General features: G+C 52.6%; 5 protein-coding genes across 15 annotated transcripts in view; 2 read left to right on the plus strand and 3 right to left on the minus strand.

Moving 5' to 3' along the window:
• STIM1 (stromal interaction molecule 1) overlaps positions 1-34,646 on the plus strand; it is a 173,770-nt gene extending 139,124 nt beyond the window's left edge. For 3 of the 4 annotated variants that reach the window (XM_045023808.1, XM_045023819.1, XM_045023826.1), the window contains exons 8-15: positions 4,378-4,555; positions 11,751-11,928; positions 15,686-15,853; positions 20,104-20,204; positions 21,327-21,562; positions 22,654-22,734; positions 27,392-27,458; positions 33,503-34,646. In XM_045023808.1, the coding sequence (XP_044879743.1) occupies positions 4,378-4,555; positions 11,751-11,928; positions 15,686-15,853; positions 20,104-20,204; positions 21,327-21,562; positions 22,654-22,734; positions 27,392-27,458; positions 33,503-34,052 (1,559 nt within the window). In that variant the 3' untranslated portion in view covers positions 34,053-34,646. The remainder of the gene's footprint in view (positions 1-4,377; positions 4,556-11,750; positions 11,929-15,685; positions 15,854-20,103; positions 20,205-21,326; positions 21,563-22,653; positions 22,735-27,391; positions 27,459-33,502) is intronic. The other variant, XM_045023834.1, reaches the window with a different exon arrangement.
• Positions 34,647-38,275: 3,629 nt separating this feature from the next.
• On the minus strand, positions 38,276-77,062 carry LOC123374192 (sodium-dependent proline transporter-like). Of its 8 annotated transcripts, XM_045023872.1 has the most exons (22): positions 76,281-76,766; positions 75,413-75,508; positions 74,599-74,796; positions 74,161-74,281; positions 73,153-73,322; positions 70,585-70,738; positions 68,010-68,160; positions 59,242-59,470; positions 51,646-51,777; positions 49,509-49,657; positions 48,777-48,826; positions 47,940-48,078; positions 46,962-47,096; positions 46,390-46,493; positions 45,780-45,904; positions 43,214-43,326; positions 42,456-42,590; positions 42,010-42,109; positions 41,276-41,394; positions 40,686-40,859; positions 38,958-40,010; positions 38,276-38,878 (listed from the first exon to the last, which is right to left on the minus strand). In XM_045023872.1, the coding sequence occupies exons 7-21, from the start codon at positions 68,094-68,096 to the stop codon at positions 39,873-39,875; spliced, it is 1,929 nt and encodes a 642-aa protein (XP_044879807.1). In that variant the 5' UTR covers positions 68,097-68,160; positions 70,585-70,738; positions 73,153-73,322; positions 74,161-74,281; positions 74,599-74,796; positions 75,413-75,508; positions 76,281-76,766; the 3' UTR covers positions 38,276-38,878; positions 38,958-39,872. The 8 variants fall into 8 exon arrangements, with proteins under 8 accessions (XP_044879807.1, XP_044879799.1, XP_044879789.1 ...); XM_045023864.1 differs by lacking the exons at positions 75,413-75,508; positions 76,281-76,766 and adding an exon at positions 76,823-77,062 and having other exon boundaries at positions 38,276-38,902; positions 39,061-40,010; XM_045023854.1 differs by lacking the exons at positions 75,413-75,508; positions 76,281-76,766 and adding an exon at positions 76,823-77,062 and having other exon boundaries at positions 39,037-40,010.
• Positions 77,063-78,320: 1,258 nt separating this feature from the next.
• On the plus strand, positions 78,321-103,269 carry RRM1 (ribonucleotide reductase catalytic subunit M1). Its single transcript, XM_045023917.1, has 19 exons — positions 78,321-78,460; positions 81,018-81,106; positions 84,305-84,482; positions 85,194-85,294; positions 86,054-86,113; positions 88,318-88,357; positions 89,150-89,312; positions 89,993-90,134; positions 90,724-90,807; positions 92,271-92,432; positions 93,133-93,212; positions 93,770-93,971; positions 95,350-95,499; positions 97,008-97,229; positions 97,520-97,596; positions 98,668-98,803; positions 99,511-99,606; positions 101,444-101,632; positions 102,242-103,269. Exons 1-19 carry the CDS (start codon positions 78,442-78,444, stop codon positions 102,428-102,430), a joined length of 2,379 nt encoding a protein of 792 aa, XP_044879852.1. The 5' UTR covers positions 78,321-78,441; the 3' UTR covers positions 102,431-103,269.
• A 5,008-nt stretch (positions 103,270-108,277) lies between these two features.
• LOC123371498 (olfactory receptor 52K1-like) lies at positions 108,278-109,336 on the minus strand. Its single transcript, XM_045019198.1, has one exon. It carries the CDS (start codon positions 109,334-109,336, stop codon positions 108,278-108,280), a length of 1,059 nt encoding a protein of 352 aa, XP_044875133.1.
• Positions 109,337-137,385: 28,049 nt separating this feature from the next.
• The window catches only part of LOC123357505 (olfactory receptor 52M1-like), a gene marked incomplete at its 3' end in the record, with an annotated part of 7,660 nt that continues 5,054 nt past the window's right edge, over positions 137,386-139,991 (minus strand). The window contains exon 2 of the mRNA XM_045000685.1: positions 137,386-137,394. Coding sequence (XP_044856620.1) covers positions 137,386-137,394 — 9 coding nt within the window. The remainder of the gene's footprint in view (positions 137,395-139,991) is intronic.

Genomic DNA, 139,991 nt, shown 5'->3' on the forward strand with positions numbered 1-139,991 from the left:
CTTAATGTCTTCCAGTATCTTTGCCTAAATCTCCAGGAAAGGATGGAAATGAAAATGGGACTTTGAGCTGTGTCCAACTCAGAAATCACTCTTCAGCAAATGTCAGCACACAGCATGTGCACCACTCATGCCCTCAAAATAGGGCTGCGGTGGGGGTTGAGCCCTGCATAGGCTTCTACACAATGTAAATCATGGGTAATCTAGGAATCACTAGCTCCCCATCAGTGACAATCTCTCACTTTTTTCAAGTGATGAGGCACCTCATTGCATTTGTCTTCTATCCAGAGTCTAAGCCCTACTTTCACACGAAGAATTGCTGTCTAATAATTTCATAGATTCGTAGATTCCAAGACCTGAAGGGACCATTGTGATCATCTAGTCTGACCTTCTCTATAACACAGGCCATAGAACCTCCCCAAAATAATTCCCATAGCAGATCTTTTGGAGAAACATCTAATTGTGATTTAAAAATTGTCAGTGATGAGAATCCACCACAACCTTTGGTAAATTGTTCCAGTGGTTAATTACTTTCAACTTTAAAAAATTATGCCTTGTTTCCAGTCTGAACATATCTAGCTTTAACGTCTAGTCATTGGCTCATGTTACCCCTTTCTCTGCCAGATTAGAATAGAGCCAGAACGGCGGAGTTCTTTTTTCACAGCTCTTTCACTGACTTTTAGAGTGATCTTGGACAAGTCATTTGTGTCTCAGTTTACCCATCTGTAAAGTGTGTGTAATGTATTGTGTACCTCTCAGAGGTGTTGTGAGGCTTAATTTATGTGTATGCAAGTGTTTGAAGTTCCTCAGATTAAAGTGTGTGTGGAGGGAAAGTAATTATTTTCTATCATCTTTAAATTATCTAGATGTGATTTTTCTAGGCACTTTGGGATCTGTCCCATGAAGTTTTAGTCATTTATTTTTTGAACTTCCATCACAAATACTCACTTCTCCGTGTCAAGCTGTTCCCACTGACAGGACTAGGAGGAGTTGGATGCTTATTTGATGAGGCTCACTGCGTTACGAGAAGTATCAAATCCCATCTTTACCTGTTGGACCACAGTGGGTGAAATCACCCTCCAGCCTAATTACTCTTAGTGGAAGAATCTCACAGATAGTACCTAATAAAGCATTTGGCCTGTGAGAGGGAGCGTGGCTTTGAGGATCTGCTTACATTACTGCTGAGGTGCAGGCTTCTTAACATGTAAAGGAAGAGCAGGGGATGTCATCTGATCTCCCCTCTCCCCAAAAAGACAGTTACTTTCTTTATAAGGTAGCTGTGAGAATGCATTACACAATTTAAATAATAATCCCTCTAAGAACCGATCTTGCGTTGCTTGTTAGCCCTCTTATAGCTCTTTGGATCTTAGTCACTCTAATCTCCGAATCCAGAAATGGTCTGATTGCTCCAAGTACTTTGGAAATGCCCTGCATCCTCAGGGTTAACTGTTCTCTTGAGGGTAGGCGTTATGTAAACTCCTCATAAAAATCCTTCCATTTTAGGTGAAGTGAGGCGCTCCTCTTAATGATTGATTTCTGGGATGTTTCTTTTGATTCCTCCTTTTGTACCTGCCAGGTGAACAGACTCCTGTGGGCCTGGTCTGCAGCCCTGACTCATCCAAGTAGGTTCTCGTGGAGTTGACTTGAATGTAGCTGAGGGTCACAGGATCTAGCTCAGTGTTTGTCCCAGTGAGAGGAAACCGAAACGTAGTTTTGCTTAAATATTAAAGGTGGCTAATGTCTGATATTCTCTGTCCTTGGAAATCCTAGTAAGAGTCTATTTTTCCAGGATTTTTATAAATTATACACCAGAGGTAACCCCTAGCTCCCAGTGTGATTAGATGCCCAGCTATGATGACTCTTGTTCCCATGCAAAAGGTTAAATGGCTTAGCCTAATTAGGGCACTGGGAAAGAATTTCATATCTTTCTAGGTTCTGTTTGTTTATCTTAGCGCATTATGGTTCCTCTCATCACTGTAGGATCTAAGCATACTCCCTGTAAAAGCAATAGCAAATTCCCAAGTGGATTTCATTCACCTTTTGGCACTTCTCCCTTTTTGAGGTCAACGTTCTGCTAACAACAACAGGGTGGGGTGGGGTTTAAATGTTATTAATTCGATCCTTTTTATTGGTAAGGGCTTAGAGAAAGAGGGACTGTCAGTGTTGTGTCACTATTAAGATAAAATGGCTTTTTTATATATGAAGATTTTGCAACGTTCTCTAAAGATAATCAGACTCCAAATTTGCCTCATCTTCTCTGCAAGTTTGTTCTGTAGCCAGATCCCCTCATCAGAGAATGCTTTCTCCACTTTGTGATCTGCACGGGCCCAGAGGAGTGCAGCTGTCATCATGGTTGACGGATCAGCATTCAGTCTTTGATATAGCTAGGACATGACCCATTTGTGACATTCCCCTCTGGTGTTCTCTGGACCAGTGATCTGCTAGGTCACTCCAATCCTTGACTCTGGGAGCCAGCCTTACCCTGCTCTGCTGTGAGAACCCCCACTCCCGGGCTGTTCACGCACAGCCTCTGGCATGTGAGCTGCTCCTCGGATTGTGCAACCGAATAACACTAGCCAGTATCTCCGGTCCCAGACACAACACTAGGCACCTCCGTCTTGCAGTGTCCAGCTATGCCTGCTGGATGCTGCAAGCTTATATGAGTTTGTCAATTTAACAAAGAAATTGATATGTACCAGGCTTGGTATCCCAAGGGGAGTCTCTGACACGCTTCAAACCAAACACACTGCTTCAGGTAGAATAAACAAACAGATTTATTAACTACAAAAGATAGATTTTAAGTGATTTTAAGTCACTTAACAAGCATAACAAGTCAGATTTGGTCAAATGAGATAAAAGCAAAGTGAATTCCAAGCTGATCTTAACACTTTCAATGTCCTTACAAACTTAGGGTAGGTCTATACTTACCTGCCGGGTCGACACGTAGAGTTCGACTTCTCGGAGTTCGAACTATCGCATCTAATCTAGACGCGATAGTTCGAACTCTGAACGCGCTCCCGTCGACTCCGGAACTCCACCACCGCGAACAGCGGTGGCGGAGTCGACGGGGGAGCCGCGGACTTCAATCCCGCGGCGTCTGGACGGGTGAGTAGTTCGAACTAAGGTAGTTCGAGTTCAGCTACGCTATTCGCATAGCTGAACTTGCGTACCTTAGTTCGACACACCCCCCAGTGTAGACCAGGCCTTAGATCCTTCTCACCACAGGCTGGCTGGTTGCTCTTCAGCCAGGCTCTCCTCTTTGATCAGCGCTTCAGTTGCTTGGTGGTGGTGTCTGTAGATGCAGGTGGAAGAGAGAGGAAGAGCCTGGCAAACATCTCTCCCTTTTATCATGTTCTTTCTTCCCTCTTGGCTTTGCCCCCCCCCTTCAGAGTCAGGTGAGCATTACCTCATCGCAGTTCCAAATTTGACCAAAGGAAGGGGGGTGACCCACTTGAGAGTCCAACAGATCCTTTTGTTGCTGCCTAGGGAAGTGTCCTTTGTTCCTGTGAGGCTGGGCTGGGTTCGTCCCATACACGCCCTGTTGAAGTGTGAACTGGCCCTCTGCTCCTGGAGAGTTTTCGCCTGGGCTTATTTTAAGCCATAAGGATACATTTTCAGCCTCATAACTATATACATGAAATTACAACCTGTAACATCACTATAACAACCATGCTCAGTGCATCATGAGCCTTCCGAAGACACCCAACATGACAAACTTTGCACTGGATACCACACAATCATTTTACAAGGATGAACATGGGGGTGCTGAGTGTTCTCCCAAGGTACAGAGCGTTACACCGTTAAATTAAGGGTTCTTATACCATGCCCGTCACCGTAGTGTCTGAGCCTTCTCTCCAGCATTGGTTTGGGGTCGTTTGTTAAGGAAGATAGGTGTGTTTTCTGGTGATTTCAAGGGGATTTGTAGGTATGGGTGGGCATCAGTCCTTCTTGCCTGCTGTGTTTCTAAGGGCTGGTCTACACTACGGGGGGAAATCGATCTAAGATACGCAACTTCAGCTACGTGAATAACGTAGCTGAAGTATCTTATATCGAATTACCTACCGTCCTCACGGTGCGGGATCGACGTCCGCGTCTCCCCATGTCGACTCCGCTACCGCCGTTCGGGTTGGTGGAGTTCTGGAGTCGACAGGAGCTCATTCGGGGATCAATATATCGCGTCTAGATGAGATGCGATACATCGATCCCCGAGAAATCGATTGCTACCCGCCGATACGGCGGATAGTGAAGACGTAGCCTTTGTCCATAATTCTTTCTAGTGCTGTTAATTTTTTCCTTGTGGTCCAAAGAAAACATTGCAAAGCAGATCATCATATTTCTGTCTTTGAATTAAACTATCTATTTGCAACTCTTTTTTCCCAGTAACTCGTCATAACCACCTAAAGGATTTCATGTTGGTGGTGTCCATTGTCATTGGAGTGGGTGGCTGCTGGTTTGCCTACATCCAAAACCGCTACTCAAAGGAGCACGTGAAGAGGATGATGAAAGACCTAGAAGGGCTTCATAGAGCTGAGCAGAGTCTACACGACCTTCAAGAAAGGTGGGTCCTACTTAAGCTTTGTCTGGAGGTGGGTGGTTAAGTCTCCACTGCTAGTTTGAATTAAGCCAGTAGCAGTCAGCCTCTTCTTCTGTGAGGGTGTCAGCCATAAGTACCTGACTGCTTAGGTCATCATAGCAAACCTGTTACCCAGTTGGCATTACTGATGTGGCTGCACAGTCTTTGAATGCATTTGGTCAGCTGGTTAAGAAATTTGGACATAACCTCACCCTTGCCACTCCCTGCACAATGTGCACTGGTTAGATGTACTTGGGATGTGCCCCATCAAGACTAGAATAGTTAAAACTAGCCTCATATGCTATTATAAAGCCTGCTGCTGTCGTGTAAAGTCACTATGCTGAATTGGCAGCATGAGGCACAAGCATCTCATGTATTTTTAGTGGACTTGAGCAGCGCAGATAATAGTTAAGGCTTAATGCTGATTTCCACCTTAATTCCCTTTTGTTGGTTGGTCAAGTTGTTCTCAAATTTCGGTTGAGCTGTAATTTTTAGAAAGAGAATGAATTTTGTAGGATCGTTTTCACCAAATCAGTTGTGCTGACTTTGAGACGGTTAAATATGAAGGACCTCTCCCTCCCCCCCATCCATCATATTCTAACTAGAACTTTCGTACTTTGATAATTAACAACTGCAAGCACTCGGATTCTTACCTCACATGACTTGGATGCCCCTGCTGTAGTTGACAGGGGCTTGACACCCTTGTGTTTGAGCCTATTGTCTTACTTGAAATGGGAACTTGCTACTGATGCGTCATACTTTCCTGTGCTACAGCAGTGAAGCCGGTCAGCAATTGTTCCTTTGTGTCATTCCAAATTATATTGAAAGAAACCAGAATTCTTTTGCTTTCCTTTTAAAATCACAAAATAGACCTGTTCCTACAAGAAGAAAGGGCCTTTCAAAAAGAATGTTAAGTAATCTGAGGGTCACAGATTCAGAATCCACCATCTGGACTGACTAAGGTTGCATCTTCATATTAGCCAAGAGAGAGGGTGAAACACATCAATATTCTGGAAATGGTTCAGGAGAGGAATTTGGCCAAATTTCCTCATGGATTCTTCCTCTGAAGAATCTGGAGGAGCCACTGCTTCCCAGGCACTACAGGGTTATCCAGATCTCATGAGTTGTTTACTAGGAAGCACAAAAAAAAGTTAGAAAATTCAGTACTGGAACATTAAACATAAGCAGCTGAACTGTCTCTTGTTCATCATAAAAATGTTTCATTTCTTCTTTGACAAAATACTGTGGGCTGAAGAATGCAACTTTTACTCACATGAGTAATGGCATTGACCTCAATGTGGCTACTTACATGTGTAACGGCTGCGACAGGTCCTATTTATGGACAAAGGGCTACTACTGACAATCTCATTTTCTTTTTTAAAAAAGGTTCATTTTTTGCTGAAATCACCATTTTTAACAGAGCCTGGTAGATTTTGGCTCTAATTATTTTTACTTATCTCTTGAAGATCATTTTCAAAGATAAAGAGTCCAGTCTGGCTGCCATAGAAGTCGATGGCTAAACTCCCAATGACTGCAGTGGGGGCACACTTGTATTCCAATTGTGTGTGCGCTAGCTAGCATGAAAAGTTGCCTGTACATGTGCCAGCATCTCAAGAATGTAAACCTACCGTGAAGATTTTTACAAACACTTCAGCCATTGGAATCAGTGCCATATACACACTCAGTACTGGAGCCTGGTTCCTCACCTATCCTGTCAGAACAGCTGGTAGAGAGTAGCCCTGCTCATGGATGTTGTGTTTGTGAGAACTTTCTTCTGTTAAGTAGCTCTGTGTGATGACATTAGTTGGCATTCACCTGAAAGGAAAGATGTGTGTCAAGATGATGGTGCCAAAGTCCCGGCCTTCCCTTCTCGGTGACACACACATATGATCTGCTTTGTTCCTGACATGAAGAGAGGGAAAAAACTACATTTACTGTATGTCTTTGAGGCAGCCAGTTCTGAGCAACAAATCATTTCAGAGTTGTGTATAATTTTACCATTGCCAGATTGGCAATTCCCCAAAGAAAAAGGATTTGCTAAAGTGAGAAACCATTAGGATTTCCTAGTTGAAGGCTGACTGCCCATTGAGATAATTACTGTGGAGAGCGTCCGAATTTTACTCTGTACCTGTAGATGGGTGGACTCACCCCTGCGGCGCCTCCTGCTGGTCGTCCTCGGGAATTAGCTCATTCCTGCATCCGGAGCGCCCTCTGCAGGCCAGTGATCCGCCTTCCAGCTACTGGCCCCCGTGTCCCTTCCAGGACCCCGGTGCCCCTTTAACTGGGTCTCCCCCTCCCAGGGGAATCCCCACCCCACCATCCCCACTTTGCCTCAGTATTGGCTACTGCCCAGTCTCCATCTAGCCCTCGTTCCCCGAGGCAGACTGCAGTATAAGCCATTCATCATCGGCAAAGGGGTTTGAACCTGCTGCCTTTGCCTACCCCTGGGCTGCCCCTGCAACGTACCTCTTGGCCTAATACTAGGCCGCAGCCTGGGGCTTTCCAGGCAGGAGCTCCCCAGCTCCTCTGCCTTCCCCAGCCCTGCTTCACCCAGGTACCCTGTATCTAGCTCCCTGCAGCTAGGCCCTTCGCCCTCTACAGGCAGAGGAAGACTGCCTGGGCTCCTGGCTCACAGCCTTTTATAGGGGCCAGCTGTGGCCTGATTGGGGTGTGGCCCAGCTGCGGCCACTTCCCCAATCAGCCCAGCTTTTAAAGCTGCAGCTCTCAAGCCCTGCCAGGCCGCTTTTTAAACTCCTCAGGGCAGGAGCAGGTAACCAACCCGCTACAGTACCTTTCAGTGTATGCTTTTAGGTAGGACCTGGAGATAACTGCTGAGTTTATGCTGGGGATTCAAGAGTAAGTTACCCTGTAGGCATTGGGCCTAAATACTAACGGTGCGGTGTAAGACATGACCTTGGGATCTGCCAGTGAAGATAGGACAACATAAACCAGGAGATGTGTCGGTGAACATTAGCTAATGTTACCTAAAGCCAAACAGGAAGAAACCTGAAACCGCACATGCCAGGCACGGCTAAAAGCTCCTCCTGACAATTCTGCAGAGCATTAGGGTAGGAAGGATTGTCTGTGGATAGAGCACTGACCTGGAAGGAAGGAGGGGAGTGATCATTTCCTGGCTCGGCCACAGACTCCCTAGTGACCTTGTGCAAACTGACTTGCCCAGGGTAGACTCAGTCCCCTTCTGTAAAAAAGGAATAACACTTCCCTACCTCACATGCTGCTGAGAGGATACATTTATTAGTCTGCGAGGTGCTACAGTGATAGAGAATGCTCTGTACAAGACGTCTTTCAGTGGTCCAAATGGAAGTCCTTTCATGGTTCTCTTTGAAAAATTGTGAATAATCTGGGTTCCAGACAAACAATGCGAGTCGCACTGAAACAGGTGTCTGTCCCAGGTGCTGAGTACATAATATCTTTTCCACGGCCTGTCAAATGGCTACTCCTTTGCCTCGCTTAGAACTTTGTGAGGGCCGTTGAGATACCTAGAGCAGGAAAGGTTGATCCAGCAAGCCAAATTCTGTTCTAATCTAGAACATTTACAGGATATCCCTTAATGGAGACTGTTCCCAGGAAGTCTTCCAAATTGCTTGCACTTACATCAGTGTAAATTCAGAATAACTCCACTGAACTCAGTGGAGCTCCACCAGTGTAAAACTGTGTGTGTGTGAATCCAGTCACACTGACTGAGAACATGCAGGGGAAAGTTTGTTGTTGTCTCTGGTGAGCAACAGAGGAAATGATGGACTGTCGTTTTCATGAAACATGAATAATAAAAGGGTGGGGAACAGAAGAAGTCTGACTAGGGCATTCAAGAGAAATCTTAAGGATCTTAAGGATTAATTCCTCTTTCCCCCTCCCCCCATGACACGCACACCACCGAGACATTTCCCCTTTAAACAGAGGGTATTCTAATGTGTGTGGAGTGTTAACAAGCCTAGTATGGAAGTGATGGAGCTATGATCCATGGAGGGCAGAGAGCGTGGGCTTATCTCTAAACTTGGAACATCTCCATAGGATTCTTTTAAAATTAGGACTGAAAACATTTTGTTTCTCTCAGCAGAACTGTAAATTGAAAATAAACCCTTGTCCAGCAGCACAGCCAACAAAATGGCTGAAGAAAGTCCAGTTTTGAATTGCCATCTCTACACCGTGAGGAGACTTGTGTTTACACTGTTCTCAGTGAATTGCACTCTTAAGTGGAGCAGTGGACTGCTCCCCTCTAGCCTCTGCTCCCAAAACATGGGTTTCATTTGTGCATAGTAATGTTTCGAAATGCGTCTTTAACATTCTTCCCATTTTTTAAATCTGGGCTGTGAAGTAAACAGAAGGCACATGCAGTCCTTTAGTTTTGTACACGGTCTCGAAGAGAGCAGTCTAAATGTGTATATTACACAGAGCAGAATTCTGCGATAAGGATCGGCTTCACCTCATTTTGTTTGTTTGTATCTGAATGGTCACTTGTGGGCCCATGAACCAGGCGTTTCACAAAGTCTTGTGCATAGAAGCAAAGTCTTGTGCATAGAAGCAAAGTCTTGTGCAGGCAAGTTCTGCTTCCCGATCCCTCTTCGAGCTTTAACAAAAGTCAGCCCTCCTGGCGTCTGGTTTGTTCGCACAAGTTGCTTCCCGCAAACAGTCCCTCTTCTTGGGGCTGGAGGTTTTCCTTGCCATCCCTCCTCAGAGGGTCTTGATTACTCCCAGTACATCCAAAGGAAACCTGCCAGCCAGCGCTTGCCTTTGATTGCAGTTTGTTCCTGGGGCACCTCAGAGCCGCTGTGCTGCACATATCTCACAGTCCTTTCCCTGCTTTTGGTTTGGACAGGTGGGTAAATAATCAGAAACTGGGCTGTTATTCCATTTTGGGGGTTGGAGACCCTGAATAAGCAGAGATTTGGTGACGGGAAATGCTTTTGCTTTTAGCTGGGATGATTCATCTTGCAGTTTAGTTTTTAAAAGTCTTCCGCAGCCTGGTCTATAGCTATTTTCGTAGCCAGTCATTGAATCTTTACGCTTAAGCCCAGTAATGGTTTCATTGGCTCAGTTTATGCCTGCCTGACCTCAGAAAGCTTGTATCCTCGTAACTACTAAACCATACTGAAGTTATCCTAAAACTCCAACAAATCCTAAAAAGGAAACTGACTGACCAGAACCTGGAGTATAAATAGAAAGGATGGGTTTGTTTAAGTTGGGACCGTAACCTGACCTGCAAGGACAAGGGACAAAAACGTCCTCACAATACACTCTGGGTCAGAAGGTCTCTACTATTTAAACACTCTGTTGTGTCCGGCTATTATTGATTTACCTTCTACTGTAGCACAGGATCTCTGGAGAAGAGAGGAAAACAGCTCAGAGTTTAAGGCCAGAAGGGACCATTAGATCATTTAGTCTGACCTCCTGGACACCACAGACCATAGAATTTCATCCAGTTACCCCGGCATTGAGCCCAATAATGTGTGTTTGACTAAAGCATCTTCTAGAAAGGCATCAAAAGATGGAGAATTCACCACTTCCGTTGGTAGTTTGTTCCAGTGGTTAATCACCCTGTTAAAAAAGTGTGCCTTATTGCCAGTGCTTAATTAGATGCTGAGGGCTCAAGCAATTTTTTTTACTTTCATAACTGATGCAGCAAGCCCAGAGGTGCCGGGGCTCGGGACTGGCACAAATTAAGCCCTGCTTATTGCTAAGTTGAATATGTCTGGCACAGCTTCCAGCATTGGTTCTTGTTCTGTTTTTCTCCACTAGATTAAAGAATGCTCTAGTACCCAGTGTTTTCTCCCCAGGAAGGTACTATCATTTGTAGCCTAAATGATAAAGTGAACCCTGCCCACAAACACACACACTTCAACTGAATAAATGCTGCAGAAACATTGTCTTAAAATGAGCAGTCAGTCTACCTGTTAGAAATGATCATTGTACTTAGTTTATTTTAAAGAATAACTAACACTTGGAATTTGAAGTGGTTTTGGTGATAAACACTAGAATTTTTTTTATATGGAGATATACCTATCTCATAGAGCTGAAAGGGACCTTGAAAGGTCATCAAGTCCAGTCCCCTGCCTTCACAGCAGGACCAAGTATCATCCCTGACAGATTTTTGCCCCAGATCCCTAAATGGCCCCCTTAAGGATTGAACTCACAACCCTGAGTTTAGTAGGCCAATGCTCAAACCACTGAGCTATCCCTCCCCCAGTGATCTTGTTCTTTGTACAGGCCAGTTGGAGTGAGTCAGGTAGAATTTGTCCTAGTGCATCCTCTCCTGCTTTGCAGCTCACGTTTTCTTCCTCTGTAGCTTAATTCTTCCTCAGTGCACTCAGGAGGCTGCAGCGCCAGGGGGCTGTGTCAGAGGGAGGTAGCAGCAGAGGCTTGGAAGCAAATGAAAATGCAGTAAAAAGCCTGACCCAGCAGGCTGAGCGAGGGTACCCAGAAAGCTATTGAACAGAGCAGTGTTGGGTCCTTGAAAATCCTGGGATTCGCCAGCATCAGTTTCCCTGACCCAAGGGTAAATAATCTGTAATTTTCTCTTGCATCCGTGCAAAATCAATACTGATTTAATCCCATGTTGGAGAAAATTAACCACTCCTGGGAGGAGGGTGTGTCTGAATTGGATCCAGTGGGAAATGGAGTATGTTGGCAGATCTCATATGCAAATATACATGTGCACAGCCACATCCCGAGGCCCATTAAAACTCAAGTATTTACCTCCTTGGAGTAGAGTGATATAGATTATATCCATTTCCATAATGGTGAAGGCCTTTGTTTCTGGGTTTCTGTGAATGCGCAGAAGACTCAAATGAGTTTGCAGTGCATTACATCAGACTGTGGCTTGTGTTCTTCTGGTATTTAAAAAATGAACGTGGCTGAACATCTGAAGTTGGTCATTTCGTTTCATGGCAAACTTTTCCTTGAGTTTTCTTAATGTTGGCGTTTCAGTGCCACAGAGACTCTGTGCTGAATTGTGCTTTCCCTCTGGATTTACAGCAACATCTCTCCACTGTTATCCGTGGAGTTTCTCTGGGTTTACCCCAGTGCAGGTGAGAGCAGAGTTTGGCCTTGTATGTCTTCTCAAGTGTGCAGCTAGTCATGCAGTAATTGCTTAGTGGGCTCCTTCGCCCAGGGGGACACAGCCCTGCGTGCACTAGCAGTTCCATGTGCCTGTGTGCATTAGGCTGCAGAAGGCCCAGGAGGAACACCGCACGGTGGAAGTGGAGAAGGTGCATCTGGAGAAGAAGCTCCAAGACGAGATCAGCATCGCCAAGCAAGAGGCACACCGGCTGCGGGAGCTGCGCGAGGGGACGGAGAACGAGCTGAGCAGACAGAAGTACGCGGAGCAGGAGCTGGAGCAGGCAAGCATTGCATACCATACGTACAAGCAGAAACGGGGGGCGGGACACCCACACGCTGTATGGCCATTGCTGCATCCCCCTGGGAAACACAGCTAGCCTCTCCTTAGTGTGCCCTGTTGCCACCGTTCTCCCAGTTGACCTTAGGGATAGGAGAGATCCAACTATCTCTGCCACTTCCTCAGATAATACTTTTCCCCCAAAGGCACCTTCTCATGGGGCTCATCCGTGCGGCGCTATGCAGAGGGGATCCCTGGAGAGCAACACAAGAGACACTTCCAGTGCTGAATGTGCTGCCCCTCACTCCACAGCCTCTGCTGTCCCCGAAGGGAAGGTATGGAGTTTGATCCATACCTCTGATCTTTCTGTGTTGAGACCCAGCCAGAGGGCCGGCCCCTTCCCCTTTGTACGGCACTTTACGTACTGTGTTTTAGGAGAACTTGAGGCAGCAATTAAATTAATTCTAAACTGCTTCTGCAATGCCCCCATCCCCCTCTTCCCCTAAGAGCCTCCAAGCAACTTAAACACCTGCTGCCAGAGCTGAGTATTTACATACAGTTTCCCAAGACAGTAGTTTCCTGTTTAGGCTATCGCACACAAATACACCTTAAAATACGCTACAGTCTAGCACAGCCACCCACGTGTTGTCATGTAAATACAAGATGTATTGTTTACATTGTGTGTGTGTCAAGTCACACCCATTGCCCCCTTCCCGCCTCTTTAAATTTGTAATGAAAGCTGAAGCCAGCGGTGACTTAACCAATCTGTTGTTTCTTAGAGGCCTTCCTGTGGGATTCATTGAGTGGGTGAGTAATGGCTTTATCCACCCAGCGTGCACTGTGTGATGTAACACAATCACCACTGAAATGAACTAAAGGCCACAGAAGTAATTCACTAGCCACTCCCACTGACTGTACAAGCCAAAGGCAACCTGTCAAAGTCTGATACTTTTGGGTCCCTGCGAATCCTGAAATCTGAGCTGCTCTTGCACCAGTTGATGCTGCTAAGAAGATGATCTAGTTTTTTAAAGACCGTGTTGGAGGCTCCTACTGGAGAGCAAAGTTAGCCATGCCTTAGTGAGGTGGGCTCGTCTGTACTAGAGTTTACACACTGACCCCTTCCAGTGATGTCAAACCCGACCCAGATTATAAACCCTGCTCGTGCTTCAGTCTTTCCAGAGCCCATTCCCCCCCTTATGTATTGGTCCCTTTACTGTCATTTTACGCTGCTACTTTCCTGTTCAGTTTCTCAAACCAGAGTTTTTTGTTTCCATGTGAACCCTGCTGTTCATAAACATTTTGAGCAAATGTCCAGTCTCAGATCCAAGTGGTTCATCTCGACGGTTCTGCTCTGCCTCTGTGCTCAGCACTCCCAGGCACTCAGATACCAGGGGGTTGAGTGTGGAGTCAGAACCTAGACGGATTAGAGAGGACAGAACTCCATGTATGGTAGGAGATCAGATCAGTGGAAGTTGAGATTGGTATGGAGAGTTCAGTCCATCATGAAGATTATGATGCTGTCCCTGTATTTCTATGAACAATTTAGGTAAATTACGTTTAAAATTTATTAAAATTGCAGACAGTAGTAAAATGGTGGGTAGTTAACTCTGGAATGTGGCTGCTTTATAAGTCCCTCTAGACCAGTGGTTTTCAAACGGGGGTATGTGAGCTCTTGTCAGGGGGTACGCAAGAAAAATCCTGTAATGGCAGACAACACAGTTTGTTTGGTAAGACGTGGCAATCTAATCATAAAGTATATTATGACCCTATCTCACATGGGGGTACGCTGTAGACTACTTTATTTGGTAAGGAGTTCACAGCCTAAAAAACGTGAAATTCACTGCTCTAGATGGACTGGCAAATGTGCTGACAGACAGAATATGAAATTTCAAATGTCTGAGTGTAGTGTGATGCCCTTGGCTAGAAATAATGCTCAAGCCAAATGCAGTTTAAATGGAGCTGAGTTAGTTAACACGGTAAAGGAAACTGATCTGGGTTTACTGAGAGATTCCTTTAAACATTTACATTCTCAGTCCGGTGTGCAGCTGTCTATCCTGGAAAAAGAAAGGGTGTTCACCAAAGCTATGTTGACACATGCTTCTTGCTAGCAAGGTGCTAATGTGGTCTGAACCCTAGACAGGACCTGCTCCAACCCCCAATAAAGTCAGTGGACAGACTCCCGTTGAGGTCACAGGGTGCTGGATCAGGGCCAGAGTGAACAGAGAGAACGCAAGTGATTCTCCTTTATTAACAATCCAAGGTGTTGTCCCAGTTACAGGGACATGGTTAGGTTCTGCCCACACTGTAAACTTTAACTGTGTGAATATCAAATCAGGAGACAGCTGTATTTGTACTGTAGGTGGGGCCTAAATGGGTGGAATAAGTGTGGTGTAGTCATCGAAGGGGCCTGTTTAAAACATTTAGGGTTGGTGTTAGTGCTGTAAAAGAGAGAGCACACTATCTACCCCTTAAAGACAGCCTTAAACACAGTAAAACCACCTGTGTTTCTAAGCAGGTTTGAGAGGTGCAGTGAGTTAGGGGTTAGAATGCACTGTGGGGAGCTAGGTCTTCTGGCTTCTGACCCGCTCTTGCTGTCATTCCGAGTAAGCCACTTAGTCTCTTTGTACCTCAGTTTCCCCATCTGTAAAACGAGGCTAATGCCTCATGGACATTGTTTGAGCACTTTGAGATCTGATGAAAGGCACTAAATATGTGTACATTCTTGTTAATGATGACCCAAGCCACGCATTTGTCCAGGGGTTTTGTGCCTTCGCTGTGCTTGCCACCCCCGGGTTTTTGATCCTCCTGTGAACTCGGCGTTCCTTCAAGTCCAGGCCGGGGAAGAGTCTTGGCTGGACTGCAGAGAGCGGAATTGCGGATGAGACATGTGACTATACTGACCAGGCAGCACACTTTGTGTCTAAATGTTTCTGTCTTTTTGCTCCAGTGTGAAAGTCTCTTTTTAACAAGCCCGTTGTGTTTGGTTTAGTCACTGCACTGAAAAGAGGCAGCTGCCTGCTCAGAGTTCTTAGCATGTCTTTGCGTGAAGGAAAGCTGCAATCCCATACCTTGCAGATCAGAAGGGAGGGGGACAGAGATTTACAGGGCTTGGAGATAAACACTCTGAATATCTTTACTCTGGGCTTGGTTCTCCTCACATCCATGTCCAGTGTTATTGCACTAAATCAACTGTAATTACTCCTCTTTTCCCTCACACCAGTGTAAATCAGAATCAGGCCCTCCATCTTCACAGACTTAGAGAGATGGACCAGATCTGCATTGCATAAACATTCTGCTAAACCAAGCTGGTAGCTGAAGTGATAAGGGACAACCACAGCCCAGTTCCTGATAACGGTAGAGCAAAACGAATCAGAAAGGGATCGAGTCTGCAGAATGGAGGGAAGTCCTGTAGGTTGCTCCAATTGCTCATGCAGCAACTTCTCCCGTGCAGGATGATCCCCAAGGAAGAGACTGGTGCTGTCCTACCGCCCTGGTCGCACAGTTGTCCCGTTGGCTCAGTGCACAGGAATTCTCCCTCTTATACTGAGCCTAAGCCACAGCCAGGAGTGACACTAGGCTTGCTGGAGATTCGTTTTTCTTTTTGGTGCCATTACAAGTGTTGGGGCTGAAGGCAGCTATCCGATGAAGGGGCTGCCTTGGAGAGCTCTAACTGGAATGAAAGGGTCCCCCTCCCCCTCCCCCTCCCCCTCCCCCTCCTACGCCTTCCTGTAATGCTACTGCTGTGACTGTTTCTGTTACAGGTCCGAATGGCGCTGAAGAACGCAGAGAAGGAGCTTGAATCCCACTGCAGCTGGGCTGCACCAGAGGCCTTGCAGAAATGGCTCCAGCTGACCCACGAAGTGGAGGTCCAGTACTACAACATTAAGAAACAGAATGCAGAGAAGCAGCTGCTGGTGGCCAAAGAGGGGGTGAGAACTTCAGTCTCTTTAGTCCTAAATTCTTCCCTCCCTGAGGCTGGGGAATGAAATCCACAGATATTTACAGCCTCATAGACCTAGAACGTCTCTCTCTGTGTGCTGTTCGCTCCTGCCTGCTCCCATCTCTTCTTTCTGCGAACCACCTTCTGATTGATCTTGCTTGCCTGCCGTAGTGCAATATAAGGAAATCCTTGCTTGCAGGGACTCGACCCCAGCCCTGTTGCCACATGTTGCGCTTCGTAGCTCTGGTTTGGGGAGATACCATGTAACATCTTGACAATAGTATGTGACTGTTGCTCAGTGCACAGAACCATAGAAATGTAGGGCTGGAAGGGTCCTTAAGAGGTCCTCTGGTTCATCGCTCCACCCTCCCCCGGCGTTGAGGCAGGATCAAGTAAACCAAGACCATCCCTGTCAGGTTGTTTGTTCAACCTGTTCTTAAAGCCTCCAATAATGGGGATTCTGCTGCTTCCCTTGAAAGCCTGTTACAGACTTTAACTATCCTTGTAGTTAGAAAGATTTCCTAATATCTAAGCTAAATCTCCCTTGCTGCAGACGAAGGCCATCGCTTCTTGTCTTACACAGTGGACATGGAGAACAATTGATCACCATCCTCTGTATAACAGCCATTCACATATTTGAGGTCTCCCCCTCAGTCTTCTTTCCTCAAGACGAAGCATGCCCAGGCTTTTTAACCTTTTCTGATAGGTCAGGGTTTCTAAACCGCTTATTATTTTTGGTACTTTCCTCTGGACTGTCTCCAGTTTGTCCACATCTTTCTTAAAGCCTGGTGCTCAGTACTGAATACGGGAGGCTGGCTGAGACCTCACTGATGCTGCAGATAGTGGGACAGTTACCTCCCGTGTCTGACATATGACACTCTTGTTAATACATCCCAGAATGATATTAGCTTGTTTCAGAACTGAATCACATGGCTGGCTCATGTTTAATCTGTGAGCCACTCGGATCCCTTTCAGCAGTACTGCCGCCTTGCCGCTTAGTCCCCGGTTTGTAGCTCTGCATTTGATTTTTCCTTCCCAAGTGTAGTACTTTGCACTTGTCATTATTGTATTTCATCTTGTTGATTTGAGACCAATTCTCTAATTTGTCAAGGTCATTTTCAATTCTAATCCTGTCCTCCAAAGTGCTGGCAACCCCTCCCAGCTTGGTGTCATCTGCAAATTTTATAAGCATCCTCTCCACTCCATTAGCGAAGTCATTAATAAAAATATTGAATAGTACCAGGCCAGGGACAAAACCCTATGGGTCCCCACTAGATACATCCTCCCAGTCTGACAACAAACCATTGACTACTACTCTTTGAGTATAGTCTTTCAACCATTTAACCACCCACCTTATAGTAATTTCATCTAAGAACATAAGAATGCCCATACTGGGTCTGACAATGGTCCACCTAGCCCAGTATCCTGTAGACTGGCAGTGGCTACTGCCAGAAGCTTCAGAGAGAATAAACAGAACAGGGCAATTGTCAGGTAATCCCTGCCCTGTAGTGCAGTCCCAGCTTCTGGCAGACAGAGGTTTAGGGACACCTGGAACATGGGGTTGTGTCCCTGACCATCTTGGCTAATAGCCATTGATGGACCTGTCCTCCATGAACTTATCTAATTCTTTTTGGAACCCCATTATAGTTTTAGCCTTCACAACATCCTCTGGCAAGGAGTTCCACATGTTGACTGTGCGTTGTGTGAAGAACTACTGCCTTTTGTTTGTTTTTAAACCCACTGCCTATTAAGTCTATTGATGACCCCATGGTTCTTGTGTTATATGAAAGGTTAAATAACACTTCCCTATTCACTTTCTCCACACTATTCATGATTTTATAGACCTCGATCTTATCCCCCATCCCTTAGTTTTCTCTTTTCTAAGATGCACAGTTCCAGTCTTTTTAATCTCTCCTCAGATGGAAATTGTTCCATATCGCTAATCATTTTTATCGTCCTTCTCTGTACTGTTTCCATTTCAAATATATCTTTTATGAGATGGGGTGGCCAGAACTGCACAAAGGATACAAGATACGGGCATACCGTGGATTTATATAGAGACATCATGATATTTTCTCTCTTATTATCAATCCCTTTCCAAATGGTTCCTAACATTCTGTTCGCTTTTTTGACTGCTGCTGCACATTGAGTGGATGTTTTCAGAGAACTGTCCACAGGGACTCCAAGATCTCCTTTTTGAGTATTAACAGTTAATTTAGACCCCGTCATTCTGAATGTATAGTTGGATTATGTTTTCCGCTGTGCATTACCTTGCACCACATTTCCCTACTTTGCCTGTGAGAATGTTATATGGGCCTGGGAGAAAAGCCTAACTAAAATCAAGATATATCACTTCTACAGCTCTCCCCTATCCACTAGGCCAGACATCCTGTCAAAGAAGGAAATTAGGTTGGTTTGCCAAATCCATGTTAGCTATTGCTTATAATCCTATTAATGTCTAGGTGCTCCAAGTTGATTGTTTAATAATTTGTTCCAGTATCTTTCCAGATATCAGAGTTAGGCTGACTGGTCTATAATCCCCTGGGTCCTCTTTATAAAAACAGGTATTGTGCTTGTCATTCTCCCGTCCTCTGAGACCTCATCCATCCTCCTTGAGTTCTCAAAGATAATTGCTAATGATTCAGAGATTGCTTCAGCTGGTTTCTTAAGTACCCTAGAATGAATTTCATCAAACCCTGTCAGTGTAAATACATGTAACTTATCTAAATATGTTTTTAATCTGTTCATTCTCTGTTTTGGCTTGTGTCCTTCACACTTGTTTTTTATATTAGTTGTGTTGAGCATCTGGTCACCATTAACCTTTTTAATGAAGGCTGAAGCAAAATAGGCATTGAACACCTCAGCCTTCTTGATGCCATTCATTGTTAGCTCCCCTTCCCTGCTAAGTAGTGGCCCAGTACTTTTCTTTATCTTTTTCTTGCTCCTAATGTATTTATAGAACCTCTTCTTATGCCATTTATGTCGCTTGCCAGGTGTAACTCATGTTGTGCATTAGCCTTTCTGATTTTGTTCCTACATCCTTTAGTAAGTACTCATTTAGTTTGGTACTCATGCTTAGCAATTAATCCATGTTTCCATGGATGTTTGATGACCGTGGATACATGATGATATCTAATACTGGTCCATGATGCATGATACCACCAGGTACTGTTTTACATTTTCAAAGTGCTGCACAAACCTTAATTAAAGCACCCAACACAGTTGTTACAGACACTTTACAGCTGGGGAAATTGAGTCACAAAGAGATGAAGTGATTTGTGCAGCGTTATACAGTGAACTAGCACCAGAGCTGGGTTAGAACCATTGAGTTCTAGGCTCCCAGCCGCATACTCAGACCACTGGGCCACATTGCCGCTCACCGAGTAAGTGGCTCTTTGGTGAATAAGTTTAAACCTGCTAATGTGCATAACTAGCTGTTGCGTGCGGTGTCATGCGTTGTGAAACGCCTGCGACAGGAACTCTCCACAGCCCCAGTGAGACCAAATCCGGCCCCAAGGGTCACACGTATTAGGGCAGTGATGTTTTTGACATGTAAAATGTGTATGTGGTCTTCACTGGCCAAGTCACTTCTCTGTTCCCAGCTGTTTAAAATCTTCTGAGCGAAGCAGAGAGCAGCAGAGAGCAGGAAGCTATTGCAGCCAATGTGCTTGGCTCTCTTGACATTGTACAGCAGTCAGAGGTGACAGGACAAATATGAATTTGTCGGTCTTAACACATTCTGACCACAAACACTGTAGCACTTCAGCCATTTCCCCGAGTAGTGTCAGCTGCAGCGTTCCTGCCCCTGGTTTGCCTTTTGCAACTCTGCAGCAAACATTATTAGAGCATGAAGACCGAGGATCTGTATGTAGAGACTTTAGAACATGGTGTATATTTGAATCTTAAGAGGAGGCAAACCCCCATTTCAGGATGTTAGGATCCTGTTGATAAGGCTTTCGTTGGTCTTTCTGGTAACGAGCCTGTGGCGTGGGAGGAGTCCTTAGCTATGTAGTTGTAGCTGGTGCTCTGGACTCTTGTCCTGACTCCGCTCCCAACTGACACCCTAGCCAGCATGTTACGTGGCATAACGTCCTTAGATAAAGTGACAGTTCAAGTTACTTGTGTGTGTGCAAACAGCCACAGGACTATTTCTGTCTTATCCTGTTCAGGAGATTATTGTCCTGGAGGAAACACAAGGGCTGATTGTTCCGGTGACCTTTTTCTGTTAATATATTTCAGGCTGAAAAAATTAAAAAGAAGCGAAACACCCTCTTTGGAACATTTCATGTTGCTCACAGCTCATCCCTAGACGACGTTGATCATAAAATCTTAACTGCGAAGTGAGTATCCACCGCATGTCTTCCTGCCACTTCCCCCAAATCCCTCCCCCGCCACTCAGGCGGCTGTAATACACGCATGTCCGCAAGGCTGGTTTCATTTTGCTTAGACTCACTGGGGAAAGGCACAGACGTACAGCAGACTTCTACGGATCCTGACCCCAGGGAAGAGTCATTCTGTAGTGCATGTTCTGCACAGCCTGTTCTAAATCCATTCTGTTGCACAGCATGAATTCGTTGGCCTATTCCTTTGCCTCAGTAGAAGTTGATCCTTATTTAATTCACATTTGTCAGGTTTTGGTGAATGTGTGAAATGTAATGGGTAACTAATAACATTTTACCCCGTTAAGGTGGAAAATTGAAGTCCCGACCATTTACAGGTATTACAGATCCCACGTTTCTGCTCAGTGAGAAGAATGTTCTCCCCTGAGGTTCCAGTTGGACAGGGTTTCCTGCACTAGCCTGTTGCTATATGCTGTGGCTATGTTCCCTCGGTGATTGGTAAAGTTGTTCATATGGCTGATAGATATATTCCTGTAAATCCCTTCCTTTCATGGCGGAAGCATTCATTGGGATTATGAGAAGATACCTACCTGTGACCTCCATCACACTTACCCACCAAATAACCTGAAGGCTCATTTATTTATCACTACGATAAAGCTTCAGACACCACCAGTTTATTCATCTTAAAATTGATTCATTCATCTTGTCATAGAGTCATAGAATGTCCTTCCAGGGTTGAGATTTTCCAAGCCAGCTAGAGGTGTTAGCCAGACAACGCCCATTAAAATCCAAATGAATTAAAATCTCCTGGTCAGCTTTAAAAATCCCAACCCAAGACTCTGAGATTTGCATGGCTCAGAGCTGTATCACGATACTTTGACACTGACTCTTGTTGTCACACTGAGAACCTGTCTGGAGGTTAACACACAGAAAAATCCCATTCAGATATGGTTACTACGCAAGGCTGTGCAAGGAGGTCTGGAGAAATACACACAGGGAGGAATCTCAGCTTAACCTTCTGACTCCCTGTTCCAGACTCACTGGGATCTTCTATCCGGTGTAATTTGTTTCCACTGTTCCTCATTTGTTTTTCCTTTTCCCTTGTTCGAATCTTGTTTTCAGGCAAGCCCTGAGCGAAGTGACAGCTGCACTGCGGGAGCGCCTACACCGCTGGCACCAAATCGAGCTGCTGTGTGGCTTCCAGATTGTCAACAACCCAGGCATCCACACGCTAGTGACAGCCCTGAACATCGATCCCAGCTGGGTGGGCACTTCCCGGCCCAACCCAGCGCACTTCATCATGACTGATGATCTGGACGATCTGGACGAAGAGATTGTGTCTCCCATGTCCATGCAGTGTATGTATCCTCTGCTAGATGATGCACACTGAGGCGAGTTAGCACTTAGCTACTGCTCCAGTGAGGGCACTGTGATACTCTAGATAGATAGGTGCAAAGAGCTGGGATATATTGGAAGGGAACGGTGTAGCCATAGTGATTTTTAAAACAACAGAGAAAGCGTGAGAGTCATTCTAGTGCTGGCATGTCAGTATAAGCCCCACCTCCATTGCTGGAGGTGTTTGGAAGACATTAACTCCAGCAGTACTTACTAGCTCCAATGATGGAGAGACGTGTTGCTGCCCGTGTTCTTCGTGGCGGCCTAGGGTAGAGTGAAGACAGAGCAGGAAGTTCTCAGTGTGAGCTGGGCAGAGGAAGAGAGGGCAGTGCCGCGGTTGGAGGAGCAGTGGGTCCCAGCGATAACTTGGCTGAGTCTGACTTGGAGCCAGTTGCTAGTGATGGCTTCATTATAAGCATGACAGGTGTGCCAGCTAGAGATTTGCCTGAGGAGATGGGTTCCTGAGAACCGGCGGCTAGGATTTAACCAGGCAAAAATATATCCACCAATCTTAATGGAAACCCCTGAGTACAAATTGGAGTGAAGACTCCAAATTTGATCCATACGTAGTATGGGCCCTGGGCTGAATTTTCACATCTTAGATTTTGGGTGCCCCACGGGAGACCCCTAGGGCATGGGTTTCTGAGGTACTGAGCATCCGCCGTTCCTGTTCAAATCAGTGGCCAAGGTTCTCAGCTGGTGAAAATCAGGCCAGCTCAGGTGACGTAGTGAAGCCATGCTGATTAACATCAACAAAGAGCCTGTCTGCTTCACGGGGGGCTGTGTATGCTCAGCGCCTTTGCAGATCAAGCCCATGGCATCTCAAGTTGGGCTCCCAACACCAGTGACCCTTCAGTGTCACTATTGCCCCACCCCCCGGGGCTCAGGAGGTGCCATTGTCTGTGTGCAGGGGCCCCTTAGGGGAGGAGGGCAGTTCTGTGGTTGATCCGTTCCTGTCCCGTTCGGGTTGAGAATGCTGCTGAGTGCCAGTGATGATTATACCTGTAAATCAAACTTTTCTCTCTCCCTTTCAAACCTGATTGGCTAACCCCAGACGCGGCCTGGCTTTTGGGGCGCAGGTTCAGTGACCGCTCGTCTATCTCCACGGAGGATCTGTCCCTCTGGAAACACCCCGGTTTGGTTCTCTTGGTTTTTTTTTTCACCCGCTGGACTAAAATATATCCACAATTTTTCCAACTTTTTGGCACAAAAACTAATTCACACGCTCTTCTCCAGTGAGACATTAGCAACTTTACTAACCTCTGGGCAGAGTCTGCTGGGATGAAGAAGAATTGCATGTTAGCTCCTTCCTCCTCACTTTGTGTTTTGGATTTTTAAAACTAGGGTTTGAAAGGCAGTTTTGGTCAGGGCTTCGAGAGTAATGCTGCTCCCCTCCCCCTCCCTGGAGGACCTGGAGTGTCAATGACACCGATGCCCTCCCTGTCTTGGGGTGATTCGGGCTGGTGGAGGGAGATGTCCACCACAGAGGTGTCAAGTATCAGAGGGGTAGCCGTGTTAGTCTGGATCTGTAAAAGCAACAAAGAATCCTGTGGCACCTTATAGACTAACAGACGTTTTGCAGCATGAGCTTTCGTGGGTGAATACCCACTTCTTCAGATGCAAGTCAAGAGGTGATTGTTTTGATGCTATATACAGCACAGTGGAGACCGCATACAGCTCCTGCTTGGAGGGAACATCTCAAGCGATTCCCCACTTCCACTGGTTAATCCTCCCTCAGTGGAAGTGTCACGATACAGAGCCTGTCTGTGTGTGACGGCGGAGGGAGAATGTGGAGCTTCCTGGAGATCTGCCTCTAAAATATCAGAGTCTGGGGTCATCCTGCTAATCAACAGAGTAGGGAGCAAGATACCAGATGGTTAGGGTTTGATCCACCACTGGCTTACAGCAGTGGAGCTCCATTGACTTCAGTGGAATTATGCTGGGGTAAACCTGGAGTACCAAGGCAATAAGCCAGGCCCAGCAAAGCAAGCAAGGCTTTTGATGGACAATCTGTTCATATTTATGAGTCCGAGTATCCCCATGTAAAACAAGGACACGCTAAGGTTGTGAGTTACCCTGGGCCACACGGGGTATGTGTACAGCAGGGTGAACACCTATGGCTGGCCCGGGGCAGCTGACTCGGGCGCTGGGGCTGAAAAATTGCTGTGTAGACGTTCGGGCTCAGGCTGGAGCCCTGGCTCTGGTACCCTCCACCCACGCAGGGCTCCAGCTGCAGCTTGAGTGTCTACCCAGCAATTTTTAGTCCTACAGCCCAAGCCCAAGTCAGCTGACCCAGGCCAGCTGCGGCTGTGCCATAGGGCTTTTACCGCCATGTACACGTACCCACAGAGACAGGCAGGATTTGAAACCAGGAGCCTTGATTCCCCGTCCCGGGCTCACTACAAGAGCTTGGTAAACAAAATCCAGGGACATGACAGGAGTGTAAGGGACAAAGTTGGGGGATGAACAGCATTAATAGATTCCAGGGCCAGAAGAGACCATTGTGATCACTAGTTTGACCTCCTGCGTAGGGCAGATCAGGGAACTGCCCCAGCATGGAGGAGGGGAAAGGCCCGGAGAGGAGGATGTGTCCCAGTAAGGAAAGAAGAGCCCTCAGTTCCTCAGGAGATCTGGAATCCCACAAACGTATCCTCCTCCTCCAGCTGTGTGATAGAAAAGCTGCTCCTCAGACCCCCCCCCCCGGGCCGCCTGACCGTGCCGGCATTGGTTCACATCAGCAGAAGAAGCGGAAGGTGTATAGCCTGAATAGCTCCCAGATCTGGCCCCTTGCTGCTCCAGCAATCTCCTCCGGCCACCTCCCTGACGAGTGTTTCAGGGGCTAGAGATTTAGCTTCAATTTTAGCTCCACGTGGCTTGATTTATTAGGTTGATTTCAGTTCAGGATCCAGCAGGAAAGAAATTCTAGAAATGTTTAGGCTGCACAGTCGAAAGAGGGCCTCTGAAAGAATCATTGGTTGCAGAGGGCAGTAAGGGAACGGAGACCCTCATCAGTGGGAATCTCCTGGAGGAAACTGTGTGGCTAACCCTGAGAGTGTTAAGACCGCAGTTTGTTTGGATTATTTTTGTTGCATTTCTTACTGTACAGTGACATTCCCCTTATACTGCACTATACCCAGGCAGTGATCACTCCGGAATCTGTACATATTTGAACCACAGGATGCCCTGTTCTCCTAGCTGTGGAGTGGGTGTGACAGCAGCGTTTTGCTGATTCTTCAATTCCCAAAAGAGCTCTCCCGGTACTTCACTTCCGAGCTTTTCTGTCCATTCACCTTTTTAACATCACTGTCTTATGTGTATGCATCTTTAGACGCCCGAAAGTTTTGAACCTCCCTGCAAAGGAAACATACAGAACAGGACAGCCCAAAGTGCCGCCCAGTGACAAGTGTAGCCACAGTCACCCTTGACTGCTGTAGGGAGATGCAGCCTATGGAATGCTGTGTCCCAGCATGCAATGCTCTGTCTTGAGCTCAGTGGCCATTGCAGATACCAGAAGTCACTGCAAGATATATCCTTACTGAAAACGGGCAAGACTCCTCTGCTCCAGTTCAGGCAAATGAGGGGTGTCCCTCAGCTGGGTAAAGGTCAGGCACCCTGGATAGAAGCTGTGGTGGTTTAAGGGCTTTGGGGCTTAGAATGGAAGAGCACAGAGATGTAGTAGTGCCACCAGACATCACTGTTATGCTATAAAGCTGTGCAAAATTACTGTCCGCCAAGCACAGCTCCACCAGGGTTGCATTTAGCAAGCAACAGTTGAGAACTTCCTGTGTCACATCCTAGCTTCTCCTCATTGGAGCACCGAGTTGGGTTGGGTAGGGTCAAGGAGTCTGGAAATGAAGAAAGAAGGGGTGGTGGCCTAAACATTAATGATCCTTTATTTCAAGATCATGAACTTTTTATTTCAAGGATTCTGGTACTCAGCAATTTAAAAAAAAAAATCCATACGGAAGTTCAGGCAAGAAATGCATTGCAGCTGATAATTACCACATTAGAAATGCATTGCAACTTATAATTACCACATTAGAAACGCATTACAGCCCATAATTATACACACCAGCTAAAGCAAGCTGTGAATCCACAGCTGGGAATGGTCAGACTTTGAAGGTAGTCATTTCCACTCAGTGCTGGTTCCTGGGCATAATTTTATAAATGCTCAGTGTGCACTGGATAAGGACTTATCTTACAAGCGCTCTCCACTCTCAGAGGGTGAGATTTACCCTTTGCAGAGGGACTGGCTTATGTCCCAAGTTAGACTTTAGTGCCTAGGCCATGTGCTGGCCTCCTGTCCAGGGGCAAATTTCACCCCAAGTCGGTTCTACTCTGAGAAATGACTCTGTAATGCCCTCCTGGTGCTCCATGTTTATCAGTGCGCAGTGCCTTGAACAGCAGATATAAGTAGCGGTGTTTTTTCTGTCTTTTGGCCTGGGGAGCACCACTACTAGTCTATGTAGGTTTTAGACTGCGCTCATCACTGGAGCATCTGAACAATTACTCCTAGATCCTGCAGGCCAAGCTCTGCCCTCAGTGACACCTGTGCTGCCGCACCGCTTTCAGATTATACTCTGACTTGTCCGCCTGTAATTTGGCCTCAGAACCTTATTACAAGAGACTCTTACGATGAGACTTGATTGCAGTCTACAAGTACGTACAGCACAAGTCTTTTTAATCTAGCAGATGCAGGTACAATGAGATCCAATGGCCAGAAGCTGAAGCTAGAAAAATCCAGACTAGAAATAAGGTGCAACTTTTTGAGGGTAATTAACAACATTGGAACAACTCACCTAGGAGCTTGGTAGATTCTTCATCACTTGAAATCAGTGTATTGAGATTTGAGGCCTTTCTAAAGGATGTGCTGAAATGAAAGTTATGGGCTTGATGCAGGGAAAAGTGGGTGAGGTTCTCTGGCTACTGCTATGTAGGAGGTCGGATTATATAATCGCAATGATCTTTTCTGGCATTAAAAGCTGTGACAGTGCATGAGAAGGAAAGGAGCCAGGTTGGCTTTCAGAGTCTAAGATGAATTTGGTATTGGAAACAAAATCTTGCAAACTGAGCACTCTGATGTGAAAAGGGAACTGGCTGATGTCATTTTTCAGAGCAGATCTGCACTTGGTGGGTGTAAATAATGAAAAACGGTAACTATCCCTACTAACATTGGTTAGACCAGCTGATACATCTCAAAAAGTACTCCCTTGTCTTGCACTGGGCATCTCAGCCATCCAACCCTGCAGACAAAGGCACACAGTGAAAGCACTGAGAGCTTCCTGCACCTTAATGGAAGCTTTCCCTGTGCTTCAGTTGAAGTGCAACTGTACTTAATCAAAGGACAAATCATGCTCTCAGCAGCAAAGGTAACTCTGGAGCATTTCCTTTGAATCAGTGCAAATACACTGGGGTAGAACTGGTATCAGTAAAATCAGACCCCTTGCTTCAGTCTCAAGCTAGTAATATAAACCTCTGATAGTGCACACTCCTCTCTGGTCACCTATGACAAGCATGGGGATCAAACAAGGAATGTAAAATCCTGGTTCTCTTGGGCTGGTCATTGATCGAAGCAGAAGCAAAGACGTACCGCCTCTTCTGTATCAAATCGGCACAGCTCCCGGCACCCCAGACTGAAAGGGCCAAAGCAGTGCTCCATTGGCATAGAGTTTGATTTTCTGTGACCTGTAATGCTGACATGGGATGGTGGCTTTATGCCAGCGCAGCCCGGCTGGTTTAGTGCACAGATTCTTCTCCAGCTGCACTCAGTGTTCTCTTCTCTGTCGTTACAGCTGCCCCCTTGCCGAGCGGTGTCCGCCAGCGCGCCGTGGACCCGCAGCACTCCCTCGGATCTCAGAGGTTGGTAGAGAGTTACGTGCATGGCCAGAACGAGCCAGGCCAGCCTGCCCATTACCTGACAGGCAGAGTTGCTCTCCGTCGAATGCACAGCCTCACTTCTGGACAGTCTTTTAGTTCCGACGCTCATGGAACCAGCCCAGCGTCTGCCACCACCGCCTCTTCCACCTCTTGCTCCTCCACCGCCACCACCACTGCATCTTCTCCTGCTTGCCATGCCCACCCTATCTATTACCATCACACCTCCTCCTCTTATATCCTCCAGCTGGACTCCACCCCTGACCTGCCCCCTCCTGATGTCACCTCGGGGATTCGCTGCCGCACTGAGAGCTTTGGGTATACCGCTCCTTCTTTTCTAGCTCCCTCTAGCCTGCCGTGCCTCAGAACTGATGCTTGCTGTGGCGTTCTTCCTCCTGGAGTCCTTGTACCCTTTCCCTTCGGGCTATAATCGTTCCTTGGTTTCTGCAGCTTTTGCTTCCTTAGCCTCTCTCCCATGTAAGCGGAGCCATTTTAGGAACTTGGTCCAGTGCCTCATCTGTCCTCTCAGTGGTGATTAACCAGGGAAGTGCTGTGGTTTTGGCTGAGAATTGCCTGTGTCTCCGAATAAATCGGTCTTTTATTTGGGTGCTGTGCCTGCGGGAACAAAGGTAACACGACTAATCAAACAAACACTGACCTTATTTGAAACTTTGTCTCATCTTTGGCTCTTCCCAAGCAAATTGCAAATGAGTGTAAGTGGTTAGCTCCTGGCGAGCGCTGCTGGGAGCACGCGGCAGGAGCTGAAGTGCCCCATTGTGTTCAGGGGGTGACGTGGACCAGCAGGATCCAGGGGAGTTTTGCTCAGACTGACACTCTCCTCTGTGTCTCAGCAATGGATGGCCGAGTGATGAGTGTCTCAGCTGTAGGTTACCAGCTGTAGTCCGGTCCATGTCCGTAATGACTAGGAGGCAGTGATGGCTGTTTGGTGGCCTATGGGAAATGACTTAGTGGACTTGGTCCAGTTCAGACCATCTCACTGCTGATCAGAAGCCCTGTGAGCAGTGTCAGCAGAGAGGCCTTGGGAACTGAATGTCCTCTTCCTCCCTAGACAGGGTCCTTCTAGAAGATGGCTGAAGCCCACTATGACGAGAGCTTGTGCTGACACTGCTCATGTTCCTAGCTGTTCTGTGGCTGAAGTAGAGGATTCCACTTCTTGTGCTGCCCAGGGCACCTTCCGCCACAATTCAGTTCACACACAAAACAAACAGGAAAAGCTTCTCCGCTTATCACAAGGATGTGTCTTGAGAGCACCTTTTGGGTCATGGGATTGAGGATAGCAGGCAGAGAATCTACCACTGTTAGATTAACTTCCAGCAGGCCCTAGTTCAGGACAGAAGCTGCTGTTAAGCACACAGTTACGGAAGGAGTATGGTCGAGTGCTTAGGGCCTGGGACTAGGGTTCTGGGTTCAGGTGTTCTGGATTCTCTTCCAACTTCTCACTTCTCTGGACTCAGTTTCCTCATCTGTAAAACTGAGAATTCTCTCCTAGCTCAGTGGCAGTGTTAAATAATGAGTGAGTGGCAAATGGTTGGAGATCGGAGGAGATGCTAGAGAAGTGCAAAGCGCAGCCCACTGCATTAGTAGTAGTCGCCCTCCTTGTACATACTGCCCAGGTTATAATCAACTTGTCCAGAACTTTCCACAGCCTGGGCTTCAGCTGCCCGACTCTCACGCCCCGCCTTTGTGTCTCAAAGCAGATCTCTCCGAGACGAGGGCTATTGGTTCAGTATGTTCCTGTTGGCCCAGAGCAACCTCTGAGCCACGGGCCACAAATCACAGCTCTTGTAAAGCACGAACTAATGGTGCGTTTTAGACGTGTGCATTCTGGAGCAACAAGCCTTGTGAACATTCATGTGGGAGAGTGGCCGTGCCCATGCTCCATAGCGGGCTGTTAAACAGCACCGCCTTGGCTCATGTATGGCTTGTGGAAGGGGAGCAAAGAACCATTTGAATATAATTTAGGTGAATTGCTTGCCAAATTTCAGTCCAGTCGGGCCTGTCCCGTTTGACAGGTAAAGGTCTGGAAGCAGCTCCCATGGCAAGGTACAGCTCTGAGTAAGTTCTTACAACCCAGTGTCCAGTCCTTGGAAAAGGGGGTTACGCTAGGAGCCTTGACGTCAGCTTGAAGGGCAGTTTGTCACGAGAAGCGGCATCTCACTCCCCAGAGCTGTTTGCTGTTCTGGGCACATGTGCGTGTTTGCTGGCCCTACAGAAAGCCCAGGCCTGCAGACCAGTAAGTCCGAGGCCGCAGGGGGCTTGGCTTGATCCTCAGCTCCCGGGCAGAGGTCGCTTCTGACCCTGACTCTGTCGTTTTCAGTGAAAGAGCGAGATTTCGGATTTGTTTCTGCTCTGTGCCCAGGGAGGAGACCTGCCGGCAAAAGGGCACTTCCTTAGCACCGGACACCCGTGCCCCATTGAGAATGTCTCCTGGGAGGGTAGCCACCAGTGCGCTCTCCAGAGCAAGGGCCCGAGGTGGGAGGAGAGCCGGGCGGTTAGGCCCCCAGGCTTCATTCACCTCTTGTTTAATTTGCATTTGTGTCAAATTGCATCTTTTTATTGCACTTCTCTAGTCCTTTTTGTCTGAGGAGCTCAGAGCCTCTCCAAGGCATCACTTGAGCCATGCAACAGCCCCAAGAGAGATGAGCATGACATGGGGAAACTGAGGCACAGAGCCCCCCCCTCTGAGAGTCAGTGCTGGAGTCAGGAACAGAACCCAGGAGTCCCCATGACACAGGCGGGTACCACCCCAAACTCTGTGATATAATGTATGGCTCTTTTTAGCTCCAGCAACGCCCAGGAGACAGCTGCTGCCGAGCCTTTGCCAGGGAAGTGTCTCTGCCAGCCTCTTCCTTTCCCCTAAGGAAAGAGAGAGAGTGAGTAGCTCTGGGCACTGCATCGTGCTTAGCCATCTGCTTCCTCCATGTCCCGCAAATACTGACAGACCCTTCTCTAAAGGCCGGGCCACAGGATTGACTGTCACAAACTCCTCACTCTTCACTTCTCTTTTGCAATTGGCTTCAGAGGACCTGGTGCAAACAAGGTCAGCGCTGTTCTGATTTTGGAGACTGGTGTGTGTCTTTGAATGCTAACATTCAGGGATGGGGGTGGCGGATGCTCTGTGCACAGAGGTTTCTGCTCTCCACCGCCTGCTCCTAAGCCGTGCCAGTGGTTCCCGTGTGGTGGGGAGGGGGCGGGCGATGGAGTCTTCCGCCTGGGTGCCCTTCGTCTATAAGGTGGGAGCAGGGGCTGGTGCCAGAGCCATTAGATGGGGTGGGGGCGTGGGAATTAATGATGGGGCTCCCCAGTGAGTCGGGGCCTCTTCCCAGTCCCAGGCTGCTTGATGCTGAGGCAGCAGCGTAACCAGACAGCAGGTCAGGCCCAGCTCCGCTGTAAGCAAAGCTGTGTGATGCTCCCGTCGGAGTAGAGCTGGGCCCCCGCTGGCAAAGGCAGGGACCAGAAGAAAGGAAAACAAGGGCCGTATGTACTGGGTGGGGAGCCAGGCCCTGCTCTGGCACGCTCGGGCTGAACGGCCTTGACTCCATCCGTAGAAAGGTCAAGAGTACCTCAGCCCGGGGCCTGTGTGATACGGGCAGTGGAAGCCCGTTGAGAGAAAAGCACTCAATGGGCAGCAGAGACCGGGGCAGGCGAGGAGCCCCCATGTGTTCTGCCTTTCCCCTTCCATTCTTCCACATTCTGCTGCCCGTCCCGTTCCTGTGCCCCCCCCTCTCTCATCCACCCCTGGCACTCGCCAGACCTGGACCAGTGAGTTAGGACGACTAGGTGAGCGTAGAAAAGAACATGCAGCAATCTGTAAATCAGACGTTCATGCCATTGGCCTCACACTGTCAGCCGTGTGGCTTTGGTGCCTGTGAACACGCTTGGCTGCATTTACAAGAAAAGTCAAACACTGTAACGACGCGGCCAAGACTTGCAAAAACAGGGACCCAAAGTTAAACGCTGGAGTCCTTATTTTGGCACCCAAATCGGTGACCTGGTTTTCCATAAAGCTGAGCACCTGGCTGCTCCCACGGGAGTCAGTGGCTGGGGGTTTCTGACGCACAAGTCCCATGAAAACCAATGGAATTTGTGCTCCAAGTCACGGGTAAATCTCAGCCACTGACTCCAAGAAGAGCCGCTAGGCGTCCCAGCTTTCGGAAACCCAGGCCACCGATTTGGTTCCAAAAGGAGGGCTCGGCAGTTTAACTGGAGGCACCGGGTTTTGAAAGTCTTGGCTTCAAGTGGCTGGTTCAGGAGCAACAGCTGGGCAGGATGGTAGCGTCTAACCTCTCTTCTTCCCCTGCACCCTTCCTGCTTCCTTCTCCCTCGTCCCTCTTGTCTCTGGATCCCTCTCCCCTTCTCCCGCCCTCCAGCCACGACCGAGGGACGTATGGTTAGTCCCTGGCACTGAAGGCGGGGGGGTGGGTCGAGGTCCCTGGGGCCCGTACCAAAGGCTGCCATCACATGGGCAATGGTCTCGCCCTGTGAGAGGGGCCGGTGCAGGGGTAGGACTAGCAGTTTCATCAAACAAGAGCATGGCCCACTTGTCCTCTCATTACGCAGGGTCCCGTGAGTCCGGCAGAGGGTTTTCTAGAGCCAGCGGGGGTAGCTGTGGAGCCTGCTGGCTGCAGCAGTGTCGGGCGAACCCATTGCACCCCAACAGCTGCTCAGAACTGAGTGTGCAAAGGGAAACCCGTGGCTCTGCAGCTCTCCCTGCCTTCTCTCTCCCTTCTCCGCTCTGCAAAGACCAAAGATCCCCTGAGGATTGGCTCACCCCTGGCCAATCCCTTCCCAACGCAAGAATTGGCAAGAGGCTGGTGGCACAAACCCCTGTGCAGTCTGGCTGGCAGGGCCGGCTGTGCATCAGGAGCGTTCATTCAGGCATGGCTTTGCGTGGGAAAGCCTCGCCTCGAAGTGTGACGCTTGCAGTTCGAGGTTTGCACTGGCTGCCTCGGCGGTGGGGTGGGGGACAGCCAGGCGAACGCCGTCTGTCTTAGGTCAGTCTGCAGCCTTCAAGCGGAGAGGGGCTGTGCGTGCACCTGCAGGCTGAGAGAATGCAGTGGGACCCTGCTCTGTTCAAATGAGACCCGGTGTATCGGCATCAGCACCATGCCGTGGCCCCTGGAGAGCAGCACTCACTGCGGGGAGATCCACTCCTCCGTCCTGCTCCTTTCTCTCCGTTCACGGCAGTCCCTGGGGAGAGCTGTGGGGTTTGGAGGGTAAAGTCACAGGAAAGGTGTAAGTGCCGCTCCCAGAGGGTGGGGAGCTCCCTGCCCAGGCAGGGCTCACCCGGCTGGAGGAGACGCCTGCTGCCGCCGTGTTGCTGATGGTTGTTACGCCCCTGTGAAGGGCTAAGTGGAGTGAAGCTGAACTCCTGCAGCTGTCTGAGCCCAGGAAGTGCGGGGCCAATGGACCAGGTCCTGTGAGCAGGTCCCTCTGTGCTGCCCCCACGGTCCCTGCACTGTCCGACAGTGGAGTTTCTCCCTGGCCCAGGGTGGCCGGATGTCTCCATTTTATAGGGACAGTCCCGATTTTTGGGTCTTTTTCTTATGTAGGCTCCTATTACCCCCCATCCCGATTTTTCACACTTGTTGGTCTGGTCACCCTACCTTGGCCTTAGGCCCAGCCCCGATTCCAGGCACAAGGGTGCACCCCTAACACGGAACCTGCCCTGGTTCCCACTAGCTGCAAGCAGCAGCTCTGCTCCATGTGCCAAGTAGCATGCAGGGGCAGGGCAAGTCCTCGCTCGGTCGGGCCTGCCAGCAGCCACCCCCGGAGGGGAAGCACAGCGGTAGAGCAGGACGGGGCCCTGCAGGAGCTGAGCAGCAGGACTGGTTTGCTCTGGAGGCTTGTTGCAAGTTTCTCCCTGCAGAATAACACATGAGAGAGTTCCACTGTGTTAGCTGGGGTGAGCTATGGTGCATGGGTGTGCGTGTGCACGTGCACGTGTGCGTGCGAGGCTCCTCCGGGCGCGGGACGCTGTTGTGACCTCCTTCTCCTCCCGCCCACAGAGACCTAACTCACTCCGACTCCGATTCCTCCTTCCTGTACATGAGCGACCATCAGCGCATCCCAGGCTCTGCTCCCAAGCTCCTGGCCGCCAGGCCCCCCATGCTGACCAGGTGCGCAGAGGAGGCGGCTTCAGGCCACCCTGCCGGCTGCACCCCGACCTCCAACGGAGGCAGCAGGCACGGCGAGGCCTCCTCGCTGGGGGCTTTGCAGGAGCGGCTGGCCGAGAGCCCGGTGGTGGCAAAGAAGATGATGATGCTGAACCATGGTATGGAGAAGTCCGCCAGCCTCGGGGAGATCAGCCACGCGACAGCAGGCAGGCAGAGCCACTCCGATTCCTCCCGCTCACACAGCCCCAGCTCCACCGAGCCCGACACGCCCTCCCCCATCTCTGACTCCAGGCCCGGCAATGCTAAGAACACCCGCATCCCGCAGCTGGCCGCCAAGAAGAACGCCGGGGAAGAGGACAGCGGCTCCACGGGCGAGGAGACTGACTCCAGCCAGGGCAAGAAAAAGTTCCCCCTAAAGATCTTCAAAAAGCCCAAGAAGTAGGAGGAGGAGGAAAGCCAGCCACCAACCCAATCCATTGGGCAGGGAGGGGCGGGGCACAGAGCCACGGGCGAGGGCACCTTCCCACCCCTTCCAGGAGCCACGTGGGTGGGGTGCTTGCAACTGCCCCCCCCTCCTCTCCGCCCCCAGAACCCCTCTGCCTCCCAATCAAGTTGTGTAAAATCTGCAGGGGGAAGAGCTATTTCAACGTATTTATTTCCTGAGGTGGAAACCAGCCGCCCCTTCTCCCTCCCGTTCAGTAGCCCCCTGCTTTGCTGTGCATGGCTTCTCCTGACGTCCGCGTGCTCCCGCCTCCGCTCGGCCACACGGCACTTAGGGTTTGGTTAATGGGCTTTGATTTTTCCCCTTTCGGCTTCTTCGGGACTCCTGCATGCGTGGCTCCTGCTCAGCTTGAGAGCCCCCCCGGGGCGGGGTCCCTCTGGCCCAGACCCGCCGCTTGCATCTATGCACCCGCAGGGCTTTGGCCTCCCTCTCGCCTGGGCTGGGGCAGCGGCTCCGGGCGGTCAGGGCCTAGTCCTGGCTACTCAGGGTTGAATCCGCTGCGTGGCTTTGCAGCTCTCGGGGGGGCAGCGTAGGGCACCTGGCTGGGGTGACTGGAGGAGGACGGGGCTTATGCGTTTTTGGCAGGGGAAAGCAGAAGGCGCCTGCCAGCGAGCGGGTTCAGGGCTTTGTGTGGAGGGCGCAAGGGCCTGGCCGGTGTTTCTGCATTCAGGAACCGTGGCCAAATCTATTCTAGGCACTGTTTGTTTCTTTAGCTGGCTCAGGGGATGGCTGCAGCCTGCCGGGTGGGGGCCTGCTCGGTGAGGATCCCCCAGCAGGCCCTGCTGTCTCAGCCTTCCCAGCCGCTGGAGCTGGAGCTGGAGCTGGAGCTGGGCTTCCCGCGGCCAGGGACAGGCACTGGGCAAAGGAAATCGGGTCGGGGGGAGGCAGGTGCTGCGAACCCCAGAGCAGCTTCCCACCAGGTCCCAGGGCCGCAAGGCGAGTGGGGACAGCCAGGCACCTTCACTGAGCTGCCAGGGTTAGGGCCAGAGGCTGGGCTGCAGCTCAGGGCCGAGAGGACAGGCTGCTCCCCGGGGCCTGGCCCCCGCGGGTTGGGGGTGAATGAGAATTGGGGGAGGGGCTGCAATGGCTTGAGGGGGAGTCGGCTCTGCTGTGCGCCGGGCCGTGTCCGAGGAGGGACTCGGCGGTTCTAATGCTGCCCGGCCTCCGGGGCATCCTCCCTGCTGTGATTGCTGGGGGGATGCCACAGCAGGAGCACAATGCCAGGCTGGGGGCGCTCGGTGGTTTCTGGGGCGGGCGGAGTTCTTACTTCCTAGGGCAGCTGCAGGCAGCCTGTGTCTGCCCCTCGGGGCTGGGCTGCTGCGGTGGGAGGAGCACGGGGAGGGGACGGGAACCAGATCTCTCTCTTCGGCTGGTGGGACACCTGCTGCGGCCGCAGGGCCAGAGAGGAGCGATTGGCTCGGCCACGCTCTGCCCCGCCCGGGGGGTTTCCCTTTGCAGCTCTGCTCCCTGTTCAGACTAGAACCAGGCCGGAGGGGCCAGTAGCCGAGAGCCCCCCCGGTGCCCCCAGCTGGAGCAGTGTCAGTGACCGATTGACCCACTGAATTGCTACCTCCACGTGGACGGCTGGAGCCTGCCTGCAACCTTCGCTTGAAGGAGAGCACCCAGCCCTCCCCCGCCTGATCCCTCCCCTCCATCCCAGGCGTCGGGCACCCACCACGGAGCCCCATGGCGCAGGGCCTGGCGTGCTGCCTACTCGATTGTGGAGGAAGCCTGTGTTCTCGGGGGGCGGGGGGAGGGAGCAGGGCTGGCTGCAAGGATCCCTGGGGGTTGGGGGGAGGGCTGGCTGGGGCCTTTGCTTGGAGCTGGTGTAATATACTGGGTGTCGCATCTCCAGGAAGCGCTAACGAGGTGTTTTAGAGCCGGTAGCTAGACGATTATTGTTGCTTTGAGAGAAATGAAAAATCCTCCACATTGATCAAGTGCCTGCGATTCCTCACGCTCCTGCCCCCTGGCTGCTGCTGGCCCCCGTGTCACCCGCAAGCCCCAGCGAGAGGAGCCAGCCCCTCAGCCTGCTGCAGGGCCGGTGGCCAGCTCGTGCCAGGTAGCTGACTGTCCGTGATGGGAGTTACACCAGCTTGGGGGTGGGCCCAATCCACACAGCTTCCATCGCGCTGGGCGGTTTCAGAGCAGCTCTGCTGGCTTGGGAAAGACCCCCACGCCCCGCTGAGAGCAGCCTCGGGGCCGGGCCTTGCTGCAGTGCCCAGCTCCCTCCCGGCAGTGGGTCCAGAGCAGGGTGGGAAGGGCCCCAGAGAGGTGTGTAGCCCAGGCGTCTCACAGCCCACCCCCAGCAGGCCCGGCTGCTGGGCCGCTTCCTCCCTGCTCCGAGCACGGCCCGTGGGCAGGGTGCCCCAGCTGGGCCCGGCGCCCCACGCCGCTGCTTGCTGGAGAAGGTGGTGCCATTTATAAAGCAGCGATTGTGCCGCATCTGCCAAGTCTGATTTGTTTTGTCATTTCATAAAACTGTTTTCAATCCAATAAAGCATGTAGGAGATTTTGAGCGAGGGGCTACGGGTCTCTTCTTGGCTGGCTCAGGTGCTGCTGGGAGGAATGGGTGTCCGCCAGCCTGCACCGGGCACGAGAGGTGGAGCCTCAGGGGCTGCCAGGGCCCCACACACAGCTCCGCTGCCCTGGGCACTCGCCGGTTTGCAGCCTGGTAGGATCCCCGCAGCCCTTCACCTAGCTACACACCCTGTACCGGGGGTGGAAAGAGGCTGCTGGGGCAGCACTGGCGGGGGCTGGCACGGTTACCCTGTAACTGAAATGCAGCTGGTGTGGCCCCAGGGTAACATGTAGCAACCAGGGGGGCGTGCGGTGCCCTCTAGCACACCCCCGCCCCCCATGAGCTGGGGGATCTCTCACAGCAATCACACATGGGGGGCCAGGGCTCTGCCTGCCCCACCCCCACACACGTCACTAATAGGGTCACAGCCCAGTGAAAGTGCCAGCCCTGAACCCTCTGCCAGCTGTCCCAGGTGGGGCAGGGGCACTGCCCCCCCATGCCAGGCCCCTGGGGGAGTGAGGGCCTTGCGCCCAGCAGGCCAGGCCCAGGGCAGCCTGCACCATGACAGAGAGGCCCTGCAGCCACTGGAGCGCCCGCCCCTGAATTTACTCAGCCCTGCCCCAGGAGATCCCCGCACGCCCCGCTGGGAGCCGGTGCCCTGGGCCGGGCTGGGCACGGCTGCGGGTGGCCCTGGTACAGGAAGCGGCAAAGATACGTTCAGTGTCAACCCGGCCCTGGCAGGGGGGGGACTCAGACCAGGCACAGCCAGAGCCCAGCAGGCAGGACCAGAAGCATCTGTCTCCCCCGCTGGCCTTGGGCATGAAAAGCCCTGAGCCGCCTGAGGGGCGCGACTGGAGCCGCCTGTCGGCATCAGAGCCTGGGGCGCACAAACTAACCCAAAGCCGCCCACGTGCCCATGGCTGGAACATCCAGTCCAGTCCCGGTTACACTGGGCTGGGCCTGGCCGCCTTTCCAGGAGGCTCTAAATCCTCCCACAGGGCCCTGAGGAGCCTGGCCTGGCCCCACCAGCTAGTCCTTGGGGCAGCTCGACCAGGCCTCGGGCATGCGGCTGGCCCTGAGCCGGGCTGGGGCTACAGCAGCTGCGGGGGGTGGAGAGCTGCCCTTGTGCCAGCAGGTCTCCTCCAGCTCCCCAGGCCCAGGCTCTGGCAGCGCCGAGGGGGTCAGCACTCAGCCCCCAGGAGCCAGCGGGGCACCTTAAACCTAGAGCGCCCAGTTCGGCGAAGGGCTGGCAGTGGCCCCTGCCCAGCAGGCAGAGCTCACGCCCCTCCTCGGGCAGCTGGGCTCCAGGCCCTGCCCCAGCCCTGCCCATGGGAGCCCAGCTCCGGCCTTTCTCCCCCTCGCTGTGCGCTGACCTGGGGCACGAGGAGCCAGCCTGGGAGCACCCAGCACTTCACCCCCATGGTACTGCAGCCCCCCAGCGATTCCCTCATCCCTGCAGGGTGGGTGGGTGTGTGTTGGGGGGGAGGGCAGTCCATGGTGCCGTGCAGATCGCCGCCCTGCCGGACCATCGCCCCCAGCCTGACGCAGCCCCACACAGGGACCAGGCAGCACCGTCCCCATGGCCGCCAGCAGGGCGACAAGAAGCAACGGTCCCGTTCTGTTTGGGAATCACCGAGCCTTTATTTCTGCAGCAGAGAAATCCCAGCGGGCAGAGAGCCGGGGCCCCCAAACCCAGCCCCTTGGCAGGGCCGGCCCATGGAGAGACCCCCTCCCCCTGCACCTCACTGCCGGGACAAATCCTCGCCTCTGCCAGCCCTGCCAGCAGCAGCCGCCGCCCCCACACGTGGGCAGATCCCGTGGAGCAGGTGAGGGCCAGGTGCTTCCCAGCTGTGCACCATGAACCTGGTGCCGCCCCCAACCTGCTGGCCCCAAGTCCTCGCCCCTGGGGCAGGCTTGGGCTGTGACCCTGCCGGCCGCCCCCTGGCTGAGACCCTGGCAGGAGCCTAGTAGAGCCATGGCTGGGTTGGCTAATGGAGCAGTCGGCCTGAGTGCCCAAGCCAGAGGAGGGGAACCCAGGGACTAGACCTCGGGGGATTGGCAGGCGCGGAGCCAGAGGAGCCCCCACCACAACTCCCCCCCCACGTGCAGCCCCCAGGAGCCCGGCCAGCCCCCGGCACAGACACTAGTGCTGGGACAGCAGCAGCCCAGCCTCGCTTCAGCGCTGGGGAATCACTTCCTGCTGGGGGTGCAGCTGGGCAAGGAGCGCATGGCTCTGTCCACGCACCTCTCTGTCCACGTCCCGGGACACCTCTCTGTGCGTGCACCGCTCTGTCCACGCCCCGGGCGTCCCGCTGTGTGCGCACCTCTCTGTCCACGTCCCGGGACACCTCTCTGTGCGTGCACCGCTCTGTCCACGCCCCGGGCGCCCCGCTGTGTGCGCACCTCTCTGTCCACGTCCCGGGACACCTCTCTGTGCGTGCACCGCTCTGTCCACGCCCCGGGGCGCCGCTCTGTGTGTGCACCGCTCTGTCCACGTCCCGGGACACCTCTCTGTGCGTGCACCGCTCTGTCCACGCCCCGGGGCGCCGCTCTGTGCGTGCACCGCTCTGTCCACGCCCCGGGGCGCCGCTCTGTGCGTGCACTGCTCTGTCCACGCCCCGGGCGCCACTCTGTGCGTGCACCGCTCTGTCCACGCCCCGGGACACCTCTCTGTGCGTGCACCGCTCTGTCCACGCCCCGAGGCGCCGCTCTGTGTGTGCACCGCTCTGTCCACGCCCCGGGGCGCCGCTCTGTGTGTGCACCGCTCTGTCCACGCCCCGGGGTGCCGCTCTGTGTGTGCACCCCTCTGTCCACGCCCCGGGCGCCTCTCTGTGTGCGCACTTCCGCACCTCAGAGCGGCCCCATCTGGGCACCTCTGTCCATGCCCAGGGGGGCGCCTGCGCACCCACCTGGCCGCGTGCCCAGCTGCGCCAGGGGGCACGTGCAATCGATTCTCAAGTACAATCCTTTCCCTGTGGTTTTAAGAAGGTTCAGAGGCCAGGCCCCTCTTGCAAAGCGCCCAGCGGCTGGCTGGCCACAGCCCTGAGCAGAGTCCTGCCCTCCCCCGCTGGCACCGCTGCGGCTGGAGAGCAGCAGGTTCCAGCATCGTCTCCTGCAGGTGAGGGCCAGCTGCAGCCTCCAGCAGATCCAGGAGCACCGGCCCGCGGCCTCCGCCTGGGAGGCTGCCACACCAGAGCCAAGAGCAGCTGCCTGGAGCCCCCGTTCTGCTGCCCGGCCCCTCAGGCCTCGCTGCTCCCCTGGGGCGGGCTGGCGAAGTCGCTGTCCACCAGGTTGATGGTGTAGGGGACGTCGATGACCTCGGTGTGGGTGGTCGCCGTGCGCCAGGAGTTCAGGGGGTGGATGGCTTTCCGGAACCGCTGCAAGGAGGGCGGGGGTGAAACAGGTGCCAGGCCCAGCCCTCGGGGCAGGGGGGATGGTAGGGAGCCAGGCCCAGCCCTCGGGGCAGGGAGCCAGGCCCCAGGCCCAGCCCTCGGGGGTGGCGGGGGGTGGTGGTAGGGAGCCAGGCCCAGCCCTCGGGGGGAGTGGGGGGGGAGGCAGGCCCAGCCCTCGGGAGTGGCGGGGGGTGGTGGTAGGGAGCCAGGCCCAGCCCTCGGAGGGAGGGGGGATGGCAGGGAGCCAGGCCCAGCCCTCGGGGGTGGCGGGGGGTGGTGGTACGGAGCCAGGCCCAGCCCTCGGAGGGAGGGGGGGTTAGGGCGCCAGGCCCAGCCCTCGGGGGGAGTGAGGTCCAAGGACTCGCGGGGCAGGGGGCTGAGGCCCATGCCCGCTGGAGCGCGGCTGCAGCATTTGCCCGACGGCGGCAGGGGTGGGCCGCGGGGCTGGGGGCGGGAGCCCGAGCCCTGCCCAGGAAGGACAAAGCAGGGCCCAGCAGGGGCCCCAGGTAGTGAGATGGCAGGTTCCAGATCCCAGCATGCCCCACGCTGCAGGGTGACCCCCCACAGCCGGGAGCTCCCAGCTCCTTCCAGCCACACCCTGCCCTGCCCTGCCCTGCCCAGCCCGGGGGTCCCGGGGAGGGGGCTCGGCGCCGCACTCACGTCCGTCAGCGTCCCCGACTCCCTGCAGATGGCCACGAGCGCCCAGAGCGGGATCTGGATGCAGGTGACGGTGCCCATGCACACGCCCAGGGCCTTGCCCCAGCGCGGGTAGACGTAGGCGCCGTAGTGCAGGGACGTGTTGTACATCTCCAGGAAGATGTAGAAGAGGATGAACTGGAAGGGCAGATCCGAGCAGCCCGGTCAGACACCCGCAGCCCTTCCCCCGCCATCCACACCCACCTCTTGCAGCAAGGGGCCTGCCCACCCCCGCCCCAGGAGGTGCCCAGAGACCCGGGGGATGGGGCTCACGAAGGCTTCCAGAGCTTGGCCTATCTGACCTGTGCAGGCTGCAGCCACTAGGGGGCAGCGGTGCAGCACGGTGGAGTCTGGCATTGCCCCGGGGATGCCGAGGGGGTTACAGGCTGGGACACCAGGGGGCTGCACGGCCCCATCTGGCTGCCGGGTCAGGAAGGCCTGCGAGCAGCTCGGCTCCTCAGCACCAGAGTCGTCCCGGGCCGGGTGACGGAGGCAGGCTCTGCTCTTGCATCACGCAGCTGCCCCTTGCGCGTGGCGGCAGGGCCGGTACCTACCAGCAGCAGGCACGGCGTGATGAATACCCAGCATGCCTTGAAGTAGAGCACCAGCTTGCTGCACCAGGGCGGGCACCGGCAGATCATGTCAACGATGTCCCGGCAGAACTGGTTCACCCCTGAGGTGGGGACAAATGGGGGTTTAAAGAGGAGAACCTCCAGTGCCGTGGTCACCCCCTGTACCAGGCCTGGGGCGAGCTCCCCAGGGGCACACCAGCAGGGCTGCCCAGCGGAGGGAGCAAGTGGGGCAATTTGCCCCGGGCCCCGCAAGGGCCCCCACGAGAATCTAGTATTCTAGAGTATTGTAACTGTTTTTAATGGAAGGGGCCCCTGAAATTGCTTTGCCCCAGGCCCCCTGAATCCTCTGGGACGCCAGACCTCCCAGCGACCCCCGGGGGCTGCAGAGAGGGTGCTCGGTAGCTCCAAAAGAGGCGCTCTTTCCGGGTCAGCGGTTCCAGAAGGTGCTGCTGGTTTCTGGAGGAAGCACTGGGGTCCTGACCCTTGGCCGGAAACGTTCTGCCCTCCAGGGTGGAGATCAGCCAGGGGCCACGGCCCCCTCTGCATCCTGTACCAAGCACGCGGCTGATGCTTGAACAAGGTAGGGTGGTGTTGCTATGTGCTGTGAAGCAGCTGCCACGTCGTGCCCCAGAGGTGGCTGCATTTCCACGGTGGGCGAGGAGGGAGGTTAGTCCAACGCTCTAGGATGCGCCGAGCCCCGGGTTGGGGACACTCACCGTAGAAGAAGGCAATGCCAATGCACATGAAGAGGGTGATGATGATGAGGCCGAAGCTGGTGCTGTAGGCGTCGATGAGGGTGAACCAGTAAATGCCGCCCTGCAAGCGACAGTGCAGCGGGCACATGAACATGGGCCGGGCACAGGCGGGGAAACGCGCCCAGCGCCTGCCATGCTGGAGGGCAGCCTCTGTTCCCACGGACCCACGGGGGGCTTTGCTTGCCCAGCACGTGGCCAGCTGAGCCACATGCCCGGCCACCCGTCTCCAGCCCCAGTGCAGCACAGCCAGGTGAGCACCCCCCAGTACCCCCGTCTAGTGGGGAAGGCCCCGCCCCTGTGCCAAGCAGGCAGTCCTGGGCTCCTGCCCCGAGGTCGATGGCGTCTGTGGGCTGGAGACAATTCGGCCCCGACACCGGCTCCCCGTGGGGGGCTGAGCTCTGCCCTACCTCGGTGATGAGCAGCAGGCCCAGCAGGTAGAAGGTGAAGCACAGCGCGCCCAGGAAGAGGGTTTTCCGTCTCCACTCGCGCAGGGCCGGGAACTCGTCCAGCACGGCCGTGGTGATGCCCTCCATGTTCCCGAACTGGGGGAGAGACGGGGGTCAGGGCACCCCAGGCACCTGCCCGTGGGCACTGCGGGTCTCGGGACGTGCGCTCAGTGCCCCGGCACCCTGCCGAGTGTCTCCAGGACGCAGGGGAGCACCCCACACATCACGTGGGGCTAAGTGCAGAGGGAGCTGGAAAGGGTCACTCCTGACTGACTGTCCGACTCAGGGTGGCAAGGATCCCCCCGCCCACCCTCTCCAAGGAGCACCCATGCCCCTGCCCCACCGCATCCCCCTGCCCCACCCCTCCAAGGAGCACCCCCTGCCCCCTCTATAAAGGGCATGACAACGTGTCCTGGGGGAGGGTGCTGACACCGTCCCCCATGAACCCAGCTCTGCCAGAGAACGACCTCCTGGACCAGCAGGATTTGCAGATGCCGGGGTGAGCGGTGGACGCTGCTGGACCATGTGTCCAAGAGGCAGATGGACCAGACGGGCGGCCGCAGAAGCTTCTCTGCATCGCTAGGGGCCAGCTCGTCCCAGATCCACGGCCAGGAGGGCGACACCTCTGCGCTGCAGGGAGGTGAGGGCCCTAGAGGCCAGCGACCCCCAGCGATGGAGGGAAGGGGCGTGCGAGCGATGACCTGCCAGGTTATACCCACCAGGGTGTCTACTCCCAGCGTGAACATCATCAGGAAGAACAGGACCGACCAGAAGGCAGAGGCAGGCAGCAGAGCAAGGGCTTCTGGGTAGGCCACGAAAGCAAGCCCGGGACCTGCGGGGGAGGAGGAGAAATGGAGAACACGGCGTCCCGCAGCAGCACAGCCCTGCAACGTTCACTCCTGCCCAGCGGGTTTCTACCCCGGTCTAAGGATAAGGCCTTTGTCAGCAGCCACATCGTAACTAAAGCCTAAGGTCTTCGTCTGCTATCACCAGATAAACATAAGGTGGCTAAAGAAAACTCCGTTTGACAGCATCTGTCTGGCAAGAAATCACTTCTCAATAGTTGTGGTTGTGAAATCCCCGTTTCTGTACTGTTTGGTCATTACCGTCCCCACTGTTTATCTGTATGGTCTGCCTGGTTCTTTAATTGTTTCTGTCTGTTACATAATTAATTTACACCGAGCAAAATCAATCAGGGTGATGAGGGAGGATTGGTTGGAGAATTTTGTTACACGATGTTAGGATCGGTTAGTAACATTTTACTACAATGGTTGGTTAGGGTACAGCTAAAAAGGACTCGTTTCACTATAGAAACTCGGGTCCAAAAGGAAGTTCTTTGGGAGCCAACTCCAGGACACAGCCCCAAAGATCAGAGCTGCCAGACCTCAGCACCCTGCCAATGACGCCGTGTAGAGACTGGAGTCCCCCAGATGGACCTGATCCTGGCTGGCCATCAAGAAAAGTTCATGTCTGGTTTGGAGCGGTGACACCGTGTGTCGCGTGTGCAGCCCGGTTTTGGTGATTGGTAATAGATAGAGGTTATGTAGCGTATTACTGCGTAAGGCTCTTTCACTGGGAAAAGGTCCTGCACACCTGCAGAAGTAGTATACACCCAGAGCCCTGCGGATTGGGTCCGGGTGCGGGTACTTGCACAGGCCGGGTTAGTTACACCCGGAGCCCTGCGGATTGGGCCCAGGTGCGGGTCCTTGCATAGACCGGGTTAGTTACACACGGAGCCCTGCGGATCGGGTACAGGTGCGGGTCCTTACACGGACCGGGTGGTTAGTTACACCCGGAGCCCTGCGGACCGGGTCCGGGTGCGGGTCCTTGCATGGACCGGGTTAGTTACACACGGAGCCCTGCGGATCGGGTCTGGGTGCGGGTCCTTGCATGGACCGGGTTAGTTACACACGGAGCCCTGCGGATCGGGTACAGGTGCGGGTCCTTACACGGACCGGGTGGTTAGTTACACCCAGAGCCCTGCGGATTGGGCCCAGGTGCGGGTCCTTGCATAGACCAGGTTAGTTACACCCGGAGCCCTGCGGATCAGGTCCGGGTGCGGGTCCTTGCATGGACCGGGTTAGTTACACCCGGAGCCCTGCGGATCGGGTCCGGGTGCGGGTCCTTACACGGACTGGGTTAGTTACACCCGGAGCCCTGCGGATCGGGTCCGGGTGCGGGTCCTTACACAGACCGGGTGGTTAGTTACACCCGGAGCCCTGCGGACCGGGTCCGGGTGCGGGTCCTTGCATGGACCGGGTTAGTTACACACGGAGCCCTGCGGATCGGGTCTGGGTGCGGGTCCTTGCATGGACCGGGTTAGTTACACACGGAGCCCTGCGGATCGGGTCCGGGTGCGGGTCCTTGCATGGACCGGGTTAGTTACACCCGGAGCCCTGCGGATCGGGTCCGGGTGCGGGTCCTTACACGGACTGGGTTAGTTACACCCGGAGCCCTGCGGATCGGGTCCGGGTGCGGGTCCTTACACAGACCGGGTGGTTAGTTACACCCGGAGCCCTGCGGACCGGGTCCGGGTGCGGGTCCTTGCATGGACCGGGTTAGTTACACACGGAGCCCTGCGGATCGGGTCTGGGTGCGGGTCCTTGCATGGACCGGGTTAGTTACACACGGAGCCCTGCGGATCGGGTCCGGGTGCGGGTCCTTACACGGACCGGGTGGTTAGTTACACCCGGAGCCCTGCGGACCGGGTCCGGGTAGGAGCTTTTCACCTGGAGCCCTACGAACTGGGAAAAGGTGGGGTGCCCCAATGTGTGCATGTCACACCGGAGCAAGGGCAGCGCCAGCCAGTGACCAGGTCAGCGCCAGTGGCGGCCCTTGAAGGGAACGTGAGCCGGGGGCCGGGACGCCCTGTGCCGGGACACATTCGAGAAGGGTTGGGGTGAGGGCGGCGCATTAGACACTCCAGCAGTACCCTGCCGGGACACCCTGAGGGCAGGCTGCACCCCTCGCAGGGCTGGGCCTGAATCGTCCCCGGAGCCACCTCCCGCCCCGTCTCCCAAGGGTTAAAGGCCAAGTTTTAAACCCAGCTGCCCAAAGCTAAGCTCCTAAATCCAGGGCAAGGAGCCGCCCGATCCTCTGGGGGATGGAGTGAGGGCAGCTCCTGCTGGAGGCCCAGCTGGCCTGATCTGGGGAGGAATTGGCAGCAAGACACCCCCCACCCCCTCCGGGTGGGCACGGAATTCAGCTGGGGCGGGGCAGGATGGGAGGCAGGTGCTGAGCAGGATGGTTTCACCCAGGCAGGACAGACAGACAGCCCCCCCGTACCTGAATCGGCCACCTCCCCCACCGGCACTCTCTTCCTCCACGCCATGTGGCCCAGGATGGAGAAGATGGCGAATCCAGCGAAGAAGCTGGTGCAGCAGTTCCCGATGGCGATAACCAGGGTGTCCCTGTGGGCAGCAGAGCGGGAGGGGGAGGGGGGGAGGTTGTACGAGGAGTTGGCAGGAGCCTGGGCTGCCCCCCCCGGGCCCAGGCTCTCTGGCACAGAGACCGTCAAGCCTTTGGGATGAGACGTTCACACCATCAAGCAGCTCCCCATGGAGCCCAGGGGGTGGCAGAGCTGCCAAGGAGCTGGGATCCCGGCTCCCTGCCCCAGTGGTGGTAGCCCGCTGGCGTTCCCAGGCTCCCCTGTAGCTCGGCTGGCAGGACCGGGCATTCAGGAGCAGAAGGTCACAAGTTCCAGCTCTGGGACAAGAGTAGAGACCCAGGTGGCTCTGTAGTCATCATGGCAGCAAAGACACGCGCCTCCCCCTGCCCCCCCCCACACAGCTGGGCAGCCTCCCCTGCAGTACGTGTGTGGGGTCACTCGGGACCGCGCTGCCTCGGCCCCACCCGGCCTGGCCCAGAGCGCTCCCTGGCCCACTCGCCCGCTCACCTGATCACGTTGTTGTCAAACTTGTTGTAGGAGGCCATGGAGAGTAGCCCCCCGAAGCCAATGCCCAGCGAGTAGAAGATCTGTGAGGCAGCGTCGTTCCACACCTAGAGGGGGGGAAGCTGGTTGGGAGCCGGCTCCTTCCCCACCCTGAACATGCTCCTTGCGGGCCGCCGCGTCCCGCCGAGCGCAAAGCCGGGCCGCCGCCGCATCCCGCTGAGCGCAAAGCCGGGCCGCCGCCGACACCGCGTCCCACCACATCCCACCGCACCTACCGAGCGCAAAGTTGGGGCGCTGCATCCCGCCGAGTGCAAAGCCGGGGCGCCGTGTCCCGCCACCGCCACGTCCTGCCAAGCGCAAAGCCGTCCCGCCGCTGCCGCCACGCCCGCCGAGCGCAAAGCCGGGCCAACACTTGAGACCCGGCTTGACAAAGCCCTGGCTGGGATGATTTAGTTGGGTTTGGTCCTGCTTTGAGCAGGGGGTTGGACTAGATACCTCCTGAGGTCCCTTCCAACCCTGAGATTCTATGATTGTGTGGCGAGCAGGGGGGGTCTGAGGTGCCCATGGGGGGGTACCTGAGCGCTCTGTAGCCTGCTCCAGTCCGAGGAGAGGTAGAAGCGGACGCCCTCAATGGATCCCTCCAGCGTAGCTCCTCGGATGATGAGCACGATGAGGACCAGGTACGGGAACGTCGCTGTGAAATACACCACCTGCACGGGCACACCCCCAGCTGTAAACCCCCCCTCCATCCCCGCACGGGCACACCCCCGGCTGTAACCCCGCCCCCCTCCATCCCCGCATGGGCACACCCCCGGCAGCTGTAACCCCCCTCATCCCCCATCCCCGCACGGGCACACCCCCAGCTGTAAACCCCCCCCTCCATCCCCGCACGGGCACACCCCCAGCTGTAAACCCCCCCCTCCATCCCCGCACGGGCACACCCCCAGCTGTAAACCCCCCCTCCATCCCCGCATGGGCACACCCCCAGCTGTAAACCCCCCCCTCCATCCCCGCACGGGCACCCCCCCTTCTGTAAACCCCCCCCTCCATCCCCGCTCGGGCACACCCCCGGCTGTAACCCCCCCCTCCATCCCCGCACGGGCACACCCCCAGCTGTAACCCCCCCTCCATCCCCGCACGGGCACACCCCCGGCGGCTGTAACCCCCCCCACCCCCCATCCCCGCACGGGCACACCCCCGGCTGTAACCCCCCCCCCCCATCCCCGCACGGGCACACCCCCGGCTGTAACCCCCCCCTCCATCCCCGCACGGGCACACCCCCGGCGGCTGTAACCCCCCCCTCCATCCCCGCACGGGCACACCCCCGGAGGCTGTAACCCCCCCTCCATCCCCGCACGGGCAAACCCCCGGCTGTAACCCCCCCCCTCCATCCCCGCACGGGCACACCCCCGGCGGCTGTAACCCCCCCCATCCCCCATCCCCGCACGGGCACACCCCCGGCGGCTGTAACACCCCCCTCCATCCCTGGCACGCTGCACCCGCCAGCCCCCCACTAGCTAGCAAATCCCGGCCACGCCCTGCCCTGCCCTCACCTTGCCCGAGCTGCGGATCCCCTTTAACATGCACAGGAAGATGACGATCCAGGCGACCAACAAGCATATGGCGAGCGGCCACCTCACCGGGCCCGGGTCGTGGAGGCCGGAGCTGTGCGTGACCCCCAGCACCTGCTCGCTGCATGGCACAAGCGCAGGTTAGAGACACGTGGAACCAGCCTGCACTGAACACAGGGTGTCGCGGCCCCCCCCCCGGACCAGAATGGGGGTTAAATCCTGCCACTGTGCCCACTACCAGATCCCTTTGCCCCCTCCTGGCTTCACACCTGCCTCCTACTTTGGCAAGAGCTTCCCACCCGCCAGCCAGCCCCTCCCGCTCATGACACAGGCCTACATGGGGCAGGCCAGTCCCACTACCCCCACAGCCAGTTTGCCAGCACTGGGGCTCTAGCGCCTTGGGGCAGGGACCTGGGCTCCGTGTGCGCTGTCAAGGGTGACACTGACAACACGGAGACATGACGATATTGCAGGGGATGCTTCCTCCGAACCCGGCCTGGAGAGGAGCTTACGGCTTCAACCCCAGTGCCAGGAGAGGGGCTATTCTCTCGTGCATTGTGCGCCCTGCGACAGTGAGTTCCACAGCTCCACGCAGGGGGAGTCCCTTGATGCAACTGGTTTTCCCCGCCAGGGAGTCCTGACTGCAGCGCCCCCTGGTGTCGAGAGGGGAGCTGGCAGAGGCAGACCCCGAGTGAGCGGAGGTGGGAGAGGCTCCCGCAGGAGCGCAGGGGGAGAGCGCCAGGCAGGCTGAGACCTGCAGCGAGCGGGGAAGGGCGGTGAATCAGTCTCAAACACAAACACCGTAACGCAGCCACTCACTTCCAGAAGGCCTCGCTGGCACTGAACCGACTGGCGTTTCCTGATGCATTCTGCAAGAGACAGAGCGGGCGGGTCACCGGCTCCGCATCCCTACGCCGGCCGCCCCCAGGCAGAAGCTTCCTCCCTGTTCCTTGCCCCACGGCACAGAGAGGCAGGCTCCCCAGAGAGCTCACGGCCCCCAGCAGCCCTGGCCTGACCGCTTGCTGCTGCCCCGCATCTGTGGGCACTGGGTCAGGCCCAGCGTTTGCTAAAGGCACATCCGGTGGCCTCTTGGTTTGGCCTCTGCCCTGCATATCACAGCCTGCTCCTCCTCTTCCCTCACCCGCCCTGGGGCTGGGGGGGGGGGGAGACCCCCTCTGGCCAGGTGAGGAACAGGGCTGAGTAGCTCCTGTAGGCGGCTCCATCTCCTCTGTAGCCAGGACCCAGCCTGCACCCCGGGGTGGGGTTTCTGCAGGATACTGCTTGGGGGGGGGGGTCACCTGCACCTCCCCAAACGGCAGGAGGCCCCAGAGGGAACAGCAGCATCCTCACACTATGGCTGGCTGGCCCCACCTCCTACGGTAGCCGTGCCCGGGACCCAACAGCCGCACATACAGATACCCCCTCCTAGCCCACCCACAGCAGCACGAGGAGCAGCCGAGTGTTTTAAGCAGCGCCAGCCAAGCTGCCTAGCTGAGGGGACTAGCCCAGCCCGCCCCAGTGGAGCAGCCGTCCGGGAGGAAAGCGACAGACCTGGCAGAGGGGGGCGTTCTGCGGAGCCTCGCACGACCAGGGCAGGGGGCTCTGGAAGGACGTGCCCAGGTAGTAGAAAGTCCAGGCGATGATGACGTTATAATAGAGCGACACCAGCGAGGAGACGAGCAGCATGCCCACGCCGATCCCTGCAGGGGAGGAAGGTGCAGCTGACGCCGGCCCTGCTCGCTCACTACCCCCGCGGGCATGGGCAGGGATCGAAGCCGGGCCCGTCGGCATTCACAGCCAGCACGTGTGCTGTACGGCAGTGACGCCATTGGGCCCGTCGCTGAGCAGGGCCCCCTGCGCTCCGCGGGCACAGGAGAGAGACGCTCACACGTCAATCACGAGACAACAGGTGGATGGAGACAGGCTGGGGGTGCACGAGCCAAGAGGCCACGTGTCTGAGCTGCACTAAGAGCGCGAGGTTGTGGGGAACTGGTCACTGCACGCTACCAACGATGGGAGGCGGCACGTGCTGCGGGGAGCACCCCTCAGACCGCGGCCATGACCGCAGGCTGCGCGAGGCGCTGGCCACACACAACGGCACGTCTCCTAGGCTGCTGAGAGGGAGCGAAACAGAAGCAGGCAGAGCGGCAGCGCAGCGGATCTGGGGGTCCCCCGCCAGCGCGGGCGGCTGGGAGAAGACCCGTCTGCAGCTACAGAGCGTTCAGATCTAAACACCGCTGCATGCGGGAACGAGACAAGGCCCCCCGGGCACTCTGGTCCCCCCAGGTCTCTCCAGCGAGTCTGCAGGCTCTGTGCCCAGCGATCCTGGGGGCAGCGTTCTCCCAGCCCGATCCATCTCTTGTCGGGAGGTTCAGCCCATCAGCCCACATCCCCTTCCTTTCCCTGGCTCCCTCACTGGCTGGTACCTTCATGTCTCATCCAAATCTCTCCTCCCCAGGCAGGCTTCCCGCCCTCACACAGGGCAGGTGCGTCCAGCACTGCTAGCTATGGCGTCCATAGAGACAGCCCAGCACCCTACTCGGGCAGGTGTGCTCAGGCTGTCAGCCCGCATTGGGCCACAGGGTGACCTGCCTGCTCCTGGGCAGAGCTGGAAGCTCTAGGGCCGAACCCCCCAGGAGAGGGAGCAGGGGACACACACGGCTGAGCTCAGGCGGTTTGAGTGGTGCTGGGCGTCTCTCCCTCCCACGCTGGCACTGAACGGCGTGGGGCTGGAGCAAGGACCTGCTGCCCAGCGGTGTATCAAGGTGGACGTCTGCGGGGACGATCGAGGGAGAGTTTTGCTCCGTGGGCTCAGAGCCTCAGCACGCTAAGCGTCCCCACCCCGTCCCACTCCCAAGGGTCTGGCGGGGGAAGAGCTGGAGACGGTCGACAGCCTGGCTGAGCACCACCGCTCTGCTTGGGAACCATCCGCTGCGGAGAAGGCCGACGGCGCCGGAGACCTCCAGCACTTTACAGTCATGAGAGGGAAGGACGCGCTCACTGCTAATGCACAGGGCAGGAAGTCAGGAGCCCGGGCTCTGCGCCCGGCCCTGCCAGTCACTTGTGGGACCTGACGTTCCCAGGTGCCCATAGCCCGGTGGATTTCAGTGGGGGCTGCCGTGCTGGGTACATCGGGGAGGTCAGGCCAAGCCATTGGTCTCTCTGGGCAATGGAGACAACAGCTGCTCCTCCCAGGGGGCCGTGAGGGCAGATTCTTTAGTGCTTTGAATGGGGGAGGAGAGGAGAGGCTGGGTTTTGTGTTACAGCCTATGGGGCAGGCTGCTGAGAGCTGGGGGTCTCGGAGAGGGCTGCAGTGAGGGGAGGGCGCCGACCTTGCGAAGCAGCTCAAGGAGGCATTTCCTGGCGCTTGAGACAGTGCGGCGACAGCGGGGGGAGTGGCTAAACCTAGCCCGGAGGCTGGAGCTAAGGGATGAGGTCGGATACGGGATGCGGGTGGAGCCCTGCCAGGCCCGGAGGGGGCGGACTGGACAGGCTGGTTGAACTGGACACAGTGGAGGAGCAGGACTGGAGGAGGGATCTAGAGCGGGAGGTGATGTGGTCAGAGCGAGAGGCGCTGTGGCTTGTGGGTGACGGAGAAGTGGCTGGGGGAGGTAAGAGGTACAGCGCTGGCTCTCCCCATGCCCCGCTCAGTCAGGGGACCGGGACGCCGCGCCAGGCACAGACTCACCTTTCAGCAGGGGGCAGCACTTCCAGACGGTGATGGGCCCTGCAGCGCCGTACTGGCCAAGGCTGAGCTCCAGCAGGAACAGGGGCAGGCCGGTGAAGAGCAGCATGACGAAGTAGGGGATCAGGAAGACCCCTGGGGAAGAGGGAGCAGACACGGTTAGCAAGGAACTGGGACGGGAGGAGGCAAGAACTCGGCTACTGAGCCACGGGGAAGGGGCAGAGCAGAGACCCTGCCTCGCAGGAGCCCGCAGCTGGTGGGAGTGCCAGCGACCAGGGCAGAGCAGGCCTGACTGCAACACCCTGACAGCCAGGTTGTGGCTGGGGAAACCTAGTGCAGAGGCAGCATGTTCAGCTCCAGCTGCTGGTGCCCTCGGCACAGGGTGCGTTCCTGCTTTACCCCTCCATGCAGAAGGCACGTTTGAGGCAGGGAAATCACCTGTCTGGGTTGAGACACTGAGGCGTGAGGCAGAACGGGCTCCCACCCCACTGAACTCCGACCAGCCAGCCTCGCCCTGCTCCTTCCGGCACTGCTAGCCAGGAGCTCGTTCCCCGCCAAAGGATCCTGTAGGGGGACGAATGGCAGCCTGACAGAGCAGCACAGAAACCCCACCCAACCAGGGGCTCTGCTTCCTGCCCAGCTCCCATCCATCAGCTCCTAAAATCACCTCCTCACCTGTTCTAACTGCCGCAAGCACCGTTCCTGCATTTTACTGATGGGTAAACTGAGGCACGGAGAGGGGACGGGACTGGCTCCGGCAGCCAAAGGCAGAGCTGGGATTCACCCCCCCAGGCACAGCCCACGCAAACCATACTTTGAGGGTGGGGGTGGGATTCTAACGGTGCACGGGCCATGTGCAGGGCCACTGCGCAGGGGTGAGCTGCAGCCAGTCAATGGCATGTCTTGGACACGGACACAGGCAGAGACCGGCCAAGAGAGAACACGAAGCAGCCCCACGCATGCGGCACAGCGCCGCTCTGCACGGACAAGCAGAGCCATGTGCTACTTTGTCCCCAAACAGGGTCGCTTGCACTGAACACTTTGCTCAGGGGAGGGAAATCCACCTTTGTCAGCCCTAGAACGGGCCCATCCCTCCACTGCACATGGGGCGTTTTCCACTGATGAAGAAAAACGTCTGATGGGAAGGGGAGGAAGAAGATACTTTTTTCCATTTCAGTCAAACACTCACACTGAGCATTTCCCAGTGTAACTGTGAAACCTCTGCCGAGCTCAGTGTTACCGTGCCACTCCAGACTGAATAGCAACCCCTAAACATGGCCTCCTCCACACAGCCACCTCGCCACGTCTGTCTCCAGGCACGCAGCCGCCAGACCCTCTGAGACACAGGAGAGCAAGCAGGGCTCTCTCTTGCTTCATTGCGAGTGGAATCTTCACCTAAAGGTTCTGTCGCTAAAACTTTATCACCCATAAGAGGGCAGCAAAAAACACCACACGCGGCAAGTATCAGAGGGGTTGCCCTGTTAGTCTGGATCTGTTAAAAGCAACCAAGAGTCCTGTGGCACCTTATAGACGTATAAGGGACGTATTGGAGCACGAGCTTTCGTGGGTGAATACCCACTTCGTCACATGTGCCAGGTTTTTAGAACTCAGATGGCGTTTTCAGCTCTGGAAGCCAGAAACTCTTTTGACTTGTTAAGTCAAATCAATTGTATCTGGAATCGAAAGAGTTGACCCAACTATAGGCTCCTACGATGTTATCATTAAGGTCTGTCCTTGGGTTACAAGCGCACAGACACTGACAGGCATCAGCTAAATCACTCCAGGTGCTTTAGGGAACAGAAACCACAAACTGAGACTCCCCCAAAAGACCCAGACCCTCAGGTGAGCTAATCCAGGCCCCTCACAGTAGCCCCACTACTTCAGATGTTGGACACACACACACTGCTACGTACTCACAGGTCTGGCATACTCCATCCAGGAGAAGGCAGCAGTTCCCATGAACACACAGAGCTTTCCTGTGCTTGTCCACTCAATTCCCACCCATGATGGTCCATTCCGGCCAGCCACAGAAAAGGCAATGCCATCCCATCACGTGTACTGTCATTCATTGACCTGACACTCCGGAGAGCCACGGAGGAAAAAGGTCCAGTCACTCTTATGTTTTCCTAACACAAGCCCATCACCAGCACAAGCTCCCCAATTCAATACAGCCCTCCACAGCCCGCATGCAGAGAGCTTGTTTACGAAACCAGCACCAGCACTAATGCTCCAAACGGGTCATCGTCTGGAAGAGGCTACATACCGGCGCCTTCAGAGAGCCTGGAGAGACATCTTGTGGTGAACACACACTTGTCAGCATAGCAGGTTAAAGTACAGATGCAGTCAAAGTATTTCCCCTTGTGTTGCATGCACAAAGTGGCTGGTTAGGGTTGTGGATAAACGCCAGGGAGCTGGCAGGGAAAAGTTTGTTTTTTACTCCTGAGGGAATTCTGCACCAAAAAATTTAAAATTCTCCTCACGTTTTAAAATTCTGCAAATTTGGTCTGTCAATAAATAAATGTGGAGGCTCCGGCATGGCAGGGGGAGCACCGGCCACTGGCTGCGTTGAGGTGAGAGATCATCCTGCAGCCCCCACCTGCCCCGGTACAGGGACTCGGGCATGAGGCTGCACCTGACCCTGACCCTGACGCAGCACAAGGGGCCCCAGAAACTCCCCAGGGCCCGCCCCCTCTGTGCCAGGTGTGGGTGGGCAGGCTCAGCCCAGCAGGATCCCAGTGTGGAGGGGCTCAGTGTGGGGGGATCGGGTTCTGTGTGGGGCAATCTGGGTGCGGGCAGCTCAGTGGGGGATCTGAATGCACAGGGCCTCGTTGAGGGGTTCCAGGTCAATGGGACACTGCAGGGGATCCCGGTGAAGGTGGTTGGGGCTCAGTGGGGTGTGACGGACTCGGAGGGGACCAGGTGTAGGCGGGTGGGGCTTGTCAGGGGGAGGGTTCGATGGGCCTGCTTAGCGGAGGAGCCCCAGCTGCTGCTGAGGGAACACCCTATGCCAGGCTCCCAATTCCCCCCTGCGATTCCCCAATCCCCTTTTCTTCTCTATCCCCCCCCCCCGTGCCCTATTCCACCCCCTTCCTTCCCCACTGCCTCTTCCCCCTTCCCTCATTTCCCCCGCCCCACCGCCGGCACTCCTTGCTGCACAGAAAACAGGAAGGCTCCCAGCACACAGAGGGGAGGTGACCGGCACTAGGACCCAGGAGGCGGCGTTCAGCTGCGGATTAGTCAGCGGAGCCCAGACACCGCCTCCTTCAGCTGGGCAGAATGGGGGGGGGGGGCAGTGGCATGTAACCCTGTGTGCGCCCCCCCCATGCCTCGCCTCTGTTTGGAGGGGCAATCCCTCCCCCCAAAACTGGACCCATGGTCGTCCCCTTCCCCCCACCCACGCGGCCTCCCTGCCCGCAGCAGGGAAACGCAGGAAAGCTGGGGGGGGGGGGGCATTTTTTGTGGGCTTGCAGTGATGCAGAATCCCCCCCGGAGCAGTTTTGAGCACCCCCCCCACCACGACTTTGCAAGCGGACCCAAGACTTGAGACACGAGTGGCCCTGCTTGCAAGAGGAAGGGTTGACACAGGTGCTTTGTGCTACCGCCTGTCACAGACCCATCGAAACGGACCGTGAGCGGTCGCCTAGTGCAGCCGTTCTCAAACTGGGGGGCAGGACCCCGTTTTAATGGGGTTTCCAGGGCCAGCATTAGACTTGCTGGGACCCGGAGCTGAAGCCCAAGCTCCATCCCTGCCCAGGGCTGCAGGGTTTGGGCCCTGCCCCCGCCCCCCGGGGTCACTCAGAGCTGTCAGAGAGGGGTCACGGGGCAATGACGTTGGAGATCCGCTGGCCTAGTGCAGCCCCTGCGCTGAAGCAGGGCCAAGTGTACCTAGACCTGCCGCAGGAGGCCAGACTAGATGGCCCCAATGGTCCCTTCACTCTCGGAACAGGGCACTAACGCTGCCGCGAGGGGCACTCAGCTGCCGCCACGAGAGGTGTGGTTAAAAGTCTACACAGAACCCCGCTCCGGGGAGAGCAATAGCAGCATGGAGGGTCACGTGCTTCCGAGCTGCACAGCGGTGGATAAAGTCAGTGTCTTCCACACTAGGGTCTTCCTCTGGCCCTGCAAGAGAGCGCCGGGGGGGGGGATCGGAGCCGTGAGCCTCTCCACTCTCACTGCTAACCCCCTTTCTTAGCTCTCTGGCGCTCCTCTCTCCCGCCTCTGCGACTCTCACTGGGCCTCCTCTGCTCATGCTGGTGTGGAAATTTCCTTCCTTCTGTTGCTCTGGCCAGACTCCACCCTGGCTCCCTGTCCCCTCCTCCCCCACCTCCAGCTTCCTCCCTGTCACCCCACTGTGACTCTGTGCCTGCCCTCAGGGCCCACCATACCTCCACGGCGGGGGAATGGGGCCACTGGAACTGGCTGGGGCACACGAGGGTTAACTCCTTCCCTCCTCCTGCAGAGAGGGACGAGGGAGCAGGCACCTCCAGCAGCCTGGCACCCCTCTCCTGCGCCAGGCACCATGCTGTCCCAGAGGTACCCTGGACCTGGGGTTCCTTTGGAGATGGCCCCAGCCAAGCAGTGCCCAGGACTGACCCTGCCTCGCTTTTAAGGCTGCAGCAGATCCCAGCCCACGGCTGCATGCAGAGTATCTGAACAGAAGGCCTGGCTGCAGTGTTGCTGTAGCCATGCTGGTCCCAGGTTATGAGAGACTAGCTTGGGGAGGGAATATTTTTATTGGACGGACGTGGGCTGGTGAGAGAGACCAGCTTTCAAGAGCCACAGAGAAGAGCTCTGTGTAAGCTCAGAAGCTGCTCTCGCTCACCAACAGAAGTTGGTCCAATCAGAGAGATTCCCTCACCCACTTTGGTCTCTCTCTGTCCATTCTGAACCATGTACTCCCTAGATCATGTCAGTCGGCAAGCGCTCAATCAGGAGCTGCTCGGCTACCCGAAACCTGCAGCTCCCCGGTGCACAAGGATCAGACCCCATCTAGTTAGGAGACCCAATTCCAAGCTCCTCCCATACCAACCAGCCGGCACTGGTTTCCCCTCCCTACTGTGTGCATTGCAGAGGGGATTAGCCCTGCTCTGCAGGGAATCTTTCACCATGAGGTAATCACCAGAACCTCCCTTCATTAGCAGTCACTAGGGGCTCCCTGAGGGCATGGCTAATTCCCCGGGCAGGCTGGATTGCTCCTTTTAAAGCTGGAGAAAAGGTCGGGCAAGAACCACAGCAGCAGCAAGAACAAATTAACTGTGCCCCCCCACGAAGCAAAAACCCCACTGCTTGGAAATAGCTGAAAGATCCCAGCTCGACTGGGCTGCCCTGGGGTAACATCTCTGGGGCACGTGTCTCGCAGTACCTCAGATGTGTTGCTCTTGCACAGATCTGCTCGTTCAAGAGCCAGAGTTGAGCCCAGCAGCCTTGACTAGCGTGTCCTAACCGTTCGTCCCAAAGCCGCCAGGCAAGACTCTCCCGATCTGGGGTTCTATTTAGGGCTGGGGAGAGATTGCCCCGGTTCAGAAAGTTAGTTACCAAGTCCCCAAAACATCTCTTTCTGAAAACTTACGCATCGTCTGCCTGCAGATAAGCCAGACTCCTTCCTTTACAGCCCGCCCAGGACCAAGAAAATATAATAAGCGCTTTTGATACCGACCTCTTCATAAACAAACTAGAGAAATACCTAGATGGAGCTACCACAAGGTGGGTGCATAACTGGTTGAAAAACCGTCCCCAGAGAGTAGTTATCAGTGGTTCACAGTCAAGCTGGAAGAGCATATTGAGTGGGGTCCCACAGGGATCAGTTCTGGGTCTGGTTCTGTTCAATAGCTTCATCAATTATTTAGATAATGGCATAGAGAGGACACTTATAAAGTTTGCAATACCAAGCGGGGAGGTGTTGCAAGTGCTTTGGGGGATAGGATTAAAATTCAAAATGATCTGGACAAATTGGAGAAATGGTCTGACGTAAATAGGATGAAGTTCAATAAGGACGAATGCAAAGTGCTCCACTTAGGAAGACCCCATCAGTTGCACACGTACAAACTGGAAAATGACTGCCTAGGAAGGAGTACTGCGGAAAGGGATCTGGGGGTCACAGAGAATCACAAACTAAATACGAGTCAACAGTGTAACGCTGTTGAAAAAAAAAAAAAAAAGCAAACATCATTCTGGGATGTATTAGCAGGAGTGATGTAAGCAAGACATGAGAAGTAATTCTTCCTCTCTACTCCGCACTGATTAGGCCTCAGCTACAGTATTGTGTCCAGTTCTGGGCGCCACATTTCAGGAAAGATGTGGACAAAATGGAGAAAGGCCAAAGAAGAGAAACAAAGATTAAAAGTCTAGAAAACATGACCTATGGGGGAAGATTGAAAAAAATTGGTTTGTTTAGTCTGGAGAAGAGAAGACTGAGGGGAGACACGATAACCGCTCAGCACCTCTGAGGAGCAGCGGTGGGAACAGAACACAGGTGTCCTGTCATAAACAGATAGTTAAGGGTTAAGGTCTCTTTTACCTGTAAAGGGTTAACATGCAGTACCTGATGACCACCTGACCAGAGGACCAATCAGAGACAGATTAATTTCAAATCTCTGTGGAGGGAAGCCTTTGTCTGTGTTCCTTGTTTGCTCAGAGCTCTCTTTGGATCTAAGAGAGGACAGTCATGTCTCCAAGTTCTCCTGGAGTAGTTTCTACTATTTAATAGTGAGTATTAATTAGAAAGGCGGATTAGTCTTTTGAGTTGCTTTCTATATTTGCAATTGTGTGTTTGCTAAAGGAAATTCTTTATTCCTGTTTGCTGTTACTTTGCTTTTACTGAAAAAGAAGGAGGGGGGATTCTCTCCAGAGATTGATAAATTTAGACCCTGTATTGTTCCATCTTGGATTACAGAGACAAGTTATTTTCTTTTTATTCCTTAATAAATTCTTTTCTATTAAGGACTTGGTTGATCTTTCTTTGGGTGGATTCTCAGGGAAAGAGAAGGGGGAGGTATCCCTCTGTAGTTAAATCCCGGTGTCTCTCCTAGGAAAAGGGAGTGGGGAGGAAGCAGGGAGGAATGGTTTATTTCTCCTGGGTGTAAGAACTCCATGGATTTGGGGCTCTTGGAATACCCTAGGATTTTGGGGAAGGACTGTGTCTCAATCCACATTTCCTGATTGAGTAGTGGCAGCTTTTACTAGATCTAAACTAGGATTTTAGTTTAGCGGGAAACCAGTGCAGGTCCCCACATTGGAACCCAACAGCTCCAAGTGGGGGTGAGACCTATGACATGTCCTGACTCAGTCAGATCCCTACCTGCTAGGCCATGCCACCACCCACAAGTGGCCCTGCTATTAGACAAACACTGCTCCATGCAAACAGCACCATCCGTTCAGAGCAGCACTCCTTTCGTCCGGGACTCGGCAGATATTCTGTCTCTGCTCATCACCAGCTTCCTACCGCCTGGTGGATCCAGGCATTAGTTCCAGAGCAAGAGGGGTGTGATCACGTGACCCGAAGGCAGCTGCCTCCCACTGAAGGGATCCGTTACCTAGTCTCCTCTGCTTCAGTCCCGCGTTATCAGACGGACAGCAGCAAAGAGGCCCGCAGGGACTCACCTCCTCCATTGCGGTAGCAGAGATAGGGGAAGCGCCAGACGTTGCCCAGCCCCACGCAATACCCGATGCAGGAGAGCAGGAACTCGTACTTCCCACCCCACGTCTCCCTGGGCTGGCTGGGGGCAGGGTCCGGGGTCACGGGCTGGATCTGGAAGGCAGGTTGGGGCTGGCTCACGGACTGCGGGCGGTCAGTCTCCAGGGTGTCACTGTTCAGCTGGACCGGACTCCCCTGCAGTGGGAGGAGAAGGGGGAAAGGATTCAGAGACCGGAGTGCCAGCATGCACGCTCGCACGCCCCCGGGAGGGAGGGCAGGTCCGTCAGCCCACAAGCAAGTTCTGAGCAACCTTCCCCCAGGCACCTCTCCTGGATGACCCATGCCAGCAGCCCCACCTCACAGAGAAATGGAGGAGACTGTCCCATATATCCTGGCCATTCAGGGAGCCCCCATGGCTTGGGACAGAGCCCTGTGGAGGGAACAAGCCCCCGCGCTGGTCCTTGGGGAGATGGGCCACATGGGATGCCGGAGGGTTCTCCTATTTCTAATGGCTCTGATCCACCCGTCTCCCTCGGCCCAACCCTGCATCTCAGCCTGTGTCACCATCAGCTTGGTCAATGTGGCCAAAACTCAGCCCTCAACCTTTCCTCCCAAGGCCTCCCCACAGCCCCTGTTCTCCGTCACCGCATGCTGAGTGAACCACCGTCCTCTCCAGCAACCAGGCCCGCCCCCCAGGAGTCAGCAGAGACTCCTCGCTCCGCTCCCCCACACACACACACACTCAAGCTGTCCACATCTCACTGCCTCTCCCCCCCAGCATTTCTCTGCTCTGTCCTTTTCCTTCCGTCTCTTGCCCAGGCCTCACAGCGTACCTTCCCCACCCCCAATCCATCCATAACACAGTGAGGGCCACCTTCCCTGCCAGTCACACTGGCCACAGGTCTCCTCTCTGGAGCCCTCCACTGGCTCCTCTTCTTCTCGGCCATCGAGTCCAAGTGTCTCAGCCTTGGCCCTTCACAGCTCAGCCACTCGCTCCCCATCACCTCCTCCACCCAGCTGGTGGGACCACCCATGTGTCTGCTCCTCACAATTTCTCTTTCCCCCCCCCCCCACAATGCAGCCTCCCTGAACTGCTCCATCAGCCTCTCCTCCTGCTTCCCATCCCCGAGCCAGACAGGCCGCTGCCAGGACGCAAGCAAGCGACCGGCCCGTTTGCTGGCTGGGCTGTGCTTAATACCTATGCAACAAGGTATCTGAGCGCTGCCCCCTCGCCCCATTTCATCAGGTGTCTCCTCTCTAGGGCAGGGACTGTATCCACCTGTTTGTGCAGCACCCAGCACAAGGCCCAGATCCTGATCAAGGCCTCGTATAAATCCCCCTCTTCTCCAGCTGGCAGAGCTCCAGGGCAGCTCCAAGCCTGCTTCGTCTCGGTATGAGGAAACAAGCATGCGGGGGTGGGGTGGGGGCCGGGGGGTGTCACTTTTCCTTTCACCCAGGGACTGTCTGATCATCAGCACTTGCCATCCCCCTGCACAGAGGCTGCCAGGACTAGCACCCTGGCAGAGCAGCACTGCCTGGGCACCATCTGCCATGGACAGACAGATCAGCAGCTCTCATCACCAGCAGCTGCCTCCCCCCTTCACCAGCGCCTCTCTTCACACATCACCTGTCAGAGCAATGCCTGCGACTGCCAGCTGGGCTGGACAAGGCTTGGTCTCTTAGCAGCACTCAACAGGGAAAACACAGACAACAATTCAACAGGGAAACTCAACTGCAAGCCGCAGGGTCATCAGAAAACACCCAGCAGGCGAGGAAGGCGCAGCTTGGGATTCCACATAGAGCAGTGGTTCTCAACCAGGGGTATGCATACCCCTGGGGGGTACATCAACTCATCTAGATATTTGCCTAGCGTTACAACAGGCTGCATAAAAAGCACTAGCAAAATCAGCACAAACTAAAATGTTATACAGACAAAATGAGAAAGTCAGTAATATTTCAGTACTAGTGTGTGGGGACATTTTTGTATTCTTAGGTCTGATTTTGTAAACAAGTCGTTTCTAAGTGAGGTGAAGCTTGGGGTACACAAGACGAATCAGGCTCCTGAAAGGGGCACAGTAGTCTGGGAAGGCCGAGAGCCACGATGAGCCGTAGCGCGTACAGATCCCCCAGCTCACAAGTTCACTGGGCGGCCAGGAGTGGGATCCAGCGAAAGGTTTCTCGTTTGTGCACAGTACAGACCCCCGGCACAGATCAGCACCTGCTCCTTAGCTGGGCTCAGGGCTGGACCAGCAGAGGGGGATGCAGGCAGGACGGAGGTGCACTGGCAGCGATGTCGTCGGGGTAGGACGGGAGGCTCAAAGCAAGGAGCACGCTGCACCGGCAGAGGTATCTGGCTGCACAGGGGGAGCAGCTTGTGCATGCTGCAGGGAAGTGCTGTCCATCTCCAGCCAGCGCTGCCAGCCCCTCGCTGCTGTGAGTGCACGAGATCTGCTGAGAGGGAGGGAATCTGAATGGGTTTGTGTCAGGGCAGCAGCTCCCCTCCTGTCCCTGTGTGTAACAGGGCTGGTGCAAGGACGTTTCGCACCCTAGGCGAAACTTCCACCTTGCGCCCTCCCCGTCCCTGAGCTCCCACCCTGAGGCGCCCCCACCCCCCGTGGCAGCTCCCCTCCTCCGCCCTGAGGCGCCCCCCGCGTGGCAGCTCCCTCCGCCTAAATGCCAGCGGCGACTGGGGTGGCCGAAGATCCGGCTGCCGCGGTCGCTGCCGAAGAAAATGCTGCCCCCCAAATCCTAGCGCCCTAGGCGAGCGCCTAGGGCGCCTAAATGGTGGCACCGCCCCTGTCCGGTAGGCCCTAGAGAATCCAGAGACACACACGGGAGGGGGGCGGAAGCAAGCGACTTGGCACCAGTTCTCTCAGCATTGAACGCTGGCTCCCTGCAGAGTGGGCTCAGCTCCCAGGCTCACCCCTGCGCTGCGGTCCCAGAGGGCTGCCCCATCCCCTCTCCCCGGCCCCCCCATGTAAGGGGCACGGCCCCACCAGTCTGCCTGCTCCCAGAGCAGAACCATCACCCGGGCACACAGGGTGGGAAGGAAGCCTGGGGGCAGGGCACAAGTGACCCAGAGTTGCAACATTTGGCTCCACCCCAAAATCTGTATCTGGCCGTCTGTAGCATCAGCAGGGCCAGTCCCAGGCCTCTGGGACTCCGGCGAGCTCACACTCCATCCATCTCCCCTGCCCTGGCACCGCTCACTGCCTCTGGCACCGAGGGGGAAGGCCGCTGGAGGGCAGCTGAGCCAGCAGGCACCCTGAGAGAGGGGCAGGACAGGGCTTGATTAGTCCATAGGTCACCAGAGGAAGGAAGGAGCAGAGAGAAAGGGCTGCAGGGAACATGGCAGATGCATGACTCCCAGGGCTCTCAGCAGCGCTGGTATGAGTGGAGCCATCAGCTGCTGAGCAGTGGGTTTCACAGTCCGCCAATCTTCAGGGACAGTTAGCAGCAGCGACTGAGTGGGGGAAGATTTCACCCAAATCAGACTGCAGGGTAGGAGCCGGGTGAGCCCTCGACACTCCCCAGCCCCCGACGCAGGTCAGCACTGCTCCTTGAACCCTAACAGCAGCCGGGATGCTCCTGGTGGAAGCCGGAGACCTTGGGAGCTGGCAGCAGCTTCTCCCTTAGCAGTTCCTGGGGGGTCTCAGGAGGCAGGTCACTGGCTCGGGCACGTATTTTATACAGCGCTACACGGAGAAGAGCCAGTCGCCAGCAGAGACGGAGCTGGAAAAACCAGGTCAGAGCCAGCAGGTAGAACCGAGAATGTAGGGACCAATCCAGTGAGTGCTGGGGATGCTCAGCACCCTAGAGAAGCCAGTGGGGCCCAAAGGGGCTCAGCACCCAACTGGGTCAGGTCCTTAAGTTATAAACTCCTCTGGACTAAGTGTAATCAAAGCACCATGCTCTGGCATTGAGGACTGTCAGGTTGAAACACACACAGGCAGCCTGGTTTGGAGCACCGGCCACAGGGCCAGGAACTCATGAGTTCTAATCCCAGCTCTGCTACTGACTGGCTGTGGAGCCTTGGGCAGACCACTTAACCTTTGACTCAATTTCCCCATCTGTGAAATAGGGATAATGGTATTTAATCATCTACCCCACAGGGGAGGATTATTAGTCAGTGCTGTCAGAGCCCACTGTAAATTGTGTGTCTTGAATTAAATTTCCCTTTTGAAACAATGGGTTAGGTCATGGAAAAACTGTTTCACAAAACGCAACCGCTAAGGAAAATGGCTATAGAGGGGTCACAGAATCGCAAGATCCAGCACGTTCTCCCAACCCCACCTCTGCCTTGAAGAATTACAGAAAGCAGAAGAGTCACTGGAGGTCAGAGCTCGTTTTGGAGCAAAGCGGATTATTATAGAAATTGAATACTCTGCACCAGTACTTAATTTGTAATGAAAGAGGTTCTGGACTCAAACAATTAGGTGCTGGGGCTCAAGCAATTATTTTACATTCATAACCGATGCAGCTATCCAGAGGTGCCGGGGCTCGGCACCGCCAGGCCCAGAGGTGCCGGGGCTCGGCACCGCCAGGCCCAGAGGTGCCGGGGCTCGGCACCGCCACAAATTAAGCCCTGTTCTGCACTTACAGCCTCACTCAGAAGATCTGAAAGTCCTGCACAAACATGAATTTGTCCTAGCCAGGCTGGTCAGTATTGTCACTCCTGGTTTAGAAATGGGGCAACTTAGGCGCCCAGTGATGAGTGACAAGCCAAAGGTCACACGGAGTGGCAGTAGCAGAGTAACCGAACCTAGAAACCCTAACTTCCAGGCCCCTACTTTAACTATTAGAGAACGCTACCTCCAACCCCACTTCTCTCAAACTAAGATAGTTTTTAGGGAAAGACACAACATTTACTGTGTGTATTGGGTGGGATGGGGGGAAGGATTCCGATAGCCAAACTGGGCGGGAGCCAGAAATTCTCTCGGCCCCTTAGCACAGGCGGCACAACCTGCAGAGACTCCATGGATGGATAAAATAGACTCAACGCCTGCAAAATGTGCTTGTAGCTGATCTGTGGAACACCATGCTGCCAGCACACTCTTACCTCCCCAGTTCTCTGTCACACCCACTTGTCGCACTGTCTTAGCTTACACCACAAGCTCTCTTCCTGTGCATTCCTACAGCACCCACCAGCACAACGGGGCTCGATCCTGAGTGGGGCCTCTGGGCGCCTGTGCAATACGCAATTGGTCATTTTAACTGGCTCTAAATCCTGGCCCAATTCTTACCACCTCCCCACGCTTCTCTTCTAATGGGTATTTTCAGCTTCACCCCCACCCCTGCTCCCTCGGAAGTAAAACAGTTGGGTAACAGCAGCAAAGCAACAGTCCCCAAAGCGGCACGGCCTATTGCTCAAGTCTATGTCGCCAGCTGCCTGCCGGTCATTTCCACCAGCCTTGGAGGCCACATCCAAGACACGACAGCCTCTGCACGCTGGGAAGCAGAAAACAAGTGACAAAATCCCCCCGGGCTGTGCCACGTCTCTGGGCTCACACGCTGGTTCCCAGGAGTTTTCAGTTCCCATGAGGTATTGCATGAGCTGCCTTGACCACAGCCCCACTTCAGTTCCTCTGCTGAGGCTGCTAACAAGAGGGGATCAGTCAGGGCCAGCGTCTGGAGGGGGGATTTTCTGATGGGGAAGCCCTGTTGTCCACTACAAGCCAGCCAGAGACCCGGACTGGCAGACACATTTCACACAGGACACCGGACACCCAACCCTACCAAAAAAGGCTGCACTAGCTGGTGTTAAGGAGGGGTTGGCCAGTTTAATGGAGGAAGGATGGACTAAGGGTTCAGGTACTGGAGTGGGACCCAGTAAACCCAGGTTCTATTCCCAGCTCCATCACAGGACTTCCAGTAATACCTTGGGCCAATCACTTCGTCTCCCGGCGCCTCAGTATCCCCGCCTGTAAAAGGAGGGTGACAATGACTCCCCCTGACAGAAGTGTTGTGAAGACTAACTCATTAATGTACACGAGGTGCTCAGATACTGTGGCGACCATACACGTGTCTAGACATGGAACAGTGCATCTTGCTCCTAGCTCCAGCAGTCAGGCGTGTCTAGCATACGTGTATTATTGTATATGAAGCGGCCCCTTAGTCAGTCAGCAGGGAGAACCTCTTTCCAGCAGAACTCCAGTAGGTAGCTCAACAGGCTGCACCTCCTGCCTTCCAGACACGGAAAGAGACTGTCTGAAAAGCACGGTATCAAGGGGAAATTCATACGGGAGGAGAGGGGGTGCCATCCCTCCGAACACCTTACATTTATTATCTTAGCGCCTAGGAGCCCTAGTCTGGCACTGGCCACTGTCAGAGACAAGATACTAGGCGAGATGGACCACTGGCCTGAAACCGTGCAGCTGTTCTTATGTTCTTGGTCAAGGAGCAGGAACTCCATTGCGCTAGGCGCTGTACAGACGCAGAACAAAACAATGGGCTGTGCCCCCAAAAGCTCGTGGTGGAAAACAAGCAATGAAGAGACAGACCGATAGGGGAGCACAACGAGGCACTGGCAGCGGGCTCAGGACACCAGCAGTTTCTTTTGTAGGCCTCACGGCAAAGGAGAGTTTTGTGGCGAGATTCGAAGGCGGACAGCGAGGTAGCTCCGTGGGTGCTTACAGGGAGGGCCTTGCAGGCGCGTGGGGCAGCGTGAGAAAGCACCAAGGTGTTTGTTTCGAAATCTAACAGGTGGGTAATGGAGACTGGCACTCTTGGCCTGGCCCTGTTAACAACAGAGGCAGACAGAGCCCGTTCGGAGGCACCGAGCGGCGTATTCATTACACTCGGTGTTTCACAGTGTTGTTATGCAGTTCTCTCAATTCCATAGCTATCGTCTCTGTGTACGGTAAACACACCAGGGCCGGCGGAGCCACCGCCCTCGGGTGAGTCACGTCACTTGGTACCGCCCAGCAAAACCCAGCTCGTTCACGTTCCTTTCAGCAGGAGGCCTGCCCAGAGTCACAAGCCGGGCTCTGCGATGGGCAGTACCTCAGGCGAGAGTGCCCCAAAGACTATGGGGGGGCAGGGAGGGGAGGTGGGAGATCAGAGGGTTGCCATGAGCCATGTGTATGGGATCAGGAGTTTGCCATTCCGCATCCCAGCCCCCTTATCAGGAGGGGAGATGGGGCTCACCCGCACGCTGCCCCCCTCGCAGGCAGTTGTGCTGTTTGTGATAGGACCAGCACTGATGACAGGGGCCTGTTGGTTTTCGCTGTGGTGCAGCAACACAAGAACAATTGCCAGAAACCTGAAAGGACAGCCACACCCCAGCATAGCCTGCAGCTCTCGCAGACAGCCCAGCTTTGCATGACTAACGCCCATGGCAGGGTCCCACGCAAACCCAGCTGCACAGAACCGAAAGACACAGGATGGCAGCTCTGAGCAGTAGACACCCTTTGCCTCTGTGGATCCTGCGCTGATAACCCACAGCACCACACGCTTAGTCACACGAGGGCTGCAAAGGCAAGAAGAGGAAGAGAGCTCTGTCTATTTCAGTCTCCTACACAGACACCCTGGGAGCCACAACCATTAGTCACATTTGCTCAGTGCCATCAGGGTGCTGGCCACGGTGTATCAACGGGGGGGTGGGTCTGCTGTATGGGAAATACACCAGCCACAGTCTTTCCTGCATGCATGCAGCAAGGCAGACTAAATTAGTGGGGTGGAGAGATCTGGTGCATCTCACTTGGATCAAGAGAGAGCACTGCATTCTGGGAGCTATATTCTCCACAGGTCTCTCCCTCCTCCCTCATATTAAAGGAGAAGGCAGGTGCAAACTGCTTCATTGCCTGCATTCGGTGAAACTTTTATGCACCTGGCAAGTTGTCACTGTCGCCACATCAGCGTGGGAAACCCTGTTCCAGACAAGGGATGGGCAAGGTCTGGATAGGATTTATGGTCTAGGAGTTTTTACACTCCTCTGTTGGTGGGTTGTGATTATAAACTACCATAGAGCTACAAGCACAAAAATAGGAAACAAACACCACTATAAAGCTACACTCCAAAAGGCTTAAATCAGATAATTTATAATCTTTGTAACCAGATGCAATATGCATTATCTTAAAGGTGCTTCAGGGACCCCCCACACACACACACACACGCACGCACACACGCACACACCTCCCTCCCTCCCTCCCTCCCTGGAAATCCAGAACTAAGGCAATTGGTGGGCCAGATTCCAACCTCAGTCACTCCAGCGGAGACCCACAGTAACTCCAATGAAGCAAACAGAGGCATCACTCCAAATCTACCTGCGTAACTAACCCAGATTGGCATCGGTAGCAGCCTGCTCTGGGCTAATGGGGAAGGGGGCACAGGAGAACCCTGCTTACGGTAGGAGCTACAAAATGTAACAACAAGGGGAGTTAAGAACACACAGCCAGCCTGGCAACTCTGAACTCCATGGGTTTTGATGGGAGCCTGTCACCTCTAGGTCACAAGTTCAAGCCCAGCCAACACCCGGAGAGGAAGAACTGGAAAGTTCGGTGCTCAGGTGAAAGTAGTTGTGTGCATGGGCTGTCTCAGACATATGCTCAAATCTCAGCAGGGAGTGATCCCAGCTGAATGGGGACCTCCTGAGCTCCCCCTTCCCAAGTCATGGTTCAGGTGGGGAACCCTGCCCCAGGGCTGCCAACCCTGCACCCAGTCTGGGGCTAATCAGAGACTGCAGCCCCAGACACCTAGAGAGGAAGAGTCCTAGCCCAAGCCCTGCTATACTCACCGGCATCACGGTGGCTGGCATTTCCTGCTCCGGGAAGTCACTCTGCCTTACACCCTCAGCAAACCATTGTTCAGGGAACAGCTTCATTCCAAGACTGCAGGTGAATGAAAGAAGCCAGCAGAGGAAGAACCTACTACAGCCTAAGCCCCGGCTAGGGAGGAAGAGACACAGATATTAGGGACCTGTAGCCCATATCGCTCTCACCTGGGGGCCAGGTGAAGCCCCGCCCCTTAGCCTCACATGTCACCTGGGATTCTTCACAGTAACCAGAACCCACACTCAGGCAAGGCAGCTCTCCCCAAGCTTAAAGAGACACCGTCCCTTTTGGACCGGCAGCAGGCAAAGGAATAAGGGAGATGTCACACAGCGGGTGTGTTGCCTGCCTGGGAAGATCTTAAGGAGCTGGGTGCTTTGCAGACATGTGAAGGGACATGGTCTCTGCCCTAAGGAGCTTGCTTATGGGCATCTCCCACCTTTGGCAGGGAACAGGGGGAGGGTTAGTTCAGTGGTTTGAGCATTAGCCTGCTAAACCCAGGGTTGTGAGCTCAATCCTTGAGGGGGGCGATTTGAGGATTGGTCCTGCTTTGAGCAGGGGGTGGGACTAGATACCTCCTGAGGTCCCTTCCAACCCTGAGATTCTATGATTGAACTTGGTAATTAGGATTCATTCGTTAATGTTTGTGCAATGCTGTCAAAGTGCTAATTACACCTCACTCACCTCCCATGGGGGCAACAAAGTGTCGGGATCAATGTGGGGAAAGGGGCAAAGATTCATAGATGTCCCTGCAAGCCAAACTGTATCCTTCAGCCATCCTCAAGGACCCTTCACTTGTCCCCAAAATTCAACCTGACTTCCCATCTCCTGGGCTTGGTGGAATGGGGACGTGTCCTGCTTTGTATGCAAGAGGGTGGAGGTTCAAGTCCTTCTAGAGAGAGCTGGCCCAATGGGGAGGGTGCTAGCCAGGCTCTTAGACAACCCAAGTTCAACTCCTTACTCTGCCCCAGATTTCCCCTCTGACCTTGGGCAAGTCCCTTAGTGTCTGTTTGGGTAATTGCCCTGTCCTATCTCACCCTCACTGGTTGTTGTGACATTAAAGATTGTAAAATGCTATAATAATAGGAGCCACATAAGTACTTACACTAGAGAGGTAACTTCAGACTGTAGGGTGTGGCAAGCTATTCCTGAATGGACTGTTCAGAACAGTTCCAGTCTCAGGAAGCTCTTTACAACTTTCAGGCTGACGTAAGCATGGGCAGAAGCTCTCAGGCAGAATTTATTTAGCTGCCCATTAGGTACTGCTGTTCTTATCTCCAGAGCCAAGGGAGGTGTCTCAAAGACCTCCTTTATAATAATCTCACACTGAGCTACACTTCCCTCACAGATGCATCTTACCACTGACATCACTGAAAACATTATGTTAAAAGAACATTGAGAGTCTCCTGGGTAATAATTTATGCATGCCAGAAAGAGTCCAAAAGGCATTTATACACAAGACACACAATGGTGTCCTTAAGAGCCACTGCCTAATCCACTGCTCTTTCTAGGCTGCAGAAAACAGTGCACATTGTCTAGTAGGAAATAACACATGTTCATGCATTTGTAGACTGAATCAAATGAATAGAGGCAAATATTTCCTACGTTGGGGGTACTTCCCCTGCAACCTGAACATTAGGCTTAGCAGAACTGTTACGAATTTAAATGGATCGATCAATGTTTATTTTGAAACAATTTAAATGTGTATTTCAATTTTCATACTTGTCCCAGACAATAGTTATTTAATGACAGTAGACAGAGATTCAAAGAGCTAAAGGTCTAGAACTGCTGACGCACAAATTGTCAATATCACATGTCAAAATATATAAAGTAAATATCCTTAAATCAAACTCCAAGTTCTCAAGCAGCATTTTTCTTACTTTGCCTATTTGTAAATTTTGATTATCATCATTGGAAATATTTGTTCATCTGGGTATGTACAGTGAAATTGACATTTATTAACATTTACCGATAAAAATCTAATTCTTCCAAGCCTACTTAACACGCATTTAACATAGTTTTTTAAATAGAATTTCCTAGGGTGGGTGTTTTTTAAAAGAAAAAACACAGAGAAAAGGCCACACCCCACCATGTCCCTCACAAGGTCCACAGGAGGGAGACCCTTCCTCTATGCCATAGCAACACCCAGGGTTTTTTTTTTTTACCATAGAGGGTTTACACAGAACCCTGCCTCATTCTCCGTGTCCCTCACAGGATGGGCAGTGAGTGAGATGAGAGCTACTGAGGAGCCTTGCCTCACTATCTGCACATCATACAAGCCACTCAGGTAGTAAACACACACCCAGATAGGCAGACAGAAAGGGTTCCAAGAACGAGACATGGCATACATTGAATGAGGTAGGTCTCCCATGCACACCACACCAACTATGCATTTTGAAAAAACAATGCATCTTTAAAATGTACAATAAATAAAGCAGGACCCCACCCTGCACATTCCTCTGCACTGAACTATGCATGTCCTTATCTAATGTGCAAGGCCTAATCTAATGTGTATGCTTTCAAGGCACATCAGACACCTACCTGCAATCCAAATGCTGGAGCTACTGAAAAGTGCAGGGCAGCTCTGATCTAGGGAGCAGAGCTTGGGTGGCAATGGGAAAGCAGAAGTCACTGCAGAACAAGTCTGATTACATCCACCAATTATTTGTTGTCTCTCCTTCTCGCTCTCTTTTTCCTGTTGAAGTAAAATGGAGAGAAACTTTAGAATAAAAATTCAGAAGTCCTGGATCTCAGCTCCCCAGAGCATCTGCCCCCCTGGGTTGATGTAATGGCCCTAAAGATTGGTTTGCTGGTGCAAATTCAAATGAGAAATAATAAGGCACAAATTTTGAATAGTGGGGGTGATTAACCACCAGAACAAACTATCATGGGAAATGATGGATTCTTCATTCCTAATTGCAGGATGGAGTTCAATAGAATCATAGAATATCAGGGTTGGAAGGGACCTCAGGAGGTATCTAGTCCAACCCCCTGCTCAAAGCAGGGCAAATCCCCAGACAGATTTTTGCCTCAGATCCTTAAATAGCCCCTCCCAAGGATTGAACTCACAACCCTGGGTTTAGCAGGCCAATGCTCAAACCACTGATAGGTTCAACCCCTATAAACTTCTGTGTAATGTGTTAGCTTTTCCCTTTGAGTTTTAATTTTTATTTTCATTTCCAGAGCACTAATGAATTTTCTGATTGTTTTTCATTTTGAATCAGTGACCTCTAGTGCTCGGTTTGGTAAATTACGAGAGTGTTATGACATTACATTTACACAGAGCCTGATTTCCAAAGGTGCTGAGCAGCTACAACTCCAACTGAAGTCAAAGCGAGCTGCATATGCTCAGCATGTCTGAAAATCAGGCCCCCATCCTGCATGCCCATGCGGAGCAGATGAGGCCTCAGTTATTATTAGGCTTGGAAGACTAGGATTTTTATTAGTAAATGTCAGTAACAGAAATTGATGAAAAAATTTTTACAAATAGGTAAAGTATGAAAAATGCTGCTTGAAAACTTATGAGGGCTTGATTTAAGGATATCTACTTTGTATATTTTGACATGTGTTGTTGAAAATTTGTATTCCAAAGTTATAAAGCTTTAACTTTTGAATCTCAATATCTACTGTCATTAAATAACTACTGCCTGACCCCCTAATGTTTGATGACCACATACTTTCCTGCAACTGTAAATATTCAAATTGATAAAAAAGCTGAAGCCTCATAATTTTGAACAACTGCTAAAATTTTAATCGATCAAAATAACAAAAATGCTTAAAATTAAACATCGATATGATCTGCTGAAATTATATTTAAAAAAAATCAAATTCTGCCAAAGGTTAGTAATTATGGTCTTGTACAGTAAACTCCCTGGAACTCATTTTCATTTGAGGGCTGAGCCATATTGCCAGGATTTCAAACTGACCCCACAGACCATGGGCATTTCAAACCTGTGTTTTCCAGTGACTCTCAACCATTCCACACTACTGTATCTGACTTGTTTTGCATACCCTCAAGTTTCACCTCACTTAAAAACTACTTGCTTACAAAATCAGACAGAACCACTGTTTTAGATCTCTCAGCTATTGCTTTCTCTAGTCTATGGATATCCCAGGGTTTGCATGTGTTACACTTCCCACTGACACTGGAAGAATAATCACTACAACCCTCATGGACGTGAGGACTGCACTATGAGATGGGACATGTAAGGAAATACCAAGGAAGGCAGGAGGGGGGAAGAGATAAACAGGGACAGTGAGGAACCTAGAGAAGGGGAGAGGAGGGAATAAAACTGATCCTGTTTTCAGTACATGTGCCCTCTGCCCCCTCCAAGTTAAACAGCCTCTTGGGGAGGAAAAGAACCAGCAGAGGACAGCACTTTGAGCGGCATCTCCACATGCTGGGCAAAGCCAGAGGCCACAAGCAGCAGTGGCACCAGTGTTGGTAATGATACACAGGTCAGCGGAACCCACAATCTGAAAATGCCTGTGACTCGTTAACTTTCAGCCTCTCGCTCTTTTAAAATGAAGTTTTTATATCTATAAATTTGATGCGAGTCTAGTGCAGGCGAAAGGTGCCAGACTGGCAGCCCTTGGACAGCAACATTCTTTTCTCATCCACAGCTTCTGTGCAACACAGACAGTGAGGAGGTAACTTCTCCCGTACCATCCCCACCTGGGCAGAAGGGGGGGAGGGTGTTAGTCTTCAGGTCTATTCAGCCCTTGGGCTCTTTGCTGACTATGCCAACCAGCAGGGCAGTTGGTGGTCTCTGTGATGTAAATGCCTGTCCATTTGGGACTGGACTGAGGCCATCACCTCCTTTGACAAAGGCCAATCACCAGACAATAACTATCATTGGAACAGAGCTAACCTTGAACACTGATCTAGCTCTGAAAGGCTCTGTATCATTTCCAATCTCCAGCTCCAGTCGGACCTCATCTCCCTGGTCTTGTTTTTATCTATCCCTTTTTGTCACCATACTTCACAGTGAATGGCAATATCTGATCTCTCCTAAGTCCCTGCTTCCCTGCCACAAGCAGCCCTCTGCCCATTTACTGCCAAACCCAGAACACCACATTCATTTCTCTGAGTCTGCCTTGCATACGTACCTTTCCATGGCATTTCAGGAGCTCTGCAGGAATCTCACTCAATTCTGTATCTGGATGCTGCTGTTTACAACTTTTTTTCAGTGGAGCAAAATCCTGAGAAGCAGAAAGTGTCCATTTCATCCAAGTCTAGTCCCAGCAGCCATGGTTGGGAGGCTGGAAGATGTGGAAAACTGAACACATCAAAATAAAAAATATATATATATATAAATAACTTTCAGCTGAAAAACTTGTTTATCCAAAATCCCCCATCACAAAATCTCCCATTCAGCTGAAAACCCTGTGTATCTTAATGACTTTTATGTCCCCCATCTTGCTTGCATACAGAAACCTCCGTCTCTGTGCCGTGTTGACAATCTAAGCTGAGTAGTCCAGGAGAAAAAAGGAAGCTGGCCATACAAACTTGTTTTGTTGGAAGGAAATGAAGCAAGAGGAGACCTGCCTTGGGGCACTGTGGTAACTTCCACTTCACAGCATCTTTCATAGCAGGGTTACGGTTACATGACTGCCCACGGGCCAAACCCTTGTGACACAAGAGCCACTGAAATCTAGTGAGTAAAGCAACCAAGATTTAACCCCCCCAAAAGTAGCTGTAGCCTGATTCTCCATCACCCGGCACCCTATGTAGTCAATTCTGCCAGTGCAAAATGCTGTCAAGTGAGCGTAGAATGGTAGAGGTTTACACCCATTTTGCACAGATGTAAGGTTCATTGATTTCCACAGCAAAACTTGATCATTCTACAGTCCCATTGCAGGTGCTTAAGTGTTTTGCATAACAGAGATTGACTGGACATAAGTATCTAAATAAATAGGCCATGGAGAATCTGGAACCTATACTTCCTTCTTCTTACAGGCCAGATCCTGCAAAGTGCTGAGTGTTCATAACACAGCATAAGAACCTATATAGGCTAAACTAGAATTTCCACTGATGTCTGTAGGAGTTGAGGGCACCGTGTGTTTCTTCTGATCATGCTGTACGTGTTCTGTTTACTGGAAGAAATACATTCTTACTATTGATCTCCATTCTAGTCCACTTCACCCATGGTCATTATCCAGAAAACCGTGAGTTCAGTTGACAATGGTGTGCAACAGAAAAGACCTGATTTCAGTTGTTCACATGACCAGGCTGTATCTGCAGGGTTGGCAGGTAGAAAGAACCTTGTTAGACGGAACGCATTTTACTGTGGAAATCAGCGAGAGAATAATTATGGGAGCCTGTTTGTACAGAAAGAACGAGGAATACTTGTGGCACCTTAGGCACTGACACATTTATTTAAGCATCAGCTTTCATGGGCTAGCCTCATAAGAACATAAGAACGGACATACTGGGTCAGATCAAAGGTCCATCTAGCCCAGTAGCCTCGTTCTTTTTGCTGCTACAGACTAACACGGCTGCTACTCTGAAACCTATTTGTACAGAGGTTCTTTCCTGCCCTGTAGTTTCCCTACCAAGGAGGCAGTGGGCTGGGAGGTAACACAGCAGTTCCAATAAGCCATCTCTTTGTTGCATAATTTCCTTCCATAATCATCTCCGAGTGTGAAGTTTCTTTTTTAATTTTGATCTGTCAGATGTAGTCGCAGTCACGCCCCAGAAGGAGAAGTCTGGTTTCCTCTGTCACAGTTTAACCCATCGGGTACTGTCACGTTCTAGTAAAATAAATCAGCCTTGTCAGTTACTATAAGACACTCAAAGAAGGCCCAGTAAAACAACCGGGAGAAAGATCAGTGAGCACAGGATGGGCTCCAACTGAACCAGACTGTGTTCTCCCCTCAGCAGACCTTTCCAAGACATACTACTTCAATATAGCACTGTAGATTCTGAAACCTGTTCTGCTTTATTCGCTAATCAGTTCCAAGAAATTCCCTCTTCACATCTGTGATATTAAGGTACTGCAAGACTTGTACAGCATTTCCTAGTAGCTTTCACAAGCTGAGCAGGGTTACTGTTTAAACGGGAGACCTGAAGAGTCTCATAGTGTTGATTAGTCAGTAGTTGGCCATTTTTGGTCTGAGTCAGTACTGAACCGATGCCCTAATGTGCAGCTAAGGAGCACCCGCTGCTGCAAGCAGCACATTTTTTTCAGAAGAAATGAATAACTGAGGTCCCAACACTAAAGCTCCTAGGGCAATTTTTGTTAGAACCGTGGTGTTAGCCCCACTGTCCCAGCCAAATAAGATTACATTCTGCCTCCTTAATTTTCCTTGCATGATGGCATTCTCCTCAGCTTCCTGTCTTATGTAGTTGCATAACGTTGTTAAGCACCTGTGGCATTTCCCCCAGAGATGGCTGTCTTTCAAAGGTAGAAGTGATTTCTGTATCGAATTAGTAATCAGCATGTTGTCTTCTGGATGAAAGGTGCTGTATATGACAAATGTTATGGGTCAGGCTAAATCCTGCTGTTATGGGTGGGGTGTAACTGCCACCTTGCATTCAGGATAAATATAAAGAAGCCATTGTAAACAGGTGACTGAAACCGTTAAGCAGCCTCCACCTCAAACACTGGCCAACATCTCCAGTCAAAACAAAGCCATTATGGCCATTCAAAATGCATCTGCAAAAATCTTTCTCCCATACTGCTCCTTCTGCATGAGAGGCGCTCACTGTGAAAAACTGCAAAGCAACCACATTGGCCTCTTTTAAATCTCTTATTAAAACCAACCTACGCTGCTAAATACTAAACGCTTGGTAACAGCTAGGCTGCTGAAGTTCTATGACTGCTGCTAGTTACATAGTCCTTAGACATAATCATAACTGCCTCGTTATTTGCATGGTCTCCCTCCAGCTGATTGTTATATTAAACTTATCTCGGCTTATTCTTAGACTGGCTCTACACTTAAAATGTACATTGACATAACTACATTGCTCAGGGATGTGAAAAATCCACATCCCTGGACAATGCAACTATGTAGGTATGCAGGCCTAACTCCATGTGTAGACACAGCTAGGTGCTACCCTCGCTCAGGGAAGTGTTCCTACAGTGGAAAAGCCCCTTATGTTACTGTAGATTGTGTCTACACTACAAGGTTGTCAGTATAGCTGCAGCACTGTACCTATTTTTCTATAGTCCCTGTAGTATAGACGTGGCCTTAGATAGGGAGGGACAATTTTTTGTTATATGCATGCACAATACCTAGTATCCTGGGTCCCTCATATTTGATCAGTGGCATAGAGAGACAGGTATCTGCAGCAGGTACTAGCCTAATACAAACAATGCATAATAATAGTAATGTGTTTTTGGGAGAGTGGATGGTAGAAAAAGTAGTCTAATGATGCCATCTACTGGGGAAGTGGAAAAATTGCTTTAGTTAGGGATTAATTTACAGATTAAAGGGAGGACAAAAACAGAAACTGATTTATTATTTTTGTGTCGACAACTCCTCCAGGTGGACACGCTATTCCCAAACAAAAGTGACTTTATTCCAGAATAATTACTCGCTTTGGAAGTAATTATTTGGGAGTAATTACTCTGTAATTAAATCACTTTTATTCAAGAACAGAATATCCACATGGGGGAATTATTCCAGATTAGCTAAATTAGAGCAGAACTGTTATTCCGGCCTAGCGGAATGACTGCTGTGGAACAGCCAAGTTAAGTCAATTTCCCTGTGCAGACAAGCCTTGGGGGAATTGCCTTGGCAGTAGCATGGCTAGCGAAAGTGGGGCCTTCCCTACCTCTGCAAAGCCAGGGCAGCCCCCAACTTCTACGCTCGACAGTTATTTACACCAGAACTGAAGCTCCACCAAGAGAGGGTGAGCGACGGGGCTGGGACCCCACAGCAGTTTAGCCCTCCTGCGTGAATCCCTCTCCCAGGGGCTCAGGCCCCACCTTCAGGCTGTTCAGGCAGGTTGAGAGGTGCAGACTGGCCCCAAGGGGAGAGACCGCCAACAGGTCCCCCTGCCCATGAGGGGCCCTCTTCCCCCAGGGACTCTCCCCTTCTCTTCCCCACCCCCATGAGTGTCCCCCACATCCGTGAGTCTCCCCTCCCCCAAGTGCTCCCCATCCCCCAGGGACTCTCCCCTTCTCTTCCCCACCCCCCACGAGTGTCCCCCACATCCGTGAGTCTCCCCTCCCCCGAGTGCTCCCCATCCCCCAGGGACTCTCCCCCTTCTCTTCCCCACCCCCCACGAGTGTCCCCCACATCCGTGAGTCTCCCCTCCCCCGAGTGCTCCCCATCCCCCAGGGACTCTCCCCCTTCTCTCCCCCACCCCCATGAGTGTCCCCCACATCCGTGAGTCTCCCCTCCCCCGAGTGCTCCCCATCCCCAAGGGACTCTCCCCCTTCTCTTCCCCACCCCCCACGAGTGTCCCCCACATCCGTGAGTCTCCCCACCCCCTAGTGCTCCCCATCCCCCAGGGACTCTCCCCCTTCTCTTCCCCACCCCCCCGAGTGTCCCCCACATCCGTGAGTCTCCCCTCCCCCGAGTGCTCCCCATCCCCCAGGGACTCTCCCCCTTCTCTTCCCCACCCGCCATGAGTGTCCCCCACATCCGTGAGTCTCCCCTCCCCCGAGTGCTCCCCATCCCCCAGGGACTCTCCCCCTTCTCTTCCCCACCCCCATGAGTGTCCCCCACATCCGTGAGTCTCCCCATCCCCCAGGGACTCTCCCCCTTCTCTTCCCCACCCCCCACGAGTGTCCCCCACATCCGTGAGTCTCCCCTCCCCCGAGTGCTCCCCATCCCCCAGGGACTCTCCCCCTTCTCTTCCCCACCCCCGAGTGTCCCTCACATCCGTGAGTCTCCCCTCCCCCGAGTGCTCCCCATCCCCCAGGGAGTCTCCCCCTTTTCTTCCCCGCCCCCCACGAGTGTCCCTCACAACCGGGAGTCTCCCACCCCGGTCTGCCCCTCCCGCCATGAGGGAGCCCCCCGGCCGGGCCGCTCCACGGGGCGAACCCTGGGCCGGAAACCGCCCCGCTCCCGCCTCAGCGGCGTATCTGAAATGAGGGGACGGGAAGGCGGGATCTCGGCCGCCATCTTGGAACCGGGCAAGGCCCCCTCCCTAGTCCCGCGTTGGTCCCTTCCCCTTGTGCCGTGTTCCCGGGGGAAGAGGGCGAGGAAGGAGGGGCCGAGGAAGCGCTGGGTCCCGGGCCGGGCTGGAGCCCCGGGTCGGGCCGCTGCCCGTATCGAAGATGGCGGCCGCGGCCTCGGCCGGACGGGAAGGGGCGGGGCGGGGCGGTACGGCGGCGCGACGGGATCAACGGCGCAGTTGGCGGGAGCGGGAAGCGGTAGGTCGCGCCTGGAGCTCAAACACCCACCCGAGAGCGCGAGCGCGAGCGTCCGGCCCGAGCCGCTGCCATGCACGTGATCAAGCGAGGTGAGACCCCCCCAGGGCCCCTCCGGGCTCCCCCCCGGGGGCTCAACGGGCCCAGCCCCCCCCCCGGCTCCGGGCTCCCCACCCCCCGGGGGCTCAACGGGCCCAGCCCCCCCCCCCGGCTCTGGGCTCCCCACCCCCGGGGGGGCTCAACGGGCCCAGCCCCCCCCGGCTCTGGGCTCCCCCACCCCCCGGGGGCTCAACGGGCCCACCCCCCCCCCCCCGGCTCCGGGCTCCCCAGCCCCCGGGGGCTCACCGGGCCCAGCCCCCCCCGGCTCCGGGCTCCCCACCCCCGGGGGGGCTCAACGGGCCCAGCCCCCCCCCCGGCTCCGGGCTCCCCACCCCCGGGGGGGCTCAACGGGCCCAGCCCCCCCCCGGCTCCGGGCGCCCCCCCCCCGGGGGGGCTCAACGGGCCCAGCCCCCCCCCGGCTCCGGGCTCCCCACCCCCGGGGGGGCTCAACGGGCCCAGCCCCCCCCCCCGGCTCTGGGCTCCCCACCCCCGGGGGGGCTCAACGGGCCCAGCCCCCCCCGGCTCTGGGCTCCCCCACCTCCCGGGGGCTCAACGGGCCCAGCCCCCCCCCCCGGCTCCGGGCTCCCCACCCCCCGGGGGCTCAACGGGCCCAGCCCCCCCCCGGCTCCGGGCTCCCCACCCCCGGGGGGGCTCAACGGGCCCAGCCCCCCCCCGGCTCCGGGCTCCCCACCCCCGGGGGGGCTCAACGGGCCCAGCCCCCCCCCGGCTCCGGGCTCCCCACCCCCGGGGGGGCTCAACGGGCCCAGCCCCCCCCCGGCTCCGGGCACCCCCACCCCGGGGGGGCTCAAGGCGCCCCCCCCCCCCCCGCGTCCGGCCCCCCCCCCCCCGGGGGGGGGCACAGGGGCCAGCCCCCCCCCCCGGCTCCGGGCGCCCCACCCCCGGGGGGGCTCAACGGGCCCAGCCCCCCCCCCCGGCTCCGGGCTCCCCACCCCCGGGGGGGCTCAACGGGCCCAGCCCCCCCCCCCCGGCTCTGCGCTCCCCACCCCCGGGGGGCTCAACGGGCCCAGCCCCCCCCCCCCCGGCTCTGCGCTCCCCACCCCCGGGGGGGCTCAACGGGCCCAGCCCCCCCCCCCCGGCTCTGCGCTCCCCACCCCCGGGGGGGCTCAACGGGCCCAGCCCCCCCCCCCCCCCGGCTCTGCGCTCCCCACCCCCGGGGGGGCTCAACGGGCCCAGCCCCCCCCCCCCCCCGGCCCTGCGCCCCCCCCCCCCGGGGGGGCTCAACGGGCCCAGCCCCCCCCCCCCGGCTCGGGGCTCCCCACCCCCCGGGGGCTCAACGGGCCTTCGTGGTCTCCCCCCCCCCCCCCGGCTCCGGGCTCCCCACCCCCCCGGGGCTCAACGGGCCTTCGTCGTCGTCCCCCCCCCCCCGGCTCCGGGCTCCCCACCCCCCTGGGGCTCAACGGGCCTTCGTCGTCGTCCCCCCCGGCTCCAGGCTCCCCACCCCCCGGGGGCTCAACGGGTCCAGCCCCCCCCCGGCTCTGGGCTCCCCCCCGGGGGCTCAACGGGCCCAGTCCCCCGGCTCCGGGCTCTCCGCGCCCTGGGGGCTCAATGGGCCTTCGCCCCCCCCACGTCTCTGGGCTCCCCGCCCCCCGGGGGCTCAACGGCCCAGCGCCCTCTCGCCCCCCTCGGCTCTGGGGTCCCCATCCCCCCCCGGTGGCTCAGCAGATCTGGGCCCCTCAGGATCTCTGGAGTGCAGAGCCCCCAGGCCTGGTGTGGGACCATGGACACCCCCAGCTCCCCTCTCCCAGAGTGGGCACCCAGCCCCAGGGGCTGCTCCCCGGCAGGTGGGCTCCCTACCCCGTGTGATGGGGCTCCCTGCTACTTCTCCTTGCTCTGAGGTGGGTGCCCCCCAGATGGTGCTGAGCCCCCGACCCCAGCAGTGTGACACCCCTAACGCCAGCCCTCCCCAGCCAGTTCCTCTTTCCCCAAGGGGAGACCCCACAAATAGCGCTAGGCACCCTGCCTCTGGAGTGTGGGACCCCCTACACCTAATGCCCCCCCTTGGCTAACTCCTCTTTCCTGTAGTGGGGGACCCTACAGATGGCATCGAGCCCCCTGGAGTGTGTGCCCCCTAGACGTAACACCGGCCCCCTGGCCAAGGCCTGTCTGTTGGCATATGTGAGGACATCTACTCCCTGTGACTCTGGACCTCTACTAATTCCCCTCTCCTTGAGTGGGGCACCCCACAGGTGGCACCACTGGAGGGCAGCCCCCCTGGAGACTGGGATCCCTATGTCCTGTGACTCTGGGCCCCTAACATCTGGATCCCCACCAATCCCCCTTTCCTTGAATGGAGAACCCCACAAATGACATCAATAATCCCCGTAGGGCTGGACTCCTCAGCTGCTGCTCACAGAGCTGTGGAGCAGAGCCCTTGGAGTGTTGGGGAGAGCACAGAGAGAACTTGGTGGCCATAGATGGTGGTGAGGCCCCACAGACCCCTGCTGCGTGTGGCCGGCTGTGTCATTCATGCTGCTGTATAAAGGCCCATCTCTCTTTCTCTCTTCCCCTCTCTTCCCATACACCTGGTAGATGGGCGCCATGAGCGTGTCATGTTTGACAAGATCACTTCTCGGATCCAGAAGCTCTGCTATGGACTCAATGCTGACTTTGTCGATCCTGTGAGTTGATTTGTATCCTCTCCACCTTCCACCATGCTACAGTGGTGATCATTGAAAAGCCACCATTTGTAATCCAGGTGCCACCCAGTTATTTCCCTTTCTTAGTGTAAGGCAATGGTCTCCAACTTTTTCCGGGTGGCGGGCGCTGGACGACGACCCACCAAGGACCGTGGCCGGTGGACAAGCATCCGCTGAAATGCCGCTGAAAAGCAGCGTCACCAAGAGGCATCGCTGCCGAAATGCCACTGAAGTAACATCATCAATAGGCATTGCCGCTGAAATGCCGCTAAAAATCAGCGGCATTTCGGCGGCGGTGCCTCTTGGTGATGCCACATTTCTGCGGGATTTCGGCAGATGCTTGTCCACCGGCCACTACGCGGGCGCACGTAGATGCCCGGGTGGGCACCATTGCTACCGTGGGCACCGCTTTGGGGACACTGGAGTAAGGGGAGATGTTGGCATGTTCCATCACCCCTACGTGTGAACTGTTATCAAATGCTGCTTTTTTAATGGTAACCACTGTGTCCTTTACTTTTTTTTATACACAGTAGAACCTCAAGAGTTATAAACACATTGGTAATGTTCGTAACTCTCAAATGTTTGTAACTCTGAACTTAGGGTTGTTCTTTCAAAAGTTTACAACTGAATGTTGACTTAATACAGTTTTGAAACTGTACTGTGCAGAAGAAAAATGCTGCTTTCCCTTTATTTTTTAGTAGTTTATGTTTAACACAGGACTGTACTGTATTTGTTTTTTTGTTTTTTTTGTCTCTGCTGCTACCTGATTGTGTACTTCAGGTTCCAAATGTTGGTGTTCGTAACTCTGAGGTTCTACTATAACTTGATTCTTTCAGAGATTTTTGTTTGGCTTTCTCTCCCTTACAGGTGCAATGTCTGAGACAGAGATTTGTGTTTACCTGTTATAAATTCCTTTTAGTGGATCCCTCAAACATGGTTTGAGGTGATCATGTTCCTGGTGTTAGGAAGCTCCCTGCCATTTCATCTTGAGTATCTTGCTTCTCTTCATTAAAATAGTGTAGCAATCACATGGCTTTTTAAAAAATGTCCTTTTTACAACTCTCTTTATATTTATGTCCATGCCAGTCTGAAAGACACAAAAGTGTTCTTCAATCAGAAGTGAATTTCCCTCTCTTAACAGTACCACTGCCCTATTCGTTTGAACAGCCTAGGAGTTGATATTGACCCTGATCCTGCAAGCAGCTCCCCTCAGTAGCCATGCATGGCCCCATTAACATCCATGGGGTTTTTTCATGGACGTGAGAGTCCATCCATGTGGAGTAAGTTGTAGGATTAGGGCCATGGGTCACAAAGGCCCTATCTTTATTTATGTCTGTAAAACACTTAGGATGCTGTCAGTGCATTAGAAATAAGTAGTACTTTTCAGCCATGGATCTCAAAGAGCATTACAAAGAGGCAGGAGAATCATTATACCTGTTTTACAATTGGGGAAACTAACACATGGAGAGGTCTGTTGTCTTGCTGTCAGAGCAAGGAATCAAATCTAGGTCTCTGGATCCCTAGTACAGCAACCTGGTGACTGGGCTAATAACGAAGGTAGTTACTTTTTAGTTTATCTGCTCAAGATAATTAAGTCCCAAGAAGACTGCGAAAAGCTACAAAAGGATCTCAGAGAACTGGGTGACTTTGCAACAAAATGGCAGATGAAATTCAATGTTGACAAATGCCAAGTAATGCACATTGGAAAACATAATCTCAACTATACATATAAAATAATGGGGCCTAAATTAGCTATTACCACTCAAGAAAAAGATCTTGGAGTCATTGTGGATAGTTCTCTGAAAACATCCATTCAATGTGCAGTGGCATTTAAAAAAAAAAAAAAATCCCAGTGGGTAGATGTGAGAGAATCTCCACTTCTTGCCAAACTGTTTTAGTATTAACTATTTTTAGTTTAAATATAACAAATTACATGCCTGATCAGGCATGTGAAAAGCCAGAATGCTGTTTAGAGTTTGAAAATTCCTGAGCAAGTACAGGTTTGGATGCGGCGTTCCTGCTTTTGTGTTACCACTTCAACAGGACACATTAACATTTAGGAAATGAACTGCATAGAAAACCTTGTGCATGATCAGATGATTCCTGATCAATACCTCATTTTTATATTTCTTGCCCCTTCATACCTCCAAGATGTCGCTAGACATTTGTAACTTTACGGCCTGGTGCTTTCCCTCTATCAAGGCAGCTCAGTCCATAAATCACTTTTATCACCTGCTGTTTAAAGTGAAGCACATATTGTAAAACTTTGCTTGCAAACAGAAAATACGATGCTAGGCATTGGGAAAATGAGGTTCTTCTAGACCAGAGGTGGGCAAACTATGGCCCACGGGCCACATCCAGCCCATGGGACATCCTGCCTGGCCCCTGAAATCCTGGCCCAGGAAGCTAGCCCCCAGCCCCTCCCCTGCTGTCCCCTCTCCCTCGCAGCCTCAGCTCACTCGCTCCGGCACAATGCTCCGGGCAGTGGGGCTGTGAGCTCCTGGGGCAGTGCAGCTGCAGATGCTGCGTGGTGGCAGCGGCGTGGCCTGGCTCCAGCCGGGCAGCGCGCTGGTAGCGCCGCCAGCCACTGGTGCTCCAGGCAGCGCGGTAAGGGGGCAGGGAGTAGGGGGTGTTGGATAGAGGGCAGGGGAGTTTGGGGTGGTGATCAGGGGGCGGAGGTGTGGATGGTGGTTGGGGGAACGGGGTTGAATAGGGGCAGGAGTCCTGGGAGGGGCAGTCAGGAAGGAGGCGCGGTTGGATGGGGTGGTAGGGGCAGTTGGGCAGGGGTTCTGGTGGCAATCAGTGGACAGGGAGAAGGGGTGGTTGGATGGGGCAGAGGTCCCGGGGGCATGGGGGAAGAGTCGGGAATGAGAGGATGGGGTGGCGGGGGTCCGGGGGCGGTCAGGGGACTGGGAACGGGGGTGTGTGGATGGGGCAGGGGTCCCAGAGGGGCTGTCAGGGAATGGGGGGGTTGGATGGGACAGGAGTCCGGGGGTGGCAGATAGGAGGTGGGGGCCGGGTCACGACCCCCTCCCCTAACCGGCCCTTCATACAATTTACGAAACCCGATGCAGCCCTCAGGCCAAAAAGTTTGCCCGCCCCTGTTCTAGACTGTTGCTGTAGAGATGGGTTTGTCCCTGAAACACAGGTAGCTAACCTGCAGAATTCTGATTTCCCCAGGCACAGATCACCATGAAGGTGATTCAGGGTCTGTACAGTGGTGTCACAACTGTGGAACTGGATACACTGGCTGCTGAGACAGCTGCAACCCTCACTACCAAGCACCCTGACTATGCCATCCTAGCAGCAAGGATTGCGGTCTCCAACTTGCACAAAGAAACCAAGAAAGTGTTCAGTGGTGAGTGTGTCCGTGGGCACTTGAGTAACAACCTGTCCTCCCTTGTTGAGGAGAGAGCCAGTGGAGAGCTTGGAGCATTAGATGATATGACTATGGTAAACTTGTTCTTAAACAGGAGTGATTAAGTGTTGAACACGTGTATCTGAGACGTTTAGTTCCACCGGCTCGTCACCTGGCTGATGGTGATGCTATCGAATGGCTGGGCACACTGCACATATGCTGAGAAAGTTTGATTATGTAGTATTGCTCACATTATAGAGAAGTTTCTGCTGGACCATTTCACTGTTAAAACCTGGATGGCCTCACTGTCTCTCTCTCTCCTCATCCTAAAATAGAAACAGCTGTGTAAGGATGAGAAGAGACTAAATTAAAAAAAGTAAGTTACTTTTAGCCAAGACCCATTTGGTAAACTTTATATGGACTAGGCTTATTTAACATCTATATGACTACCACTCGACACTTTGTGTTCCTAGAATTTCTTTCATAAAAGCAAATTATTTTATGGCTTCTGAGTAGTAGATATTCCCTGCCATTGGACAGGTAGAAGAACAAACAAACGTGTATTTTTTTGAAGACACTCCATGTGGGCTAGGTTTGTGAGAAGTGCAGTGGTCCAGGCATGTTCAATGTCTGTAATTATAGTTTTCAGACCATGTAAATAAAAGTCTGTGAATGGCTTTTCTTTGACTCTTCTTTCCATTTCCTTTGTAGATGTCATGGAAGATTTGTACAATTATGTAAACCCTCATAATGGCAGACACTCTCCAATGATCGCCAAGGAAACGCTAGACATTGTCTTGGCTAACAAAGATGTATGTAGCCCTTCATGGGATCTGATGTTCCTAAGATCCAGCAAACTAAGTTCTGTGATATTTTAAACTTCTAAATACGAAAGTAAACCATGTTGGTTGTAGGACCAAAAAAAAATCGTGCACTGATGTAAATACTAACACAGACAGTGACTTCTCCATTTTGGACAACAACATTTGGAATTCTGACCACTGAAGGATACTTCTAATGCTGTTATTGAAGGACATCTATCCCTGCTCTTACATGGCCCCCAGCACTGTAGGATTAGAGTGTCTGAGGCTCATTTGGTAATTGGACAAAGAGTGGCTCTTAACGTAATAAAATAACAGAATCTCCTCATTTATTTAACAGAACAGTCTTTCAGGAAGGGAGATGAGGTTTGTTATTTGTATCCTTTTAGGTTGCAACCTGAGTGTGATTTTTTTTTTTTTTGTTCTGAATTTTCCTGTGTGAGGTCTAACTAGAATGCAGGTGTATGGCTGAGCAGGGCCAGAAGCCAGGATGTTGCCCTTAGTGGAATTTCATTAATACTTAGCATAGGATGCCAGCTGTATTTGCCAAGAAGGCCTTGCATATGCTGGTTTTCTGCCTGGTGCCTGTAGCTATGGAGTCATGTTGAGGCCAGAAGCATGAAAATCAGAGGCACTGAACAATAAGAACACTGTTGTTTTGGTAATGTGAAGCTGTGTGGGTCTGATGTTAGGGTAGATGGTTTCCTCAGTCTAAGTGCTTAACCTGTCTCTGGATTGTTTCATCCCCAGCGCCTGAACTCCGCCATCATCTATGATAGAGACTTCTCCTACAACTACTTTGGCTTTAAGGTAAAGACCAGATTTCATGTGAGAGTGAAGATTTAGGTTTTTTTTTCCCAAAGCCTTAACAACATAAGGAAAAAACCTAAATCATTTTAATTGCTGCAGAAAGAGTCTGTAGTAGTGAAGAAAGCTTCCAGAAAACAGTGGCCAAATTGAATGAGCCATGTGCTCCTTCCTCTATGATTTCTCAGCCTTGCTTTGTCTATGGTGCCTGAGGGGTATGCCAGTATTTTCTGAAAGCTTCACTGTGCCATTTTTATCGAGCACAAGTGCTATTTTTGACAGCCTCAAGACATCCATTAATGCACATTTAAATCCTTTGAGTGTATAGTTAGTTGGCCTTGGGGCAGGAGGGTGGTGGTGGAAAATTTTGCAGGGGAGCATACTCTTGTGCTGTGGCTAATAAAGCAACCTGTTTTGATTGGGATCATGTGCAATGGGGCTCTCCACAGTCACTCAGCATTGCAGTATATGCTCATGTGTTTAGCCCTTTGCACAGCTTCTGCACCATTGTGGTGGACTTGCATGCTTGACTGCTTTAGTTTGTGTTAGTTGGGGATTAGGAACAGGACACAGGCCCAGCATAAACTGAAACTACTGAAGGGGAAAGCAGGAAGAAAGGGTGAATGTGTATGAGAGCACTGCACCAGTTGATGCCCAGCACCTCTGTTTGTAATGACTCTGAAGTCTACATGCCAAATAGCTTCTCTCTATAGAAGAAAAGTGGGTGATGTGGAAGCTAAATACTCTGGGAAATTCTGCAGACAACCAGGCCAGTGTGAGGCTGCAGCCTCTTTGACCTGGGTTGATGTATTACAAGGCCAGGGCAAAGGTGCATTCCATTGTAGCATTTGGGGTGTAAGTTCCCTGCAGCAGAGGCATTGGACGCTCCGCCAGATTCTGCTTTGCACATGCTATTCCTCAAGGAGTAACTGAATCCAAACACATCAGGTCTTCATATTCCAGATAAAAGCTTTCCCCCACTGTTCAGACAAGCCACACATCTGTCCCCTGCGTGTCCTCCCATTTATCTCTGTGCATTCTTCCATGCTGTTGCACAGACCCTTCTCCCACAGCCAGTCTGCGTTGCCTCTGTTTTCTCCTCCATATCCACCCTTAAAACACACTTCTTCAGGGAGCTGTTTAGGGTCCAACCCTGTGAGATACCCACTGAAATCCATAGGAGCTGAGGGTGCTCGGCACTTCATAGGATTGGTCACTTAAACCCTAGCTCTGCCCTCCTTGAAGCTCTAACAAAATCAGCCCCCCAGTTCAGAACTGGGCAGGGGAGATGCCCCCCACCTCCAGCACTGGGATCCCTGTGGCATCCCCCTCCTCCAGCTTATGTGGACTTAAGGAAGAGAAACTTCAGAGAGGAGCCAGCCAGAGACTCAAGCTGATAGAGCAGCGGCATAAGCAGAGACACGGATGATGCCGTCAGTATTTTCTACACTTCTGATTAGACGTTCTGTCCCCTGTGCTGATTGCTGTTTGCTCCAGCTCCCTTTTCCATCCTCCCCAGTGTCTTCACCACAGCCTGTCTCCACACCTGCCCCTCTTAACCTTCCTCCTCTTCCTTCACTTGTTTTCCCATTTACTTTATCCCCTCCTCACTAACCTATTTCAGCTCCCCTCCTGTCTCCATCCAGTCTTGTGGAACTAACACGATTGCCACCATTGCACTGTCTACTCTTTGTTATACACACTTTCCCTACCCTTGTCTATTGGATTGTAAGCTCTGGCGCAGCGACTGTCTACAATGTGTTTCTTCAGTGCCCAGCACAATGAGGCTCTCATCTTGGATAATTAATGATGACAGTATTAGGAAGTGTACTGAGGGAAATAGTACTCTTCCCCCGCCCCCAGTCTCTACCAAAACCATGGATCGAAGGGAAATACTAAACCTCACCATGCATTCACTCCTTTATCTGTACTGTGTCTGCGTAGATTGCGGACTCCACAGGGCAGGGACCTTGCTGACGTATGACTGGATAGCATCTAGCCCACCTCGGATGCTATATCAGTAATAAAGGTTGAAGAAGAGCAGGGAACTGAGCTTGTATAGGAAATCTGGTACTGGGAGAGCCAAGCTGCTTGAGAGTTGGGTTTTTGGTCCCAGAGCTTTGTGCATTAATCAGTACAGCTTTTAAACTGGAATCTGAGCGACTGATAACTGAGATGCCTCTTTTTCTTTATTTTATTTTTTTAAGACTCTAGAGCGCTCCTATCTGCTGAAAATCAATTCAAAAGGTAAGAACGGACTGTTCCTGTTGGATGTATTCTCTGCCGGGGTCTAAATGGTTCTAGGTAGCTTCCTTCACAATTTTCAGTGTCCATTATTTTCCAAGAGGGTACAGCATATTTGTAATTTGCTTGTCCACATCAGAAAGACTTGCTTGTGTATTCCCCCTTCACCCACAAATGCTCCCTCCCCAAACATCTTTTAGTAAGAAATAAGCATCTCTTTGCCATAGCTGCGGGAAGGCTTGTAATTATTAGTTACAGTGGTGCATTGTTAGTTGGGTGTTTTGTTTTAAATAATGGTTGCATGGGGCACTTCATGCATCCAGCACGTGGTTCCTATTGGCACAGAGACCACTCATGCACCAGAACACCCAGAGTGTGTTCATCTCCAGCAGGCTGATACCACGTTTTAGGAATTGCGGTGCGAGAAGTCCATTTGCAATCTCACTGTTTGGTGTTTGGGTATTTGTAATAGAGCTGAAGTTGTCATGGCTAGAACGCCATCAATTTCAACTGTTGTCACCGTGTGTCTGAAATGTCATGGGCATCCCTAATAGTGAGAGTTTATTTATTTATTTATTTTATTTATTTTATTATAATGTACCTCGAATCCTGAAAATGGTTAGCCTCTGATTCTAACCACATCAGTATAAGTAAGAAATTTGGGGCCTAGAATTCTGACCGTTCAGGCTTCTTCAGTGGCATATTTTAGTCCCTCTTATTAGCACGATCTGTGTCTGTCAAAACTGGCTTTAAATGGAATGCTTATGTTCCTGTTCTCTCGCTTCTGGTGTCTAGTCGCTGAACGCCCCCAACACATGCTGATGAGGGTATCGGTGGGAATCCACAAAAATGAAATTGATGCTGCGATAGAAACCTACAACCTTCTATCTGAGAAGTGGTTTACCCATGCATCTCCTACACTCTTCAATGCTGGCACCAACCGACCTCAGCTGTCCAGGTACCTCAGGATGCCAGGCTTGGCTCAAACTATATGCAGAGGAGGGTGCTGGGCAAGAGGTGGTTTCTGTTTGAATGAAATGTCCTGTGACAACTTTTAAAATGGGCAGCTGCACTTTGGTGACCCTTAATTAAAATTATCTGTAATTTGTCAAATATGGCCCAAAATGTGTGTGTGTTTTTTTAATATTTAAAGAAAAAATCCACAAAAGCCTAAGCCAATAGAAGTGATTCCATAACTATCTTTTTAATCCCTAAAAATTGTTTAAACACTCCCTTCTCCTGAAGTGCATTAGAACCTAAAAGTGAAATTAACTAGAAACAAGATTAATCATGGCTAGTAACTATTCGTTGTCCAAGCTGAGATGCTAAAAACACAAAAATAAATGGTAAGAAATAGATTTGATTTTTAAAATGTTTTAGTCTCTGTGTTACTTAGGTTAAAGAAATTAGCTTTTAAAAAAACACGATAATTAACCTCAGCTGCGCATGTGAACCTCTTTAAAAAGTGAGAGCTTTACAATGCTCTGCAAATTGCATCATATTCTTTGCTTCACTTACCTGACCCCTAAAGCGTTAATGATGCCAGAGAACCCCCGGCAGGTTTCTGCATGCCTTCTATGGTATTGTTCGCTCTGATTTTGAATTGTCTGATGTCAACTCCCCTTTGTTTCCATTCAGCTGTTTCCTGCTGTGTATGAAGGATGACAGCATTGAGGGAATCTATGACACTCTAAAGCACTGTGCGCTGATCTCCAAGTCTGCCGGTGGAATTGGTGTTGCTGTGAGCTGTATCCGAGCCACTGGCAGCTACATTGCTGGGGTAAGTGAGTAAATGGCACACCATGCTGATTTATACCTTCATGTGTCAGGGAGGTACATCTAACCCAGTAGCTTGCACCTTCTTTTTATGGTATCCTTTTATGAAGCCAGATATCATAAAGTTCCTATTACAGTGCTTTGGTTTCAGATTGAGGTACGTTCAGAAAGAAGTCAGTGTTTCATCAGACAATTAGTTTTAATTTGTAAAGAAGTAAGATATGAGAGCAGATACCTCAGGACTCATAAACTGCTGGATTTCTCCATGTTATGCATGAGCAATAACACCTCTTGCAAGTTTCCAAATAATGCTTTTGAGTATTTTAACACAAATGTAAAGCAAAGCACATTAAAAATGTGGTTTGTATAAACAAATGCTTATTAGAGCCCTTGTTAGCTGACAGTGAGTGCTACTTCCATGTTGTATTTAAAAAATTAGTTCTCTTGTAGCCAGCTTTTATCTGCAGTGGGCAAGAAATGGCTTTCATTGTAAGGGCCTTGATGTTTGCTGTGTCTCACTGGCAGTCTGTCTAAGAGCAGCCTCACAAACCAACCAGCTTCCAGAGGTTGATGGTTTTCATGTGTCTTTGCAGACAAATGGAAATTCCAATGGGCTTGTCCCAATGCTGAGAGTCTACAACAACACCGCCCGCTATGTGGATCAAGGTGGTAATAAGGTATGTCAACTTCCAACCAGGAAGGAAGGTGGTGATGGAAACTTTAATTGAATGTCTTAATAAGCCAGCAGTGGGCTGTGGAAAGATTGACGATTAGCACTGATGAACTGGAGCAATGGCTCTACGTGGCATGTACTAAAAAGCAGTATCCTGTTCCCATCGCATGGGTATTTGGTTCTCCCTTCATTATGAACTGCACAGTGCAAGTGTACCTTTCACTGCCTATCCTAGCATTTAAGGCAGGAAGGGCCTACCACTGTATATCCCAGGCCACCACCCTTACCCAGTGCTCTCACACTAAACCCAACAACCAAAATGAGACCGAAGTATTACAAACCACAGGAAATTCAGCTAGTATGTACCACAGGCAGAGAATGGGGGGACTGAGGTGCACCAATGCATGAGGCCTGTGCCGTTGTGGTGAAATGATTAAGTGAGATATACCCAGATATTCCTGGCAGGTGACCCATATCCACGCACTGCAGAGGAAGGCAAACCCACCACAAGGTCACTGCCAATCTGACTTGTAGGTGAGAGAGGAATTTCTCCCCATATGGCGATCACTTAGACTCTGAGCATGCGAGCAAGAACCAGCCAGCCGAGCACCTGAGAAAGAGAGAGCATGCTCAGTGCCACCTCAGCCCTGGCCCAACCCGTCCAGCGTCCCATCTCCATCTGTGGCCATCCCTCATGCTTCAGAGGAAGAAGATAAAAAAACTCCCCCAGAATACACTGATGGGGGGAGGGGAAATCCCTTCTGGATCCTGCAGGTGGCTAGCTGAAACCCTGTGAGCTTTTTAGGAGCATAATAGATAAACTAGAAGTGAGCCCCAGAACTGCTGAGATCTGCCCCACACCATCACAAGCAACCACATCATACAGTTACACTCATAAATTTGTCCAGCTGTCTCAAAACCAATTGTTGTTGCCCCCACAACTCTTACTGGGAGGCTACAAGTTCTGTTTCTGTAAAATACCCACACCAGTAAGCTCAGCCTCTTCCACTCGTTTATAAGTAGTTCCTGGAGTGCCTTACGTTGAAAATTGTCCGGAAAGAGTCCTGCAAAAAATGAAGCACTCCACAAATAACCCAGAAGTCAGTAGAAAGCTTGACCAGGCAAGGAAGTCTTTCACGTGCCCAGCTCTTGTTGAGCACTGGAGTTGAAGACGTTTCAGATGCTTGTTCCTTTTGACTGAAACACCATGTGGCCAGTCCCAGAGAACTCAGTCCCAGGAAGTGAGAGTGAGTGTGACTCTGCACCTGGTGTATCTGCCTTGATGGGACTTCAGAAAGACAAGCTCCTTCTAACAATGGGGGAAATTATCTGGGCCCCAAACCATGTAGGATCTAATTGTGCACAGCTGGTGTCCGTGTTTACACAGCAGCTATGTGATTATCACTCTACTCCCATGTGTTTCCCTTGCGTGTCTGGTTCTGATCTTGGCTGTGTTTTGTCTGACAGAGACCCGGGGCCTTTGCCATCTACCTGGAGCCATGGCACTTGGACATTTTTGAGTTTCTTGACCTGAAGAAGAACACTGGGAAGGAGGAGCAGCGAGCCAGGGACCTCTTCTTTGCCCTCTGGATTCCCGATCTCTTCATGAAACGGGTAGAGACTAACCAGGTGAGGAGATGTGTTGGTGCAGGACAGGGTCGGCTAGTGGAGCAATAGCATTATTCCAGAGTCTGCAGCACGACCCTGAGATGGAATTTGAGATGTGCTGTCTCTTCCTACTAGCAAAAGAACTACCTAAAACAGTTGCTGCAGAGCAGCTTACCTATGCAGATAATCTACAGAGTGCTTTGGGTGAGCTGCAGGGCACTGATTATACCACATCACCTGCGTCTTTGCTCGGCCTCAGAGCACTGTTCACTCACCCTCTTGTTCTCAGATTAATTTTTGACCTCTGGAAATTTCTTTTAAATGCTGAAAAGCTGCAGTAAGTGAAACATTGAACTTTCCTCAATAAACAACCCCCCTTGTGCCTGTGCACATATGCTTCAAAGTGGGTTCTGTTTTGAGGAGTAAGCAGTCATTACAGGCTGAATATTGTCCTTCAAGCGGAGGCTTAGGTTTATCTAAAATCAGTTACCTGAATAGTTTTAACTCCTGCTAGTTTGCATAACCCTTCCCCTTCCCTGAAATTGCAGGGTTAGCCTCATGTTTCGGGAGGTGGGGAAATTAATTTGTTCATCGTTTTCGCATCAGTACTGTGCGTGGGTCAGGAGGTGTTCACTGGGTATCCCGGGATAGCAGACTTCCATTCTGTTGATGGAGATGGGATATCTAAGGATCTTCTCTATCTTTTTCCTCTCCTTCATAGGACTGGTCCTTGATGTGTCCAAATGAGTGTCCTGGCCTAGACGAAGTTTGGGGAGAGGAGTTTGAGAAACTGTATGAGAGGTATGAAGAATGGACAGAATTCAGAGCAGAGCTGGCTGTTTACATCTCCCATTCACTGAGTTTCCATCCCTCTTTATATGGGTGGCTGTGTCTGTATCTGGGAATTTGGAGCCCAGTGCTGTCCTACCATGTTCCTGTGAGTTCTGTTCATGGGGTTATTAATAAGGATGGTGAGAGGGGATGTCTCCTTCTCCCACATTGAAATTCTGCCCAAGATGGGGACAAGCCTGAACGATGATCTCCGTTTAATAAAGACAAACAGGGAGAAATCTCGGTAAGGGGATTGGTGGCTTCAGGTTGGACTAGCCTCATTTGTTGCCTGCCATGCAAGAGAGAGTGCACTGATCAGTTTCATGCCCCTTGTGAGTGGGAGGAGACCCAGCATCCTGTCCCTAAGTCATCTGACTGGCCAGTTCAGATCTGGCTTGGACCACAAATAAAAGGATCTGGCCGCCCAGTGAAGTGTCACTGTACTAGAGAATCCCCCCACCCCCTTCACTAGCTCTTTGCTGAGCCCAGGGAAAGAAGCATTAAAGGAGCGTTTGCTTGTCTTGCAGTTACGAGAAGCAGGGCCGTGTCCGCAAGGTGGTGAAGGCCCAGCAGCTCTGGTATGCCATCATAGAGTCTCAGACCGAGACCGGCACCCCTTACATGCTGTACAAGGATTCTTGTAATAGGAAAAGCAACCAGCAGAACCTGGGAACCATCAAGTGCAGCAATCTGTGCACAGAAGTAGTGGAGTACACCAGCAAAGACGAGGTGAGTAGGGACATGGGATTTACTCCAGCGCCGATGGGGGAGCTGTGCCCGTGCCAGGCTCGGACATTCAGATACAAATCTATTTTCAAGTGAGGGGAAGCTTTGTCTTTATGCGTTCTTCCGTTTGACCTGTTTTTTCCCCTATCCTTGGGGTTCTGGGAATCATGGCCAGGGGATCTTCAAGACAGACAGTTAGGGAAACTGCATGGCATGTTGAATTTAGGAAGCCATCGTGTGTCTCTACGGCTTTTCCATAGGCTGTTCATGTTTTCCTATAAGAAGTGGGTATAAGGGCTCAGTGGGGAAGTGCCCTGCTCCATTTGCATCTGCCCATGGCTGCTATAAGGGTGGGTGGGGCTCGTAGTCACTATGGGGGGCTGGGGCTTATACTGGTGCTTTGGTGAAGCTTGTGCATCCTGTTTTCTATGGGGTCAAGAGGGAATCCTTGAAACCTCCGGAGTCCTGGAGTAAAGTGGGGCCCTAAACAGGATGCTCCATAACTGAGACCTGCACAACTAGCTGTCTGCTTTCTGTCCCTTGACTGGGGGGCAGCTGCTCTGGGCACTAGAGGAGCAGAGTCCCTGGTGAAGCAGAGGAAGAATGAGGAAAGGAACCAGTGCTTGGCACAGTTTTGGGCATAGCCAGTGTAATGCCACGCCCCCAGTGGGTCGTCAGCAGTGGGGGTCTAACCTGAGACCACTAGGTCTAAAAGCAGGCGCCTCTGCTGCCTGAGCTAAAGGAGACAGCTCAGTTAGCTCAAACGCTCTAGCCCATTACACAGCCACTGTGTAAGCACGGGTTACGCTAGGAATTGTTGGTTTGATCCTTCTGGGGCTGGCGGGATTGTATAAAAAATGAGCAAGGAGAGGCTGCCTGCATATCCCTGACCTAGCAGGACAGTTGGTGCTGGGATCAGCCACTCTAATGTTGTGGCAGAGCAAGGTGATAGAGGAAATGGTTGGGGATCAGGGTCTGGAAGGCAAGGAGAGGCAAGACCTTCAGCAGATAAAGTGAGCAGAACTCCCATAGTGCTGAGGGATATCAGCAAACCTACAGGGATTCCTCCACTTTCTTCTGAGGTGCCTGGTACTGGCCACTATCACAACAGGGCTAGATGAGCTTGAGAGCTGATCCATTACAGCATTCTCTATGTTCCTACAGAGGTCAGGAGTCTTCAGGCAATCTACATACTTGCCACTCTTGGGCTATGGGATACATAGGATGAGGCAGATGTTCTACCATCTCTGCCGGTTGCACTGACCTGTTAGTTTAATCTCCGTGTGTCCATTTCCTCTGGGTAGAGAACATGCTCTGGGGGCTGGGACTCTCTTGTATTGCCTAATGTTGGCTGATGCTTCTGCTCCTGCTTTTGTTCCAGGTTGCAGTTTGTAACTTGGCCTCCATAGCCCTGAACATGTACGTCACGTCGGAGCACACTTATGACTTCAACAAGCTGGCTGAGGTCACCAAAGTCATAGTCCGAAACTTGAACAAAATAATTGACATCAACTTCTACCCTGTGCCAGAGGTATGGGGGAAGGTGCAGCTGGGCTGGAGTGGGGGTGGAAAGGACCAGGTGGACAGTCTGGGAACAAGGGAGTTGCTGTGTTACAGCTGGCGGGATTAAGGTTGAAGCAAAATTCATCCTGCTATTGCATGCTATAAAATTGTCTGGAGTTCTGAATCTGGCTAGTAAGTGTTGTTTTCTGCAAATAGAACTGTGGTAATGAAACACCCATCTACCCTGCTGCAGCAATAGTCTCTCATCGGTAGTCTGGCTCAGCACCCTGAAGCTTGGCAAATTCCAGATGTGATGGAGGCTTAGTTGGAGGAGTAGATCCTCCCCTACGAATGCTTTGCATGACTTAGAATAGGACATAGGCAGTCCCTTCCCTGAAGAGCCTACAGAGTAAGGAAGACAGGCATGGTAGAAAGAGTGCTCCAGGAAGGCTGAAGGAAGTCGTACGAGGTGTTTGGTTTTATTTATTGCTGACTGTTTCTGTGGGCTTCACAGACGTACCTCTCAGGAGGTGGAAGGGTTTAGTGCAGAGGAATTGGGAAGGCATTCCCTGCATAGGGCAGTGTGGAGATGGCTGAGGGAGAGTGAGACTGGCCTCCTTGGTGGGTGGAGCGGAGGTGAAAGCAGGTCAGTACGCCGTAACGGACCGGCTTCCGCAGGCAGCAATTTAAAGGGCTTGGGGCTCCCAGCAGTGGCTGGAGTCCTGGGCCCTTTAAATTACTGCCAGAGCCCCGCTGCCGGAGCCCCAGGGTAGCGCAAGCGATTTAAAGGGCCCGGGGCTCTGCTGCAGTAGCGGCGGCTGGATACCCAGGCCCTTTAAATGGCCCCTGAGCCCTGGGGCTCCCAGCCACCTCTCCAGATGGTAGTTCTGGCAGTGATTTAAAGGGCCCGGGGCTCCCAGCCACCACTACTGCAGCCGGAGCCTGGGCCCTTTAAATCTCGATCTAAAGGGCCTGGGACTCCAAAGGCCTTGCCTCTTCTGGTTGAGGCCACGCCCCCTGCTCAGGACTCCGGTCTACTAAGTCTGTTAACTTACTTTCACCCCTGGGGTGGGGCAGTAAGAGACCCTGGCCGAGATCCAGGCTGGAGTGGAGTTTTGCAGGTTTTGAAGGAGAGAACAAGGGCCGCGCTTCTCAAAAGTGACTGGTGATTTTTGGGCGTCCAGCATGAGACTCCTAAGAAGGACCTGGTTTTTCAGGAAGTGCTGAGCACCCATCCTCAGAGCACCAGACTCCTTTAAGGGGCCTCAAGTTGGGCACCCAAAGTCACTTGTCTCTCTTGGAAGACATGGCCCTTGTCCTCCCCTTCAAGGCCCTATGTAACATCAGGTGACAAAGAACTAGTAGAGGGAATGAAAGAGAGGCTGCTCTGGCCGGACTGATGGACAAGGAAGGGGAAAGTGAGAGGCCGTTTTGTGTGGACTGAAGGGGATGGTGGCCGCAGGAGTGAGTGGATGTGTTGGCAGGGTCATGTGGTTCTGATTTCTACCTTATATTGTCCTCCCCCCTCAAACACAGGCTGAGCTCTCCAACAGACGCCATCGTCCCATCGGCATTGGAGTGCAAGGTCTGGCGGATGCGTTCATCCTGATGAGATACCCCTTTGAAAGCCCCGAGGCCCAGTTGTTGAACCAGCAGATCTTCGAGACCATTTATTACGGTGCTTTGGAATCCAGCTGTGAACTCGCCAAAGAGCTTGGCCCGTACGAAACTTACGAAGGCTGCCCTGTCAGCAAAGGCGTAAGTGACAGTGTCAGGTCTCCAATAGAGTAGAGCTAGCATGAGGGCACTTAAAGTGGCTGGCTGAGTAATCACTAGGCTAGCTGTTCACTATCCACTAGTGAAAATGGTGGTGTGGGGGTCTGCAAAATTCCAGTAACACATCTTCACTGTCTGACGCTGAGCGTTGAGTATTGAAGTGACTTTTTTGTTTGATTGATTTTACACGGTGGTCTTCAAAACACAGATGAATTGCTGCCCCTACCCCAAAGAGCCGCTGTCTAACTCAGCCCACGCCTCTGTTCTTTTAGATCCTACAGTATGACATGTGGAACGTCACCCCTACTGACCTGTGGGACTGGAAGGCTTTAAAGGAGAAGATTGCCAAGTGAGTAAATGCCCCAACGAGTATTGCTCAGTCTGTTAGATGCAAACATCCTTTGATGATGGTAGAGATTACTGTTTTAATTGCCTGAAATATGCTGGTTTCTTTTGAAAAAGATTGTGTAGAAATGGCACCATCTTACTCAACAGATCAGCTTTTAGTGACAAGTGTTTTACTGTCTCCTATTCCCGCTAGCTCTGGAGATTCCGTGCACCAGAGACTGAGCGAGCTGGGCTTTTCTGGTTCATGCATTTCCAATAGACTTGTTTGTTCAGTTCCAGTGGATTACAGGTCACTGCATTTGCATAGGTGTGAGGTGGAAAGAACCCGATCTGGCTCTAGGAGCAGAGGCTGGGTTTGCAGGCTGACAGGGAAACAAACCATCTAAGCTGAGCACATCGGATCCAGGAATCATGGAGAGGCAAATGTGAATCCTCATGATGCTTTAAGATTCACTTGAAGGGGGTTTAACTTTCAGGTTTCCCTCAGCAAATCTTTCCCACTGTTACTTTGAAAGGCGAGATATGTTTGCCAAACTTGGCTGTCAGGAGGCTGCACATTTTTGGAGGCTTTTTCCTTTTACCTGGAGGGGCTCCTGATCATCTTGGAAACAAGTTTTTTGGGAAAATCCTCTGCACGTCCACTGTGGGGGAAGAGGATGTATTTTCACGCAGTGCTTGTTTGTCAGTCCACCTTAATCGCTTCCCCATAACTGAGCCATTTGCGACGCTCTGGTGAGGAGGAGGATAGCTGTGGTGGAGTTACACTTCCACGTCACCCAGACTGCAGAGTGCTTGTAGGAGAATGCTGAGCCTGTGTGAGGTGTTTCAGGTCAGGCTGTTGAGATGTGGCGGTGAGGAGTCAGGGGGCTTAAGTGGGGTTAGAAAGGGCACTGCTGGATTTGCTTGCCCTTTCTATTTTACAACATGGTTCCTGGCGCCGAACCCTGATTCTTCTCTTTCCAAACTATGCTTAGGGTTGTGCTTTCCAGTGGAATTCATCTCGCAGGTGCTGGTGTCATTCTCTGGTTGGCTGAAACTTTAACCTCTGATTGTCCTTGCCTCTCTGCATTAGATACGGTGTTAGAAACAGCCTGCTCCTTTCTCCAATGCCAACTGCTTCTACTGCTCAGATCTTGGGCAACAATGAGTCCATTGAACCCTATACCAGTAACATCTACACACGCAGGGTCCTCTCGGGCGAGTTTCAGGTAAGGAGGCCGGGGCAAATGTGGTAAATGGCTTTTAAACATGCAGGCTTTTGGCAGCCAGCAATGTTCAGTAAGACAGAAGCAGCACATTGTATTAGTCAATTTATTTACCCCGTATGTCCCTCTCCCATGCAAAAACATGCCAAGGAAGATAAATGACTAAGCCAGAATGTTCATGCAGTGCCACAGTGTGTAACTTGACTGCCCTGGGATATGCTAAAGGGGCCTTAATTACAAATTCAAGAAATGCTGGTTCTGCTAGAGAAGGTCCCTGTGAGACCTCAGTGTTGCCTGCAGGATTGATTGCCGAGGAGGGAGACACCTAGGCCTTAGGGAAAGTTCAGAGGCCAGAGGGCTCATCACGGAAGTGTCAGGGGGAAAGGTTTCCACATATAAAGCATTTACTAAAGTGTATCGACAGGAGGTGTAATTAAGGTACAAATGCTAGGGGACTGGTCACACTGCAGGAAAGGGAGGAGCTAAATGAAGGGAGAGATTTAGGGATAGATAAGGGGAAAATCTGACACAGGGGCTAGCTCCTTAGAATGTAAGATTGGGTTCTGGGGCTATTTGGGGACCTGCCTGCACCATGTAGGTGGGGGTGTCCCCTACAGGGGGAGTTATTCCTGCCATAAGGCAGGCGATGGGCTCTGTGAGCACAGAGCTCTTCCCTTCTCTGTACATCTAACGGGCTCCGCTTTCTACAGATTGCTAATCCGCACTTGTTGAAAGATCTGACGGAGAGAGGCTTGTGGAACGAGGAGATGAAAAACCAAATCATCGCCCACAGTGGCTCTGTGCAGGTATGTGAGAGGAGCTGGGATGAATGTGGTGGTGAAGGCAGCAGGTCAGGCGTTCCCAGGAGCTGGCACGGGTGCTTGAGGAGGAGGGCGGGACCTGCCACACATGCTCAGTGTGTGTTTCACGCTGCTCCGCCTTTGCAGCGTCTCTGTGGAAGGGAGAGCTGGGATGTTGCATGCTGGCTCTGACAAAGCAGAGAGCCTCTGAGAAGCATTCGAAGAGTTTTCTGACCACAGGGGTAACTTGCCATTTCTGAAGTTTTCTGGAATGTGTGTAAGGGAGGCCTCCACTGGGTATACGTGTTCCTACCAATTAGTAGAACAGGCACTAGGTGGATGAGTTGTTCCCTCTAAGCCAGGGGTTCTCAACCTTTTTCTCTCTGAGGCCCCCCTTGACATGCTATAAACATTCCAGGGCCCAGCAGGGCCGGGGTACCTTGGGGTAGGGGCTTTGGCATATTTCTGGGGGGCAGGGGCCAGTGGGGCTTGAGCCACCTCCGCATGGCGGGGTCCAGGGAGGGAGTACCACTTCGACCCCCGACTCGCCTCAGCAGGCCACCCGCCTGTCTGGGCGGGGGGAGGGGTGCACAACCAAAAATTATAACTCAAAGTTGGGGGGCTTAGCTCAAGAAGTGTGAAAACAGCTTAGGGTGCAGGGAGCGGGTATCTAGGGGCTGTGTGCAGACAGGGTAGCTCAGCGTTCAGGGAGAGAGTAGCTGGGGCTGTGTTCTCACAGGGGGGTGCTGTGGTGCAGGGAGAAAGGTATTAGGGGCTGTGTGCTGGGAGGACTCTCCTGTGGTCCCTGTTCCTGGACGGGTCTGTCAGCCACAGAGCCGGGGATCCCCACCCAGGGGGCTCTTACTGGCTGCCTCTTCGGGAGCAAAGGGGACTGGGAGCTGAGGAGCAGCTTCAACCTGGGGCACCAGCAGCAGAGAAGGGAACGCTGCTGCTGCCTGCCCCAGAGCACCAGCCAGAGCAGCAGCTGCCCCAGGGCACCAGCCAGAGCAGCAGCTGCCCCAGGGCACCAGCCAGAGCAGCAGCTGCCCCAGGGCACCAGCCAGAGCAGCAGCTGCCCCGTGCTGCCCGGCTCCGGCTTCCCACCTGCGACCTGGCCAGGGAGTGGGGAGAGGAGATTTTTGAGGGGGGGAGAAGCTGCCCCTGGGACCTCTGTGCTCTTGCGCTGCAGTTCGGGGGTGGGCAATGCCCTCCAGGTCCCCAACTCTGCTCATGGACTGACGGCCTCTGCCCCACAGGGAGCACCAGGGCTCTGGGATTCAGCCCCGCACCTCCAGGCTTCCACCCCGCGGGGGTTGGGGGCGCTGGGGATCGAGGCTTCAGCCCTGTGCCTCCTGGCTTCAGCCTCATGGTTGGTGCCGGAGATCGGGACTTCAGCCGTGGGGGCCCGCAGACCTCTGGTTGAGAACCGCTGCTCTAAGCTGTCCCAGAGAATGGTAGTCTGCTTAGTTGTGTGTGTAAATGGGGGAAACTTCAGAGCAACCAATAGACCTAAACCAAGAACCTGCTGTGGAGATGTTGGCACCCAGACATGAAAAGCAAAGGAGTCTCTATGGGCTCAGTAAATTGTGCCCTTGAAACATGCTGAGGGTGAATGTCCTGCTAATAAAACCCTTTCCCTTTGCCCTGAGTTGGGAGGGTAACAGCTCCCTTTCTTGTCCTGATTGGTTCTTGCCTTGGAGACCTGGTTGAACAGGGCCTTCTCCTTTAAAGTGTTGCAGTGCGGTTTGGTTTTAGCCAGCGTAGCTTGTTACGGGTTGCCATTATGTGGCCATTAAGGTGGTCATTGGGAATGCTGCCTAGTAACCAGTCCTCTTCCTTTCAGAACATCCCGGAGATTCCAGATGACTTGAAGCAGCTCTATAAGACGGTCTGGGAAATCTCCCAGAAGACCATCCTCAAAATGGCAGCTGACAGAGGCGCTTTCATTGATCAGAGCCAGTCCCTGAACATCCATATTGCAGAGCCCAACTATGGCAAACTCACCAGCATGCACTTCTTTGGGTGGAAGCAGGTATGTGGGAGCCTGCTCACTAGTTGATAGCGTTTGGATTGACGCATTCGGTCACTAAAAGTTGGCTCATGTGGTTCTTAGAAATAAGTCTGTTTCCCTTTCATTGCCATTAGCAATATCTCTCCGCTGCTGCGGTCTGGTCTATACGAAAAACCTAGTTACGTCATCCGGGGTGTGAAAACCCCTCACCCCTGAGCCCTGTAGATAAGTCAGCCTAGCCCCTGGTAGGTAGTACTAGGTCAACAAAGGAATTCTTCTTTCAGCCTAGCTACTGCCTCTTGGGGAGGGGGAGTCCCTACGCTGACAGGAGAGCCCCTCCCATCGGTATAGGTAGTGTCTACATTGGCGCAGCTGGAGTGTTTCAAGAGTAGACAAGCCCTGAGGATGAATGACTAGGTGGTTTGGGGCGCTCCCAGCATTGTTCCTATCTATGGATCCTAGCATGGTAGCCATAGATCGTTAGCTAATACTGTGGGGTGATTACGTCCTATTGGGGGGCCATTAACGAAAGCAGCTGCTTGGCTTATGGGAAGTGTCTCTCAGTAGCCAGAACTCAGCCTGAGCTCCAGCATAGTGTGATTCCCTGACTCACGTGCTTTCACCCTGCAGGGTCTGAAGACAGGCATGTACTACCTGAGGACAAAACCAGCGGCCAAGCCCATCCAGTTCACCCTGAACAAGGAGAAGCTCAAAGAGAGAGAGAAGGTGTCCAGGGAAGAGGAGGAGAAGGAGAGGAACAAAGCAGACATGGTGTGTTCGCTGGAGAACAGAGATGACTGCCTGATGTGTGGCTCCTAACACACCTGCCCTTTGGTGCCAGCACAGCTGCTCCATCTGGCTTAATCTCTTCTAGAGTAGATAGGTCTAGTTTTACTTCAGTACATAGGGTCTTGCTGGGACTGTGATGGGGGGTGGTCAGGGAGTAGTGTACAATGCTTTCCCCATCCCGGGGTTGAGGCCTGTACACACACACACATATATCACGCAAAAGACATTTATATGTATCCCTTTTGCAGCTGAGCTTCCTGGAAACTAAGTGCTTTTGTATAGTCTTGCATTATCCACTGTAGATAGAAATTTCCTAAACGTAGACAGGTAACAGGCATTAGCGTTTTTCCTTAAGGATGAGTTCTGTGCACTTCAGACAGTTGTCCTCATTTTACTACTGTGCTTATGTGGCTCCTGAGGAATGAATTTCCTTTGCCATAGTAACGTGGCAGTGAGGAAAACCTCCCTGTGCTCTGTCTGTTGTGGCCAGGGGCGTGTTGTGTTAGGCTGAGGAGTTCGGCTGACACCTGCTCGAGCGACCCCTCACAAGGAGCTCCTGGTTCTCCCCAGGTGCTGGGGGGCAGACTGGCTATGTGTACATGTCACATGCACGTTTCTTCGCCATCGGGGCAGAGCATTGCACTGCAGAGGGGTTCCCTTTTTTCCTGTTACCAGGAAACGGAAAAGCTGTTGCAGCACACTTGTCAGTACCAAAAAACCTGGGTGCTGGTCAGCTTCTGAGTAACCAGCTTAAGTGTCCTGCTCTGAGAGAGCCCTGCTGAATTGCACATTCTGTCTCCTTTCAAGAGCCAAATCTATCTGGCTGGGCTAATTGTTTGATGGTTCTAAAATAAATGTTTTTACCTTTCTGTGTTCTTAACGTCCCTTATTAAGGCAGCCAGGACTTTGTGGCCTAGTTTTTGAATATTTATTGAATTTCCATATCATGCCTACTAACTCAGCTCTTTAAACTAGATGAAGAGACAATAATAAAGTCTAAATGTTGAGGGCATGTACAATATCTCAATACTATAGTAGAGTTGTAGACCTGCTGGTCACAGGATATTATGGCCTTGTCTACACTGCCACTTACAGCGCTGAAACTTTCTTCGCTTGGGGTGTGTGAAAAAACACCCGCCTGAGCGCTGCAAGTTTCAGCGCTGTCAAGTGGCAGTGTAGATAGTGCTATAGTGCTGGGAGCTATTCCCCTCGCAGAGGTGGTTTTATTATAGCACTAGGAGAGCTCTCCCAGCGCTGGAGCAGTGACTACCCAGGCCTGCTTAACGTTGGCTGTGTAGGACATACCCTTGGAGAGACAAGGTGGGTGAGGGGATATCTTTTTATGAGGCCAACTTCTGTTGGTGAGAGAGACAAGCTTGTGAGCATACACAGAGCTCTTAAGGTCCCGGAAATGTGCTCTGTCACACCTGAACACAAGGTGGAACAGATTGAGAACCACTGCCCTAAACAAACTTTTGTTCTGGTGACCCCTTTCACATAAGAATGGCTGTACTGGGTCAGACCAAGGGTCCATCCAGTGCAGTATCCTGTCTACCAACAATGGCCAATGCCAGGTGCCCCAGAGGGAGTGAACCTAACAGGCAATGATCAAGTGATCTGTCTCCTGCCATCCATCTCCACCCTCTCACAAGCAGGCTAGAGACACCATTCCTTACCCATCCTGGCAAATAGCCATTAATGGACTTAACCTCCATGCATTTATCCAGTTTTCTTTTAAACCCTATTATAGTCCTAGCCTTACCATTTATTCCTACCCTTTGTTCCCTGTCTTTTAACCAGTTCTTAATCCATGAAAGGATCTTTCCTCTTATCCTCTGACAACTTAATTTATGTAAAATCAGCAAAGAGTCCTGTGGCACCTTATAGGCTAACAGACATATTGGAGCATGAGCTTTTGTGGGTGAATACCCACTTCGCCGGATGCATGGAGTGGAAATTTCCACTACATGCATCTGAAAACCTGCCTCTGGAAATTTCCACTCCATGCATCCGACGAAGTGGGTATTCACCCACAAAAGCTCATGCTCCAATATGTCTGTTAGTCTATAAGGTGCCACAGGACTCTTTGCTGCTTTTACAGATCCAGACTAACACGGCTACCCCTCTGATATTTAATTTATGTAAGAGCCTGTGGTGAGGGACCTTGGCAAAGGCTTTCTGGAAATCTAAGTACACTATGTCCACTGGATCCCCCTTGTCCACATGTTTGTTGACCCTTTCAAAGAACTCTAATAGATTAGTAAGATGATTTCCCTTTACAGAAACCATCTGGACATTTGCACAACAATTTATATTCTTCTATGTGTCTGAGTAGTTCTGCAATTTCACATTTGAGGTTTTTAAGAACTCTTGGGTGAATCCCATCTGGTCCAGTGACTTGTTACTGTTAGTTTTATCAACTAATTCCAGAACCTCCTCTAGTGACACACAGCAAGCATCTGAGTGTGACCCCTCCCCCCCAAGCTAAAACCACTTTTTTATATATTTAACACAATTATAAATGCTGGAGGCAAAGCGGGGTTTGGGGTGGAGGCTGACAGCTCATGGCCCCCCACATAACCTCACGCCTCCCTGAGGGTTCTCAAACTGGGGGTTGGGACCCCAGCGTTTAGGGTAAACACATTTCAGGGGAGCATTCCAGATGAAGTGGCCTGTTAGCACTTGTCCAGTCACGCCATCTCACCTGTGGGTGAACACTGCACAAAGCGATCACTCTCTATAGCTGACCTGTCTGTCCTCCTCCTTAATGGAAACCTGCACGACACCTGCAGAATTCAAGCTGGCGAGTTTAGTCATCTTGTAGCCACTGCATTAATTCCTGTGGGGGCTGCTGTCCTGTTGGCGGTGCACTTCCTCTCCAGCAGCGCTTCCACTGACTGAAGTGGGGCAGTGTGGGGGACTGAGAGCTAGGGCTCTCGGCTCCTTGCAACTGGGAGTCAAGCTGCCCCCCAGCTTGGAAGCAGGGGTGAAGCCACCCAGGGCTTGCCTCCGGCAGGGCGATTCACACCCTGAGTCCAGTTGATTGCCATGCTCCCGGTGGGGAGCCAGGACCACAGAGGGCAGCAGGGATCCCAGCGGGGAGCCTGGGTGCCAGCCTGGCTTGCAGCGGAGTTGGGGGAGCAGTCCTGCTCCAGCTTCCTTGGAGCCATGACATTGACAAGAATGACAGCCAACTCTGTGTGTAAGGAACGTAGTGTCTAAACCAGAGGTGGGAAAACTACGGCCCATGGACCACAGCCGGCCTGTGGGACCCTCCTGCCCGGCCCCTGAGCTCCTGACCCAGGAGGTTAGCCCCCAGCCCTCCCCTGCGGCCCCCACTCCCACACAGCCTCAGCTCACCCCGCCACCGGCACAATGCTCTGGGCAGCAGGGCCGCGAGCTCCTACGGCAGCGCAGCTGCAGAGCCTGGTCTGACCCGGAGTTTTGAGCTGTGTGGTGGTGGCGTGGCTGGCTCCAGCTGAGCGATGCAGCTGTAGCGTCGCCAGCCGCCAGCGCTCCAGGCAGCGCGGTAAGGGGGCCGGGAGCGGGGGGGCTGGGATTGGAAAGGGCAAGGGAGTTTGGGGGTGGGGGTGTGAATAGGGGTTGGGGGGAGAATGGGGTTGAATCAGGGCAGGGGTACTGGAGGGCAGTCAGGAAGGAGAGGGGGTTGGATGGAGTGGCAGGGAGCAGCTGGGGGCAGGGGTTCCTAGGGCAGTTGGGACAGAGAAGGGGTGGTTGGATGGAGCAGGGGTCCCTGTCAGGAATGAGAGGAAGGATTGGATGGGGTGGCAGGGGAGCAGGGGGCAGTCAGGGAGTGGGGATGTGTGGATGGGGCAGAGGTCCTGGGGAGGCCGTTAGGGAATGGTGGTTTGGATGGGGCAGGAGTCCCGGGGGGGGGGGGGCAGATAGGAGGTGGGGGCTGGGCCACGACCTCCTCCCCTACTGGCTGGCCGCACAATTTACAAAATGCAATGCAGCCCTCAGGCCAAAAAGTTTGCCCGCCCCGGTCTAAACCGCCACTGCATCGCTCTAACTACACTGCCGTGAGTCCTACACCTCTCAAGGTAGTTTATGATGTCAGCATAGCCGGGGAGTTACATTGGTGGGAGGAACATTTCAGTGTTTACAGCTCCATTGTTTTGTCAACAAACGCTGACTTGTCAACAAAACTAGTGTAGACAAGGCCTAAAATGTATGGGCTGAGCAGAGAGAGTGGATTTATGGCTTATTACTGTGATCTATAACCCCCTGCATAAAACTCTCATCCTTGTTCCTTATGGAAAAGGAGGTTGACCCCAAAGAGGAGACCATGACTGCCCAGTGTCCCTTAATTAAGCAAAATATTTCCCCCGCCATGTAAGTTAAAACCCAAGAGTGCCGCATAAAGCACTGTTGCGTGATGATTACTATTTAATACGTATATTGCTATAGCATCCAGAAGCTTCAGTAAGGACTGGGGCCCTGTTGTGGTGGGTGCTATACACATGCTGTGCCAGTGTCGTCCCTAGCGTAGCTTCAGGTGGCTAGCAGGGCTTCTTACAATTTTGAATAGTGGAGGTGGCTAATTTATTGACACCAAGCACTGATTTACTGGACCTGGAAAAACTGAGCGCTCTCCTCAGAGTGGCCTGGTAGGCAATGAAATACAACCCCAGTCAAATGCAAAGGAGGTAATACAGCTCCTGGTTACACAGAACACACTCGACATACTGTTTTGACTCTTGAAACGTGAAACGCTCCCTTCTTCCCACCCGCAGGACGTTGGAAGGCCTCTTAGAACGTGGAATTATGCAGCCCGCAGTCTAGGTCCTGCTGCATTGAGACTGACTGACGCTGCCTAGTTGCAATTCTGCTTTCAGCCAACACGCCAAGCGCGGTTTTACAGAGTTCTAGAGCAGGGGTCGGCAGCCTTTCAGAAGTGCTGTGCCGAGTCTTCATTTATTCACTCTAATTTAAGGTTTCACGTGCCAGTAATACGTTTTAATGTTTTTAGAAGGTCTCTTTCTATAAGTCTATACTATATAACTCAACTATTGTTGTCTGTAAAGTAACTAAGGTTTTTAAATGTTTAAGAAGCTTCAGTTAAAATATAATTAAAATGCAGAGCCCCCCAGGTCGGTGGCCAGGACAGTGTGAGTGCCACTGAAAATCAGCTTGTGTGCCGCTTTCGGCACACATGCCTTAGGTTGCCTACTCCTGTTCTAGAGCCTGCTCCGGCAAGAGGATGTGGTCCCTGGACTCGGGAGCTGCAGGGTGTCGAGCGCGGGGGGGAAGAACCAACCCGGACTGTTTTCAGTTATTTCAGGCAACATGGTGTAAGTGCCGTTCACAGCAGTGGCATGGGAGGAGACCCAGTGCATCCAGCTGTCTCTTCTGCCTCATCTCCTCACATGTTGTAAACCAGAAAGGGACTTTTCTCTCTCAATGCTAGGAACCTGTCTGCGCCTTACTGTCGAAGATGATCCTATTCTACATTTAATTAATTGGTGTGGAGGCTCTCTGGGCCTTGGGTCTCTGTCACATGCTGTTTGTAAAGACCCCAGCAAATGTTGGCAGCTGTATGAATAAAATAACAGGCAGAGCTGCTCCAGGGCCTTGCATACAGTAAGGAATGGCATGCTGGTTCCGGGAAGGGGTCCTGAGATCATTGGGTGCTCAACGCGTGCAGTCCCAGAGCGTCCCTGTACACGCGTCACTGGGCTGCTGTGTAGCGCAATGGCAGCTTGGTGCATTGGTGTGATCAGATGTATGGTCTGTCAGCTCTGAAGGTCCCAACCCTGCAAGGTGCTGAGTGTCTCCAGCTCTCAGCATGGTCACGGGGAGTTGAAGGTGCTCGGCTTCTGCAGACTAACAATCCCTCTGTTACCAGTTACATGTCTATCCTCCAATGTTCTCTGCGGCAGCTCCGAGGTCCTCTTTCTTGGTGGCGGAGGGCAGAGCCGTGTCATCCCGAGCAGGGAACGCCTCATGTGGCTCAGCACTGGCGAGTTGCTTTCTCCCAAAGGACCTCAGGACACGCTGCTTGATCTCTTTCGTCCTCACGCCGTAGATGATGGGGTTGACGGTGGATGGGAGTAGCAGGTAGATGGCACTCAGCAGGTTATGCACGTCCTGTGAGGTGGCCTGGCCAGCCCGGTACACGATGGAGGAGGAGAGGAAGGAAGAGTACATGAAGAACATCACCAGCAGCTGGGTGCTGCAGGTGTGGAAGGCTTTCCGCCGTAGGCTGCCTGAGGCGATTTGCAGGGCCGTGTGGACGATGGAGGTGTACGAGGCCAGGATAAAGACGGTATCGAAGATGATGATGACGGCTGCCACCACCATGCCCAAGATGCTGTTGCGGGACGTGCTGCTGCAGGCCAGACTCACCAGGGCTATGTGCTCACATGCGAAATGCTGGATGACGTTGGACTGGCAGAAAGGCAGCCTGGAGGCTAGAACGACCACGGGGCAGACCACGGATATGCCACGGATCAGGGCAGCGAGGGTCAGTGTCGCCAGCAGGCGCTTGGACATGATATTTATGTAGCGCAGCGGCTTGCAGATGGCGACGTACCTGTCCAGCGCCATCATCAGGAGAACAGAGGAGTCCATTATGATCATCAGGTAGATGAAAAACATCTGGGCCAGGCAGCCGGGCAGGGAGACACGGCCGGAATGGAACAAGAAGCCCAGCAACATCTGGGGCATGATGGCGTTGGTACTGCAGAGCCCCACAGCAGAGAGAAGGGAGATCAGCAGGTACATGGGGGAGTGCAGGCTCTCCTCCACCTGGATGGTGTAGATAACAGTGCAATTCGCCACCACATTCACCAGGTAAAGGCAGAAGAACGGCATGAAGAGGAGAGGGTGAAACTCCTGCAGCCCAGGGAATCCAAGCAGGATGAAATCTGTGTAGGAGAGATTCCCTTCTGGGCTTTGTGTCTCTCCTGCCATGCTAGGGCTGGGCAGTGGGGGGATCGCAGAGCTCTGACGGGAAGGATGCCACCTTTCTGTGTTAGAATTTTTCTGGCAAGTTATAATGGCTACAGAATGAATGGCTGGTTTGCAGAGCGGGTCTGTCTCTTTATAATGCCCCCATGCCTGTGGTATCTCAGGCCCAGTATCCTGACAACATTACTAGTATTAGATCCAAGATTACTTACAGTCCTTTAATAGTCCCTGTCAAGATGTAAAGTGTCCAGAGTGGCTCTTAGGACCACTGCTGAGATGATTCTGGTCCAGCTCACCTGGCCAGGGCAGCGAGGAGACTGTCTTTAGTTCAGGCACTGAGTGAAAGGAGCTGAAGCACGCAGGGTATTTATGCTCCTCCTGGAAACCCCAGTGGAGCTGATGTCACAATACCTGAATCAGAGACGTACGAGGCTTGGGCTCTGCATGGCACAGGCATGTAGTAATTCTCCATCCCATCCGGCATCGGTGGTTTATAACGACAACGCCTTGGCCATTAGAAATGGCTGGCCTCTGTTGCAGACTGGTTTGTTATTGTAGGGTTGCGCCCGGGCCCCGGTGTGCTGACTGTGCTGAGCAATACTGATTGAATCATAGACGTGTGGGGCTGGAAGGGGCCTCGAGAGGTCACCTAGCCCATCCCCTGCACTGAGGCAAGAGCAAGTAAATCTAGGGCAGCCCTGGCAGGTGTTTGTCCAACCTGGTCTTAAAAACCTTCAGTGACGGGGATTCCACAATCTCCCTTGGAAGCCTGTTGCAGAACTTAACTCCCCTGAATCTCCCTTGTTGCAGATTAGGCCCATTACTTCTAGTCCATCCTTCAGTGGACATGGAGAACAGTTGATCACGGTCCTCTTTATAACAGCCCTTAATGTATTTGAAGACTATCATCTGGTCCCCCCTCAGTCTTGTTTTCGCAAAACTAAACATGCCCAGTTTTCTAAACCTTTCCTCGTAGGCCAGATTTTCAACACCGTTTATCATTGTTGTTGCTCTTCTCTGGACTGTCTCGTTCGTCTCCATCTTTCCTAAAGTGCGGTGCCCAGAACTAGATGCAGCACAGCAGGTGCTGCAGGCTGACTGTGCATTGTGCGAAGAAATACTTCCTTTTGTTTGTTTTAAACCTGCTGCCTATTCATTTCATCCAGGGTTGCCAGGTGTCCGGTTTTCACACTGGCCGCTCCGGTTGGCACTGCAGACCAGGCTGTTAAAAGTCCAGTCAGCGGTGCAGCGGGGGCCCAGGGCTAAGGCAGGATCGCTGCCTGCCCTAGCTCCGCACGGCTCCCAGAAGCGGTCGCTAGATCCTTGCGGCCCACAGGTGCATGGGCGGCCAGGGAGGCTTTGCACGCTGCCCCCGCCCCAAGTGCATAAGAACGGCCCTACTGGGTCAGACCAAAGGTCCATCTAGCCCAGTATCCTGTCTTCCGACAGAGGCCAATGCCAGGTTCCCCCAGAGGGAATGAACAGAACAGGGAATCATCAAGTGATCCATCCCCTGTCGTTCATTCCCAGCTTCTAGCAAATAGAGGTTGGGGACACCATCCCTGCCCATCCTGGCTAATAGCCATTGATGGACCTATCCTACATAAATTTATCTAGTTCTTTTTTGAACCCTGTTATAGTCTTGGCCGTCACAACATCCTCTGGCAAGGAGTTCCACAGGTTGACTGTGCATTGAGTACCAGCTCTGCAGCTCCTATTGGCTGGGAACTGTGACCAATGGGAGGTGCAGGGGGCGGTGCCTGCAGGCGCAAAGGCAATGCTCACTGCACAGCCACCTGACTGCCGATGCACCTAGAGGCCACAGGGACCTGGCGGCTGCTTCCTCAGAGCTGCAGTAAGCGCTGCCAGGACCCCACACTCCCCCACACCCCAACCCCCTGGCCCAGCCCAGAGCCCCTTTCTGAACCCCAAACCCCTCATCCCCAGCCCCACCCCGAGCCAGAGCCCTCGCACATCCCCTGCATCCCAGCTCTCTGCCCCATCCCAGAGTCCCCTCCCACACCTCAAACCCTTCATCCCTGGCCCCACCCCAGAGCTCACACCCCCAGCTGGAGCCTTCACCGCCCTGCACCCCAACCCCCTGCCCCAGCCTGGAGCCCCCTCTTGCACCCCAGAGCCTGCACCCCAGTTAGAACCCTCAGCCCGTCCCACACCCAAATCCCCTGCCTCAGACCAGTGAAAGTGCGTGTGGGGGAGTGAGCAACAGAGGGAGGGGGGATGGATGGAGTGGGGGGCGGGGCCTCTGAGAAGGGGTGGGGCCTCTGAGAAGGAGCAGGGCAGGGACGGGGCACAGGTGCTTGGTTTTGTGTGATTACAAGGTTGACAATCCTAATTTCATCAGGTATCTTCTAGTTTTTGTGTAACGTGAAGGGGTAAATAGCACTTCCTTATTCACTTTTTCCACAACACTCATGATTTGATAGGCCTCTATCATATCTCCCCTTAGTTGTTTCTTTTCCCAGCTGAACAATCCCTGTCTTTTTAATCTCTCCTCAGATGGAAGCTGTTCCATACCCCTAATCAGTTTTGCTGCCCTTCTCTGTACCTTTACGAATTCTAATATATCTCTTTTGAGATGGGGCGATCGGAACTTCATGCAGTGTTTAAGGTATGGGTGGACCATGGATTTCTATAGTGGCATTATGATACTTTCTGTCCTTTACTAGATTTTCAACCAATTTGCCTGGTGTTGAAGTTAGGCTCACTGAACTGTAATTGCCAGGATCGCCTCTGGAGCCTTTTTAAAAAAACAGGTGTCACATTAGCTATCCTCCAGTCATCTGATGCAGAGGCTGATTTAAGTGATAGGTTACATACCCCAGTTAGTAGTTCTGACATTAGATATTTGAGTTCCTTCAGAACTCCTGGGTGAATCCCATCTGGTCCTGGTGACCTATTACTGCTTAATTTATCAGTTTGTTCCAAAATCTCCTCTACTGACACCTCAATGTGGGACAGTTCCTCAGATTTGTCACCTAAAAAGAATGGCTCAAGTGTGGGAATCTCCCTCACAGCCTCTGCAGTGAAGACCGATGCAAAGAATTCATTTAGTTTCTCCGCAAGAGCCTCATCTTCCTTGAGTGCTGCTTTAGCACCTTGATTGTCCACTGGCCCCACTGACTGTTTGGCAGGCTTCCTGCTTCTGAGGTACTTACAATATTTTTCTGCTGTATTTAGTTTGTGTGTCTTTAGCTAGTTGCTCTTCAAATTGTTTCTGTCTTGCTTTCTTATACGGTTCCATTTGACTTGCCAGAGTTCATGCTCTTTTTTAGTGTCCTTACTAGGATGTGAGCTCCAGTTTTTAAATGACGTCTCTGTGTCTCTAACCACCTCATTTACTCCACTGGTTAGCCATGGTGACATTTTTTGGGTCCTCTTACTGTTTTTTTTATGGTGATTATATATTTAGTTTTACTAATATCAAGATAAGAAACGACCAAGCTTTACTAATGTCAAGATACAGCACATCTACAGCATTGCTCCATCCACTAGGCAAGTCCCCCTGTCAAAGATGGAAAATAGCTTGGTTTGGCATGCTTTGTATTTGACAAAGCCATGCTGGCTATTCCTTACAACCTATTATCCTTGAGGTGCTTGCAAATTGAATGTTTAATAATTTGTTCCAGTATCTTTCCAGGTATTGAAGTCGTGCTGAGTGGTCTATAATCCTCTGGATCCTCTTTGTTTCCTTTTTTAAAGATAGGTGTTAGGTTTGCCCTTCTCCAGTCCTCTGGGACCTCTCCTGCCCTGCATCAGTTCTCAAAGATAATTGCGAATGGTTCAAGATTGCTTCAGCTAGTTTATTAAGTACGGTAGAGTGAATTTAGTCATCTAAATTACATCTAATTTAGCTAAATATTCTTTAACCTGTTCTTTCCCTGGTTTGGCTTGTGTTCCTTCCGGGTCCCCCACTTCTTGTTAATATTAAATGTGTTGAGCCTCTGGTCACAATTAACCTTTTTGGTGAAGACTGAAGCAAAACAGACATTAAACACTTCAGCCTTCTTGATGTCATCAGTTATTAGCTCTCCTTTCCCCGCTAAGTAGAGGATCTGCACTTTCTTTCATCTTCCTCTTCCTCTTGCTCCTAATGCATTTAAAGCAGTGGTTCTCAAAGCCGGTCCCCCGCTTGTTCAGGGAAAGCCTCTGGCGGGCCGGGCCGGTTTGTTTACCTGCCGCGTCCGCAGGTTCGGCCGGTTGTGGCTCCCACTGGCCGCGGTTCGCTGCTCCAGGCCAGTGGGGGCTGCGGGAAGGGCGGCCAGCACATCCCTCAGCCCACGCCTCTTCCCGCAGCCCCCATTGGCCTGGAGCGGCAAACCACAGCCAGTGGAAGCCGCAATTGTCCGAGACTGTGGACGCGGCAGGTAAACAAACCGGCCCGGCCCACCACGGGCTTTCCCTGAACAAGCGACGGACCGGCTTTGAGAACCACTGCCCTACAGAACCACTATTCCGGAGTCTCACCATTCCTCTGCCCCCTAGCAAATAGTTGTGAAACCCCCTGGGAAACGGTGTGTCTCTCCATCGCCCTCTAGTGTCAGGTCCACATAGAATGCAACAGTCTTCTACTCCTATTGAGTTACTGTGTTAGCTCAAGTAGTGTAGGACAGAGTGGTGGAGCTAAAGCTCCCAACCCTGCTAACGTGGGGGTCCTTGTGATGACGTTTTTGTTTATTTTCAAATTATATATTTTTAAAACACTTAAGAAATTGCATAAAATCCCCCCTTATATTTGAAATAACATTCTGTGGAAAAAATAGTGTGTATCATAATGCATGTGCGCAAGGAAGCCGAATTAACATTCCACAGACAATCCTAATTCTTAATCTTTGAGTGCTTGACTTTGCCATCTTAACGTTCTTTTAATATCAGTTTTTTTGCCAGAAGCTGGGAATGAACTACAGGGGATGGGTCACCTGATAATTGTCCTGTTCTGTGCATTCCCTCTGGGGCACCTGGCGTAGGCCACAGTTGGAAGACAGGATACTGGGCTAGATGGACCATTAGTTTGACCAAGTATGGCCAATCTTATGTTTTAATATGTATAGACATTTGCAATTTATTTCCTGATAATTATAGATGAGGTCAGTATCCATTGTTCTGAGAAGTCTATATAATAAAAGCAGCATCTGTGTAATCGATAGATTAGATCGATCGATCACTGGCTATTGGCATGTGAGCAGAGGGTATTTTGTATGGTTCGTTTAGCCGTAGTTTCAATAAAGTTGTTGCTATGCCCTGAAAGTGGCTTCCTGCATGTAGCACTTAGCACCTACTATTTCCATATGCCCTTCCCGTCATTCTGAACTGGCTGACTTTGGTGGGAGGGTGGTGTTGAAGGACGAGGTTATTTGGTGCAGAAGGGACAGTGAGGACGAGCGTGCGGAGATGCTGCCTGAGGAAAGGACAAGGCTGGCATCAGTGCTGGAGTGGAGGGAGCAGCCGGCAATGTGAAGAGACGAGAGCGCAGAGCCAGGACGGACCTGGAAGGGAAGGACAGGAAGTGTGACCTGGATGCGGTGAAACAGAGGTTGGGGAGGGATTGATGGCAGGAGGGGCAATATAGGCAGCGTGACAGCAACACAAGAGTCCTTTTTAACCGACTCGCCTGCTCTCCTGCATAACACTGACCACAGAGCCTCACCCAGCAGTTCTTGCATCAAGCCCACGACTTCTGGGTGAGCCAGAGCATTTCTTCCAGCATCGAGACGCCTCCCCCAGCCCTTGGGAGCTTGTTCCAACGGTTAGTTCCTTTCGCTGTTAAAAATGTGCTCTTTGCTTCCCCTGGAAATCTGTCAGGTTTCAGGTCCCAAGCTGGGCGGGCACAAATGGGAGACGGTAGCCCAGGGCAAATCCAGCAGGGTGCTGGTCCCTTATAACACCCTGCGACTCCTACGAGGACTAATAGCAAAGTGGTCCCTCTCCTGCACTCCGCTTCTCAAACACATGTAAAGCAGGAGATGCCCAGCACCATCCGTGTCCTTCACCCTGTGGTCAGAACACCAAACTCAAGCGTGCGATTTTAAGGGGAAATACGAAAAGGAGGTTTGGTTTCTCTGTGTTTGGTTTTTGGTGCAACCACTGGCCTCTGCCATCCTCGGCTCCTGACTGGGCACCCGTCCTTCCTCTCTCGCGAGGGCAGCATGTGCATGTGGCAGTCTCCTGCCCACTCAGTCTGCACAGGCGGCTCCGTCCCCGAGTGGATGCCACGGGCAGAGAAATCTTCGCACTGCACGTCACCTGCACAGCAGAACTGGTACCTGGTAGGCCAGGGGACCTATGGAGCAACGCAACGCGCTCCCTGTCAGCCCATGGGAGGGCTGGTCAAGAGCCCACTAAAGTCAGTGGGACTTGCCTCCCCCACAGTGTGGGGAGTGATCTTAACCAAACCCAGGAGGTGCGATACAGGGAGGTTTTGGCCAGAGCGTCCGTGCCGAGCGATGGTGGCTGGAGCGCAGGAAATAGAGACTTTGGTCAGGGGAGCAGGCAGCCTGCCCTCCACCAAGGCGGCTCTGACAATCTCCCCAGGAGTGGGCCCAGTTCTTTTCCCCCTGGCCTTCACTGGCCAGGAAGGAGCTGGCTCTGGAGCACAAGTTGATGGCAAAGGGGTGTCCAATCCCCTCAGGATGGGTGGCCCGGTGGTTAGAGTGTGGCCCAAAGCTTCAGGAATTCCTGCTCTGCTGCACGCTCCCTGTGTGACCATGTCACCGCACGGAGCGTCCCTGGGCCTCAGTTGCCCATCTGTACAATGGGGATGAGCGCCCGGCCCTCCCTGATGGGGGTGTTGTGAGGCACTCAGCTACTGCAGCTGATAAATACCCGAGCTAGCTACTGCCGCTGAGAGTGGCATGGACTGAAACGCTGGCAGGAAAGCCTTGGGGGTGTTCCCTCGAGGGCCTGCCCTGCTCTCACTGAGCTAGACACCTCTGGCCGGACGGGAGACGCCTTACTCACAGAGAAGGCATTTCCTGCCCAGGAGCAGAGGCTGCTGGGATTCTCCGGCTCGGGGCACTAATCTGCCACCTGAGGTTTTGAGGTGGCCAAGAACATGCTGCCCTCTGTCTGCACCCGCTGCCGCTTGAAATGAGTGCAGCCCTGGGGGACCACAGACAGCCCTGTTCTGTTACTCCCCATGCCCACTGCCCTTCCATCCCCCTCCACGGCCACTTCAGTGCATCACGTTTTCCACACGGGGCAGCTCAGGTGAGTGGGAACGAGGGCCCTATAGTGTGTTGACCCCAAGCTCCCTGGCATCCTTGTTCCATCCACCCCGTCTATGCACTAGTGCTTGGGAGAGGAGACATTTCCTTTTGGGCAGGAGTAGAGGCAACTTTAAAGTTGGTGGCACTTGATTCATCATTTTCCCCCACTACATCCGACAACAATGGACAAGCACAAAGATTCTGCTGAAGGGATCAGCAATGAAAGAGTTAACAATGCTGACAAAGAAATTGTCGTCATTAGGTTTCAGAGTTAAGCTCTCATTGATTCCAATGGGAGCAGCTCCCATCAATCCTAGATCTACTGTTTCAGGCTCTCTGCAGACTCAGGTGGACAACGCTGCATCACATGACATTCGGGTCACATTTTGAATGTTGTCTTCACAAGGGTAAAGCCCAGGGGTGAAAGTAACTTACAGGACTTACCGGTACTGCCGGAGTCCTGAGGGGGGCGTGGCCTCTCCCAGAAGAGGCGTGGCCTCTCAAGATTTAAAGGCCCTGGGGAACCAGCTGTGGCTAGGAGACCCAGAGCCTTTAAATCAACCAGGGGCTCCCAGCTGCAGAAGTGGCTGGGAGCCCCCCGTGGCTCAGGAGCAAATTAAAGGGCCCGGGGCTCCAGCTGCCGGGGGGAACCCTGAGCTTTGCGGAGCTGGAACAGGGATTTAAAGGGCCCAGAGCTCCTGCCGCTGAGGGAAGCCCGGAGTCCTTTAAATCCTGGCCCCAGCCCAGCCGCCAGAGCCGTGGCCGGGATTCAAAGGGCTCTGGGCTGCCCACAGCCGCAGGGAGCTCTGAGCCCTTTCAATCCCAGCCACGGGCAGCCCAGAGCCCTTTCAATCCCTGCCGTGGAAGTCGATGCAGTCCAGCACGGCATACTGGCTCTTGCTGGTACGCCGTACCGGACCACACCGGCTTACTTTCACCTCTGGTAAAGCCTGAAGACTTCATCTTTTATTTAATGAAAGTTGAGAGTCTGCATGACAATTGGCTGCTTCAAAGAATGGGATAATTAATGGCATTACACAGAGTGCACCAATCATATTACCTCTTCCAACTTAATAGAGCCAGCAGAGAGAGAACTGAGATTCTCCTTTTCTAAGAAGACAGGCGCCCCTTGTTCGAACTAAAGGAGAATATCTGTTTCCTGTTAACAGCATAAGGCCTATGACACACAACTGAGCATTTCTGATTCCTCCCCCCAAGAGGGAAGTGGGGGACATACAGCCAGTTCAGAGTATTAACACACCTATGGTACATTAACAGAGCACTTTTCAGCTTGAAGGATTTGCAAACTATACATACAGCCAGGCCTCCTCAGAGGCCCTGAGAGGCCCGGGCCACTTCCAGCTTTTGAGGCCCTTGGCCATAATAAAAATAAAAAATGACGACACATGAAACCAAAATAAGGCTCCAAAAAAAGAGAGAGACATCATTTGAATATTTTTTTATTTAACAAATGCTTTTCTAGCCTTTTTCTGTGCAAATGCACTAATCATTGAGGAAAACTCTAGCTTTTGTGCAATGTCACAGTTGATATTAAGCATGGCGAGGCCATTCAAACACTCTTGTCCCCTACTTGAACGGTGACAGTTCTTTAGCTGCTTCAACACGTTGAAGGTGCGTTTACCTGAAGCCACTGATGCAGGCAAACTGACACAAATCCACAATGGTTATGAACATTTAAAACTCTTTAATATGACAAAATCCATATCAATGGACAAAAAAATTATGTCTTTTCCCAAATCACATCTCTCATTTGCTCAAATTCGCAGCTCTAAGCTGAGAGTGGGTGTCACATTTTGGTCCGATAGGGATGCTCATAAAAACAAGATGCGACACTTATCGAAGGCCAAAAAATTAACAAGTGTCTACGTTTGAGGCCCACTTTGAGCTTGAGGCCCAGGCCAAATTTGCTCTACTGGTCCCCCCTCTCTGATGGGCCCTGCATACAGCACCATGGAAATGCAGCCACTGCTGGGGTGGAGGGTGGCAAGCAACTGTACACAGCATGTGTGGGGTTGTTGGTGTGCACATGTAGTGGGGTGATAATTTTGGCCAGGGACAGCCGGGCCAGTGTTTCAGTGCCAGGGGATCTTTAATGTGCACCCAGGATGACCAGGCTGTATCAGTGAAAGATAATCACACCAGCCTGCTGAAGCTAAAATGGAAAAGGAAAGAAATGAAGAGGCTGAAATTCTCCACTCTGACCACTGGATGTCACCCTTATTCCACGCTTGGATTAGCCTTTGCCTGGAGCAGAGCGAAGGCAGATTTTGTATTGGGTCAAACTTTGAAAGTGCAGATTGTCTTGGGACCTTTCTGCCAGGGGTGCTGGAACAATTTGTGTAGTGGGGGTGCTGAGAGCCATTGAACCAAACTGTAAACGCTGGATATGATGGAAACCACTTCAAGCCAGGGGGTGCAGCAGAACCCCCAGCACCCCTAGTTCCAGCGCCTGTGCTTTCTGCTCATTTGCATTTCAGGGTTGGTTTGGTTTTTAAAGAACTGTATTTCGGAGGTTAGTTAACGAGTGGTGCATAATACCAAAAACAATATCATCAGCAGCAATAATACAGGGCTGATCACTTTGGAACCCTGCAGTCATTAACTAATATATGGATTGATTTATTCTCTAAACTCACAGTCAGGGTGTTTGCTCCCAGCAGGCCGCTGACCTCACATCCCTTTTCCAAGCTGAAGGTGCAGTGAAGTTCTAACACCCAGGTTAAGGTGCTAGCCGGGCACATGGGAGAGCTCTGCTCCACCACAGACTTCCTGTGTCACCTTGGGGCAGTCACTTAGCCTCGCTGTGCCTCAGTTTCCCCTTATGTCCAATGGGGTAACAGCCCTGCCCTGCCTCCCAGGGGTGCGTGAGGATAAATACATTACAGATTGTGAGGGGCTCAGTGACTGTGGTGACGGGCACCACCTAAGCGCCTTTAGAATTGGCAACACCACAATCCTTTCCAGGGCAACAGATGACATTGCAGACGCTAGAGGATGGTTTCACCATCTCTGGGCTGGTGGGGGTTGGATGTCTACATCCACAGCTGAATTCTGTAGCTGATCCCAAGCTCTGTCACAGTCTGGATCTAAACAGCCCCAGACTTTAGGGTGACCAGATGTCCCAATTTTATAGGGACAGTCCCGATATTTGGGGTTTTTTCTTATATAGGCTCTTATTACCCCCCCTGTCCCAATTTTTCATACTTGCTGTGTGGTCACCCTATTTGGGGCACAGGGAAGAATCAGATCTGGCTGGTGCTGAGTGGCTGGTCTTTAGGACAGGCCAGCCGAACTGTGGGGTCACAGAGCCACCCCCAGTGCTGGGGAGGTTTGGATCTGAGCTTGCCAGCCGGCAGGATCCATGCTGGGGGCACCACAGACTGTCCCCACAGCACTGGCTGGCCGTGTGGGCTCTGATTCAGGCTCCCATTCCAACCTCCCTCTTTCCAGTCACTTCCCAGAGCAGTCGCTCCTTGGGCGGGTGCTTTCCAGGCTCCGGCTCGGTCTTGGCTCACAGGTGAGTTATTGGTGGAAAGTTTGAGCAAAATCCCCCCTGGCTCCACCCCATTCCTGGTGGGGAGCGGGGCCCTAACCGGCACAAGAGAGCCCAGCATCGGCAAGTGTTTCTTGGGAAGCAAGTCGATACGTGCGCCCGCAAAGCAGCACCGTTGCAGGGCCGCACGCTGGCCTGCGGGGGAAGCTCTTGGAAAGCCGGCAGTGACGTCCTGTGTCTGCTGCCTAATGGTCCCTCTATGCTGCTCCTGTGACACCCCCAGCATGCGGGGCGGGGGGGGGGGCACGTCTTAGGGAGGGGAGTGGGGACCGCGCTCCATCTATTCCTAGCTGCTGGGCCAGCCCTTGTGGCCATAGGCAGCTGAGCCAAGCTAGAGCAGTTCCAGCCGGTTTTAACTTGCAGCGGGGGCTTGGCAGCAAAGTGTCTTAAAGTAGAGTTTGGGCAGAATTGAGCCTCGGGCCCAGTGCGTTTAGGCCGTCAGCCCCTCAGGGCAGGGACTGCGTCTGCGCAGGGCCCAGGTGGGCCCTGATCCCGCCTGGGAGCAACCAGGGCCGGCTCCAGGGTTTTTGCAGCGCCAAGCACCCCTTCCCCTTGGCCGCCCCAAGCACCTGCTCGCTGGGCTGGTGCCTGGAGCCGGCCCTGGGAACAACTGTACTATAAATATTCAGTTTTGCGCTGCGCTGACCCAAAGGAAGAGCATCACCTGGATTCCAAGGCCAGAAGGGACCATTGTGGCCATGTGGCCTGACCTCCTGCACAACACAGGCCTCCGGCCTTCCCTGGAACTAGAGCAGAGGGGAAAAAAGCCACTCCCGATTTAAACCTGGCCCGGGATGGAGAACCTGCGTGGATTCTCACTGCCCTAGTGCTAGAGGGAAGCTTGTGTGTTATCCAAACCATTCCCTGCAGCATCTGGGTGTCACCTGAAAGCCTCTCCTCTCACCACTGACTGGGAGAGGGGAGATCTGATGGGATCACAGCCAAGGGGGCCTGCAAGCCAGCAGCCAGGCTGCCGGGAAGGGTACTTGGTTTATACATGCTGTGACTGTGTCTGCTGCAGTGAGCGGGTCCTGACACTGGCCTTCTCCCTAATGAGCCTGTCTGCTCCTCATGCTTCTGCAGGAACATGTAGCCATCTCTCAGGCACTACGCTGTTCCTAGCAGTGGGGCATCTGACTTAGCGTCCCTCATAAGGAGCGGGCAGCATGTCCTAGCAGTCAGAGAAGGGGATTCAGAGCCAGGACGCTGTGATCCTGGTTCCAGCTCAGCCAATTACTCCACCTATGGCCTTGGGCAAGTCACTGCCCCTCGCCGTGCCTCAGTTTCCCATGGCAATGCTAATAAACTCCCTTCCTTATACCCTGTGTCTGTGGTGGGCAAAGCACATTCCCCTCCATCTCTAAGGCTTGTTGAGTTGAGATTTTTGAGGCCCAAACATAGGGGAAGATTTCCGTTCTTTGAAATAAAAGCTACATTCTTCAGCGGCTGCCCTGGCTACCTTTGTTTCTTTGTTCTGAGACCTCTGGGTTTAAAGCTAGCTACATCCAACCCCCTAGCTACCTCCACAGCTGTGTCTGCCTGGAAGAAAGGAATCCAAAATGAAGGCCAGGCCATTTATAGAGGGAGCTAGCTCCTGGGTGGGGTTATGCTAATGAAGGGGGAGGGGCAGGTTTGGGGCCTTATATATATATAGCTCTGGCTGTAGCAGCAGGGGATGTGTTAAGCTTTGGTGATGTCAGAGAGACTTCAGCTGCTTCCCTTTGCCCATCTGAAGCCATTTCTCTGGGTGTCTCTGTAAGATCTAGGGGCTCTGATTCTAATCTCACACCACTGTAGCCCCACTGACTTTACGGGAGTTACCCCCGATTTACACGGCTGTGAGTGGAGACCGAATCAGGCCCTGGCCCTCTACGCCGTTGTCCTGCTTGTCATTTGCGCGCTCGTCTGTGCTCTTAGTTACTTCTTATACCAACATTCGCAAATGCCCTATTTGTTACATCCAGCTACGGAGCTCGGGCCTCGTCTTCACGGCTAAACAGGTGTGTGCCTCAGGGTAACTATGGGAGCTATTCAGAGGTAAGAACACAGTGAGGACAAGGCACTTTGGCCCAGATCCTCCAAGTATTTTGGCTCCTAACTTCTTCTGGAGTCAATAGAAGACAGGAGCCTACATGCGTTTGCCGATCTGGGCCTTTAGCTTTACTGCGAGGTCAGCCCCCGCTAGGGGTACAGTGCTGAGCTCACCTAGTTTACCTCAGTGTTAAACTAAAGTGTTGTGTCTTCGCTTGCAAAGACCAGGCCGCACCTATCACCCCTCGGTCCCCATCACACGAGGCTGGATAGGGATGATGTTGCCAAAAGTCTAACTGGGTTCAAAAAAGAATTAGCTAAGTCCATGGAGGACAGGTCCATCAATGGCTGTTAGCCAAGACGGTCAGGGACGCAACCCCCTGTTCCAGGTGTCCCTAAGCCTCTGACAGCCAGAAGCTGGGACCGGGCGGCAGGGGATGGATCACTTGATAAATTTGCCCTGTTCTGTTCATTCCCTCTGAAGCTGGAGTTCTCAACCTTTTTCTTTCTGAGGACACCCCAACATGCAGTAAAATCTCCAGGGCCCACCTGTGTCATAAGAACTGGTTTTCTGCATGTAAAAGCCAGGGCCGGTGTTACAGGGTAGGAAGCAGGGCAATTGCCTGGGGCCTTATGCCACGGGGCTGCCCACAGAGCTACACTGCTCAGGCTTTGGCTTCAGCCTCGGATGGCGGAGCTCAGGGCCCGGGCTTCAGCCCCATGTTGTGCGGCTTCGGCTTTCTGCCCTGGGCCCCAGCGAGTCTAATATTTGTCCTGCTTGGCAGCCCCCCTGAAACCTGCTCGTGGCCCCCCCAGGGGGCCCTGGACCCCTGGTTGAGAACCACGGGTCTGAAGCCCCTGGCACCAGCCACTGCCAGAAGGCAGGATACAGGGCAGCTGGACCATTGTCTGAGCCAGTCTGGCCGTACTTGTGTTAAGGTGTGATACAGCCTAGGCATGGATTTTTGGGCGGGGTGTTGATGGTGGTGGTGGCCCACTCTGGGGTCAGAGTGAAGGCCTCCACCATTTGGGCTCATGGCCAGGAGAAGAAAGGGCCTCGTGGGGCCGATGTGGGTGGGGATCCAGAGTGTGTGGTGGGTGTGCAACGGAGGTTGTGTGTGTGTGTGTGTGTAGGGGGCAAGTGAGGCAGGTAGCGTGAGTTAGAGGCATGACGTGTTATGGGGTGGGGGTGTGCTAGCCTGTGTGTTACTGGAGGGAGTGGAGCAGAGGGGGAGGTGGTTGGGGGGTAGGCTGTGTGTATAGGGGTATGGGGTGTGTGCCTGCAGTGGGTTTTGAGTCTGGAGGAGTGTGGGTGTTTGAACCGGCTGTTTGGCTGTGGGTAAGTGTGTGTGTGTGTGACTTTGTGTTTTGAGGTGTGTAGGGGCTGGGGTGGGTCAGTGTGTGCTGGGGGCAGAGGATTGTGTGTTTTGAGGTGTGTAGGGGCTGCCATGGGTCAGTGTGTGCAGGGGCAGAGAAGTGTGTGTTTTTGGGTGTATAGGGGTTGGGGTGGGTCAGTGTTGGGGGGCAGAGATTGTGTGTTTCGACGTGTGTAGGGATTGCGGTGGGTCAGTGTTGGGTGACAGAGATTGTGTGTTTTCAGGTGTGTAGGGGCTGGGGTGGATCAGTGTTGGGGGGCAGAGGTTCTGTGTGTTTTGAGGTGTGTAGGGGCTGGGGTGGGTCAGTGTTGTGGGGCAGAGGTTCTGTGTGTTTTGAGGTGTGTAGGGGCTGGGGTGGGTCAGTGTTGTGGGGCAGAGGTTCTGTGTGTTTTGACGAGTGTAGGGGTTGGGGTGGGTCAGTGTTGGGGGCAGAGATTGTGTGTTTCGAGGTGTGTAGAGATTGCGATGGGTAAGTGTTGGGGAGCAGAGATTGTGTGTTTTGACCTGTGTAGCGGCTGCGTGGGCTGTTCATAGACTTGGCAGAATTCAATTTTATTTTTTAAGCATTTTAATGGACAATGTGAATGTTTATTTTTAAGCATTGGTTCCCATTTTTATCAATTTACATTTTCACTGTTGTGCAAAATTCAGGATTTTGAGAAGTTTTTTTAGGTGCATTGGTGAAAATTTTCACAGTTTCAGGAAATCATGGAGGGGCCAGACAATGGTGTGTGTGAGTGTGTGTGTGTGTGTGTGACAATAATTGAATGACAGTAGAGGTTGAGAGTCAAAAAGTGAAAGCTTTATAACCATTAAAACACAAATTGTCACCACTGCATGGCAATGCACGCCCAGGAAATATCTTTCTGTCACACTCCGAGTTCTCCAGCAACCTGGTTCGTACTTTGCTGAGCTGTCCACTTTGATTTTTATTGTCAGAAATATTGTTTGTCGGCTTGTGGGTGTGCAGTGGAGTGACATTTACTGACACGTACCGATAAAAACCGAAGCCTTCCAGGTCTAGCTGCGTGGCAGGGCAGACAGTGTTTGTGGTGGGAGAGGGGTAAGTGTGTTTTGGACCTTGGTCTCAGAGCTCAGGCTCCAGCCCGAGCCCAAACTTCTACAATGCGCTTTTACAGCCCTGCATCCCGAGCCCCACTCAGCCGGCCCTTGGTGCCGTGGGTTTTTATTGTAGTACAGCTGTCTAACCTACCCCTCAGAGTGCTGAGAGACAGCTCAGAGGCTGCAGGAGCCATCAGGTCTTTGCTCAGCCCTGCTTGCCTGAAGCAGCGTTTGTGGGGCTGGAAGCTAGCGATGCAGAGCAGGGTGGATCCCAGGCTGCCCAAAGCCTTCCCCGGCCCTGAGAGCTGGCAGTGTGCATGTCACACGCTGGGTGAGTCGGGGTAACCGGGTGCTAGGGGAGGCCTGCCTGCTGAATCCTGGATCAGCATCAGCCTGCTCCTTGCCACGCCATGTGCTACTCAAAGGCTCACTCTGTGCAGGAGACTTAGGCCTCAGGGCCTGCCTTAGACGGACCTTTGCATGGGCCAGGGATGGGCAAAGCCACCGGACCTGATTCTGACCCCACGGACCTCTCCCATGTAGACCAAGAGAAATTCCACTGACGTTGCTGGGCGGGTGGGGCTGGGAACTGGAATACCCCTGCGCCAGTTCCTACCCAGAGAGAATTCAGCTCGATGGCGTTACACTGGCACACAGCGAGTGGAGACCTGGGCCCATGCGTTCTCCATCACACACACACCTGGGGAATGTAGCACACAACCAACTCAGCATGACCGCCAGCCAGGCGGTGATACCTGCTTGTGTCACCCACGCACCTTCTGGGTGTGGTGCTCTGTCCTAGATAGCGTCACCGAGACTACTCAGAGACAGAGAGATTCCTGAGTCTGACCTGGAGCCTTAGCTAAGGGCCACTTGGCTTTTAGCTCATGCAGTAGAGGTTCATGCACTAAGCTCCAGCGGCCCCAGATTCAATCCCACCCACCAATGACCGGGATCTGTCGGTGTTGCACTTGGCTCACCAGTTAGCATGGTCATGGCCTGGTGCCTGCTTCTGGCCGTGACTGAGCAGCAAACAGGACCCCCGGTCATCCATTCCTTGACTTAAGTGGAGTGACAGGGATGAGTTTGGTCCCAGGCACCCCCAGGAGGTGGGGCTCTCCACTGCTGCCCTGGACTAAACTCTCTCTCTGTGGATGGGCACATACCAGTGACTTCTATGGGAGAGACACACCCACCCCCCGCTGGTAGAATTTGACTCTAGTGACCCATGGCATGAAAGGAAGTGGAGACCTGACAGTATATTTATGGGCCTTCAGCTGATTTTTCTTGCCTGACCTACAAACAAGACAAAGTTAAAAGTATCTAAAGTTTTTTTCCAGCCAGCTCCCCTCCCGGGGGTGCTGCTCTGGCTGTGAGTCCAATTAGCATTAACGAGATGGAAGGTAAACACAGCACCAGGCCACAGTAGGGTTGATTAGCACTGGCCGGGAAGGCCTGGACGCAGGTGGGCCAATTAGCAGGTTGTAACAGTTGCCAGTTCCGCTGGGGGATTTTGCAACAGTTTCCACTTAATGAAACCGACAAGTTCAGAGCTTCCCTGGGGACGCTGGGCAACCACTCCGGCTCTGCACAAACAGACACTGTCAGCGCATCTTCTTATGTCAATAGCAAGCGAGGCCTGGGAGCCTGGAGGCTGTGGGTGATGAGGGGCAGGAGTTTTCTAAGAGTTTGGTTCAGATGCCTGGGCCTGATGTTCTAGGCCGCAGTAGGCTTTGGCCTGCCTGTCTCAGTAATGAATCCCTTCTTGGCACTCCCGCCCTGTCTGGGTCCTGCTTCTTCCATCAGGCACTGTAGCCTTTATGGCTCCAACGTGTCCCATAAACCTTTGCGCCAGCTGCAGCCGGTGCCTCCAATGAGGAATTGTGGCAGCCGGTGCAAAGGATTCTGGGGCATTTCCAAGGCCCAAAGGCCTCCGCTTTGCTCAACTCAGGGGCCAGGGACTGGCTGGGAACGCGTGGCTCTGTCCTGTCTGCAAGCGAGCATGGCGGCCCAGGAATGGCCCCTGGGATGTGCACCTGGTTTGTGCACCTAGTTTGCGCGGGTGTTGCCCCAGAGATGTAATACGTCAGGAAGTGATGTCACTGTGTAACCCACGTATCTTCTAGGTGTGATGCTCTAGTCCAGGGTTTGGCACCACTTAGAGAGAGTTAAATGAGTCTGTTCTACACCCTTAGTTAGCAGCCAGTTGACTTTTAGCTCATGCTGTAGAGGCTCATGCACAAAGGTCCCCGGTTCGATCCTGCCGATGACTGGGGTCCATTGGTGTTACAAGTGGAGGTTTGTCCTGGATTTCAGCTGGGAAGTCTCTGAAATTCAGGACGTGCTTCCTCAGCAAGGGGAAGTGTGTAACCTACACACTTTCTGGTTGTGGTGCTCTGTCCCATCTGGTGGCTCCGAGACCACTTAGAGAGTTAAAGGAGTTTGCCTTAGCTAAGAGCCAGTGCGCTTTTAGCTCATGCTGTAGAGGATCCTGCACTGAGCTCCAGGGGTCCCCGGTTCAATCCGCCCTGCTGATGACCGGGCATTGTCAGCGTCACTCAGTGTGGCAGCCCGGCTCCCTGCAGCACAATCCCAGACAGCAGAGGAGAGGCAGGGGCTGAGCCAGCTTCCTCCTGCCCCTGCAGCAGCCCCTGCTGTTCCAGGTCTTGGATTTTTGCAGCTAGATCCCAAGCAGCTATTGTGAGCCATCGCTAGCTACCCCCCTCCATGCCATTTGCCGCCTGGCTGCTTTGGGCCACACCATTCTGAGGCTGTTTGTCTCACCCCATCTGCCTTGTAGTGCTGTGCTGTTTGCACGGCCCTGTCTGTGTAACAGCAGCGCGCTGCGCGTGTGGTGCTGCTTGGGCTGAGTTGTTTTGCATTTTGCTCTCACCCGGTTGCATCAGTAGAGTTGTGGCACCCAGCCATTTGTCCTGCCACCCTGTCATGGCATTTGCGTTGCAACATCCTGCCGTTTGAGTTACTGCATCGGGACAGCTCTGCTGCAGCTTTGTGTCACGTGGCCGTGTGTGTCACAGTGCCCCACCAGCTGTGCTGTGCTGGGCTGCAGGGTTACCGTTATGTGCCATAAGCTTTGTGGTGCGATGGTGGTGCACCATGGGTAGGGTGACCAGATGTCCTGATTTTTATAGGCCCGATATTTGGGGCTTTTTCTTACATAGGCTCCTATTATCCCCCATCCCCCATTCCTAACTGTCAGGGTGGTTAAACACTGGAATAAATTGCCCAGGGAGGTTGTGCAATCTCCATCTCTAGATAAATGTCTATCCAGGATGGTCTAGACAGTGTTTGGTCCTGCCATGAGGGCCGGGGACTGGATTCGATGACCTCTCAAGGTCCCTTCCAGTCCTAGAATCTATGAATGTATGAATCTGTCCTGATTTTTCACACTTGCTATCTGGTCACCCTAACCATGGGGCTGGTCGGAGAAGGAGCCGTTTTCTGTGGGTCTGTGCCATTCCATCGACATTTTAAAGTGCTTTGCAAAATCCAGTCAATTTCACTCAAATTTCATCTCAGAAAACGGGGAGAAAAAGTTCCATCAATGTGAAAATGTCCCATTTCTGTACATAAAAAATGAAATGTTTCAAATTTTCCTTTTGAAACAACTTTTAGTTTAAAAGTTTCTTACATGTTGTGTGATGTATATTCCAATCCAATCCAAAGTAAAAAGGCACAATCCAAACAAAATGTTTTGATTGACCCCAAACACATTTTTCTTCCCTGGAATTTTCCTTCTCAGCTAATTGAGGCTGTTATTTGTTCTAGTGCAGAACAAAGCCAGATTTTGAAATCTCGGATGCTTTGCTAAGGGGAATTTCCATTCACTACACAGCACCGTTTGCAACCCGGCAACCTGCCAATGTTCTGTTTGTGTCCTGAGGTTGTGACCATGACGCAAACCATGAGCTCCTGGCATCCCAGGTGGTCATAGCCCACACGTTCCTTATGGAGCCTGCAGGTGGTACAGTCTGGCTCATGTTAATCACTGGGGGCCATCATAAATTGTAAACTTGGTCCAAATTCTAAAGACTTCACTCCATCCTTCCTTAGGCCAAAGTCCCACTGGGCTCCAGGGAGGTATTCTAAATATACACTGATCTGATGGAAAACAGAAGATGGCCCATTGGGGGTGCACAGGAGTAAGCAGATACGGAGACAACGCAGCAGGAGCTGGTCCCTTATGGATAATTTACTACACACTAAAATAAATTAAAGGAGGTGTCCTATCTCCTAGAACTGAAAGGTTCATCAAGTCCAGCCTCCTGCCTTCACTAGCAGGACCAAATTCTGATTTTGCCCCAGATCCCTAAGTGGCCCCCTCACAGATTGATCTCACAACCTTGGGTTTAGCAGGCCAATGCTGAAACCACTCAGCTATCCCTCCACCTGCTATATGCTGGAGAATTTTCCATGGTCTCACCTGGGCCAGCAGAGAAACCTGTTTGCTAAATAGAAGAGCCAAATCTAAACTTTTTTGAAGTTTGTAAAAGTTGGGTTAACTTTCCCCTCCCAGAGGCCCGTGCAGCTCCTGGAGCTGGAAGTGCTGAGATACGAAGCGAAAGCTTGTTTTGGTGACATCTCCAGTCCTAGTTGGCTGGCTCAGAAAGTTCCTCTAAAAATCAGATACACGTCAAAACACAAGGGTGTGTTTCCAAGGGTCCTCCTGATCCTTGGACCATTGCAGCTTCTGGTGTGGGGCTTTCAATGCAGCACATGGGGCCTCTTTGGAGTTAACTGCAAGACACAAAAATGTCAAACTGGTTCAATCCTTTATTTGGGACGAGATAAAAATTCAGTGCTTCAAAACTGGGCAGGTGGCCCAGCAGGCTGATCCACTCTGGCTTCACATTATTTTAAGGCCACAAGTGAGGTGAAATTTGTTTGGTCTCAGCCTAGCTGCTGATGTATGCATCATAAAATCACCGTTCACTGTCGGCACTGGTTGTCTACCTGTCTAGTATCTGCGTCCCTCTGTTCAGGAAAACCCCAGCGTTGCTGTGCTGGGCCCAGGAATGGAGGAGCAGTGGCAGGATAGGGGTGCAGGCGTACAGGCAAGGTTATTGCTGTGTGGGTAATGCTGTCACACAGTGCTGCCGCTCGCTGCAATCAGTGTGGGCTGAGGAGCACTAAGGGCCCGATCCTGTTCTCATTCGAGCAATGGCAAACCTCCCGTTTACATCAACAGTTCAGGATCAAGCCCTAGCGCACGCAAGTGACTTGCACCCCCGCCGACACCCCTGCTTGCAGGTGGGACGTTTGGCCTGAGCCGGGAAATACAGCCGAGGCTCACTATGGGGATTTGCCCTTAGGATCGGTTTTGCTGGGGTTAGGATGCTCAGAGGTTGATTCCTCTTAACCATAGTGTGTTGTGACAGCCCCTGTGTGTCCTGTGAATAGCCCCCCAATGCTCAGAGATCCCCGTCAGCAACCAGTCGCCCCACCCAGTACTCTGCACCACCAGGCACCCGGTCAATTTCCTTGTCTCCGAAGGAGGGACCCCGACCCAACTGAGGAAAAGACACGCAGCATCTTTGCCTCTTCAAAGAGCCCTTGCCGGGCACCCCAGCTTTCCTGGGCTTCTTCTGCCACATCCCCGGCCGCGCTGCAGACACCTGTCAGTAAAGCTCCAGGTTAACAACCCGAGCACTAGGCTTGTCCAGCAGCCGCGGGGTTAAGCTGTTGATTGCTTCTGGCTGCTCCACCCAAGGGTCGGATTAAAAATTGGAAAGTTAGTCGGTGGCTAATGGGATGAGGTGCCCAGGGGTTAATTATCTGGCCGCAGGCCATTCCTCAGGGGCTGCTCAGTGGCTACTAGTAACAAGGACCTGCTATTAAATGTTGCATGTAAACAAGGGAGAGTTGTATTTTCCTTGGGGGCCAACTTAATAAACAGTGGACAAACTCAGGGATCTCCGGTGACCCTTGGAGCAATCATGCCAGAGCTAATGAGCAGGCACACAGGAGTTACGGGGATGAAAGACAAACAAATACCAATTTAAAGGGCCTGCGACTGATTCTTTGTACCTGTGGAATAAGGGTGTAAGAAATAAATCATCAATCAGGAATAGATCAGAATTACAGATCTGATTGCGTAAAAATGTATCCTGCCCCTGTCCCCCCCGCATGACACTCACATGCACCCCATGTATGTTACATGTGCTCTGGCAGGGAGTGTGGGGGCAGCTTGGGGGTGGCTGGGTTAGCCTGATTCTGCCAAAGAGCTCTGGGTGTTATGAGCCAGTGACCCGATTCTTCTCTCAGTTACACCGGTGTAAAGCCGGAGTAACCACTGACCTCAGAGGGGGGCTGCTGTCAGAGGGCTGAGAATCAAGCTCACAGCTCTTCTCTCTACCGTTTTCTAACATACACGGTGCTCACGTCCCTGACTGGGCACCTGCACTGCGGGCTGCCTGCCACACGATGGACCCTTTGGTCCACAGAAGAGGCGTCAGCAGCTAAAACAGAGGCTTGTTTATCTGGCTTTGTAGCTGAGATTTAAGTTCAGGAAACTGACAGGCCCATGGGAACAGGAGCTTTCTCCAGCTTCCAGCTGCTCCTGGGCTAGATTCTGACACCCTTCCTTACACCGGATAGTATCTCACTCTGTGAGTCGTCCCATTGAAACCACTGAGCCCGGGTGCAGAGTAATGTACCGCTCAGCATGTGGCAGGATACCAGAATCTGGCCTTATGGGGCAAACTCTGCCCCTGCCCCACCACTCACCCTCTGTTACTCTGTGGCATTTGGGGGGAAAAAGTCATGAAACATAATAATAATAATTAATTAATAATTGCTTTTATTATCATGCTTATTATCTTTATTATTATTGCATCAGGGAAATAATAAATTCCTTATTTTAAGGGCCTGATTCTGCTCCCACTAAAGTCAATGGGAATTTTTCCAGCATCTTCAATGGGAGCGAGGAACCAGGCCCAGATGACCGGGAGACCCATAGAACCATTTTTTGCAGCCTGCCTAGACAGTACCCCCTTTTCTGTTCCCTTTCTCCTCTATTGAACTGTAATTGTCCCAGAGGCAGCACCGTGTAATGGATAAGGCCCTGGCCTGGAGATTAGAGCCGGGAAAAATTTGGGGGGCTTTTTTTTTTTTTGCTAAAAATGCAGCTATGGGTCACTGGAAATATTTTGCGGATTTGCCAAATTGTTTTGACTGGAGAAAAAACCCTAAACAAAAACAAAACAAAACAAAAAATGCCCCTCCCCTAAACAAACAAAAAATCACCCAAATCCCCCCAACCGCAAAACGTTTTCTTTTTGACATTTTTCAGACTGAAATCTTCCCACGTTTTGATGTGAAAGGCCGTTTCATTTCAAATTTTACTTCAATTCTATTAATTTTATTCAAAAAGGTAAAAGAAAGCTCAAAAACTAAACTAAATGTTTCACTTCACCCCAAACTATTCCCCGCCCCCCCCCTTTTTGGTGTGCTAATGTTTTTTTAAAATATAATTTTGGGTCAACACGAAATGAACTTTTCCCCTCTGCTTTTTTGGTGCGGCTACTGAACCGGAAAATTAGTTGTTTGCACAGTTCTACTGGGGACCTGGGCTCTGTTCACAGCTCTGCCGCGGCCCTACTGAGTGACCTCGGGAGAGTCACATCACAGCCCCATGCCTCAGTTTCCCCAACTGTAAAATGGGGATAATGCGCTTCCCCTCCTTTGAAAAGTGCGTAGATTTGTGTAGTAGGAAGAGGCCTGATACATAAGCCCTTGTATTAGAGGCCTAGTATGAGGCAGGCTCTGCTCACAGAATCTGACAAAAACAGGGCTGATGTTGCAGTAATACACATTCCTAAGACATGCTAGGCAGAGAGTGCTCACGCAAACACATCCCAATATCAAGTGGTACCAGAACATCCCGATTTCAAGGATGGTACAAAAACATTCTCCAAAGATAACAAGAACACACTGACCCTCCTGAAAGATAATGTCAGGATGACAATATGTAATACAGATGTTTTGATCAAACCAACCTGTACAAGGTGATGGGTGATAACTAGCCATGTCAGGCGGTGGTAACTGACTATGTCAGAGGGGCAGTACGTAGGTCTGCTGTGCCGGCTGTCTGCGCAGAGCCGGGGCAGCACACAGGGAGAACACGCACACGCAGCCGAACATCTAACCACAATACATATGGGTAAAAATCACTGTGTAAGAGCTAAGTACTGTAATTATTCATGGATACAGACCCTGAGCCACAGTGCTGCTGGGATACCAGAGATACTTGAAGGAATCTTGAGAAATTCCACCCCAAAACCCAAGACAATAAACCTGAGGTGGCGTGAGTATGTACCTAGCTCCATTAATGCACCTCAGTCCCGCCCTGCAGGGCACCCCACGTTTCTAGCCCTGGACTCCCACCCACATCTCTGCCAATGTACCGGGTCCCGACGCTCTGTATCTCTCTGCTCTTCCAGGCATCGGCTCTTCTGAATTGTGCAGGGTCTTTGATTGCATAGACCAGTCTTGTCAAAAGTCAGGACAGGGGACTGGGAATGGCCTCTAGTCCATTGCGGGAGAGGCAGAAGGGGTAACGTCAACTATTTGTGTGAACTGTTAGTTTTTGCAAAACACGCAGGCCAGTGTGTTCTCGTGTACCAGGCAAACACACCTGCTTTGGTACAAACTCCCATTTGTGCTTGCCCAAAGAGCACATGTGGCTAGGTGTGCAGCTATAGTCACACGACTGTTTGCATGATGGGGTGTGTGTGCAAAGCAAGTGTGCAATTCTGCACAGACATGCTGAATATTGAGCCCTCCATGTGTTGCCAGAAAAATCCCTATATTCACAAAAGTCCCTGGCCGGGGAGCTGTGAGATCTGTTGTAATAACAGGGCCCAAACGTTTACCCTAAAGTGTGAGCTCAACTATCAGAAGTGCGTGCAAGTTCATAAGATGTCACAATGACCTATAGTGAAAAACGTTGGTGGGAAAAGATATAAAAAGGAGACAGAAAAACTCAGTTAGTTTAAATAAAAGGGCCTACTGATATAGTTCAAGTAGTGTGTTAAAATCATGCTTGGGAAGCAAGAGAAGAGGTGGAACCAGAAATGAACCAAAATCGGCGTGTCGGACATTAGGCCTAAAGGTTGGACAAAAAAACGAGAGGGATGAATTATGCTGCCAACTTTCTCCCTTTCTGGCTTTCTTAAAAAGAGACTTTGGAAAAAAATACCCATCATCAGGTCTCTCATCCCACCTTGCATCTCTGCTCATCTTGTCTCGTCTTGACCGAGCGCAAGATAGGGGCAAACCAGTGTGAAGGACTTTCTTTCAGGAGGACACCGGCTGGCCTTGCTTTTATTTAGGGAACTTTATTTTCACTTGTGAGTTTTAAAAGTCATCCCATTATCACACCATCCAGTCCTCCGCCTACCAGCACTGCCCAGGCATGTAAGATAAGAACATTGAATGGTCACAGTGGGTCAGACCAATGATCCATCTAGCCCAGTATCCTGTCTTCTGACAGTGGCCTGTGCCAGATAGTTAAGTGGGAATGAACCGAACAGGGCAATTATCGAGTGCTCCATCCCCTGTCATCCACTCCCAGCATCTGGCATTGATCCTGTATTGAGTTCCCTTCCACTGTGGAGTATTTTCTGCCCCACTGTTTCTTTACTGCTTCCTATCTCACTCTCACAGCTTTTCATTCAGTCCTGAAATCAATCATAACACGTCCATCCAAACTTGCCTTGTTTAAAGAGCATATCTAACCAGGGTCCAAGCAGCAGGTGTCGTGGTCGATTTGCCAGTCAAATCCTCCACTCATAACTAACCAGTGATACAGCGTTCCAAAAACCTCACCTAATGCCATATTTCACCTGTCCTGTCTCTCCTGTCTCTCGTCCACTTTGAGTCTGTTTGTTAAGAAAAGGATCAATGACTGCCCTTCACTTCAGGACTGAGAGTAAATGTAATCTCCTCTTCGTCAAAGAAAATTTGCTCTGAAAATAAGCAGCTGATATTTTGGCTCCAAAAGGAGAGACTTCGACAAGGTCTGACTAAGTTTGTTTTGCATCATCGCTCAACCGCAGTTTCACTAGACCTGCTTGTTTTCATTTCTTGTGTTTAGCCAAGAAACTTTCAGTTGGAATGAATGCTTCTGGGTGTTTGCCAAGCAACTGTGTAAAACCAAGGGCTCTGTTTAAAAATAACCCTGAACCTGCCTATCACTGTTTAATGCTGGACTGTCAAAGAGTTTATAAACACCTTTAACTCTTTAGGCCTTTAAGATCAATATTGATATAACAGACCTGAATGTAGGAGAAGCCACATGAGGTCACCAATCTTTCTGCTAGCCCCCTCAGTGTCCTTGCCCCAGCAGCGGCCAAGGAAGGATGTTTCAAAGGAAGGAAAAAAGGCCAATCATGCAGCTGGCTAATTGCTCAGTGTGATAGATGAGGGGAAAGGTCTCTTCTCACCCCTTGGCGAGATTAACAGATACTATTTTGGTTTTCCTTTTCTTAGTTTCTATAATTACTCATGGTGGGGCTGCACAGGGGCTCAGAACACCCCTGAAATGTGGGGGAATCCAGGTCTACTTAGTGATTCAAGCCCCTCCCATAGTTTGTGTAATTGTCCACCCCTTTCCAAAATCGAGCTACGGGGCCTGAGTCTCCTCTAAGCTTACATGGGTGTAAATCTGGAGTAGTCTCACTGGAGTCAATGGAGGGCCACCAACAGGACTGGAGGGCAATGAGGGAGAAGAGAATCCGTAGGCCTAGAAAGCTACCGAAAGTCTTGGGCTCAGCTGCAGAATTTCTTTGGGGCGGCTGATAGTGATGTGTTCTCTTTGTTAATGCTGAGCTGAGCTCATGGTTTCATCCCACAGAGATTTTCCCCTGCTCTCTGCAGCTCCCCAACAGGAACAAGAAGCTGAAATGCCACAAGTAGCACAGTCGGTACTGACTGGTATAACTTCGTTACGATGATGGTGCCCCAGGGTCAAATTCCCCAGCTGCTGCAGAGATCCCAGTCCAGCCTTCTAACGCATGATCTCTGGAGCACAGTGACACACAAAGGAGTTAAAAGCTAGTGCAGATGGGTTTTTTGCTGCATATCTCTGCTCTGGACTCATTGGTCTCTTGGGCCAAAATTCTGCTCTCAGTGGCACTGGGCTGATCCTGTCCAAGTCAGTGGCGAGATGGACACAAGGGTAAAGGAGAACAGAGCCTGCCCCTGTATCTTTAACCCCTGGAACGTTTGTAGTTTGGGTGATGGGGTGTGGGAACGAAGGCCGGGGTTCCTGGATTGTGATCACGCAGCTCCTTGCAGACCGGAGCCGATGGAATCCCCATGCTTCTGCATAGCGCCCTCTTCATCGTCCCCTGAACACCCACAGCTGGTCTTTTGTGGCTCATTCTCTGTCACTAATTTCACTGATGATGTCTGCTCCAGGGTGCTCAGTCTTCTGAACCCAACTCCCTGCGCTGGGGCTGGGCTATGTGGTGGGTAGCCAGTGTGCCCTGGTTGCCAAGAAACCAACAGCATATTGGGCTGTATAAATAGGGGCATTGCCTGCAGATCAAGGGATGTGATCATTCCCCTCTATTTGGCACTGGTGAGGCCACATCTGGAGTACTGTGTCCAGTTTTGGGACCCTCACTACAGAAAGGATGTGAACAAATTGGAGAGAGTCCAGCAGAGGGCAACAAAAATGATTAGGGGGCTGAGGCACATGACTTACGAGAAGCTGAGGGAACTGAGGTAATTTAGTCTGCAGAAGAGAAGAGTGAGGGGGGATTTGATAGCTGCTTTCAACTACCTGAAAGGGGATTCCAAAGAGGATGGGGATCGGCTGTTCTCAGTGGTAGCAGATGACAGAACAAGGACTAATGGTCTCAAGTTGCAGAGGGGGAGGTTTAGGTTGGCTATTAGGAAAAACTTTTTCACTAGGAGAGTGGTGAAGCACTGGAATGGGTTACCTAGGGAGATGGTGGAATCTCCTTTCTTAGAGGTTTTTAAGGCCTGGCTTGACAAAGCCCTGGCTGGGATGATTTAGTTGGTGTTGGTCCTGCTTTGAGCAGGGAGTTGGACTAGATGACCTCCTGAGGTCCCTTCCAACCCTGAGATTCTATGATTCTATTCTATGATTCTCTGAATGATTGGTTTACCAGCCCGGAGATGGCAGAGGAAGCTGTATGGGTGCATGTGATCACCCTGGGAGAGGGTGCTGAAGGAAAAGGGGCAAGAACTGAGCCCAGAGGGACCTCGTGGAGAGAGGGAGAGGGAGGAGAGGTACTGGAAGGAATGGTCAGAGAAGCATGAGGAGAAGCAGGGCAAGGTGGGATTCTGAAAACCAAGGGAAGACGTGATCACTAATGTTGAAAGCAGTAGGGTGGTCATGGAGGATGAGGACAGAATATTGTCTCAAGCCTGATGAAAATCTCATGTGGGTGTCCTGGCTTGGGCTGGAGCTCAGGCCCTGAAGTCTAGGAGGTCGGGTGAACCTGGCAGCCCCACCTGCAGCCTGCACCAGAACATCCACACTGCTATTTTTAGCACCCTAGCTTGAGCCTCGCTAGTGAAAGTCTCTTTACCCAGGCCGGGCGACTCGCTCCCAAGTTCAGTGTAGAGAGGCCCAAAGAGGTCATCAGAGACCTTGCTGAGAGCCATTTCAATGGAGTGGAGTGGGCGGAAGATGGACTCGTGGGGATGGAAGGTGGAGTGGAATGAGAGTGTGACGGGATCCCCGGGGTGCAGCCTGGGACTGTGGGACCGCTGTGCCCCCTTAACTGTCTCCAGCCTGGGCTGTGTTTCACAATGCCTTGCTAGTGACAAGCAGCAAACCCCTCCAGGTGCTGTGATCACTCAGCACAACTGAATGTGGAGCCCACATCCAGCTGGATTGCATAGACTCACAGACTTTAAAGGTCAGAAGGGACCATTATGATCATCTAGTCTGACGGCCTGCACAACGCAGGCCACAGAATCTCACCCACCCACTCCTGTAACAAACCCCTGAGCAATTATAGTTCTCAAAATGTCTGAGCAATTATAATTCTCAAATCGTGGTTTAAAGACTTCAAAGTGCAGAGAATCCTCCAGCAAGTGACCGTGCTCCATGCTGCAGAGGAAGGCGAAAAACCCCCAGGGCCTCTGCCAATCTGCCCTGGAGGAAAATTGCTTCCTGACCCCAAATATGGCCATCAGCTAAACCCTGAGCATGTGGGCAAGACTCATCAGCCAGCACCCAGGAAAGAATTCTCTGTAGTAACTCAGATCCCACCCCATCTAACATCCCATCACAGGCCATTGGGCATATTTACTGCTAATAATCAAATATCAATTAATTGCCAAAATTAGGCTATCCCATCATACCATTCTCTCCATAAACTTATCAAGCACTGCTCCCCTTCGAAGGCTGTTCCAGAACTTCACTCCTTTGATGGTTAGAAACCTTCATCTAATTTCAAATCTAAACTTCCCGATGGCTAGTTTATATCCCTTTGTTCTTGTGTCCACATTGGTACTTAAATAATTCCTCTCCCTCCCTGGTATTTATCTCTCCCAGAGCCACTCATGAATCACACAGAGAAAGGCACCAGCCAAATTCCCCCAGCTCCCCCAAAGCCGCAGTGTCCAGTTTAAGATGAATACAATCCCATTTGTTGTCAGATTGACAGTCCATTCACTGCTGCAGTGGTGTCCACTGGTCTTATGGAAAATTCCTCCGAGCTAGTGGCTCTTCATCCCTTTTGTTCATGTTTGCAAACTCTTGCAAAGTGATGGACTCCGTTGCCGTTTTTGCCTTTCCCTCATATGCCAGGCATTGTCCTGGCTTGTGCTGGTTTTCACAGCATGTGCCACTGCATGTGCTGGTCCTGCTTGAGTCAGATCTAGCTTGGCAAATTCTAATTGCTTCATCAAGGGTTAATTCTGGGTCCCCCAGTAGTTTTTCTCCGTGTTTTTTGTTCTGGATTCTAATTACAATCTGGTCTCTTATTGGGGCTGTAAGCCCGCCCAAAATAGCAAGACTAACTCTTCAGCTGCAGATCTGTCACAAACTCCTCTCGAGCTGCACTGTCTTTTTGCACCCTCAGGCTAACAATATCTCACTGGTATGTTTCGTTTTTACATGGAGGGAAGCTCTCCTCAATATGGGTTCATAGTTAGCCTTCCCGGGCTGAGTTAACTGAGAACTATTAGACACGTTAGGTGCAGCAGAACCTGCTATTGTCACAAGGAAGGCTTCATTCTGATTGCCTTCGTTTTCACTATCAGAGGGGTAGCCGTGTTAGTCTGGATCTGTAAAAGCAGCAAAGAATCCTGTGGCACCTTATAGACTAACAGACGTTTTGCAGCATGAGCTTTTGTGGGTGAATACCCACTTCGTCGGATGCAAGTAGTGGAAATTTCCACTACTTGCATCCGATGAAGTGGGTATTCACCCACGAAAGCTCATGATGCAAAACGTCTGTTAGTCTATAAGGTGCCACAGGATTTTTTGCTGCTTTCATTTTCACTGGCACCCATCTCTGGCAGGTACAGAGTGACGCACTATTGAAATCTCTTCCGGTTGTCTGCCACGTTTTCCGGGAGTTTCAGTTCTGGTGGAGAGTTTAGCTGCACTCAGGTTATTGTAGTTAATGTCGAAGTGCTCCTGGTGCCATCTGGGGCTCAGTACTCACGCCGAGCCCAAAGGGTTAGAATAGTGGTCCCCAAACTTTTCACGTTGCGCCACCCCTTACCACTGCCCCTGCCCCCCCGGATCCTCGGTCAGGAACTGGGGCCACTGCTCTGGGGGCGGGGGAGCACGGAGAGGGATAAGGGAGCTGAGGGTGGGGCCAGAACCACGGCCAGGCTGGGAGCAGGAGCTGAGGCCAGGTCCCAGCTGGGGGCAAGGCCAGAGCAGAGCTGGGGGTAAAGCGGGGCTGGGTGGTGCTCCCTGCCCGCCCCCTATGAGGGTTGGCCCAGACTCCTCCATTCCACCCCCCAAACTTTCCTCTGTGCCCCCCATAGTTTGGGTACCACTGGGTTAGAGGCAGATCCTCTTTATTCAGAGAGGCTGTTCCAACTACCTCCAACATGAGCTATGCAGCCTGCCTGTGCCTGACTTCCTGTCTGGGAAGCCAAACCACGAATGATACAATTCCCAATCCTGCCTGCTTCCTAGGTGCTGGCTCCCTCCACTGGCAGGTTGGGAGCAAGGTCAGGCTGGAGGCTGGATGGGAGCAAGGTGTGGGTGTCAGGGGAAGTTTCCTGCAATGGAGGAGCCAGTTCACAGATTCATAGATTCCCAGGCCATTGGGATATCTAGCCTGCATAACCAAGGCCAGGGCACTGCTCCCAAACACTCTGGGTTTGAACTAGAGCATCTCAACAGATAGAGCTTCCTTAGTCTGTCG

The sequence above is a fragment of the Mauremys mutica genome, chromosome 1 (genome assembly GCF_020497125.1).
Source record: "Mauremys mutica isolate MM-2020 ecotype Southern chromosome 1, ASM2049712v1, whole genome shotgun sequence".
Taxonomy (NCBI): domain Eukaryota; kingdom Metazoa; phylum Chordata; order Testudines; family Geoemydidae; genus Mauremys; species Mauremys mutica.

What these genes read in the sequence shown, in the direction of transcription:
- LOC123374192 (XM_045023888.1), bottom strand. Translation starts at nt 68,096, where the DNA reads ATGAAGCTGTTCCCTGAACAATGGTTTGCTGAGGGTGTAAGGCAGAGT. An exon ending in AGAACGCCCCCCTCTGCCAG is followed by an intron (nt 48,827 to 49,508) that starts GTCTGTCGCTTT and finishes TGTCTCTTGCAG; the next exon opens with AATGCATCAGGAAACGCCAG. An exon ending in GCCAGCGAGGCCTTCTGGAA is followed by an intron (nt 48,079 to 48,776) that starts GTGAGTGGCTGC and finishes TGTGCCATGCAG; the next exon opens with CGAGCAGGTGCTGGGGGTCA.
- RRM1 (XM_045023917.1), top strand. An exon ending in ATGCTGACTTTGTCGATCCT is followed by an intron (nt 81,107 to 84,304) that starts GTGAGTTGATTT and finishes TGATTTCCCCAG; the next exon opens with GCACAGATCACCATGAAGGT. An exon ending in CCCACAGTGGCTCTGTGCAG is followed by an intron (nt 99,607 to 101,443) that starts GTATGTGAGAGG and finishes TCTTCCTTTCAG; the next exon opens with AACATCCCGGAGATTCCAGA.
- LOC123371498 (XM_045019198.1), bottom strand. Translation starts at nt 109,336, where the DNA reads ATGGCAGGAGAGACACAAAGCCCAGAAGGGAATCTCTCCTACACAGAT.